This window comes from Miniopterus natalensis, chromosome 14 (assembly GCF_054644295.1).
Source record: "Miniopterus natalensis isolate mMinNat1 chromosome 14, mMinNat1.hap1, whole genome shotgun sequence".
NCBI classification, from domain to species: domain Eukaryota; kingdom Metazoa; phylum Chordata; class Mammalia; order Chiroptera; family Miniopteridae; genus Miniopterus; species Miniopterus natalensis.
In genome coordinates, this window is record NC_142094.1 from 58,804,971 (window position 1) to 58,935,806 (window position 130,836).

Consider the following 130,836-nt stretch of genomic DNA (forward strand, 5'->3'; position numbering starts at 1 on the left):
GGTGGCGCCACCGTGTGGCAGCCGTAAGTGTAGTTTCATCATTCGTCGGCCTCGAGATGATTCTTGACCAAAACGCGAATTCATTAATTAACAGAAGCAAGTTTTTTTTTTTTTACTTGGGGAGATTTGAAACATTTCAAAATTTGCTCGTGTGAGATTTTATTAGTATCTTTATTTCATATTTTCCCAGGTCACGTTCGCATAAATGCAGCCTTGCTGAAAATTACCAGCATGTGGCAGAGAACACACGAAAACCGATCATTTCCCAGGGCACACTTAGGCCTGATGGTTATTTACAAGTTCCAAGAGGGAAATAAATTCAAAGTGATGTTTCGTATGACAGTCGACAGGGAGATTTGTAAAAGTAAAAAGGTAACGTTCACGGCCTGTGATCTCCAGACACAGTGAGAAAGAGATTCCGTTAATGAAGCCAAAAGAACACGCAAATTCAACTCCTTTCCTTCCACAGACGTCATCGAGATGACAGCAAAGAAAAATCTTTTAGGTTTGTTGTGACAATAACAAAGCAAACTCGCAGGGCACATGAGTCGACAGAAGGTCACTCCAGGCTTGTGGGTGGAAGTGAAACAGCAGAGGACTCAAGGCCCAGGAGCCCCGGCCTCCAGCCGGGGTGGGAGGGGCGGAGGGGCTCCAGCACAGACCACACCCCGCCTGCCCTGCAGACCCGGGAGAGGCTCTGAAACACCAAGAGCCGAACTGGGGTGAAAAGTAAACACAGGTGTCGGCGGAGCCTGCCCCTTCGCCTTGTCTCACCTGCCCCTGGCGCCACCAACCAGACCAACGCAAAAATCGCAAACACCAAACCTCCTGTATAGTCTGAAATTAAAAATTCAATAGAAGGTTGAAGGCTAACAATAAAATGTCTCAAAAAAAATAGAATTAAAGGATTTAAAATGTGGAAAAACGTTAGAGGCTTAGAAACTCAATCCGTGAGGTCCCACCCCTGGTTAACAGGAGACACAGGCCTGTCACAGAACAGTGGAGGAAAGAAATGATTGGAGAAGCAACATGAGGATGTTTCCCGGAGTTGAAGGAGGTGAATCTCCAGGCCCAAAGGGCCCAGGCTGCACCCTGCACAGTCACTTAGTGTCACTCACGGCTCTGTGGGTGGCTGGGCTCAGCTGGGCGGTTCTCGTGTTGGGGGAAGGGCCGCGGTCAGACCAGCTAGAACCCGAGTCCTCTGAAGCCTCGGGGGGGCTGGGCTCACAATGGCTGGCAGGTGACACAGGCTTGGCGGGGAGCTCACCTGTGGCCAACACCTGGCCTCTCCGCGTGGCTCGGAGCTCCTGGCAGCACAGGGGATGGGTTCTAAGAGCGAATGTTCATCAGACTGGAAGCGGAATACGCCAATGTCTCCAGGCCTGGGTCCGGAAACTGACAGTATCCCGTCTGCTGTGTTCTAAGGGTCAGGCAGTCACCGGGCCGAGATTAAAGGGAGGGGACACAGAACCCCCCCCCCCCCCTTCCAGCAGGAGGAGTGTCACAGAATTCACGGTCATCTTCGGTCCGCCACCAATCCTCAATGACAAAACGGGTCACTTGCAAAGTATGGAGAATCGGAACCAAGCTCATTTTCCAGCCCTCGCTCCCGTGTGCACTGCGCCGCAGCTGCAGGTGCCTGCCTGAGGTTTCCTGGACGCGCCAGGCTCATTCTATCCTCAGGACTTTCCTGTGCCCTTGCCTCTGCCCAGAATACGGTTTCCCCGTCTCCTAGCGTGGCTCTTACTTCTCAGGATCCAAGTCTCGTCTCAAATGTCACCTCCTCAGAGGTGTCCCTGCCATCACATCTGAAACAGCAGCCCCCAGTCAGCGTGTCTACCCTTGGCCTTACTTACAGTCTTCACAGCACTTATGGTAACCAAGTCTCACCCTCGTGTTTGTTTTAGTTTATTACCTGCCTCCCCTGAGACAGCGGGGACTTTGCCTTGTTCTGTGTTGTGTTTCCAGGCACAGCAGTACCTGGAACGTTGGCTGAGTGTTGAACCTGAATCCATTTCAAGCAGACAATGGAACAACGCTTTTAAATTCCTGATGGAAAAATTATTTTCTGCTTAAAATTCTATATTTAGCCAAATCATCAACCAAATGGCAAGGTACAAAATGGACATTTTGAGGCTCATAAAACTTGCCTCCTTTGTGTCTCTCTTCTAAGAAAGTGCATCCACAAAGCCAGGGCATAAGCTAAGAGAGGCTTTAAACCTGGAACCCAGAGAGCAATGGATTTAACAGGGGGGAGCCCTGTGGAATTACAGCTCCTTCAAATTGACATCGGCAGACGGGGGCCTCAGAATGGAGATTTCCAGAACTCAAGGGGAATCTCAATAGGATAGTTGATGAAGGGGCTGGGAAGAGTCAACAAGATATTTCTTCAAATAGTGCGATCAAAGCCATCAGAAACTGGAGAGGGGAGCAAACGTATAAAGATAATGTAATCAGCAATCACATTAATCATTAGCTCTGCATTAAACTATATTCACGGAAATCCAATAATGAAAACATTGGTTTTCACATTTGAGAGCTGACCTACGGAGGAAGCACAGGGGGTTCCCTTGAGGTACTAGAGCAGCCGTGACGATTCTGTGGTGAACCCCATGCTGCACCATGCATGTCCTCCAGGAAGAAGAATGTGTTTACCCCCTGCTGCGAAGTGCTGCTGACAGACTGGCCTGGCCGTCTGTCTCTGTGGGCATGGCTGTCTGTCCCTGTGGGCATGGCTGCAGCTGAAGAGATGCATGATGGGCAATTCAATTCTCCCTCTGCCCAATCTGCGGCCTTCCCTTTTGCAATAGCATTCCCCCCACAGTGCTCCTGGGTGCTGGTCTGTCTCATCGCCTGCTTCCTGGAGAAGCCAGCCTGTGACAGTTGGTACCAGAAGTGGGGTGGTCCAAAAAACCAGGCAGGATCAGGATGGGATTTTGGAGCTGGGTCACCTGCCACCTGGCTGACAAGGAGGAGCACACCATCACTGGTGGCAGATAGCACACAGGTTGTCCCTGGCACAGAGTTAGGGTGGCAGTGCTATTGTTAAAATTTTTGCTGGTGGTGAGCTCAGGTGGTAGCTGAGTGAAGGAAATGTATTTGCTGGTGCAATGTATCAGGTATTAGGGACATGAAAGAAATAGGAACTGTGGGCTAAGCTTGATGGCCGCTCTGGATAAACATAATAAACAGGCAGGAGCTATTCACCAGCAATGACAGCTAAGTGTGAAAGCCAGAGGCGCAGGCCTGCAGCCAGCATGTCCAGGGCTTGGTTTCAAACAGGATAGGCAAGTAAGGAAATATATTCACAATAATGATAACCAGGTTTCTCACTGTTGAGGAGGGAATTATAAAGATGGAAAGAAGGAAAGCTAGAAAAAACCCCAGAGGTGCTGCATTGAGATGACAGGTATTGGTGTGAACTCAGGTCTTTGTCTCTCCATCTATCTATCATCTATCTCTATCATCTATCATCTATCTATCTATCATCTATCTATCTATCATCTATCTATCTATATCTATCATCTATCATCTATCTAGGTTTAGATAAAGATATAAGAAAAATATGGATGGATGTATTTATTATATGTAAGTACGTAAATACATACATATATTTCATAGCTCTGCTTCCCAAGAGCGTCTAGAAGCAATGATGCCCCAGCAGCAATGAGCATACCGGGCACCAGATCTTGGTTTCTAAATACCACTGTCCTCGAAAAATGACCTGCACTCCTTGGAACAATGACTGATTCAAGAAAAGTAGAAGGTGAGCCTGCAGGTCTTGCTGTGCCAGAAAAGTCAGGAAGTGTTCAAAGAATGAAAAGTGTGTGTCACAGGGCAGAGTACACAGGGCTCCCAGTTTCCAAGTCTGGGACAACTTAAGCATCAAAGCAAATAGTGATGGTAACAGATACAGCCCAGACCATACTTACGTGAAGACATAAATGAATAAGGAAAAGCTTTTTTTTTGACAGCACAATGTGAAACAGTAAGTGTATGGAGAATGGCTGAAAATGGAAATAGAAAACACCACTCAGCAAACCTCATAGTGGCTGTTAATCCAGGTGAGAATCAATCATAAATGCTAAGGCTGGTGAGTGACAACTCTAGAAAGCAGACGATATTGGCTTGGTCCCTGAGTGTCTTCTTCTGCTCCTTACCACCAACAAAGGACACGAGGATTCTTTATGGCAGAGAAACTGGCAGACGCCAGCATGACCAGGTGATCAGGATTCACATCACGAGTGGGGCGGGCGGACGTCACGGGCCCCTGTGTGAAGCACCGAGAACGTCGCCTCATTTCAACGATATTCCTCCCAGGGATGCTCGGCCTGGGTCCGCACCTGAGAAAACACGGGACAGGCCCAGGTTGAGGGAGAACCTACAAAATGTACCCTTTACAACTGTCAAGGTCACGAACGATGAGGAGAAACTGTTCCAGGTGAAGGAGATGAAAGAGAAAGACAGCTGAGTAGCTGCACCAGGTGAACCTGGATGGGTGCTAAGGATTTGTTTCAGTTCCAATGCCTTGAGCTGCAAGTGGCAACTACAGAGCAACTAAGTGGCTTCAGGCACAGGATGTTTATGGCTTACTTAGGGGGAGGAGTCTGAGGGAGGCAGCTCACTCAGTTCTTCCACTGCGGCCTTTGCTGTCCCTGGCACACTGGTCTTTCCTCCTGCGTGTCACTGCGTCAGTGTAGGCGCGGCCATGCCCAGCACCATGCCCTCAGGACAGCGTGTCAAAAGAGTAGGGGTGGGGACAGAGACTTTCTTTTCTGGAGGATTGTGTCTCATCCAGATGGGAAGTGCCCCCACACCTCACCGCCTGGGACCAGTCGCATGCCTGCCCCTGGCAGGGTCACTGGGGAAGGGGATGACATCACCACGACTCATTTGGGCCAATGGAAGCAGGCGCTGGAGTATAACCTTCCTGAGACCCAGGTGAGTGGGGTGGAGCAGGTATGCCGCTGGCAGCAGTGAAGAGAATACATAATGCAGGAGGTGAGGAAACGTGTCCTCAGCACCACAGAGCTTTGGGAAAACAGCATTTGCAATAAAAGCCAAAATACAGGAATTGAATTCATACCTTTACCTTTAAAACTATACTAAATGTAACCCCATTCTCCTGGACTCGTTTGAAGGTATTTTTGAATTTTTTAGTTTGAGAGCCCATCACGAACGTAAACTGCAGCGGTGCAGACAGGTAGGTAGAAGGGACGGCGATCGGAGTTCAGCTGCGCTGCGCACCGTGGCTGCGCTGGGGCGCCGGAGACCCGGGAAGACCAAGGTCTGGCGGGGCGGGTATGGGGCTGTCCGCGGGATTCTACCCCACAGCGTGAGCGAACGGGGTGGAGGGCTTCGCGGGACCCGGGGGTTCCTGCAGCGCCGCGGGGGGCCGCGGTGGCCCGGGCGCCGTGGGCCCTGCGCGCCCGGCCTCCGGCCACAGGTGGCGCTATGCTGAGGGGTTCCTGAGCCGCGCGCCGCTGTGGCCCCGGCGCTGTGGGCCCTGAGCGCGCGGCCTCCGGCCACAGGCGGCGCTGTGCTGAGCGGCTCCCGCGCCGCGCGCCGCGGGCCCTGCGTCTCCGGCCTCCGGCCACAGGCGGCGCTGTGCTGAGTGGCTCCCGAGCCGCGCGCCGCGGGGACGGGCGCTCGCGCCGCGCGGGGTTTCAGTTTCTGGCGCGAACTTCCGCCGCCCGAAGTTGCGGGCGGCCCGGCGCGATGTCGGGGGACAGCAGCGGCCGGCGGCCCGAGGGCCGGGGCCGGGCCCGCGAGCCGCACCGGGAACGCACCCGCTCCCGCTCCCGCTCGCGCTCCCCGCTGTCGTCCCGCCGCGGCGCCGCGCCCGAGCGCAGGGAGGCCCCGGAGCGCCCGAGCCTGGAGGAGGGGGAGCCGTCGGACTCGGGGGACGAGATGGTGGACCCCGCGAGCCTGGAGGCGGAGACGGACCACGGCCTGTGCCGCCAGATCCGCCACCAGTACCGGGCGCTCATCAACTCGGTGCAGCGTAAGGCGGGCGGCGGGCGCGGCTCCGGGGCTCCCGCCCCCCCGGTCCCGGGGCCGCGCGACCTGGGCGGGGCGGCGCCGGGAGGGACCCGCCGGGAGGGAGGCTGGACGCGGCCCCGCCCGGGCTCGGCGGCCCGTCCGCCGTGGGCCGGGACTCGCGTGGCCGGGGAGTTTGGGGGCGGCCTGTGGGCCCCTCGGAGGGGGACGCGGCGCCCCGTCGGGAAGGTGGGCCCCGGGGGTCGGGGGGCCTGGCCCCGGGAGCGCGGTCCCGAGGCCCGTGTGTTGCGCGCAGAGAACCGGGAGGACATCCTGAACGCCAGCGACCGGCTGACGGAGGTGCTGGAGGAGGCCAACTCGCTCTTCAACGGAGGTGCGGGCGTCGGGGCGTCGGCGGGAGAGCGGGCGGCTCGCGGGCCCCTACCTGAGGCCCCTTCATGGGGCCCCTGCGTGGGGCCCGCACCTGAGGCCCGCACCTGAGGCCCCTGCGTGGGGCCCGCACCTGAGGCCCGCACCTGAGGCCCCTGCGTGGGGCCCGCACCTGAGGCCCGCACCTGCGGCGGCGCTTTCCCGGTCGGGCGGCGACCCCGCGTTTGTGCGGCGCGGCCCGTGCGGGGCCCGCGGTCGCCTTCGCGCCGCCCGTGTCCCGCCGCTGCCGCGTGTCCGCCGTGTCCGCGGGGCCGCAGGAGCGGCGCCGGTTCTGCTCCCGGCCCGGCCCCAGTCCCCGGCTCCGGCTGTCGGTCCACCTGCGACCCTGCGCGGTGGCCGCGTCTCCACTCGGGGCGTGTGCGTGGCTGTGAGACAGGCAGACAGACAGACAGACTGACAGATGCCAGCGCCCAGCTCTGGGCCGCGGGGCGACGGCCTTTAAAATACGACCGTGGCGGAGGGAGAAGCGCCGCCGCCCGCAGCCCCGCCGTGGGCACGGTCACCGCCCGACGACAGGCCCCCGACACCCTGGGGAGCGGGAAGGGGGGGACCCCGGGGCGCTGCCCCTCGGGAACCAGGACCACGGCCGGGACCCGCCTCCGTGCCCGCTGGTCAGACCAGCCCCTCGCGCTGCCCCTTTGCCCCCCAGGCCTGCACCCGGCGGGCCGCGAGGCTGCTGGCACCTTGTCCTGGGTCCAGGGGTCACCGCCCCTCAGCCGCGTCCCCTCTGCTCACTGGGTCCCCTCTTTTCGGCAGAATAGCCCCCTCAGCCGGCCCACGGGGTGGGTCAGCCACAGGAACTGTGGTCCCCGCTGGTGGACGTGAGGGTCTCAGTCTCAGCCCCGTGGAGCCCCAGCGGCCCCCAGGGCGGAGCTTGGCGCCTCCCTCGCGGCTGAGCCGAGGGGCAGGCCCGGCCCGGGCCCCATCTCCCGCGCCTCGCTCAGGTCCCCTTTGCAGTGACTCCTGAAATGCGACGAGAAAGTGACTCACAAAACCAAAAGCTGGGGTCAGTGAGCTGCCAGCCTGAGGAGTGTCCACAAATTGGGTGATTCAAAGGTCACGGCCGCGAGGAGCGGGCCAGGCGGGCATCTGTGTTTGAACCTGGCCGTGTGCATCTCGCGGGGCTCCCAGGGCACCTTTCACGCTTCCTGTTCCCTGTAGGGTCCAAGGAACCCAGCTGCTCAGCCCTGCTGGCCCCTCAGGCAGACCCTCCCCTCATCGCCCAGCCTTCATCCGCCGTCCCCCCGCCCATTCCCTTCTTGTCTCCTCTTACGTCTTTTCTCGCTCTAGCTTATCTTAAACCCCATGTCCTCTGTCCCATCCTTTTGGGTCATCCATCCTCAGAGGTCGCCTCCTGGCCGCCTGTGGGGTGGTGCCTCGGATGCCAGGTGAGGCTGGGAGCCTCCCAGTGCCCACCCGGCTCTGACACTTTTCAGCTGAGGCTCCTTGACAACTGCCGATGGCCGGTCAACACACGGTGGGCGTGCAGTTACCCCAGCCCGCGTGATGAGGGTGACCAGGCTGGTCATTGGAGTCCAGGGTCGAGCCCTGTGATAGGGATGGTGGGGTTCAGTCAAACCCTGGTTGTGAAGAGATCGTGGTTCAGTCCCCAGGAGTAGGAACGGGGGCAGCTGGCTTTCAGGAAGACTGCTCAGCTTCAAGTCCGGGTCCAGATTTTGGTGGGCTGGGTGGGGGGCCAGTGTATAGAGTGAGATAGGTACGTTTGAGATTTATATTTGGTCCAGTGGGAAATGCATGGGAAACACCTGTGGACAATGTGTTTTTCTTCTCTCTCGAACAGTGTCCCGAGCCAGAGAAGCGGTCCTGGACGCCCACTTTCTTGTTTTGGCTTCGGATTTGGGCAAAGAGAAAGCCAAGCAGCTGCGTTCTGATCTGAACTCGTTCGATATGTTAAGATACGTTGAAACTCTAGTAAGTTCAAAGCTACAGACTTTAAAAAAATATTTGGTTTGTGTAATTACCGACTTTGCTTATATCCACATGCCAATAGCTTTCTCTTCAGTGTTCCTTTTGGGGGGTCTCAGATTTATTCACAGAGGCCTCACCAAACTGAATAGAGGACAGAAGAGCTGCGTGGTGGGCTCTGGGTCGGAGCTTAGAGCGGTTTTAAAATCACCAGGTTCCTGGGACTCTGGGTGCTGTGTTTAATGACAAGTGGTCGTGTTTTCTCCTCAGTCACCTATCAGCTCATTACATGCTCTAGTTTATTCTTAGTGACCTGGGACCTTTGCCCAGGGGTGGCCAGAGCCCACACTGCAGATGGCAGGCTCAGCTGGAACGAGTCCAGTCTGGTGGACGGGCTGCTTGTAGTCTGTCTGAGGATATTTCAGAACCATAGGAATGTGATTGGGGGTTTTTTTGGTGGTTTTTCCTGTTTTATTTTTCTTTGCCTCTTAATAAGTTTGAATGGTTGTTAACCTGGAATTTTGAAACTTTCCCTCCATCAATTAACCCCCAGACGCACAGTGAGACTGACCTTTCCTCTCAATCTGTTGTTTTTTCCTGGTTCTGCTCTGAGCCACCTCCCAACGTTTCTGCTGGGACGTTGACCTTCCCACTGGATGTCTGTCAAATATTATTAAGTGACTTAGTACCATGAGATCTGACCAGATAAATTCATTATCATTATTTTGTAAAGGTATGAGGAGTTTGTTGCTTTTAAAACCTTAATTTTTTTTAAATTTGAAGTTTAACTTAAATTTTAAACCTTACATTTCTGTCCGTTTAAAACCCTTTTTATTTGAAGTATATAGCATTTTTTAAAGTGCACATGTACAGCTCAGTAAAGTGACCTGATGTTGGGTCATCTTTTTTAAGTTACTTTTACTTATCAGGATAAGCTCTGTACTTCAAACAACCTATCAGTAAATTCCAGAAGTCGTAAAGCGTTCCATCCAGAGCCCTAAGTCACTAGCTGCCTGGTGTCCGCGAGGGGAAGACTTTCCAGATTTGACACAGATACAGAGACGACAAAGAAGAGATGGGTGGATTTGACCAGACAGGAGTGGAAACATCTGCCTACCACTGGGCGGCGGTGGGCGGGGGCAGGAGACGGAGGGGCTGACCGCAGCTCCCTGCCCGATTCCGAAGCTCTTTCCTTCAGAGTTGGAGGGCCTTTCACAGGGTTCAGCTCGCGGGGGCTTTGGCTATTGTTTCTGTGGGATGCTACCGTTTTAATTTGATAACGTCTAGACATTTTATAATCTTACATAATGTTATAACAGTGCACTTCCCTAAAGGCAAATTTAACGTAATGATTTTCTGTAAGATAGTCTGAGATAAGAGGATTGTTAGACTTTTGCCAACTCTTCCCAGGGGGGCAGTTTTCAGATGGACGGTCCTCTCCCTGGTCTAGGCCAGGTAGTTGGATGTGGTGAGTGACTGCTCGTGGCTGAACTGGGGTTTTTGTTTCCCTTCATTTTTGTAGCTGACACACATGGGTGTAAATCCGCTAGAAGCCGAAGAACTCGTCCGTGATGAAGACGGTCCTGATTTTGAATTCATAGTCTATGACTCCTGGAGGATATCGGGGAAAACAGCAGAAAACACCTTTAACAAAACCCACACATTCCATTTCCTGTAAGATTCTTTTAAAAATCCAACAGACCAGCCATTGTAAAACCTTAAATTGTTTTTGATTGTAGGGACAAGTTACCTGATACTATAGACGTGACGGTCATGATGCCATTGTCTAGAGACAATAAACTGGTTTAAAAGCCCATAAGATCTTGATGTGGGTGGAAACTCATCTTGTTTAATTGAAGCAGGAAGAGCTGAGGGCCAGAGCCTCCTGACGAGGGCGTGGGAGCCTTCGGGTGCCTGGTGTCATGTCTGGCTTTGTTTTACCACCTTTCAGCTCCTTGTGGTGCAGGCGGACCCTCTAAAGGGCCTCGCCGACTCTGACACTGTAAAGTGTGTTCATCACGCTTCCCAGCTGGGTGGCTACTAGCGTGTGTTTGAAGACTACTGAGCATTGTCATGTGAACTGCCCAGTTCATTTTTGGATGCAACTCTAGTTTTGAAAAGTTTCCTTTATACCCAAATGAAATTCGTTCCTGTCTTAATTTCCTAGCGTAGCCCTCTGGGGAAACTAAGCACAGCCTTTTAAAAAAATATATATGTTTTCATTGATTTCAGAGAGAGGAAGGGAGAGGGAGAGAGAGAGAAACATCAGTGATGAGAGTCATTGATCGGCTGCCTCCTGCACGGCCCCGACTGGGGATCCAGCCTGCAACCCGGGCCTGTGCCCTGACCGGGAATCGAACGGCTATTTCCTGGATCCTAGGTCGACGCTCAGCCGCTGAGCCTTGCGGCCGGGCAGGACAGCTCTTCATGGTTCTTTTCTGAGTCAGCCTTCAAATATGCAGACCTTGTCCCCCAGTAGACACTTTCTCTAGGGTCACCACCCACGTTTTCTTCCATAAGGAGTGTAGCTCCTGGGCCTTTGTCTGTTCTCATTCACTCTCAGGACCTCTTGAGACTGGTGGTGTCTCAGGTAGAAGGCTTTGGGGATGAGTATGTACTAGGCCTGTGTTGTGGGGACAGGCGTGTTTTTAACAAGCCTTTGGGGAACTCAGGTGCCCAGAGCACTTTCTATATTACAGCATAAAGGTCAGACCTCTTTATCATAGGATAAAATCCAGGTCTTTGTTTTGCTGCTGAGCTCGGGTCTGTCACAAACCCTAGGGTGCAGGGCTGGCCCTCTGTGGTGTCACTGACACTTTGTTCATCACCTGGGTCGCCCAGCTTCCAGCTACAGTGAGTTACCTACAACTCTGTGCCCTGCACTTGCTCTTCCCTGGGCCTTTCCAACTGCTGAGGTTTGCTTACCCCGCAGGCCCCAACTTGGGAACCTCCAGCAACTCCTCCAGCAGAGCTGTGAGCACAGGGTCAACTTCCCGACAGGTTTCAGGTTTCTCCTGCTCTGGGTGGACGGCTCTGCCCGACGCTGTTGGAGCACCTGAGCAGTGCTCCAGTGCAGCACTGGGGGCTCTGCCAGGTTATGCTGAAGTCTGTGCACGAGGACACGTTTGTCTACACTATACCTAGATCTCTTCGGGTGTAGGGGCCACATGGGTCTAAAGTCTTGAGGCCTTGGCCTCTACATGGTACATCTAATTGCTGTACCTTAAGCCTGCATTAGGCCCTTTTTGGGAGGTGGAGGAGTTCAGGTGGACTCCTGTTATCCTAAGATAGGTGTGTTCTGGAGTCGGGCTGTGAGCCTCCACCCTGGTCCTAAGGCTTTCAACAGCAGGAGCTGTTTGCCCCCTTCCCCACATGCTCACCCTTCCCGACCTCTGAAGTTGGCTGCAAAACAGACAGCAGCCATCTGCAAGAGGCTTGTTCCCTGATTGCTGCTCAGAGCAAAGCGTGGAGGTGTTTGAGGTGATTTCCAAGGTCAGGTAAACTCCTGGGAGCTCTTTTAGAAACAAGGAAGCAGAAGGGGGTCAGAGGCCTGACAAGTCCAGTGTCGTGTCAGCTCGTGTGTCCTTAATGCCTGGTCTGAACTTGACCACGTGGGAGCTGCTTCGGTGAGTGAAGTTAGTGTGTTTAGAAAACAACCAAAACACATGAGCTCGTATTTTTCACTAGGTTGGGTTCAATACAAGGAGAATGCCCCGTGCCGAAGCCACGACCCGAACGTCCAAGGAGAATTTGTACCACAGAAAAGGAGCGGGAGATGCCTGTCCAGGTTTGTTTTTCTACGTCTTGCATTTTAAAAACACCTAAAATGAAAATGGCCAGATTGCATGCACATTCTACTGATGGCTATCTTTTCTAAGCTGCAGGGTCTAGACTCACTTAAATAATCATTGTATTTAATTAAGCCTTTACATTTTTTATTGGGTTGACTTGTTTTAGTTTTAACTCATTTAAGTAATCATTTTATTTGAGCCTCTAAACTTTTTATTGAATTGACCACTTGTTTTAGTGTTAACTCATTTCTGTACTTCAGGTCAGTTCTCCTAAACCAGGGTTTCTCAACCTCAGCACTGCCAGCATTTGGGGCTGGATCATTCTTTGTTTTGAGGGTCTGTCTGATGCCCTGTAGGATGTTTAGCAGCATCCTTGGCCTCTTCCTGCTAGATGCCAGTAGCATCTTTCCTTCCCACTGCAGCTGTGACAGCCAAATACTGGCCGTGTCCCCGGGGCCCAGATCACTCGCAGTTGAGAACTGCTGTTATAAAGTACCCTTTGTATTTTGCTGTTATGTTCAACCTGAAAACTGTTGGTTTGGTAATGTTACTCCTCTACTGAAAAAGTTAATATAGAAATGCTACTGAAATGTTTTCTTTTCACAAAGTTTTAAGACGGGATAAACACTGCTGGCAACCCCCCGTGAAAGGCATTAGTGTGGATGGTAAGGGCAGAGGAGCTTGATAGGCAGGAGGCCCGGCGGCTTGCTGACGACTTTGTATTTTCAGTTAAAAAGAATGGAAGAATCTCAGCAGGAAGCCACAGAAAAGGAAGTAGAAAGAATCTTAGGATTGTTGCAAACATACTTTCGAGAAGATCGTAAGTATGACACCAAGTTCCAGATGGAGCGATCTGCATTCTTTAGACATGTCACTTTCAGGAGAAGCTGTTTTTATTCAGTGGCATTTTCAGTTACGTGTGATGCTCGAGTCATCTGATTCCTTTGGCCCACGTACTTAATGCGGCCTCTCCCCTTTAGAGGTCCCATGGGGGAAGGCTGGGGAAGTACCTTTTATTTTTAAACAATGGGGTGTTTTTTTGTTAAAAAAATAAACATCATGTAGAGGTGAGAAAAGTAAAAAGTACCTGTTCCACCTCTCCTCTCCCGAGGTAGCTGCCTGTAAAATGTGGTGGGAGGTTTTCAGATTATGTTTATGTCAGTCGTATAAATATGCACATGAGCAGTTAGGATTTTGTTTTTTGTTTTTCCCCCAAAGCTGATCGTAATACACACGTTCTGCACGTGACTTTTCCCTGTGGACGTTTTCCTTCCTGGTGCTTGTAGCTTCCCTCATTCTCTCAGCGGTTCCCATTGTGTGGCTGTGGCATAAATGCACTTACTAGTCCCTCTGCTAGCGGACGAGCGCGTTCCTAGTAGCACTTTACTCCCTTATAAACCTTGGAAGTGCAGGATCCGGCCTGACTGTGCACGTGAGCTGATATTTCTGTAGGAATCTGGCCTGATTGTTCACGTGAGCTGATATTTCTGATGGAATCTGGCCTGATTGTGCATGTGAACTGATATTTCTATAGGAATCTGGCCTGACTATGCACGTGAGCTGATATTTCTGTAGGAATCTGGCCTGATTGTGCATGTGAGCTATTTCTGAAGGACAGCCTTTTGGTGGGGAGGTCGATGTCAGGTCCAGGGGTCATACCAGGTTTTAACAGATGTGCCAAGTGACCCTCAGAAGGGTCGCCACAGCAGGGTGCCCATCCCTTCCCGGGGCTGACGCTAGAGTATTGGCTTACTGCTGCATAACAGCTGTTTTCCTGAAGAACTGCTTCCCTCTTGTCCATAGCTGACACTCCTATGTCCTTCTTTGACTTTGTGATCGACCCACGTTCTTTCCCTCGCACGGTGGAGAACATCTTTCACGTTTCCTTCATTGTGAGGGTAAGATTCATTCCTTCGGTTGTTTTTATGTGCTTTTAACGAGGTAACTAATAACAGCGGTAGATGGGAGCCAGCAGAGGTGTTGTACTAACCAGTATGGGTTAGACCAATTGTAGCAAAATACTAACTGACCTGGAAGCGGGAAAACTGGTTAAAACAAGAAACAAGTTCTAAGTTTGGGTGCTTGCTTTTCTGTTTAGAAATTATTTAGTGAAAGCTCTGGCTGGTTTGGCTTAGTTGTTAGAGCGTTGTCCATGGATTGAAGGGTCCCGGGTTCGATTCTGGCCAAGGGCACATACATGGGTTGTAGGCTTGATCCCCAGCCCTGGTCAGGGCACATTCGGGAGGCAACCAATCGATGTCTCTCTCTCCCCCCTCCACTCTCTGAAAAGCAATGGAAAAAAATATCCTCAGGTGAGAATAGAAAAAAAAAAAATTATTTAGTGGAAGAATTGGGAAGACTCGAACACGGAACTGTAGCTTAGCTAACACTCTGGTGTCAGTGTTAAGTTCCCCAAATGTGATGTAGTCACGTCGTGTCAGGGAATGTCCTTCTGAAGCAGCGCACACTGGAGCGTTAGGGGAGGGGTCAGGTTGTCCATCCCGCTCACAAAAGTTGGTAGTGACGGGTGGGCAGACGTAGGTTTACAGCTGTGAGTACTCGAAACAGCCTGTTCTCATACGTTGTTTGTTGTATTGTTTTCCATGCGAACGGCTGTAAGCCTCCTCTGCCTCCCTGCAGAGGGAGGGCCAGTGTGGGCAACGCCAACCGTGAGGCTGAGTAAAGGATACGGAGGATCTTGTACCTCTTTATGTTTGAAATTGCTTCAAAGTAGGTAAAAAAAAATGTGCTGTGGCAATGTGCTTTAGACTCTTCAGTCCCGTCAGGTTGCTTTCCTGCACACGTAAGATGAACTTGATCTTAACCTGAGACAAGAATCTCGTATTGACCCATGTTTCCCCAGAATAATGAAGGCGTATCTGACCGTGGTAAATGACGAAAGTATGCGTAAGAAAGTGTGAATACGCAAAAGTACGTGTGCATCAGCTGAGGAGCAGGACAGTTTTGTTTCAGGTCCTCAGGGTGGAGCCTGTGGAGTGTAAGGAAAGGTGCTCAAGTCTTGCCCGTGGAATCGCCTTGTTATGTTTTCACTGTCTGAGATACAGACTTTCTAATGGAGTAATTTTTTATCCAATGGTTGTAGGTTTTGGATTTAAATTTTAGTCTTCTAAAACAATTTTTTGTGTTTTAGGATGGTTTTGCAAGAATAAAACTTGACCAAGACCGATTGCCAATAATAGGTAAATGATCCTATGTTCAGAAAAATTAGTTTTAGAGAAAAATATTTAGTACTAGAGTTTATGAAATGTATTTTACTAAACGTAAAAGTTCTCATTTTAGGTAACAAACTTTTATGCTAGATCTTGCTCAACTAACTGAAAATACTGAAAACACAGCCATAGTTTAAAACTGATGGATTCCTCTGTCACTGATTCAACATCTGTTGTCAAGATTGACAAGAAATGATACAATTTCCCTCAAATTTTAATTTAGAGAGTTTGTAATTGCAGTTATTTTCGTAGTTTCCCTTTCTCTATTTCCCTGGTGTGCCAGTCCCTTCTCCCCGAGAGAACCTTTAATTCTTAGTCGGGTAATGCCACACCCTCCTTCACGCTAAGATCTCCAGTAGGAAAGGAGGTACTTCCGTTGCATTTGTACGTATCAGTTCACGGTGGACTCACTTGGGCTCAGCTCTGCGGCTGGTACGTGGGTATGAAGAGGTCTTCAAGCGGTGGGAGTGGGTCACTCGATTACTTTTTTTAATGGAAGCAGTGGACTCCCTGCTGCTGTAATAATATTACCGCTCAGCGATGCACGAAGCCTCATACGTATGGGATGCTCCAGTCCGCTCAGCACAGGTTTCATTCCCGTTGTTGGTCAGCTTCTGTTTAGATGACCTCTTCTGATTTGATAACCTTTGGAAACTTGTTTTTCACACAGAGCCTGTTAATATTAATGAGGAGAGTGAAGGCATTGACCACAACACCCAGATCAGGAATCAGGGGATTATAGCCCTGAGTTACCGTGACTGGGAGGTAAAGCTCCGCTCGGCACCCCAGGTGGTCCTGTCCCCGACCTCGGTGGCCCCTGGGTGCCTTGTCCTCGGTGCCCACGTGCTCTGTGTTTCCCGCAGGAGATCGTGAAGACCTTTGAGATCTCTGAGCCCGTGATCGTTTCTGGCCAGAGCCGGCAGAGCCTGAGTGCTGACGCCAGCTGAGGCGCCTTCTTGTGGGACGGCTGCAGGTGATCATTACACTGCCCCTGGCTCCCGGACCACCCTGTTCTGTCACAGTCTGGGGAAGCTTGGGTCCTGCCTCCCTCTAGTGCCCCGTGGTTAGAGCCGTGTGCTGGTGACGACGGCCAGCTGGCAGGACCTGGTGGGTGCCGGCAGCGGAGGCAGAGCAGGAGTTTGTTTTTGGTTTGGCTTTTTTAACCCCTAACGAGCTGGTCAGTGAGATGAGTGAATATTGAATCCTCCCATCAGTTTTGCTCAGTGTCCCGTTAGATTTGCTCACTTTGTGGGTACAAGGCAGCAAAGGAGGGTTCCCTGGAAAGGTGAGTAAGGGCCGTTTCTCAGACCTGAGCGGCCGTGAAGCGGCTCCCCACGTTCACGACGGGACCGTTGCGGAGGGAAAGCTCGGTGAGGACCTGGCATTGTGCGCTGCCCACTGCTGCGGGGGTCAGGAGCTGGGCTCTGCTGGCTCTGCCCTTTGGAGCGTTGGGCTGGTCACTCTCGCTCAGCGTCACTTTCCTCAGCTCACTCAGCTATAAAATGCGGAGGGTTTTTTGAATTTGATAATTGCTAAGGTGGTCTGTTTTTTCCCCCCCAGTTCAGATTTTTTATGATTTTGAGTTAAAATTAGCCTTTTAGTACTTACTGTAAACTCTTTGTACGTGCCTCAGTTAATTGAGCTCCTTTTGTTCTGGGATGACTGCGGGGAGGGGAGTGTTGGCGCAGATGTAGTGTAAGGGTTAGCCTGGGCCCCACTCACTGAGGGGCTGGCTCTTGGGTTTCACTGATGCACTTTAAGTCAGCTTCTGATTTATAAACTGTTAACCAGCTGTTTCCCCTCCCTTTTTTAGGACTCAGGTGGAAAGTGAAATCCAAAAGGAAAGCAGCATGTATTGTATATATTGTATGATTGAACATTTTTAAAGACAGATTGTTTTTAGTAAAATGTAGCTTTTGATAGTTTATGAATTTGTCATGGTTGTCTTTGATTAAAGGAAATTCACTGCCATATTCACAATAATTGTAGTTACTCTTCATTTCCTGTTATCGGGAGGCTGTCCTGTCCTGACAGTTTGAGATAGGTTGTTAATGGCCTACACATTGTTGGGTTCTCTTTGCATCCTTTAGCTGTAAAGCTGGCTATCACGTCAACACGTTAGGTTGTACCATATGAGATAGTTTTTATAGTTAAAACATGGTCAAGTATCAGCAGTGTCACGTGGCTCAGCCTGTGATTTACACGCAAGAAGCTCCTCCGTCCTCGGCCGCCAGAGGGAAGCCACACATCTGATCTCTGCTGGGCCTTGGGGTCTGCCCTTGGTGTTCTCGGTCCCTGGTGGGTTCCTTGTCCTCGGCTCTCTGCACCCCCCCTTTCCTCCCCCCGCTCATGTCAGAGGTAGAGGTGTCTCTGGGAGGCTCTGGATTCTAGCTCCTCCTGCGCCCGCAGGTCCCCACCCGGCGTCATCCCCACCCGGCCTCATCCCCACTCTGTGTCATCCCCACTCGGCCTCATCCCCACTCGGCCTCATCCCCACCCGGCATCATCCCCACTCCGCGTCATCCCCACCCAGCGTCATCCCCACCCGGCGTCATCCTCACTCCGTGTCATCCCCACCCGGCCTCATCCCCACTCTGTGTCATCCCCACCCGGCCTCATCCCCACTCTGTGTCATCCCCACTCGGCCTCATCCCCACTCCGCGTCATCCCCACTCCATGTCTGGTGCCTTCCCTTCAGCCATGCTCATCTCCACAAAGCTGTCGTGACCCCTAAGTTACTGTCCTATCTCCTCTTGAAGTGAGAACCGCTCCAGTCGGTAAACCGTGGCCATTGTCTCCTGCTTCCCGTCTGTCCTTCAGATTCCTCCCCCTTTAAAGCCACATGTCAGTTTCTCAGGGCTCCCCACTGCCTGCAGGGTTGAGACAGCTGAGCCCCAGCGGAGCTCCAAGCCTCGCCCCGTCAGGCCCTCTGCCTACTGCCAGGCTCCAGACTCGAGCCGGCTCTTTGATTTGTGTTAAACGGCCTCGTTGAGATGAATTCACGTGCCGCACCGTTAACATGTAACATCACCAGTCTGTTCACGGGGGAGTCACCCCAGCGTCACCACAGTCTGGTGCAGGACATACTTGCCCCCCACCCGCACCCATCAGCAGTCACCCGGCCTTCTCCCCACCCTGCTCACCCGACGGGAAGCCTACCAACTGCTGACCGGCTTCCCGTCTAGAAATGCCCCTTTTCTGTCTCCAAATAGTGGCCTGTGCTGGACGTTTCACGCTGTGATTTTTCAAGCACGTGTGTGTGGCCTGGGCTTCCTCGCTCCTTCGCTGGCTTTCTGCGTGTTTCAGACAGTCCTCGCTAAGAAACCTGCGTGGTTACTTTTTCCAAACCCAGGTGGAGAAGCCGGCACTTTGCATCCTGTACGTTCTGAAACTACCGTTTCCTAACCATGTACATTTTCATTGTTTTTAAAAATCTGTGGGAGTTACCCAGATGGGCTGAGTAGGGGCCACTTGTTTTCAGCTTCTGAATCAAAAAAACAGCTGATGGATATTATTCTTGTAAAATCAAGTTTGTGTAGTGCCCACAAAGCCCTTCCTCCCGCACCTGAGTTTGAGGAGCCCGTTCTTGCTCGGTCACCCTGCTTGTGCCCCTGGCCTTCTTTGCAAACCCTTCCCATGAGGTCCCCTGGGGCCAGGGTTGCGCCTGACTCGGCGGATGGTGCTGGCTGGGGGCAGGCCTGCTTTCCTCCCCACTGACTGCCTGCCTGCCTGCCTGCCTGCCTGCGGATCCCCCGGGGCATTCCCAGGCTGCGCTCTCACCACAGGGCTTGTTCTACAGAAGGACCTGCTCTGCTTTGTTTCTTCTGTGGTGTGATAGACGCTTCAGAGTTCAGGGGGAGATTGAAAAATGGCTGCAAACTTTTTTGAGAGGAAGAGTCTGTCTCCTCTCTGCGTGAAGTGGGGCAGCCTGGGGGACTCGTTCGAGCGCTAGAGTATGGCAGGAGTGACGTTCTGGGGTTCCTGAGGCCAGGCCGTAAGCAGCCTTGGGGGGCCTGACAGGCCTCGCAGAGCCCGAGTGAAACTACGTGGGGAGAGGGGAGGAAACGGCCAAGCTAAGCCCAGCCTCTAGCTGTTCCGGCCAAGGGCACGTAGGGGAAGCCGTCTTGGACCCTCCAGACCAGAGCAGCTGTCCCCTGAGTGTCCCCAAGTGGCTCCAGTGGTGCCCCATGGGGCAGAAACGTGCCCAGCTGAGCTCTGCCTGAATTCTTAATACAGAATTATGAGCTATAATAAAACGGTGGTTTTAAGTCTAAGTTTTGTGTTTATAGTTTGCCCCCGTTTGAGGCACTTAGAAACAAAATTAGGGCGTGGGATTTTCCTGCACTATGAAAGTACGCCAGCCTAAAAAAGAAATACAATCATCTAGGAAATTTTAACTTTATTTTCTAGTCGACTTTTCAGAAACGGTGGTACAGCCAGGAGCTCTCTTCCCAGTGGTGTTTTAACCTCGCGCTCTCCTGTAGGCTTTTCCATCAGAACAGTCACTTCCATGGGTGCGTCCTGGCGCGGCTGGGCAACGGGGTAGGCTGTGACCCGCTCCAGTTCTCTCACTCCCTCGGGCCTCCCCCGAGCCTTCAGGAGGGGAGGCGCCTGGGCGGGGGGCGTCTGGGCCCCCGGCTTAGGGTGTCTTTGCTCCGCGCGTTCCCGCCCCCGAGCCATGCGCTCTTGGTGTTTCTGCATCTGCTCCTGCGCCCATGCTGCCTGGTGCTTCTGGGGCTTGGCTTTGGGTGTTTTCTGGACATTGTGAGCCCTCTCGTCCTTCTGCGGGGTGAGCGTTTTGGGGGGAAGTTTCTCACTTGGGATTCTCTGAGGAAACAGCCGGTACTTGTGGTCCCTGAGGCCCCTGGCGCGCTCCGCTCGGAAGATGTGTTTCTTTATCTGGCCCAGCTCCCTCGCCGACACTAGGTAGTCCCACTGTTTAGCGCCGCCCGTCTGTTCGCCCCGCGGTCTCTCCTCCTCCGGTACGTGGGCTTCCCATTCTGGAACCATCGTGTATTTCCGTGCACCTTCCAGCACCTCGGTCTCTGACCGCAGCGCTCTGCTCTGGCAAACCAGAAGTCAGAAGACAGGGCCTTAGGCTTACCAAGCGTCCCGTTCTCCTGCCGGAGCTTGGAGACTCGACTTCCTCACCTCTGCAGAATGGACGCCACCCAGCCGCGTGTCAGAGGGCGGTGTCGGAACCTCCTGCGCTGGTCCATGGTGCGGACCTCAGGCGGCCGTCAGCCCCGCCTGGCACTGCCACTGCCGCACCATGTCCCAGCTGGCGTCCCTTCACTGCGCGTCACGCTCTCTTCGCTCCCCTCTGAGGGTCCCCTCCTAGCTGAGGACTTGGCCTCAGACTTCGAGGAAACAAGCAGTCCCTCGGGAGCTCCCCCCATCGGGACCACCCCACGCGTCCCTCCGGGACCTGCCTTCCCAGCGGAAACACCGCCCCTTCGTCAGAAGCCAGTCTCCCGCCTGTGCCCACTGAGCTCCCAGGCCTGCATGCGCAGCGTCCAGGTCCCCTTCCCACTCCTGGAGCCCCTTCAGCACAAAGCTGCTCCACCGTGTCCTCAGGCAGACGCGGGGCCCTCCCCAGCTTCTGCCGCCTCTTGCCCACGTCACGGCGTCACCCGAAGAGCCCCTCTACTCTCTCACCCCGCGCTCCCCCCTCCTTCCACTGGGTTCCTGTCCTCGCCCTTCTCCAAGATGCGCCCACCTCGGTCCTGAGGCATCGCCACGTTGCCCGCCGGTGCTCCCACCTCTGTCCCCGTCACACCTGACCTCTCGGCAGCCTTCTGTGGAGGGGAGGTGACCACTGCACTCCTTGAAATATTTATTTCCTTTGGGCTTCCAGGCCCTGTGGACAAGGGCCTGTGACAGGCTAGCTCGGACCCCTGGGCTGTCCAGCCGTGGGCTGAATGTCCTCCAGGGACTGACAAGCCCTCCTCGCCTCCTCCAGGCCACTCCTTTCACCTGCTTTGCTGCTCCTGTCATTTAAATGTAATGCAGGAAAGGACAGCAACATTGTCACTTGATAGAGCACAGTCACATTTAGGCCTCCTTGGACAGGGACAGTCTCAGTCACTCAGCCAGGTGACCCACTGCTCTAGGGGGAAGGGTGGACAGGGCTGCCCTGTGCCTGCCTCTCAGCGTCAGGCCCAGATGCTGTTTCCTCGACTCCCTGCAGCGTGTTCGTCAGTTTCCCCCTCAACCCCGTCACATCTAACTTCAAAACGCACCCTCCCTGGGGCTGTAGCCCGACTGGCTTCCCTGAACCCACTCCTCTCCCTCTGCCCCCAGCCCCGGCACACGGCGGCAGTGACCGCTGCGTCCCACAGATCAATCCCATCCCGTTCCTGCCGGACAGCCCAGTGTGGCCTCCTGATCTGGCTCCTGACCGCCTCTCCAAGCCTCTCGGCCAGACTGCTCGCTCACCTGCCGCAGCCTCGGCTTCCGGCGCCTCAGAGGCCGTGTTCTGTCCCCCAGCAGCTTCACGGGTCCTCCACAGCTCTGGCCAGGGCACTTGCAACTCGCAGGCTTCAGCTTAAATGTCACTTCCTCAGACCTTCCCCGTGCTCAAGTAAGACCCCACCCTTTCATCACAGTGGCACAACCTGTGGTAGCAATCAGCTCAAGGTCACCGTCCCTCACCGGACAGCCCAGTGAGGACACAGGCTGTGCACTGTGGTCAGTGCTGTCCAGCTGGCACTGGGATTCAGTGAACCAAACACGACAGGCAGAGCCCTCAGGCCCTCTCCATCCTGGTGATAAACGTATTGTATTGCTGGCTCCAAAATTCATGGTAAATATTTCCTCACCTTAATCTTCTTTTCTAGTGGGGCCTGGGAACCTACTGCAATTCCAGGGTCTTGAGTGTTTTTGGCCCAGGCCAATCTAGAAGATCAAAGAGAGAAATTATGCTGGGATCTGGAAAGGGTCTCAGGAAACACGCGCGAGTAGGAAGTGCTCGGGAGTCGATTTGGGACGGACTGTTCATTATGTAGTGAAAGGCACTTTTCTGTGCCAGTCGGCAGGACGGTGCGATACGTTCAATGTCTTTTTCCTGGGAGCAAGGACGGACTGCTGTCCAATAGTGTAAGCAAAGAGCCACCTCGTTTGCGCTCGAGACTGTCAGAAGGACCTTTGTTTTAACCCTGGAGAGGGGAGGCCAGGTTACTATTTCAAATTCCACAAACCACTGTTTGTAATTGTTCGCAGAACAAAGAACTTGCCTTGGATGGGAAAATAAGTGGTCAAAGTTGGTTAAGTCCACACTCTAAGTTGTCAGGCATTAAGTTATTAACAATAAATATAATTTATAAGCTATCAGTAATTCCCACCAACAACTACCCAACGATAAAGGCTTTAGGATTCTTGTCAAAGGTTTACATTTTAGTTAATAAAACAATTTCACAGCAAGAAAGTGATTTTTTAAAATCGAATGCAGAAAAATTCACGAGTGCGAGCATGGGCCTCTCACACGTCCTCCAGACCTGGTATTCCTAACCGGCTTTACCAATCTGAGCTATAAACTTTGCTTCTCTGACTTCTCAGCAGCAGAGAGGATTTTACAACGCAGAACTGGGAAAAAACCAAAACCGCATTTGCCTTTTAAATGCAGCTCATTTCGCTTTCACATTCTGCCTTCCTAAGAGGCTGTTTCCCAAGCAGCACCTGTGGAGCTGACTGCACACTAGGCACTGCGCCAAGAACTTCAACGGATTCTTTTACTGAATCTTTCAAACCACCAGGTGGGGCAGGTGCTCGTTACCCCCGTTGTGGCAAAGCGGACTGAGGCCGAGGGCCCCAGGGTTGGCTTCAGAAGCAGAACGTGTGCCTGCACGACACGCGCTCCCAGATGAGCCTCCTCCTGCCTGTGCTCGGAACGGAAGGCAAGTGCCTGCTGCCCTTCTGCACTCGGATCCCACCACCGGGCCTGCCGCCAGAGAGGGTGCGAGGGTGGGGTCTGCATGCTGCTGGGCCCCCACTGCACCGTCCTCCCAGACTGCTGGTCACTCTCTGTCCTTGCAGCCTCCTGCCGTTTCCTCGGGGGCCTTTTGTTTCAGCCATTGCCCTAGTGACCACCAGCTTTAGGAGCGTCTTTGCCTCTCACTGTGTCCCCCTCAGCATCTGTTCTCCTAAACTGCTGGCCCCACTCTAATCTCTCATTTTCTTTTCTGCAAAATAGTTTTTCAGCCATTAAAGTTTCTGCCCGTCAGACTTTCAGCCCTCTACGGGATGCTTTGGGCTGATTTCAGGGGCAGCCACAAGCTTTCTTACACGTCGCCGCTGCCCTAGGTTGAGACTACTGAGCTGGCAGGTGAAGACATCGCCTAGTCGTCAAGGACGCGTTTCAGTGTGAGCTGGGCTGTGTTTCAGACACGGGCATCCCCCCTCGTGCAGTTAGGGAAGCGCCTTTCAAGGCAACAAAAGCATCCTTTCCTTCCTTTTTGGATATACTATGTCCAACGGAGATGGGGTCAGTGGGAAACCCTGGAGCGGCTCCTGTGCACACAATCAGTAGTTGGAAGTCAGACGAGTGTGCGGATGGCCCGTCACATGGTCTCATCTTCACTTAGCTGCTGCTTTGGTTTTCAGCTTTCATATTATTTAATACACTTTTAGTTACATTATTTAATTATGTTCATAACTGGTCACTCATTGAAAACAAAGCAGAAAATACACCAGCACTGAAGTACAAATGAATGAAAATGATCCTGCAGTCGCACGATACTCCATCCTACGTGGAAGCTGCCACTGTCCAGTCTTCATGCAGCTCATTAAGTTCTCTCTAGTTCTTTAAAAAATGTGAAAAGGAGACGAGTAATTAATCACAACCTGGCTTCTCATTTATTAGGACTAAAGCTTACGCCTTCCAAGATGGACTATGTGTATGGCCATACTGCCCTAAACACGCCTGACACTGAAGCCCCAGCTCATATTCGCAAATAAAAGTTAGCTTGGTCGGTGTGGCTCAGTTCGGTGTCATCCCGTGCACCGGAAAGTCGCCGGTTCAATTCCTGGCCAGGGTACATGCCCGGGTTGCAGGTTTGGTCCCCAGTTAGGGCTTGTGCAGGAGGCAGCTGATCTATGTTTCGCTCTCAGGTTGATGTTTCTCTCTCCCCCTCTTCCTTCCTCTCTCTAGAAAAAAAAATCAATTAAAAATTTAAAGAAATAAAAAACAGTAATATGAGTATTTTATGCTTAAATGAATTTCAAACATCATCATGATAATGGTTTCTATTTCATAGAAAGCACTGAATTAAAATTTCAATTTACATTTTAATTGTCTCCTACACCAAACAAGGTATCACTTTGAGTCATGCCACTCAGATGTCAAACTCATGATATTCAGTCAAAATGCCTGAGATGTGGCGGCACCATAGCCGGTAACAAGTTCCCAACATAGGCATACCTCGTTTTATTGCACTTCAGATTTTTTTTAAACAAATTGAAAGCAAGACCTTCCACTAGCAAAAGATTACAACTTGCTTTATTGTGGTTGTCTGGAACCTAACCTGCCATGTGTCCAAGGTATGTCTGCCTGTGTTCATGGACTATGAGCCAGGCACTGTGGGAAGTGCTAAAAGGCAATACCTCATTTACCCTCCTGTGAAAACAGAATAGGTCTTGTTTGTAAAGAAAAATAGGTGTTGTTTTTTTTAAATATCTTTATTGATTTCAGAGAGTGAAGGAGAAAGACAGAAACATCAATGATGAGTCACTATTGGGGATCGAGCCCGCAACCCGGGCATGTTCCCTGACTGGAATTGAACCTTGATCTCCTGGGTCCTAGGTCGATGCTCAACTGCTGAGACATGCCCGGCTGGGCAAAAAAACAGGCAATTCTTAATGTGAGCCCCTCTTTACGGAATCAGCTTACTTAAAATAAAAGTTATGTAAAGAGAATCACATGGATCTAAAAGTACTTGTAATTTAAGTACTATGTTGTAAGTTGTTTCTCTTTCCCGATAAGAGACACTGGGAGGGTAAAGAATGTTTATAAGCCAGGGAGATAAACAAAGAACACTTTTGATAAGTGAGGCTGAAACAAACTATGAGCAAGACTAGACTCTGCCCTAATGTGAGGAAAAGACGGCCTGAGTTATGTTATTCTATGATGAATATGAAAGAAAAAGACTGCTAACAGCATCCTATTATATACCTAAATTTTAATCCTTTGTCGAAAATCATGAAGCATGTTTAGTTATGATAAGTCCTGCCTGGGGAAGGTGATGGTTCCTGAACTGAAATGATTGTTAACCACTTCTTATGTCACAGAACTTGAAATAAATTTCACAGTGTAACTGCAGATTAATTTCTGGCATTGGAAACAGCACCTTGCCTGCTGTCTCCTTTTTGCAAGAGTTTAAAAACAAAATTAAAACATGAAAGTGCCTCAGACAGAATCTGAACATGAAACACTGACGCTCCAGCCACCCGACATGGCAACATTCTCCCCCTTGTCCCTGTGAGGAAATGGCAGCTTAGAGAGGTACGCGATGTGTTCAAGGCCACACACCTGCCAAGTGAGACTGAAACCTGAACACGGATATCAAACCAGCAAAGCTGTGATGTTAAGCACATGCCATCCACCAAACTTGGCGTACTGGAGAAGTGGGAATAGTCCTTACCTTTGCAGACGGCAGGAAACAAATGCATGCAAGTGCACACCTGCGAGAGCGGTGCAAAGGGGATGCTTAAACACAGAGGGGGAGCAAAGGCAGGAGTCTGTGAGGCGGGACTGAACCGGGACTTCTGGGGGAGCACATTCTGAGCAGAGAGGCAGGAATGTGGGAGTAACTCCCGAGACCCACCAAGCAAGAGGTGCCTCAATCTGGGTGGCTGTTAACTAGAGGAAGGAGCACAAGCCAAGTACTGTCTGGGGGGAAGGGATGCTGGAGGCTGGAATGCAGTGTGGGGAGGGACACTGGAACCAGAGCATGATGTAGAGGAGTCCTGATGATGTCCCAAAACAAAGAGGGAACTATGAATGTTAATGGAAAGTGATTAAAAGAAGTGGCACTACAGGAAAGACGCTGAGACTGTAGGGCTAGAAGCACAAATAGAGAATGAGTAGGCCCAGTGGAGCTGCAAGAACTAGGCTCTAGACTAGCACTGTTCCACAAACAGAGAATGTGGGTCACAGACATAACTTAAGTTCTTCTAGAAGCTACATTTGCAAAAGGAAAAACACAGGGGATATTAATTTAAAAATATATCCAGGATATACAAAATATTACTTTAACATGTAATTAAAAAATTTTAAATCACTGTTTTTTTTCTGTATTAATAAACTTTTTACTTCTTAGAGCAGCTACAGGTTTACAGAAATATAGACCAAAAAGTACTTTCCCTCCAAGTTCCCCTATTATTTGTATCTTGCATTAGTGTGGTACATTTGTTGTAACTGAAGAACCAATATTAATACATTATTCACCAAAGTCTATAGTTTACATTAAGATTCACTCTGTGTTGTACATTCCATGAGATTTGACAAATTTATGACAAGTTGGTTATTATAATTACACAGATCTTTTGCCCATTTTTGTGTTATTGTTGAGAATTTTATTTTTTGCTTATGATCTATTTTAATTTTTGTGAAACGTATTAACTCTGGATTTATTTTGCATGTGGATGCCCAGTTGTTTCTGCATCATGTGTTGAAGACTACCCTTTCTCCAGTGAATTGCTTTTGCTCTTTTGTCCAAGATCGTTTGACTTATTTGTACAGACCTACTTCTGGGCTTTCTGCTGTCCCCTTGATCTGTGTGCTCTTTCCCCAGTTTGACTACTCTAGCTTTACAGTAAGTTAAGTCTGTAGTCAGTCCTTTGGTCTGTTCTCCTCTAACACGGTTCTGGTCATTGGGTCTTTTGCCTCTCCAGATAAACTTTAGGATCCATTTGTTGAGACCCACAAAGAACTTGCTGAGATTTTGATTAGAATTATATTGACTCTACAGATCCAGTTGGGAAGAAATGACATCTTAACAATATTCATCTTCCTGTCAATGAACATGGATCCTCTCTTGATCTATTTACACCTCTGATTTCTTTCATCTAAGGTTTGTAGTTGTCCTCATATAGATCTTCTACATATTTTCTTAGATTTTTTACATAAGTATTTCATTTTTTTCTGGTGTTAATATAAATGGTATTTTTAGTTTCAAATTCCAATTAACATTGTATCTTGCAACCTTGCTGTAACTAGTGATTAGTTACAAGAAATTTTTATTGTTGAGTCTTTGGGATTTTCCTTTTGTGGGACAGGATTTTCCATCATGTCATTTGTGAAGACAGTTTTATTTTTTCCTCCCAATATGTATACCTTTTTTCTTATTTATTGCATTAGCTAGGAGTTCCAGTATGATTTTGAACAGGAGTGGTGAGAGGGCACATCCTTTTACTACTGTTCTTGATCTTACCAAGAAAGCATCTAGTTTCTTACCACTAAGTATGTTAGCTGTAGGTTTTTTGTAGATGTCACTTATCAAGTTGAGGAAGTTCCTCTCCATTCCTAGTTTGCTGAGTTTTTAATATGAATAGGTGTTGGGATTTTATTAAATGCTTTTCCTGCATCTATTGATTTTTCTTCAGCTTATGATGTGATGCATTAACTGTTTTTGTAATGCTGAACCAGCTTTGCTTACCTGGAATAAGTCCTACTTGGTGGTGGTGTGTAATTGTTTTATACATTGTTGGATTCCACTTACTAATATTTCATTGAGAATTTTTGCATCAATGTTCACTAAGATATTGGTGTGTAGTTTTCCTTTCTTGTAATGTCTTTGTTTGGTTTTTATATTATGGTAATGGTGGCCTCATAGAATGAATTAGGAAATTTCCTTTGCTGCTATTTTCTGGAAGGGACTGTAGAGTTGGTATAATTTCTTACTTAAATGTTTGGTAGCATTCACCAGTGAATTCATCTGGGCCTGGTGCTGTTTTCATAGGCCATCAATTATTGATTCTATTTCTTTAGACACAGGCCTCTTCAAATTAACTATTTTTTCTGAGTTTTGGTAGATCGTGTCTTTCAACAAATTGATCCATTTCTTCTAAGTTATCACATATATAAGGGCATAGAGTTGTTTGTAATATTCCTTTATCATCCTTTTAATGTCCATGGGATCAGTAGTGATGATCCTTCATTCATTCATTTGGCAATTTGTCTTTTCCAGTTTCCTAATTAGCCTTACTAGAGTTTTGCCCATTTTATTGGTCTTTTCAAAGAATCAGTTTGGTTTTGTTCATTTTCTTTACAGATTTACTATATTCAACTTCATTTGTTGTTGCTTTATTTTTTGTTAGTTTTTCCTGCTTATTCTTTATTTAATTTGCTTGTTTTTCTAGTTTCCTGGGGTAGAGACTTAGATTGTTGACTTGAGATTGTTTTTAGTATATGCCTCCAGTGCTGTATATTTCCCTCTAGCACTGTTTTTGCTACATCCCACATTTTGGTAAGTTGTATCTTCGTGTTCATTTAGTTCAAAATACTTCTAAATTTCTCTTGAAACTTCGACTCAAGCGTTATTTATAAGTGTGTTGTTCAGTTTCCAAGCATTTTGGTATTCTCCAGCCGCCTTCTGTCACTGATTTCTAGTTGTATTCCACTGTGGTCTGAGAGCATACTTTGTATTTCTATTCTTTTAAAATCATTACGGTGTTTTTGTGACCCAGAGTGTGGTCTACTTGGGGCACTGTTCCATATGAGCTTAAAGAGAACATGCGTTCTACTGCTGCTGGGTGGAGTATTCCACAGAAGTCAGTTAGATACAGGTGACTGATGGCACTGTCGAGTTCAATTATGTGCTTTTGGTGTAATGTCTGCTGGATCTGGCCATTACTGACAGAGAAATGGTGGTTTCTGTAACAGTGAATTCATCCATTTACACTTGCAATTATATTAGTTTTTGCTTCACATATTTTCCAGACCTAGTATTTGTTGCTCTCTTTCCTCTTCAACTTATTTTAATCACCTTTGCCTCCTCCTGTCATTTACTGTGCTAGGTGCACACACATTAAGGAATGCTATATATTCTTGGGGAACTCACCTCTTTATTATGTACTGTACCTTTTTATCCCCAATTTTCCTTGCCGATGTTTACACTGTCTGAAATTAATGTAGCTACTCCAGCCTTCTTTTGATTAGTTTACCAGTATCTGCCTCTACTTTTACCTGTGTTTTTATATTTAAAGTGGGTGTTTTTGGTAGATAACATAGTTGAGCCTTATTTTTTTTTTTACCCAGTCTGACAGTTATTTCATCAATATGATGTTTAAAGTGATTACTGAAAAGTGATTATTGATATAATTGGAATTAAAAACAAAGCTGTCTATTGCTGGTAATTTCATAAATAAAAAAAATTCTAATACTGCTCCCATCCCCTAACCCCTCCCCAAAAAGGGGGAAACTAAATGAAGGTTTGTTTTCTCATTTGGACCTCAAAGATGAAAAATGTCTCCGATCTTCAGCAAAATAAAGACCTTTAGGAACTGCTGTCCTACGTAAGTCCAGACCTAGTATTTGTGGCTCTCTTTTCTTTTTCAACTTATTTTAATCACCTTTCCTTCCTCCTGTCCTTTACTAGTTGTAGGACCTTGGACAAGTTATCTAGCCTGTTTCCTACGTTGTGAAGCTGTAAGCATCGCAGGGGTTGACACACGCCCAGGACCCTGCACGTCCTGCGGGCGGTGCCCCGGGGTCCCCGTGGGCGGGTTTGGGGCTGGGAGAAGGCCGGGCCCTCTAACGGGGGAGCCGGGAGCCCCAGGACGGAGGCGGACCCCCCCCCCCGCCGCCCCAGGCCCCAGGCCCGCAACGACAGGCGCACCAGCCCGGGAGGCCCAGGCCAGCTACAGCGAACGGCCCGGCGGAGTCTGTCTTGGGAACGCGGGGTCCAGCAGGGGCTGGAGCGGCCCGGAGGCCCCCAAACCGGCTGCGGGCCGCTTAGCAACGCGACGGGCGCGGGAACCGCCCGCCCGGCCGGCACTGACCCGGCGGGGGGGCCTGGGGCGGGAACGCTGCGCCTCGTCCCGAAGGTTTCCCGCTTCCCCGAGTTTCGTGACCTCGTCAGGACACCGCGCCTCGGCCGGAGACCCGGGGCTCGCGAGGGCAGGGGCCGCAGCACAGCTAAAAAAACTCTCTTACAGGGACGCCCTGGAAATCGTATTTAAAAAAGTCAGCGCCCGGCTTTTCTTTGCGGCCCTAAGAGGCGGGCGCGGGGCTCGGAGCCGCGCGAGGCGCGCGCCGGTTCCCGCCCGAGGCCGGCGGGGCGCCCGCGGCGGGGCCTCTGCAGGGGGACCCGCGGGAGGCCCGCGGGCGGCCGCCACCCCGCGCCTGCGGCTCCCGGGACGCGGGGGCCGGGCCGGGCGGCGACGCGCGCAGGGCCCCGGGCGGGCTCCCTCCCCGCCCACGCCCAGGGCGTCGCGGCCCCTCGGGACCGACCGGAAGACACGCGGCCTCGCCCCGCTCGGCTCCCCGCCCCGCTGCCCAGGTCCCCGGCGCCGGGAGGCGTGGCCGGCGCGCACATCCTGCGGCCGCCATGGCCTCGGTGGTGGAGTACAAGGGGCTCCGGGCCGGCTACCGCTGCGGCTACTGCGACTCCGCGCTGGGCAAGGCGTCCCACGGTGAGCCCCCGGCGCGGGCGGGCTCGGCCTCCGCGCGCCCCCTCCCCGCCCGCCCGCCCGCGGCCCGGGCCAGCCCCTCGCGGGAGCGCACCGCCCGGCTCCCCGCCCCCGCTCCCTCGGCCCGCTCGCGGCTTCCCAGACCGTCTCCTCTCTCGCCCTGTCGCCGCCTCAGCCTCACCGAAGATGGCGGCCCCTCCCGGGAGGGCGCAGCGGGAGAGGAGGGCTGGTGCCAGGGGCCAAGATGGCGCGGGCGACGTCAGCGCCGGGACGGCGGGCGGCGCGGTGCACTGTGGGGCGGCTTCGGCGTCCGCCGCGCGCGCGCGTCTGGGCGGTGGGCGGCGCGGTGCAGTGTGGGGCGGCGCGGTGCACTGTGGGGCGAGCGGGCCGGTGCGCCGCGTTCCGGGCCGGGCCATGGCTTCGCGCGCCGCCCTCCCGTCCAGCATCGTGGAGTACTTCGAGGGCGAGGACTTCTACCGCTGCGGCTACTGCAAGAACGAGGCGGGCAGTCGCTCCAATGGTGAGCGGCCCGGCGGCGGCAGGGCGGGCCGGCGGCCTCGGGGCTCCGCGCGGTCTTGGGGTGTTGGGGTCACCGTGGCTGAGGGCGGCCTCGGGGCTCCGGGGACGCGGCTCTGCCGACCGGCCCGAGGGTTTGCAGGTGCTGGGAGTGCGGGTGCAGGGAGTGCGGGTGCAGGCGGAGGGAGTGCGGGTGCAGGCGGCGCGGATGCAGGGAGTGCGGGTGCAGGCGGCGCGGGTGCGGGGAGTGCGGGTGCAGGCGGTGCGAGTGCAGGCGGAGGGTGTGCGGGTGCAGGCGGTGCGGGCGCGGGCGGCGCGGACGCCCCCCCTGTGGCCGTCAGCACGCAGAGCCCCTCGCACGGTCCAGCAGCGAGGCTCCGGGCGCAGGTGCTTCACTCGGGGCTGGGACCGCGAGGCGGCGACGCGCTCGCAGCGGCAGGTGTGGAAGCCGATGGGGCGGATGCTGCCGCCGGGTGGGCGGGGCCCGCACCCGCTCCGGGCGCGCTGTGCTGTCAGTGACGCGGGCTGACCCGGGGCCCGCCGCGGGCGGGGCAGCACCCGCACGGCGAGTGCGGCCGGGCGGGGCAGCGAGTGCGGGGCGCCGTGAGCGTGGACGGCGCGCGGGCGCGCAGGTGCTCGGGCGTCGCGAACGGAACGTCTCGGGGAGCACACCGGAGCCCCCGGAGCGCGGGGATTCAGAATCTTCCCGGGCGCTCCCGGGGTCGCCTCCCGCCTCGCGGCCCGAGGGCCCGCCCGCAGCGTGTTTCCTGCCGCGCCGGCGGGTTCCCGAGGGAGGCCCGTGTGAACAGCGCGGGTCACCTCCCGGCCCGCGCGGGGCGTGGGAACCGGCTCCGCCGGGCGCCAGCGGGCGGTTCTCTGGGGAAGGGCGCTGCTGACGCCGGCGGGCGGGGCGGGGCTAAGGCTGCTGTGGGCGGGGCTAAGGCGGATGGGGCGGGGCCAAGGCCGCTGTGGGCGGGGCTAAGGCGGGCGGGAGGGAGCCGGGCACCGCGCCGCGCTGAGGGCCGGGCGCCCGCGAGCGCCCCGGCTGGACGCCCCGTGGGGGAGCCCGCCTTGCGCCTCGGTGGCCGGGGCCGGGCTGGGCCTCGGCGGGCGCCCGGTCCTCCCGCGCCTGCCGGACGCGGGGCCGTCGCGGCGCCGAGAGTGAGGAAGGAGCCGCGTTAAGTGTCCGCCGTGGATAGTTCGCGGGTCTGGGAGCCGCCCTGGAAAGCGTGCGGGGGGGGGGAGGGGGGAGTGGCCGCTTCGCGTGGGGTCCGTGTCTGCGCCTGTGCGGGACCCTCAGAGCGGCCGCAGAACCCGGGCCCCACTGGTCGTCACAGCCCAGGGGCCGGCGGGGCCTTGGTCCCTTCCCGGGGGGGGGGGGGGGGGGGGGGCGGGGGCCTGGGCGCTCCGGGCTCCCGGCTCCGGACCGTCCCCCTCCCCCCGCCCGGTGAGCCGCTGCCCCGCGGGAGGCGCGTTCCCCGCCCTCAGCTAAACGGGCTCCCGACTCCCCGCCCGTCTTCGTGACTCTTCCACCCTGTGGGCGCCGCGCGGGCCGTGGCTCCTGGTCCGAGCCCCTGGGCCTCTCCCGGCTCCCCGCTCGGGAGGAGCGGCGCCGCGCGTCCGTCCGTTCTCGGAGCTCAGAGCGGCACCGCGCGTCCGTCCGGTTCTCGGAGCTCAGAGCGGCACCGCGCGTCCGTCCGTTCTCGGAGCTCAGAGCGGCACCAAGCGTCCGTCCGTTCTCGGAGCTCAGAGCGGCGCCGCGCGTCCGTCCGGTTCTCGGAGCTCAGAGCGGCGCCGCGCGTCCCCGTCCGTTCTCGGAGCTCAGAGCGGCGCCGCGCGTCCGTCCGTTCTCGGAGCTCAGAGCGGCGCCGCGCGTCCGTCCGTTCTCGGTGCTCAGGGCCGCGCCGTGAGCGGCACGGAAACCGGGAGGACTTGCCTGCGCAGGAACCGCTCCCGCTGATGTCCCGAGCGCCCCGCCCAGTAGCCGTCGGGATGTCGTGTTTAGGGGTGCGGCGCGCCCCGGTTGCCTCGGGGAGCGGAGTTTGTGTCATGGAGACCGTTGGCCGGCCCCGAATTCAAGGGAATCACTCCCACGCGTGTTTATGTTTAAGCGAAGGCGACTGTGCCGCGTCTTGACCTTGTGTCACCTGTCGCGGGAAACCAGCCGGTGGCACAGACGGGAACCCCTTCCCCGCGGGAGCCGGGTTTCCTCCGCGCTGTCTGCGTTTGGAAAACGCCGCTTTGCGTTGTGAGCAGGGCGCGGCCGGCTGCTGACGCTCGTCCCGCCCCGCAGGCATGTGGGCGCACTCGATGACCGTGCAGGACTACCAGGACCTGGTGGACCGCGGCTGGCGGAGGTGAGCGCCGGGCGGGGGGGGGGGCCAGGACCCCAGACTCAGGCCCGGCCTCAGCCCGGGCGCCGGCGGGTCCGCCACACCGCTTTCCTGCCGCTGGAGAGAGGTGGAGGGGATTTTAAGTTATTTCGTGTAATGATTTTGTTCTCTCTCATTTTAAGGACGACTATTAGGGCAACTTCCAATACGCAGACACAGAGCTCGTTGTGATGAACCCCGTGTCTCATCGCCGAGCTTCAGCACTCAGTTAACAGTTTGTCCTGTTTCATCAAACGCTCTTGCTCCCTGCAGTGTGTCCCACCAGCGTTTACTGTTCAGCCTGACTCCCGTGGTGCTGGTGTGTGGACGAGGGGCTTTTGGGGAGGTGGTTCAGCATGGAGATGGAGCCCTCGTGGGTGGGATGAGCGCCTTCATGAAGGAGCCCCCTTGCCCCCCCTTGTGAGGGCGCAGTGAAGAGAGGAACCGGGAAGCTTGTCTTCAGAGACCCCAGACCCGCTGGCGCCTGGATCCTGGGCGTTCTAGCCGCAGAGCTGTGGGGAACCAGCACCTGTGTTTAGAAGCCACCCAGTCCCTGGCATCTTGTGATAGCAGCCTGAGCAGACCAAGGCACTTCCATCCCCCCCACAAGATAATTCAAAGCCAGGGTCAGGTGTCATGCCTGTAATACGTGTGGTCTCTAGGACGGAAGGGTTCTTTTTCTTTGTAACATATCCACAACTTTACAAAATTAGTAATTCTTTGATGTCACCTGTTACCTAGTTTTGATTAGATTTTCTCTGTGTCTCAAAACATCTTTTTTTTTTTTTAACAGTTGGCTTATTTGAGTCAGGGTTCCATTAAGGTCCACACGTTGCCTTTGATGGCTAAGGTTTTTTGGTAGTTATTTCTACATGCATGATTTTAAAGTAAAGCTCCCTACATAAGTAGTATGAGCAGTGTTACGTGCCCTGTGCTGGTTGGTCCCCAGGAAACATGGGATTAAGCGTAGCAGTGAAACCTCATGACTTAAACTTAATAACAGCCGAGTTCCAAAAGCAGAATCAGGCCAGGTGCTAAGGGACTTTGTGTGCCGTGATAGGAGCCTTTTTAAAGGTGGAAGGGGGCTGCAGAAGGCTTTTATGTCGCACAGAATGCGGTGGAATTTGTGCTAAGAAATTGTTTTACGTAATAGAAGAGTGTTCGGGGGGTGATCCTGGAGGGAGAAGACCAGTTCCAGAGATGATTGCAGCGCTGGGACAGGAGGCGGGTGAGGCCTGCCATTGTCATCAATAGCAGTGGCGAGAGAGAGGAGATTGAAGATTCATTTTAGCAGTGGAAAGCCTGCTAACTGGAGAGAGAGCTACATTAGAGGGAAGAGTCCAAGATGACTCCTAGGTTCCTGGCTGGGGAACTGAACTCCTGAGTGTGTGTTGGGGCTGCCATAACAAGATACTGCAGATGGGACAGTTTAAACAAGAAAAATCTGTTTTCTCATAGTCCTGGAGGCCCAGAATCAAGGTGTCCAGAGCTTTGGTGTCTCCTGAGGCCTCTCTCCGTGGCTTGTACATGGCTGCCTTCTTGTGTCCTCACGTGGTCTTTTCTCTGTGCTTGCATATCCCTGGTGCCTCAAGTCTTTTTGTGTTTCCAGTTTTCTTTTTCTTTTTTTATATATCTTTATTGATTTCAGAGAGAGGAGGGGGGGGAGAGAGAGAGAGAGAGGAGAGAAACATCAATGATGAGAGTCACTGATCAACTGCCTTCTGCATGCCCCCGACTGGGGATGGAGCCCACAACCCTGGCATGTGCCCTGACCAGGAATCGAACTGCCATCTCCTGGATTGTAGGTTGATACTCAACCACTGAGCCAGGCCCGCTGGGCCAGTTTTCTTGTAAGGACTCGTATCAGATTGGATTAGGGCTCATCTTAACAGCTTTTTTTTTAACCCAGTCACCTCTTTAAAGGTCTTATCTCCAAATACAGTCACATTCTGAGGTGCTGGGGGTTAGAGTTAACAAAATTCAGCCCACAATGTATGGTTCTGCCACTAACTGAGATCTAGAAAGCATGCGAGGAACAGGTTGGTGTGGGGGTACTTTGTGCTGTTGCACGTGGAACCCCCAAGCGTGGAGGTCTTAGGCAGCAGCGTCCACCAGTCCCACAGCATCCTGGGCAGTTTTCTCTACCCGGGTATTGAGGAGTTTGGCAGTTGTCAGGCATGGAAGGGATTGCAGGTGCTGGTGCGAAGGTGACGGGATTAGCTTTGGAGCATACAGGTGAAGGTCTAGCGGGGAAAGCCTGGCCTCTCGTCAGAATGCCCACCTTGCAAGGTGATTTAGCTCAGGGAGAGTAACGAAACCTAGAGTGTTTTTACTCTTGATTAGGCTTTTATCCAACTTAAGTTTGTGCTTTTATACTAATCTACTTTGGTGTATATGAGAAATTAACAAAACTGTTTTATAATTTTAGAAGTGGGAAATACGTGTACAAGCCCGTGATGAATCAAACATGTTGTCCTCAGTACACAATAAGGTAAGAGTTCGGGTTCGTAGGAAGCGGCTCTACAATACGAGGGTTGTGTGTAATTCTTTAGTAGAGTCCTGCTTGTTTTAAGTCAGTTCTCGTTCTTGGTAGATGTCTGCGTAAGGAAGAGCCGATGAGCTGCGCTTTTCTGTTATCTTCCCACATGCTGGTGCTGTGCTCATGTGCTGATCTGCAGCTTCAGTGATGTGTGATTGGCTCGTGTGTAAATACATGGAAAAATACCCTCTTTATTTGGCAGTGTAGTGAGTGATTTCATGAAATGTTGGGAAAATATTGGTAAATACTCATTACTTTTAGATATCAAATTTTTATAGGTTTTAGCTCAGGGCTTTCCTTGTTCTGCAGTGTAACTGGCACAGTGCTCACATTCAAGTTTTGCCTCGTGGTACTGGGTACTGCCCATAACTGGTTTCATTTCTTCAGAGTTTGAGTTCACTTTTTAAATATTTATTTTGCTTTCCTAGGTGCCGATCTTTACAGTTCCAGCCATCAAAATCTCACAAGAAGGTTTTGAAAAAAATGTTGAAATTTCTGGCTAACGGGGAAATTTCCAAAGGAAATTGTGATGGTGAGATGAGGGTCTAAAAGCTGTTTACTTTAAAATGATGTTTTTTTCCAAGGGGAGGGGTGGAAGTTCATGGTACAAATTTCCTTTAAAACAAGCAGGTAAAATTGGACCTCTCGACTTGGCTGTATTTTGCTGGTGGGAATGTGGTTACACTTGCAAAGGGACTGGCAGCCCTTCCCCTGCTCTGCTGCCCCGGCCCCGCCTGCAGCTCTGCTTCTCTGCGGGACATGAGGATGGACTGTGGACACAGTAGTTCCTGCCACATTGGGTGAAAGGGACATCTTTTTCCTTTGTGTGTCTTAACTGTATCTGGCTGATGGACTTTGATTTGTTTGATTTGTAGACGAGCCTATGGAGCCCAGCATGGAGGATGCCGTGGCTGGTGACATGGCGTTAATAAATAAATTGGATATCCAGTGTGACCTGAAAAAGCTCGGTGATAATCTCAGAGAGAGTTTAGAGAGGGAAGAGAAGACGAGAGGAAAAAGCACAGAGAAAGAAGAACCTAAGGCGTTAATTCAGTCACAGGAGAAAAAGGAGTTGGGCTCCGGGGAGCCGTCCCACTCAGTTGAAGTGCATCCGGCTCCTAAGCCAGGTAGTGGAGTCATCTTCAGGCCGTGTAAAGTCACAGTGCGTGCTTCTCTGTGCTTGAGATCCTGCCCCTGGGTCCTCATCAGCTGGAAATGTGAATTACTGTGAAACCTATAAACTAGATCTGTTTTACACAACCCACTACCTGGGTTTAGGTGGACAAGTCATATCTTACTAAACTATGTCCTTTAATAAGCCTGAAAGAACAGCCTTGTTATCCCCAACTACGTTTTATAAGAGGCCCAACTCCTCTTACTACAGGTTTGAGAACCAAATTTTTGTCAGTGAGAAGATATGCTAAACACTTTCATTTTTGGTATTAACTGAGACAAAGTAAATTTTAGGTCTTATGTCCAAAGTGCAGACATCCTAAAATTCTTCAGTTTATTATTAGATTTCTTTATGTCATAAAAAAACTTTATTTGATATTTAACTTCACCTTTAATAAGGTAAGATTTGTTTTCCATGTTTTCACTTATAAAAGAAATAGATTTGAAATTTTTATTCAGCATTAAGTGGGTTTATTATGTGTTTGTGCACGTGTGTACGTGTGTGTATACAATTCTTTTAAAATTCCATAAAATAATTTGGATGGTTATTATGCTTCATTTCTTGAATTTGTTCTTACATTTATTTATACAAAATGATCCAAGGGAGAGGTTTTTAGTACTACTTTAGTTTTTCTTTGTTACACATATAAAAGCACAGAAAACTTTGCGTTTCTATTGAATAGTTTTGTGTGTTTTTTTAATGTAAGGCTTCCATGGCTTTTAATTGACGGTCTGAGATTTCATCCTAATAATAAGAATAACCCAATAAAGTATTTTGAATGAGCTAGATCATTTCTTTCAAATTTTACTGTCTCGAGCGATAGGGTTAGTTCTTTTATTTTTAATTTTTATTACAAAAATTATCTGTGTATTGGTTATAAAAATCCATTTTGGAGAATTTCAAACAGAGACATGAAGACTGAATATTATAATGAACTTCCATGTACGCCCCCCTCATCTGAAACAGTCATTGACTCATGATTGATGATCCTCACGAAAAGTTTTGGCATATAATCTTTAAATTTTTATCTTTTAAAGAGGTTTGATTAATACAGAACTGTGATTAACTAGAGCCAAATAATATGAGTCCTCAGTTAGATGTGGAGAGACGTACTTTCAACCACGCTAGGGTGTTCTTTCATCGAAGCCTGCCGCAGTGTGTCTGGGGTCAGTGCTTGCACCCGGTGGCTGAGCATGTCTGTCACCAGTGCTTTCAGAAAGATGGGCTGGGGGCAGCGTGTCCTGGAGCAGGAGGTATTTGGTTATGTTCTTTCTACTACATTTTTTAAGAATGGAGATTTTCGAGCACAACCTGCCTGAAAAGTTCTGTGCCTCTTTACTTCCTGTGGCAGTTCCTGCTTCTGGGGTAGTTTTGTGATGGACTTACAGCTGCACTCGGGGCCCTCTTAAATGTCTGCCCCATAGCTAGCTAGTGTTTGGGATCCCGCACTTACCCTGTGGAATCTGGGAGACTTTTGAGAAAACGTTTCCAGAGTCGGATGTGATTGGCCTAATATTCTGGAATTCTCTTCAGGCAGGGGGCCAGATCTGAGTAAGCCTCCATGTCGAAAAGCGAAGGTGATCCGGAGAGAGAAGAAGAGGCTGAAGGCCGCGCAGCAGGGCCCAGCTGGGGGGCCCGAGGGCTTCCCAGCTCCCTGTGCACCGCCTGCTCCGCGCCCTCCAAAGGCTAAGCCCGGCCAGCCCAGATCCCTCGAAGACTTCATCTTCGAGTCTCTGCCAGAGAACGCGTCTCACAAGTTAGAGGTACTTCGGAGAACATGCAATGTTTTGGTTTGTCTTACTGTTTTTGTTGTTGAGTAACTTGTGTATCTTCACTTGAGGCTATATCGATCCACCGACACGTTGCTGTTTAAACGACAGGGAATTAAAGTGAACTGGGATGGAGCAGCACTTGTATTTACTAAGTCAGCTGCTACTTGAGAGAGACTTTTAAGATGAAAAAAGTAGGCAGTTTGACTAAAGTTGGGAAAACAGTTCCAGGTTTAGTATGTAATGATGCGCAGAGTACTCTGGCTTTTTGCACCTCTGAAATTTAGTAGTTAAAGTGAAAAAGAAATAAACACCATTTAAATCTCATTTTGGCACTTTTGGTTTAGAGAGTGAAGGATAACAGATCCCGCTAGGCACCGTGTCACTGGGCTGCTCTGACATTCTGACCTTGATCCAGGCAGCAGATAGCATTACATATGCAAGCCAGCAGTTAGGGATCAACCAGACGGTACTAAGTTGTTTTACTTTAATAAACTTCTCATTAATTCCCCAAACCAGTTTAGCACAGTGTGAATACTTTTAGAGCATTCCTGTTGTTTTTCCCAAATTGATTTACAGTCCAGATTAAGTTTAGATTATTCAGTATTCATTTGGTATTTATGAGTTTTCTTTCTAAAACATTAGCCATAATATCATATTCTCACATGATTTGCAATTAGTCGGCCTTTGAATTTATAGCTTAATATCACCTAAGATCGTCACTCATCACTAAAGATTTTACATTAAAAGTTAACTTTGACACAGTGTAAACCTTAGGACAGTACATGTTGTCGGACGTGTTTTTAACAGCTTTCACTCTTACAACTTCTTGGCTATTCTGATTTCGTTATTCATGTTTCTCCTTCCCAAATTGTAAAAAGGGAATTAACACGCCACTTAAAGTATTTTGTGACGAGTCATTTATCGTTTGATGGTGAATAGTAATGCACTCAGGGAACCGGGCACACCCACCAGTAGCCCAGTGGCAGCTTTTACTTCTTAACGTAGTGGCACCTGGACGGATCGAGACTTGTCCACTGGGTGTCGCTCTTCCTTCACAGGGAATGGCTTCCCGAGGCATACGTCAAGCTTCCAGTTATGCCTTTTTATTACGTTGCTTTTGATTTTCTGTTTCACTGTCTTGTTTTGCTAACCATTTTAACTGGTTAGTAAATAAATAGTGGTAAAATAAACGTTAGCCATGTTTGCAATTACAGTTTTAACTCCTCATTTTACATGAGCAAACTAAGGCACAGAGAGGTTAAGTCATCTACTGAGCAAGACAGTGACATTAAGATTTGAGGAGAGGAAATGTGACTCAGAGTCTTGGTCCTTTGCTTAATGTCTTTCTAAAGGAAAGGTGGTAAGTTAGGGTCAGCAGCCCGCAGGACAGTGTCCAGAAAATGTATTCACGTGGCAGCCTTTCCGACTGATTTACTGCAGGCGAGGTGCACGCAGCTGAGATTAAAGAGTGTTTTATTTGTCGTCTGTATCTGGAGTGCCAGGAGCATTCTGTCATTTTACAGGAGATGCAGCTTATGTTATTGGGTCATAGACTGTAGTTGCAGATTTGGGACAGGATTCTCTGCCTCCTTCATGGGTCTCTAAGTCGGAGAAATAACTTAAGTTTATTTACTAACTGGTAGATTTTTAATGTTAAAATATTCTATGTTTGTGCATTAATATTTGTATCGGAACATTTGGTCCTTTTTGGGGGGGAGTAACTGTTGATATGTACTCCATGGACTAAACTGATGAATTAACGAGCATTGTTTTTAACTCCTTCTGAAGGTGAGGGTTGTGAGATCATCTCCACCAAGTTCTCAGTTCAAAGCCACAATGCTGGAGTCGTACCAGGTCTATAAACGCTACCAGATGGCTATTCACAGCCACTCGCCCGATGAGCCAACTGTCAGCCAGGTCAGCAGGCCAAGCTCAGTCTTCTGTGCACACGGAACTTTCCCTTCCACCCGACGCCACTTTGAATTCTCGGTTTACTTGTGCTACATTTTACTTACATTCAGTTTGCAGCATATCTACAGAGAGATAGAGCTGGATTAATGGACATTCTGAAAGTGCAGATTCTACCTAGTGCCAGACATGTATAACTTCAAAGCGGAAAAGTCACATAAAATGAATTATCTTTATTTAAAATCATTCAGATGCATTCATCTAAAAGTAATAGAGGTCTAAGTAAAAGTGTTTATGAGAAAAATGCAAAATCCTTTACTCTTCACAGTGGACACACTTGGCACAGCACGGTCTATACACTTTCTCCCTATTTCAGGTCATGTGTAGAGGGGCTCATAGCTACCTCACTCTGTCCATGCTCAACTGAGGGGACTAGAAAAGTGAGATAGAACATTTGAACAGAAGTCCTCATTTGCTTATAATTTTATAAGTCAAATTACCCAGGAAAAATCTGGAAGGGAAAAGCTTAAAACACTATGTCGTGGTGACAGAAGTAGTGGCCGTGACCGTGACCGTTAGCCGCAATACTGACTCTAGGGTGTGCAGAAAACCACAATAGGTTGGTAGAGGAAAAGCCAAAACAAAAGAAAAATACATTGTCTTGGCCCTTAGGAGTTAAGATTTTCAAAGATACTAGTATAAAGCGAGTGCTTCGGGTTCTGTGCCAGTCAGCTCGTTCCGGGGCTTACTCGTTTCCTGGAAAATGCCAGTGCTGAGCTTTGGAAGTGGATTTGCGGAGATCCTACTCTGGCCTCACCTTCAGAAGCATGTCATCAGGTGGAGGCGTTTCAATAGCATTTGCTTGTATCTTCCTTGCTCTGAAGGTGAGGTTAGTACCTGTCTCCTTTGAGGACCCAGAGTTCAAGTCGTCCTTCAGCCAGTCCTTCTCTTTGTATGTCAAGTATCAAATGGCCATACACCAGGATCCACCCGATGAATGTGGGAAGACCGAGGTACCTTCATTTCCTCCTGTGTGGATGAGGTGGTCTGTGAAGCATAACTGTAACTTTCTTAGGCCATTTTCACCTGCTGAGTGGAGTGTATATTACTCTGCATTTTCAATGTAGGTTACTGAGTGTTTATGAAAGTGAGTTATACATGTGGACATTCTAAATCCTCAGGAAAAGGGCAGGTTCTTACTCAGTGTCCTGTCCAGGAACCTGACTGTAGTGTGTGTCTGTTGTCGTCGGGCTGAGTCAGCAGAGGCCCCTGCGTGCTCCTTACTCGCCTGCCTTGGTGCACGGAACCCTATACCTGCATACCTGTGAAAAGCTCAGTTTATTGATTAGGCACATAAGAGATTGACAACAATAATAATGATATAGTGCAGTTATATGCTATAATAAGTTATGTGAGTTTGGTCTCCTTCGTAACCAGTCTGATAACTGAGGGGCATATATGGCCTGGATGTGCTGGACACAGGGATGTTCACGTCTTGGGTGGGACGGAACATGGGATGGCGTGAGATCTCATCCCTCTCCTGGCAGAAGCTGTGGAGCAAGCACATCACCTTCCTTCCTTTGAGATTGTTTAAAACAGCACTGAGGTTGTGCATGAAGTTTATGGAGATTATCCACAAATACCCAACTAATGTCAGGACAGCTTTTCTCTATCTGTTTGTAGACAATCATGATGTTCACAATGTTACCATTTCTTTTTAACAGAAATCTTTAAAAGGCTTTAAAAATGAATAAATCTTTTTTAAGAGAAGTTTTTAGGTTAAAAGGTTTTTTTGAAAGAAGTTCACATATTTGAAAGACATAGTCCTAGGATTAATAAGTAAGTCTGAAAAGTAATCTGAATGATTTTTACTTTACAAGAAACTTTAAAATGGAAATGTCAAGCCTTCACATGAAGATGATAGAATGGTCAGCCCCTTACATGCCCAGCGTCAACACTGTCAACTCTTAGCCTTATTTCCCCTTGCGACTTTGTTGAATTATTTGAGAACAAGTCCCTGAAATTATGCCCTTTTATCAATAATACTTTGTCTGATTCCATCAGGTGATTTTGTATAAATTTAAGACTTGCAGCGATTGAGCCTATTTCAGGCTCCTGTGCCTTCATGGAAACTTTTCTAAGTTAGTACAGAGAACTTCCTATGAGCAATTTAAATGTAAGGAGACCTGCCCTTCTGATGGGTGCTTGTTTGGGGGAAGGTTTATCTTACATTCAGACATGATTAGGCAGTAAATGTGGTCATGAAAGGGAAAAATCACAGCGTGTCCATTCTGACCTTGTGGAGAAGCAGGAGGTAGTAGAACACGGGTCTGTTGTGTGACTATGGCCACCAGGTGGCGGCCTGGCGCCAGGGCAGGTCTGCTCTCGGATCCTGGGTCAGCCTGCCCCGGGTGGGGGAGGGGGGTGGGGGGTTGAGTCCTGTATCCACAGCGTGTGAAGTAGGATAGATGCTTTCCTTCTGCTGTTGGTTAGACCAACTAGGCATTGAGCGTGGTAGTTACAGACGAACTTACAGACACTTTCAGCTTCGTTTTCCCCTCTTGTTAGTCTCTGTATTTGAAAATAAGTTATGTTTAAAAAGTATTCACTGTATCAGACTGACATTCCCTTCAGTTATGCAAACGAACCAGACACTCATGTATCTAGGCATGTTCTGGTTTATAAATACCTAACTCTGCCACGTGATCAACAGAACTGGAAAGGTGGCAGTTCCAATTTTTCAGTAAGAGCACCTAAAGTGAACCTAAAAGTCTTCATAAAATATAAAACCACGCTCTCATGCGCTGTGTAACCCGTCCAGAGCACAGAAAAGTGCGCTCACGCCCTCAGTAGGCCCCAGCCTTTTGAATGCCATTAAACAGTCAATAACCTTCCCTTTCTTGTTCTCTCCTGCTGCCTGTTTATGGGATGGACCGGATTCTATTCAACTGTGACTGCAGTTCACGGGATTCCTTTGCACCTCGCCTCTGGAGGTAAGAGCTCACTCACTGGCCTTAGTATAAGTAAAAGCTGCTTTAATTTCCCAAGAGTATTGAGAAATTTACCTACAACGAGTTAAGCACAGTTTAGTGAGTGCAAAGCTCCTGTGATAGGAATAATCTTGTCGCGAGCGCCAGCGGTCTCTAGCAGTTGTTTTTTAGGTCTGCTTTTCCCATGAAGTCCAAGGAGCCCCACGTTTTATGGCCTCCTCGCAAGGACTTGACAAGTGAACAATGCTCCCTATTCACTCGTCCAAACAGGGAAAGTTTGCGGTTTTGCTGTGGGAATTCATTTACTAGGCCAAATAATTTTAGGTAGCTGCTTGCATGACTACAAAGCAGTTGATTTCCTTCTAGTTAGTAGTTACAAAAGTAAAATATACATATTAACACACATAATCACTTATCCAGAGCATAATTCTGCCTTTAAGAATGTAAGAATAGGAAATGTATTTGTATAGGTCTTTAATATGAGATACATATATATGTATGTGTACAAATATACACATATACATAAAAGCTTTTCTGTGACGTTTTAAAAATAGTTTGAAATGTCACTTTTAGAATGGCTCCCATATTTCTCCTCCTCTGCTGTGGAGAGTGTGATTCTGCTGGTCATCCGACTGTGTGAACCTTTAACCCCCAGCCTGTTGCAGTCACTGTGAGGTTGGGGGGCGCATAGATAAGTAAAGCATTGTCCTTTAAACATTTTAGCTGACAAATACATCTTAAAATACTTCTAAAAACTTCTTCTCATAGGTTTGCCTCAATGTTAAGAATGTTAAAATACTATATAATGCCTACAGTTATTGGGAATACATGGACCTGTCTTGATGTGGAGACATTTGGTCTTGCTCGGAATCAGTGGTCTAAGTGTGCAAGCAGCATCTATAACCAGTATTAGTATGACCAACTGTCAGTTTATAGTACTTGAATTACTGATGATATATTCTGTATATTATCAGTACTTTGACCAGAGGGCTTTTAAAATAAATTTTGTCTTGATTGTGGTTTTCTGCTAATATTTATTTCTAGGTTTCCTGCTTATCCCTAATTCATGCCAATCAGATTTTTGGGAGTCGCCCAGTATTTCAAAGTCAATTTGAGTTTTTTTACTCAACTCAGTGTCGTTGACATGGTAACCTTGTGTTGACCTCTGTCTCTTGAGCAGTTGCTCCTTAAGAACAATACTTCCTGGAAGTTTCCCTGCAGGAAATTGGAGGCCGGGGGACAAGTGTTCCTAAGCGCTAGCAGGGAAGGCCCAGGCCATTTCTCTGGTGACCCCTCCTTTGTAACAGCATCTCAGCCTTACCAGACAACCCCGCTCTACAGAGTAGCAGGGGCCACGAGGAGACTTGGGACAAAAGAAAAGAACATGAGCATTTATTTGTTTATGAGCTAATTAATTCAGTTCATGAATGAATGTGTGTAGGCATTCAAGCAGCAAATACTCATTATGAGTCCCTACCATGTGCCAGCAGTTATTTTAGACTCTGGGGATGCAGCATAGGTAACAAGACAGAAACGTTCTCACTCTCTGGGAGATTGTGCCCTTTTCTTACCTTAAGGTATTTGGGAAATAGCTGAGAGTTTTCTCTTGATATTTTTCCAGCCTGGAGTTTCACAGGGGCCACCTGCTGATGTCATTATTGGCTGCTACCCCCCAGTCTCCACGACACTGAACTCAGCACTCTGTTCCTTTGCCCCTGCAGAGCCTGAGAGCCAGAGCAAAGCTTAAGCAGGAGAATGTTTAAGTCTCTAAATGTTTAATTTTTGCCACTAAGCTTGTGTTTTAGCTGGAGAAGAAAAATTGCAAATATGGTAAATACTGGAACACCTTTGCTAATTTTGGATAAAAGAAAAATAATTCTGGTAGAGACTGACATACCTGAGACGTGCCGTTGAAAATGAAGGAGACTTTAAATTTCACTTTGTCCACAAAAGCTGCTGCGAATGAACCATGTCCCTTTGTTGTAAGTCCTAAACAGTTAGCCACCCTGTGAATCTAGCGAAATTGTCAGGTTATAGTAACTGTATCAGTAATGTGAGCCGCTGTCATTTGAATGGAGCCATGTGTGGAGAGTCTGTTACTTCCCTCGGTGGGGCTGACCCTTTTACATTCCTGTAAGCTGAAGACTAATAGAGCTCATTAAGCTTTATGGGAAAAGAGCTTTTATCACCTCGTCAAGTCAGGCAACATATTTCCATTCTACTCCTAATTTTGTGGGCTCTGTGCTGCTGATGTGTACTCCCTGCTAGGTTTACATTGGGCCTCTCCCTCACCGACGTTTTTATTGACATTTCTAAGTCTGAATTACATTTTGTGTGGCACCACCTACAGATGTCTTCAATTAAACGTAGGTAAATAAAAGGGATTATATATCAGAGGCTGAGAGATTCTTGAAATTCTCTTGAGTTGAGCTCTGCCAGCCAGCCCAGTAGGGGGCAGTCTCTGTCATTTTGGAGGTGGACAGCCACAGGACCGGCCTTTGTAAGGAAAAATGAACCTGTGTGACTGCAGGTTACTGAGATTTCTCTTCAGATGTTCCTAGTCCTTCATTTCAGGTCAGTTAAAATATCCTTCACTTACAATTATTATAACTTACTGAGAAGCTAGCACCCGTAGTGCTAAGCTCTCAGCTTGCTATGTTTCAGTTCTTACAGAATGTCTCTGAGGAAGATAGTCCCCACTTTCTTATGAAGAAAGTTGAGCCTGGAGAGGCAGATGAGTTAAGCTCAGTGTCACAGCTGCTTGAATGAGACGACAATACGAGAGAGAAGGAGTAGACGAATGACACTGCTCTAAGACTTGTGTTACATGAAGTGATGTAACATCATCGGAGGGAGGGCCGTGATGAGTTTGAGATGTGGTCTGTAAACACTAGAGCGAGGTTTCCTGGCCATGGCACTGTTGACACGGATCAGTTCAGTCGTTTCTGTGGGTGCTGTCCTGTGCATTGCATGATGCTTAGCAGTATTTCTGACTTACACCCAGTAGGTGCCAGTAGCACCCTCCCTCTGAGCTGGAACAAAATGATGTTGAACAGAACATGTTAATATATTGTGATTGTGTTTTAACACAGTGTACCACAGAGCAGTGTCCAATGAGAGAAGCCCTCAGCCGAAAGTTGGGAATTCCTTCTTAGCATTTCCCTAAATTGGCTTCCTGGCCTTCGCCAAGTCTGTTAATTACAATGAGTACACACATATGTACAAGCAATTTAATAAAAGGTTGAGATGAGATAGCTGGCTGTTAGATAAAAACAATTCTCTTACGGGCATTAAACTAATGTTTTGGGTTATTTGTTCCGCTGGGCACATAACCTCTGCCCCAACCAAATGTTAAAATAACCCAGACAATAGAAAATCAAGGCCAGAACTGCACTATTGAAGGACACCAGTGATTTTTCATATGATTGGGATCATAGCTCCCATTTCACAGTGTTAAATTTTTACTTAAGTTGGAGAAATGTTCATAATATTACTAAAAAGTCTTGGGAAAAATAGTCTTTAATTACTACACAGCAATTGCTCATATGAATGTACTGTAATCAGCTTACTTCATAATGTTGTTTAATTCGGTTCTTCAGAGTACTGACTGCCAGAAAATTAGGAACTGGTTGCATTTGATTTTTAAGTCACTTACACAAAACTGTGTGGTATGTTAGCCATGAGCGTTGGTAAAGGCAGTTTTCAACTTAACCTCTTACTTCCTTTTATGGACTATTTCAAATTTTCAAATTTAGTGCTTGTTTTTTTAAAGAGAGAGTGTAGATTTTGATGCCACAGTGGTTTAACACACCTTCGGGTTTCTATTTTTAAAATGAATCCAAAGTTTAGTTTATACAATGTTTCATAAAACTATTAACAAAAGGCGACACAAGGAATAAGTTGCTGTGAAACAATGCATGCCCTTAATCAGGGGCTTAAAAAGACTACCTTTGGGGGCCTCTGTGAACTGTTAAAAAAAATTCAGACACCAGTTGTCTAATTGTAGATTTGTGTGTGAACAGTTGTGTTTTGGGGAGGTACTTTTGGATGCCTTAGAAGGAAGGAGAACACAGGCCCTGCTCTCAGCGCCCCTGCAGACTTTTGCTGGTCCTGCCCTTGAACTCCCCCTTCCCCCGGCGTCACCTCTGGTGCCTGGTAGATGACTCACCCTCTGTCTGTTGCTTTGAGTCTCTGTAGTGCTTGTTTTAAGCATAACTGAGGTGTGGAGGCAGATGGGTCGGGGGACAGGTGTGCTTTATCAGAGTAGATAGATACACACTGACTTTGGGAGCAGTTTGATTGGAGGCCTGACCTGGCCTATTAATATTGGTGGCGGCTCTGCGTGGTGCCTCTGGTGCTGTACTGCACAGCTCATTAATCACCGAAGCCATGCGTCCTTCCCAGTGTGTGAGGCGGGTTTCTTTTGTGTAGCAAGTGGTGAGCTTTATTATGTTTTTCCTGTTGTCAGCTAAATCCTTGAAATTGAGGAACTTCTGAGAAATAACTTTGTATTCTTTCACATATCCAAATCTGTTTAAACTGCAGGCATGAGAAGGACAGACTGTTAAATTACTTATGAGGAAATTAAAGCTATCTGCTACTTGTTTAAATAACTTTGCTGTTAAATGAGTGAGCTACTACTGATGTAATTTCATGGACATAATCTTTTAGGATGTGCTGTTCAGACCCCTTACACCAAAAGCTAAAGCTTACCCAAATTTGCTCACAGTCTGCAGGATGCTTTTATTTGTACATTGTTTTTAAAAGAAGTTAAATTACTGTCTTGGGCCAGCTTATATAACTCCATGGTTTTATGATTGTATTCCTTAATCGACTCCTGGATGTTAGGTTTCCTTTGTGCCGTAATGGGGTCAGAGTCAGTTCTTCTGTGGCCTGTTTTTCCTGAGTAACTAGGGCAGCCCATAGTTGTATAAAGTGCTTTGCAGGTGGGAAAACCCTGGCTTCCACGTAAATTGAGAGCTGGGAATAATGCCTGTGGTAGGACAAATTGCCCATTCAGACCAGTGAAGCACATGGAAACAGGTTACTAAATGGGAAGCCCAGGGAGAGAGAAGTGATGGATATTGGAAACCGGGATGTAACTGCAGTTTTAAGAAAAATTTCAAGCTGGTACCACAAGTGGGACTGATCCACATGTGGGCGTAACAGAGCACGCTGGTCATTCACTTATGAGAATGTGCTTATCGAGTCTGTACGTGTGTCCTTGACACATAATTTTGAATTAATGAATGAACAAATACACAAATAGATTTAGTGACCGAGAGGGATGCACTAAACTGAAGTCATGGAAGAATTTAGACTCATTTCAAAGGCGTCTGGCGAGCCCTCGACTGGGAGGTTTCTGGTCGTCAGCAGCTTCCACCTTCACTTCCTGAGCTGACAGTTTCTCTGTCCCTGTGCCGCAGCCTCGTGGCTCCTGCAGGGCTGTGCCTAAAGGCGGAGTGCGTTCCTGTTACCTCAGGGCTTCCTCTGAAAGACAGTTTTTATAAAGTCCCTAAGAGAGGAGTTTGTTTCTTTCTCACTGGAGTATCCCGGTTTCTAAGACAGGCTGTTAGGCTTCACGTTGTGTAGCTGCAGGGGTCACTTCAGGTGTGTAGTTCTAGCAGGCTGGTGCACTTCCCTGTTTCCTTTTGGTTAATGCCTCTGCTTGTTTACCTCTTCTCTTGAAACTGTATTTGCTTCTAGGGAAATGGTGACTTTCAACAGCAAAGCTAAATGTGACAGCAAATGCTGAAACCTGGGTTTGACATAATTATTAGAATGAGTGGAAGCTCTTAAAAGTTTAAAGATGGCCCTGCTGGATGCAGCTCAGTGGTTGAGCATCAATCTATGACCTAGGAGATTGTGGTTCAATTCCAGGTCAGGGCACATACCCAGGTTGTGGGCTCGATCCCCAGTAGGGAGCGTGCAGGAGGCAGCCGATCAATGATTCTCTCTCATCATTGATGTTTCTCTCTCTCTCTCTCCCCCCCTTCCTCTCTGTAAAATAAATACATATTTAAAAAAAATAAAAGTTTAAAGATGTATTTATTGCCCAAGCAACATTGTAACTACAACAGTGGAAGTTACAGAAACTACTGATGCTGGGGGCACCTAGTAAGTCCTTTCTTACTTGCTGCTGATGGTGAGCAGCTGTGCAGGTTCTTTCCCCTTCCCGTCCTGGGCTCTGGAAGGTGATCGCCGTGTGCAGCCCACACTTACGCAGTAGGGAGTTTGGCTCCCTTGCCCTTAGGAAGAGGGGTGTCCACACACGTTCTGGATTCATGGGAAGTTGTCCTCCTTCCTCACTAATTTGTTCTGTGACGGATGTGAACGTGGATATTCAGTGTGCGCTTCGGGTTACAACCACGGCCACTGTATCTTGTTGCCCAGGTTATCTCGGCTCGGGCCATTGGGAGCTCCTTCCCTTGCCCCCGGGCCCTCTGATAGGGCCCCAGCGGTGTGGGCCGGCTTTTCTTTTCCGAGCACTTCCTGCTTTCGGGCACCACAGATACTCCAGGCTCACCTTGCGTACCTCGCCCCATCCTGGAGTCAGCCATTTCTCCAAGAGAAATGGTTCTTGTTTCTTTTCTGGTTCCTCTTGCAGCAGAGTGGAGAAACCAAGATCTGGGTCCTCGGTGTGCTTGTTGCTACTGGGGTGTCATTTCTTTTACCATCTGACAGAACAAATAAATATATGGGTGTGACTGACCCTTGTGTGATCATGTGTGTGAGATACACACCTGTAAGTATTTCTGTGTGTGACCATCTGTCTGTGTTACACTAAACAAGAATTTGTACTCCTATCTCCAGCTCTGGTCCATCACCCCGTGGGCCATGCTAGCCTCTCCCCCTTCCTGTCTGTAAATCCCCACACGCACAGCGGAAACCCGGCTTCTGCCACCCGCCGTCCGTTTACGTTGCTGTTTAGTTCCAGCACAGATGGGCTCAGTAGCAGAATGGTTCACCTGCAGTGCTCTTGGGAAGCAGTGTTCTCAGGTGCTGCGTGCAGATTTCCTGTTGCCTTCATTCTTTCAGACCCGAGGAGGTTACTTAGGTCAGCACCTTTCCCTCCCAGCCTCCGTCAGTAAGGTGGTTTCTCTCGTCATTCCCCGTGGGATCCCCAAACCTCCTAAATGCCTTTCTTTTAATTTGCATACACGAGCATCCATTTAGTACTAGCCAGCTTTTTTTATGCTGCTTTGTAGTTTTCATTTAACAAGTTATATTTTGAATCATGCTGAATTTTGAAATGAGAAGTATCACTCAAGTCACTATTTACAAAAATAGTTACACTTTAAGTTTTTTCTGTGGGATTACAGCTACATTAAAGTAACGATGAGGAAATAGGTCTGTTTTCCCTTGGCTAGAAAGACTGTTACAGCCCCTTGTACTACACAGGAACTGCCCTGGAAGAACGGTGCAGTCAGGCGCCTTGTCGGAGCCGGGTGTCGGGACAGGTCTCCTCACCCCGCCCTGTCCCTGTCCATTCTCCACCTTTTCTCATACACGGTTTCTTCCCCGCTTTTGTGTGGAACAGAAAGATACAGCTTGATATTTACTCATCCTGTAAGATTTATGTTGCCTACTGGCAGATTTTAAAACAAGCTGAACATTCTCAATTGATTTCTCGTTTTCCTTCTTGGTCAGTGTTTCTACTCGTAAAACACTTTGCAGGGCGGGACTGCAGAGGAAGGAGGCCACAGAGAGGAGCTGTAGGACAGTAGATTCATTACTAAGGTTTTTGATAGAAAGAGAAAAATGACAAACTGCTTGTGTTTGCGTGTCTGCTGTTTCACAGCCAGAGAACCCGCCTAACGGACCGGACTGTGGCTACGGCTCCTTCCACCAGCAGTACTGGCTCGATGGGAAGATCATTGCTGTGGGGGTGATCGACATCCTTCCGTATTGTGTGTCCTCTGTGTATTTGTACTACGATCCCGATTACTCATTTCTGTCCTTGGGCGTCTACTCTGCGCTACGGTGAGTGCCTGAGAGCCTTAGACAGTTGTGACGGGTCAGGTAGAACTTCCAGTAGTTCCTCGTCTGTGCACGTCCCTCACAGATCAGCAGGAGCCCTGTTGTGATAGCACACATAACCTGTTGCTGTGTAGCCTCTTACGCTGGTGTTTAGAAATCCCACTTCTAGACCTGAGGCCAGCGCTGGTGGTAGTCCCGGGCCCCGCCTGCTCTAGTGCGCAAGGAGTCGTCGTGTTTGCAGGATGCCTTTGTTGCGTAGTTTATGCATTTGCGCTCCTGTCAGAGCCACTCGTGGTTCCTTAGTATTACGTTCTTTATTTATTTTTCTTGTCACTTTTGTGTATGTTTTCATAAAGGTCAGATGGATCTGGTGTAAGTGGATTAAAGCAGCGTCTGTCTGTGGGAAGGAAGACGCAGTTAGTAAAGTATACAGAGTGGGATGGGCTCCCTGGCCCTGTGCCTGACTCGGCACCTGCTCAGACGACAGCCACTTCCCTTTAGGCTCCGGCTCATATGTGCTGCACACCACAGGTGCCTTTTGTGCATCTTCCTGACAGTCTTTTAGTAAAAATCGTCTCGCGGAGTTTTTAAAATGCTTTCAACACTTGGACGTTTTTGAGAGCTTAGTATCAAATTTTATCAATTGTGTGTCAGCAGGTTACACAGTACGTTGAATATTGGAACTAGATTAATTGTATCTTCATCTTTATTCTTCTTTTGGCAGAGAAATTGCTTTCACCAGGCAGCTTCATGAGAAGACACCTCAGCTCAGCTATTACTACATGGGTTTCTACATTCACTCGTGTCCCAAGATGAAGTATAAGGTAAGGGGAGCTCACGTATGTCTGCTGTGGATTCAAACTATGAAAATTAGTTCTTTCATAGTTTCACATCATAATGTTTAACTTGCTTGTATATTTCTAATGTAAATCATGAGTTATTTTTAAATGTCTTAAACTTTTCTAGAGTCTAGCTGGTTCGTTGGCTTGAATAGTGCCTTACTCCTGGGTACTCAGTAGTTGTTTAATGTGGGTTAATCTGCAGTATGTTAATAGCTGAACACATAGAAATCCTAGCTATTCTGGGTAAATTTGCATGTCTTTTCCAAGTGAAGCCTGAGAAAAATTGGTTTAGAAGTCAGGAAATTGGGGGAAAATATAATGATTCTGCCACAAAAATTAAAGCTGAGTCGGCACCACAGGGGTGTTAGAGTTTGAGGGACCCACCATCAGGCCTGAAGCAGGGCAGGTTGGCGTTTCAGGGGGAGGATCCGTGAAGTCTCCGTCGACCAGGGGTCTCCTTTGCGGCTGTAGCCGCACCGCTGGTGTTTCTTGGCCCTGTCTGCTGTTAACACTGTAAATAACACTGTAAATATATGATATTATCAGTTCATGTGCAGAGTATATGAGTGCTGTTCCAAACAATAAGTTTTGAAACAAAATAAGTTTATAAATTGCTAATTTCAACTTTGGATTTCCTGTAGTGCTACTGACATGCTAAGAGATGCAAGTGTTAGGTTATTAGAAATAGTACCTAGCGGTTTTGCTGGCATTTTCCAGTGTGTTAATATTTTCTATAGCCTAGTTCTTTTTAAAATGCCACTAAACTTGATTTTTTTTTAAACTTATTAACTAATTTTTAAGATATCCATATTGATGAGTAAAGAGTATGAGGAATATTGGAAGTACTTTAAGAACAACTTAGAATTTCAGGATTCCTAATTTCTCACTTTGAAATCCCCAAAGTTAATTTCTCTTGGGAATTTAGAAACACTATTGAAACCTTTAAAGTTAGGGTACAGCCCAGAGTGGAAAGGGAGGGGACTCAATTTAACCATTGAAACAAAACTTAAAGTTTCCCAATATATTGTATTTACATTGTACCTCCTTGGGAGAGACAGTTCTGAAAATTTGTAGTATAGTTAGTGATTTAGTAGCTATTTGGGAGATAATGATAAAATATTTGGATAGTAAATTAATTTTGTAAAGCCAGCATTTTCCTGGCATAGTTGAACACTTCTTAGGTCCTTAAGAACGTGTTGATTTTAATCTTTATATTGTTCGTTTAAGAAACTTATTTCCACTGCATTATGATTGAAGATAAGCCACTTTAGGTAACTGAGGAGTCAGTATATTTTTATTTAGTCAAGGATATTTTACTGTATTTGGAGCACATGAGAACCCTCGGCTATGAAGGAATAGCACAGCTGCTTATGAAAGTGGGATTTTCAGTCAGAAAATGTGCTGTTCACAGTTGTCAGGCAGATGTTGGTCCAGGCATGAGTATTTCTCATGACGAGTTGAGGGTCAGGAGCTAGAGACCAGTAAAAGGTAACTCACAGAAAATGAATTGCACACTCTTGTAAAAGCTCTCATTTTTAAGATTGAATGAGGGTAAATTTAACTATAACTAAAATAATAGTTAAAATGTTATCTTAGACCATAATTAACTGTTTAAAGAATTGATAATGACGTTTTTTCCACATTATAAAATATACATGGAAAAATCTACACAAGTTTTCTCTCTGAAAGGAAAACAGAGTATGTTTTTGAATAGCAGTGTTTCTTAATAACCAAGACGGACCTGTCTCTGAAAAACCTGGTGCGTGCTGGACACTGGCAGTCTGCTGTAGCCGTGCAGATGTGGGCTGTGCCCTAAGGGGGCTCCAGCTGAGGGGCGTGCGGGTAACTATAGTGCAGCACCTAAAGGGGCCCCGGTGACACTCAGCTGTAGCTGAGACTGGAGTCGTGTGTTATTGGGGTTTAGACACGTTAGATCCCAGACTTCACAGTAAAGACACGTGTTGTGTGATGCAGAGCAAACTCAGGTGTTTAACAGCAGGTTGATGCAGGTCTGGGTTTCCCCATGGACGGGAGTCACTCTGTGCCGAGCTGTGCAGACATGTGTCCTGAATGGAGCTGTGCTGATCTGAGAGGTTTCTGATGGCTCACGTGAGAGTTTTGGCAAAGTCCCTGAGTGTGCACATGCAGTCAGACCTCGAGGTGGCCGTTTGACTCAGACAGTTCATCCTTATGAGGCATTTTATTTATACCCTGGCTTGAGCCTGCAGGACATTTCTTAGCATGATGACACATTTTTATTTTGCTTGTCTTGCTAACAGTGAGCACTGCAGGTGGAGGTCACACGTGGAGCCTCCATAGCTCCATAGTGGCACGTTTCGCAGTCAGTTCTCGCACAGTGCTCACGGCTGCTGGTTTATAGCAGTTACGTCTTCGAGCAGCGTAGTCCCTGAAATGCAGTACTTCTACTGCATTCCTTTGGATTTACCGTTGCGTGTGTCTGTGTTAAATGACGGTGATTTACGTGCACGTTACATAGTCAGACATGCTTCGTCTGTGGCCACTGTCTCGGGTGTGAGGCACAAGATAGTCGCGGAGGACGGTTCCGAGAGCTGGAAAGTAGTGGTGATGAAAGGAATTGTCTTCACGTGCTGTGCTGTCATCACTCCCGTTGACTTACAGTAACTGTGGCCACTTTACTGGGACTTGGTTCTGTTTTAGCATAAACTGGTGTCAGTGTGGGGACTCAGGCATTGGCTGTGTTCACCCTGGAGGAGCTTCTCCGTGGAGGAGCTGTCCTGCCGCGGTGGGAGGGGTTGTGTGTCCCCTGGCCTGCCCCTCAGCTCCGGCGCCTGCTGGCCATGCAGCACTGCAGGCCACTGCCCGTGGCTCACTCAGGAAGGAATGTCCTGTCCTGGGGCTCTTTGTAATTGTGGTAAAACATACATAAAACTTACCATCGTAATCATTTTTAAGTGTACAGTTCAGAGGTATTAATCCACTTCCAGCACCCCTTTCATCTGGCAGAGCTGGAACTCTGTACCCATGAAGCATAGCTTCTCGTCTCCCCTCTGCCCCGCCACCGCCGTCCTGCTTCCTGTCCCTGTGAAGGCGACTCCTCGAGGTGCCTCATAGAAGAGGACCGTACGGTGTCGGCATTTTTGTGACTGGCTTGCTTATTTCACTCAGCACAATACCCTCAGGTCCGCCCATGTTGTAGCAGGTGTCAGGCTTCCCCCTCCTCAAGGCCGAGTGAGTCTGTGTGTGCCGCGTCTTGTTGATGCGCCTGTCCACGGGGGGACGCCGGGCTGCCTTCACCTCCTGGCTGCTGTGAGTGCTGCTGTGGACCTGGGTGTGCAAATGTCTGTTCAAGTCCCCGAGTTCAGCTCTTTTGTGTTTATGACCCCAAATGCAGTTGTTGCATCCTATGGGAATTTTAGTTTTAGCTTTTGAGGAACCGCCATAGTGTTTTCTGCAGTGGCTCCACTATTTCACAGCCCAACCAAAGTCACACGGGGGTTCTCATTCCCACAGCCTCTCCAGCACGTTGTGTTGTCTGGTTTCCTTTGTTTTGACAGAGGCTATTCTTGTGTGTGAAGTGGCCTGTGTGCCTCTTTAAGGTCCAGGAAAACCTTCCCAAGAAGCCGCCCAGCCCATGGCACCCGTTCCGTCTGTCGGAGCTGTGCCTCTTGTCCACCTGAGCCCGTCACTGACAAGGGGAACGGAGTGGCCTCGTGGCAGCTGCGACGTGCTGGGAGGAGTTGCCTCCTGGAGCACTTGGTGCTGCGGAGGGTGGTCCCCTGGCCAGGCGTGTGTGTGCTTAGTCTGCCTGCCAGCCAGGATTTATTTTTAACCCTCACCTGAGGATATTGTTTCCATCGCTTTTCAGAGAGTGGGAGGGAGAGAGAGAAACATCGATGTGAGAGAGACACCAATTGGCTGCCTCCTGCACACGCCCCAACCAGGGCCAGGGATGGCGCCTGCAGCAGAGACACCGCCCGCGGCTGGAATCAAACCTGGGGCCCCTCAGGCCGTGGCCGATGCTCTGACCACGTAGCCACACCAGCCAGGGCCAACCAGCAGTTTTTAAAACTGAGCTGTTGGTATATATTTATTATACATATATTTATATGTAGTTACTATATATACTTTTTAAAATTGAGCTTTTGTTTTAAATATTTTTAGTTTTCTAAACCTTTTTTTAAATCTTTTGCATTTTCAAAATGTTTGTTTGCATGTAAAGATTAATTTACATTCTCTCTTTTGACTCCTTCCTGCACATTTCAAAGATACTTGATTTCCTTTGAAAGTGAAAATTGGAGTATATAGAAATGGTGTTAGAATAATTTTAAAAGTTTCTTTGTGTTGTCTGGGGTTGCGGCTCTAAGGCCCGTCTGACCCGAAGGAGGTGCTGCGACAGAGCCCTCCATCCAGGCTCGCGTGCTGGCCAGAGCAGACGGGGACCGGGCTCTCAGCTCCGGTATCGTGACTGGCTGGACATCAGATAGCTGAAGCAGCAGAAAGGGTTCGAAACGTCAGGAAAGAAATGAAGCCTGTTCACCTGTGATTAATTATCCTTAAACTCTGCCTCAGCTGACTGTCTAGCAGCAACCCCGGAATTCTGCAGCATTTGCCTGACAGGAGGTCGTTGGCATTACCATTATAAAAGCACCTCCAGAAAATGGGGGTTTACAGAGCTGCATCTGCAAAACCACGTGCCCCTGAAATCCCCAAGCTCCCAGCTTTTCAGTTTTCTGACCAGACAAATTAGCAAATGTTGTTTCACTGCAGTCCTGGGTGGTGCATCTGGCACACGTGGTGGTGACGTGCTGCCTCCGGTCTGAAGAAATTCAAGTGGTCTCGCCAGTTACCCCAGCACAGGACAGGCTCTGCAGCATCCGATTCCCTGATGCTATGTCCAGTGACCACAGGATAATGTTAGTCAGGGGTTTTTTATGCCTCCTGCTGGCAGTGGGAGGTAAAAAAATTCACATGCTCATCACAAATGCTTGTTTTTAAAGCTGTCACATGCTGAACTTTGCTGCATCAGAGTCAAAAGCAGTTCCTTGTGTTGTGTTTTGAGCTGCTCATTACAGATGGAAAGTGGGAGCTCAGTGTGGTTGCCCTGCACAGAGTTTGCATTGACTTCCACTTACTTTCAGCACTCTAATGAGAGTTTGAAGGATTGAAATGCGTGCACCTGGCTCTGTCCATCAGGTTCTGGCGAGGGTCTAACTTCTGACTTTGGAGAACCTAAGAGACTTGGTGTTAATCAGAGGTAAATGTAGATGGGATCGAAAGCATGTTTACTCATGTTCCTTTCCTGTTCTTCCCGCCTCTTCCCACAATGAAACAGCTTGGTTAGTACACAGTTCCTGCCCTTCGAAAACTTCGGAGCTTTTGAAAGACTCTGATGTTGGCGCTCTGCCTGACCTCCTGAAGAGGGAATCTGCTTCTCCCTCTCTGCAGCCCATCCGCTGACCGCGGACACTGTTTTACATGCTCTTGAACTGTCCTCTGACCGCGGACACTGTTTTACATGCTCTTGAACTGTCCTCTGACCGCGGGCACTGTTCTGTGTACCCATGAGTCTCCCTCTCTGCATGCCATCTCTCTCATTTGGAAGGGGACTCACTTATCTCTGCACGTGCAGCTCACAGCTTCCTCTCCAGACCAGGCTCCTACACAGGTCCCCAGGGCAGCCCTGCCCACCCCGCTCCCTGAGTGCTGGAGCTGGGCGGGCCTCTCCCTTCCTTTGAACCCTGTCACTTCTCAGTGCTTGTCTGTAGCCCTCCCTGTGCTCTAGCCGGTAGGAGTGTGATCGGGCAGTGGTCATGGAGGGCCTCCTTTCTATGGGACATGCCAGACGCTGAGGCAAGAGGACCAGGAGCCGACATGGTTCCTGCTGGTCGGGTCCCTGAGCAAACCATGTCTTATCTGTCAATGCCCCCAGTGCCCAGAAAACTGACTGACAGAGAAGAATTCTCCGGCTCAAAGTGTCGGTGGTGCCGAGGGTTGAGAAGCTGGTGTGAACGGTTGCTGCTGCCTTCGAGGTGTGTGGGGCTTTGCAGTGCTGAGTTACGGAGGGTGATAGACTGCGGCTGTCAGAGGAGCTGTCAGGAAGATTAACTTGGGCTCACGTCACAGTGTTGGGATACAGTCTCCTGTGTGACGCACCAGAGACTTTTCTTGTCCTAATTCATGACCCTGGGCAGCCATAAACTCATTGATGGCCCAGGACTGTCTTAAATTTTCTCGAGGAGGCTCATGTGTGGCCCTCATGTCAGCTTACAGGTGATTCAGTGTTTTGTGCAGTGAGATCATTTAGCAAATCCTGAGGCCTGTTAGAGGGGCAGCCCCAGCACACAAGTCCCACAATCCCGATGTGGTGCTTGCTCTTCCTAGTTCTGATGTGTGCTGGGGTCCGTCTTCAGTGTTCACAAATCTTTCTGTCCCCTTGCTTTTTAGAAATAAGGACACTGCACAGCTTCGTAACAACCAGGTGACCCGAGCAGCAAAGTCGAGTCCGTCCTTCTTGCGGAGGGCACACAGGGCTGGCCTCTGCGTTCTGGGGTGGGAGGTCTTACTCGTCTCAGCTCGGCTGGGAAGGGATGTTGGCCCATCCTCTGCCCATGGTTGGAGCGAACCTGTTTCGAGAAGCCTGTATCATACGGTCTAACCATTCTCACCGATGATTCTGCCTCGGTGGTGAGTTTAGAATGGAGCCAGTTCCCACCCGTCCCTCACCCAGGTCTCTCCATCACAGCTCAGATCTTGCCTCCTGTCTGTACATGTTCTCTTGCCTCTTACGCCTTCATTCCGTAGAAGTCAGGCAGCTGTGAGGTTTTTATACTTGACACTTGGGCACTTCTAACGAGCTTGGTGTCCCTCGGTTTGAATTGGTCTGATCAGTCACCCTCGGACACAGGCAGAACTTGGTCGGAACACCACCCAGGTGGTGTGTTGGTCTTGGGACGTCATGCCTGGGCCCTCTGGGTGAGGTTCCCGCCCGGAGCGGTGTAAGCTTGTCACCTGGCTCGGGTGGAACCTCCCGGGTCTCTCCCCGGTGCAGCTGCCTTCCCCCCTCACTGTTAGTGAGTAACCTTGAGGCTGATGTTCTGCACCCCGGCCTGCCCAGGGGTAGGATCTTTTTCTCTCTCACAATTTCTTCTGACTATGAGGGTTTTTAAAACATATGCCATGATTGCAGTTGTTTGCAAACATTTAAAATTTATATACTTATTCATTCTCTTAATGAAATGTTGCTGAACATCGGACTATAAAACTATTTCCTTACGGAATTTAAACATTAGTTGCCATGTTATCAGGAGAAATCATTGTTACGATCGCGCTCCTGCAGAGGGAAGAGCTACGTTCAGACTGTGGTCTCGTGCCTACCATCTGTGAGACCCCGAGCCTCATGTCTTGTCTGTGAAATGGGGAGTCGTCGCCCCGTAGGGCGGTGGGGGGAGGGTAATGAGGCTGCACGCGGAGAGCAGTTAGCACGGCGCCCAGCTCACAGCGGCAACTCCGTGAACACCACTGACACTAAAGCGCTTCGTTATACGTGGACGTAATCTTTACTGAAAATCAGCGGCTTCAAGTTACAGAGAGAAAAAATAGACATTTGTTTATTTCTTTTATTCAAATTTGATTTGAAAATAGAATGAACTTCCTTTTCTTTGCTCCCAGGGCACTCGATTCTAGTTTTCAGATGCTTTTCACGCCCCTCGGTGGAGGCGGGGTATCTCGCTGACCTGCTTTGGGAAGTGACATTCACTTCTGCCTGGTGGGCCTCTTCTCAGTCGTCTTGCACATGCTTCGTGCTGTTGCTATAGGCACAAGTCTCAGGGCCTCACAGGCTAGACTGGTTTCCAAGACTGAAGTTAAATACCTGGGTGAAACTCCATTTATTTAGTGTAGATTTTCAAATCCATTACTCAGAAACACACAGTGAAGCTTGAGCTAATTAAACTCCTTTAGGAAACTGTGTGGCGATAAGCGAAGTTAGTGAGCGCGGGAGCTGCGGTAAATGACCAGGATCACATTGGGGGCTCACGGGAGCCAACCTACATGGACTCCCACTGGCCAAAATACGGACAGTCGGAGCGTCAGGTCGAATGACTGCAGTGGATTGAAGCACATGACTTACCTGGAGACCTGTGAGCTCCTGATGATGCAGAAGGTACTGCAGGGTCTGCGTTGTGCACCCACCGTGGTACCCAGGTGCCGCGTCCCTGGAACCTTCTGGACGGCCCCCAGATTGACAGCCTCCAGACACCTTTAGGCTCAGACCCATACAGACAGCATCACTGCAGACTCTGCGTAAGTCACCTGTCAGAATTACACTTTGCACATCTGGAAGCTGTAGATTTCAGCTTCAGTTTTACTTACACTATTTCCAGAGAGTTCTGACGTGGCGATTAGGCTATTTTGATTTCTCCAAAGTGTTACTAGATGTAAAGGTGATGATTAGCTCCTTAAATTTTAGGATGATGTATTTTTGTGTAAAGTCACAGATAGACGCCATGATAGAAAAATGGTCTAATTGTTAACGTTTAGCCGTGGACAGCTTTCCCTTCATACCTGCATTTCAAAATTAAGTCCTTTCCAGCCATGCACAAAATGTTAACTCTCACATCATAAAGGTCTTGTGTGTGTGCCTGTGTGGTTTTATGATGGGCTAAAAATGGGTAAGATCATAACACTTACTGAGGCATTAGTAATTACTATCATCCTGAAGATCTGTAAATTCTGTTCTAGCAACATGGTCAGTGGAGTTGGGACTAATATGATATTTTAGGCTAAACGTCTTAGATGGAATGAGTAAGCTTTCTCAGGTCGTCGTCCAAGGTTATTTGGTGTTTGTAACATCATAAATTCTTCCTGATACGTTACCTAAAACTCTGTGAATAGGCTTGATTTGCCCACTCGGTGAATTGCTGTGTTTGTCGTGATCACGTCACTAATCGCTGAGAAGGGGCAGACACGGTCTGTTGGTGATCTTTTGGGCTTGCTGGACTGCGTGGGTCCTCGAAGCTGTTACACTAGCCCCCGAGCCTTTCCTCGAGGAGACGTTCAGGGTCGTGGGGTTTCAATTCCCCGGGACTCCTGCTGCTGCACAGTAGAGGGGGGAAAGGTTATCCTTAAACTTGGAGCATTTAGATCATTTGTGATGAATTTTCCATCATACAGAAGAAAATAATTGATTGTCAAAGATCACACCCCTGGGATAAATAGGAGGTAGCAGCTAACTTCATATCCCCCCTGGGGTGTGATTAAACAGACTTTTACGACTGAGGTTTTCAGGCATTGAAGAATGTTTACTGGGAGAATGTAGTAGCTTTAGTTAGAGACACGATCCGTCAGAGACAGCTTGCTGACTATTACAGCTGAGTACGTCCCACGAACTGTTCGTAGCTTTTAGTGATTCTGCATCTCAACTTGGGAAAGAATGTTGGGTCCTGGCCGGTTTGGCTCAGTGGTTAGAGCGCCTTCCCGTGGACTAAAGGGTCTCAGGTTCGATTCCTGGTCAAGGGCACATAACTCGGTTGCGGTTCAATCCTGGCCCTGGTCAGGGAGCATGTGGGAGGCAACCCATCAATGTGTCTCTCCCATCGATGTTTCTCTCTCTCTCTCCTCTTTTCCACTCTCTCTAAAAATCAATGGAAAAACTACCCTCGGGTGAGGGTCTACAAGAAAGAACGTTGAAAAGTAAAGCCGATCCACTTCAGGCTCCATGTTGTCTGGTCTAGCTGGGAACTCGAACAGGAAAGGGAGGAAGCAGCTCCGGGTCCTGGCTTTTCCAGGAACTGGCCTGAAGACACTCTTCTCCCCCGAGTGTGAAGTGAGAGTGGAGGCTGCCGGGGCCAAGGCTGCTGCTTCCCCTGCCTGACCTGCTGCGGAATTCAGGGGACATGGTGCAGTTCAGTGCAGTGGACGTTCCGCTGAGACTGTCCTGGGAGAGCAGACACTGGGCTGGTTCCTTTCCTTAGCCTGGCAGAGGCCCGGTTCCCCGCCGCGGGAACGCAGGCGCTTGTTCAACTGCCTCACCTTCAGCGGATTCAGAGCTGCGAGTTTGGTCTTGGCTCCCTCTGCTCGCTCCCTTCCTCCTCTATCCCCTCTTGCTCCTACGTCCTGGCACCTTTCGACCTTCAGCTTGGAAGTAAATTTGGGCTGTAAGTTGACTCTGGGAATCTTTCCTTCACAAGCTTCCTTTGTATTTTCTAGAAGAAAAAGATTAACCCGGGGTTTCCAGAAGCAAAGCAAAGACTGTGGTTAAAACTGAATTATAGTCTTTATTGTGCTACTTGCTTCCGGTAAAATAAGTAGCCTGGTCTTAAGGAAGCTTTAAGGTGCGTACTAGGGCCTTTGCGAGCCCTCGGATTTTAATTAAAGAAGCGCAGAATACCCTCGCTTTTGTCTGCCGGTGGAAGAAATATGTATTTTAAGTTCTCACAGCCTGGTCCCAGCACATGGAGTGCATCTGCTGGCCTCGGGTCGGGGCACAAGTGGATTCAGATGTTGAGGCCCTTTCTTTGTCTGCCGGGTCTCGCCCACCGCACCACTGAGCGCGCACAGTCCAAACTCCGTTTCTGAAAACAGAGCGGCTCGAGTTACCCCTCAAGCCCTCTCCTGGGGACCGATAAGTCAGACTCTGTTTGTGTAATGAAATCAGGGAGCAGGGGTCTGCCTGGTGCTTCACTGACGGCTCCTTGGTGCTGTCTTTCAGGGAGACGACTGGGTTTAATACGCCTGCTCCCCGCTTTCTCTAACATGGGTTGCTGTGAGCTAGGTTTGTGTCTGTAGTGTTAGGGCTTCTCTTTAAACAGTGGTTTTAATAAAACTGATAAGTTTATTATAGAAATGGGACACTTATGTGAGCTTTCCCTGAAAGAAGATTTTAATCTTTCTTTGTGCTCAGTGCTGCTGGTTCTGTCCCCCCAGCCCCCGTACTTTAACAATAGTGTCTTTTTAATGTTCTTACATTTTAATTTAACTTGAACTTTCAACACGAACTGCAGGTTTATTCTTTTCTCAAATATTCACAAAATCCTTCATGTTTTCAAAATATTTATAAAGTATTCTTGAGAGTGAAATCTCATAAAGATCTTTGCTCAGGACCAGAGTTCAAAGGAGAGACCGTTTGGTTTTAATTTGAAAACTGTAAAAACAACGTTCTCTCACAATGGCAGGGTGAGAATTGGTAACTTCAGTTTTATTGCCGCCGGCCAAGCCCATCCCAGATGTTTCCCATTAGAAGCCAGGAGCGCTCACGGTGAATATCATGTGAAGGCATTTCTTTACTTTTCCCTGATTTTCTTTTTTTCTGAGAAAAATAACAGTCTCGAGTTCTTTAACTTGAATTAAAGAAATAACTTCTCATTTGCATGTTGCTTAAACCTATACAAAGAGAAACATACTATTCAGAGAGAATCCCTACACGTCCGATTTGCAAACATGTAGCCCCGAATACATATGTCTCATACAGGCCAAAAAAGAAAGAAAAAGATTTTTAAACGATGTTAAAGCCTTTTTGAAATTAAAATCATGTATTTCTGGATTCACTATAATCAGAGAGTAGACCTTTTAACACTGTGAACTTGTTTTAAAACGTCAGTGCTTTCTTCAGGATTGTTACAGGGCGTTTTCCGTTGTAATGTCAACACTGAGCTTTTCTTCGGTTTTGGTCAGTTGCACGGTCAGTCATAAGAAGTGTGCCCGTAGGAACCTGGGAGGGTGCAGTCAGACACAGGAAACAGCAACGTCGCGTAAGGCCCTGGGACTCACAGCCTTTGTCCAGATGACGGCAGGTACAGCGGGCCCTCTCGTGACCTGAGGGCTCTTTCCCACGGGCACCTGTGTTACGAAGAGAGTTACCTGCAGGTGATAAATGGGAATTTGTGGAAATTGGTACTTGTTTGAAGGAAAGATGGCGTTACTCTTTATAAGTAACCGAACGTTGACATTTTGAATGTAAAGCTAAAGATACGTTTACTTTTGAAGCTTCCACATGCTAATCTGTAGAGTTGAAACGGTTGTTTCTTGTTTCTTTTCCCATCTGGTGACATTTTGAGAGACCTGTTTGGGAGCTCACAAGGGGGACAGCTATGTGGGCCTTGGGTCTGTATTTGCTTTTGGTAATCGCCTAATTTTTGTCCAACTGTGGTGCCACCCAGACTTTGACTCACTGCGAAGGCACCTCTTCCGAGGGCCCTCAGAGCAAGGGCTGCTCCAGCTGTGTCCACCGGAGTTTCTTATGTCCTGGTGCTCCTCCCGGTGCTGAGCCTGCGGGTCTGCCCGCAGCCGCTCTGTGGCCTGTAGCCCGGGCGCCACTCGCTTTAGCACAGCCGCCTCGCAGGTTCCAGCCATCCTCCCGTCCCATTGGGGCGCAGGGTCCCGGTGTGTGCTGAACGGAGTCACGACTGTGAAGATTTTTGGAAGTTATTTTGAAAATACTTTAAAGAATTGTGAACATTTTAAAATTGAGTTGCAGAAAGAGAATGGGGGTGGCGGGTCCAGCCCTGAGTGCGTCCCCACCATCCCCACCGTCCTGTGCTGTGTGTTCTGTCCAGACAGTGGACGTGTGTTTCAATCACTTTCCTACGGTGGTGAGATTTCGCCCAGGTGTGCAGCGTTGTCATGAGCACTGCATCTGACACGCGGAGAACACGCTGCTGTTGCCACTGCTCAGCTCTGTCCACGTCGCACCCCCTCCGTGTTAACACATGACACGTAATGTGGAAATGCCGCTCTTCTTCAGGGGAACGTGTGGGCTGGTAGACTGAGGAAAGGCGGGCCTTCAGCTGGAACAGAAAACTAAAGTGATATAACCAGTGGATTCTGCCCTTGAGTACAAGACCCCCTTTCATTTCATTAGCTCTCCTAGGCCCCTCAGGGTCGTGTCTTTGTACTTTGAGTAGCTGATGGTTCACGGGGCTCCTGAAGGCTGGGAACTGCGCGCACAGTGAAGCGCGGATGGACACCAGCTCAGCAGAGGCTGACTGGTCCCGTGAGCCACGTCAGGGTGGAGACGGCATGTTCAGGGAACTCCTACTGACTCAGCCTGGAGCCACGCTCACTCGCCCGCAGTGTTCACCGAGGGGCTGGGGTGTCCGTGAGCAGGTCAGACTACGACCCTCTGACTCCCACGGTCCAGCAGGAGCCTCCTGTGGACGCAGCACGTGGGTAACTGCGGGAGTGGTTGCGGGTGCGTCCTGTGGGAGAGAGGCGGGGGGCGGGCTTTCTGGAGAAGGTGACCTCTGAACAGAGCTTCAGGTGCTGACAGGTAGCCGTGAGGATGTTGTAGGACCAGGGTGAGACCGTCGGTGAGCCTGTGCCAGGAATATTATGATCACATTTTAGCTTTTTTCTCTCTTTTTCGTCGGGGGAAGTGTAGTATGGTTTGGATTTTCCAGATAGCCCGCGCCGTTTTCGTGAAAGGAGGAACACCGTTGGGTGGTACCGCTCTCCCCTGAGCAAAGCGTTCACTCTCCTGGGGCAGCTCGGAGCACAGGGACTTGGTTCTGTGCTCATTCTGCAGGGTGTGAGCAGCCAGGAGGTTGGCACCCATGGCTGGTGGTGTGCGGACCACCGTCTGCTGAACTCATCCCGTCAGGGCTCTGAGCGGGGCTCTTCCTCCCGGGATCGGTGGGGAAAAGGGCACGTTCCCTCCTCCGCTGTGAGCCCTTTAGAAGGGAGATTTACCTTTCTAGGCACTTACGCTGAACCCTGTTGCCCTGTCCTGGGGCCCCCCTCTTCAGATGCCTGCCCTGCGGGGTGAGATTGGATCAGGGCACCATCCTGGGGCGGGGCTAGAGCTCATCTACAGTGCGGGTCAGATGGAAAACGCTCTGAAAAATTGTGAGCTAAGCCCTGTCAGACCACGTTTCAAAATGCACTTTAGAGAAATCTGTGGTGACTGACATTTCTTCTTTACCGGAAGTCAAGCGCCCCAGGAAAGAATTGATCTGCGTTTGCCTCGCTGTTCCTTGTGAACAAAGGCACTTAGAGGTCGATTAAGTTGTTTTTCTTCTGAACACGGGGAAGTATGTCCAAATCCGTAAGTCGTTACATCCTTCACGCAGACACTTCTCGCTTTCTCCCGTGAGCCGCGCAGGCTGGGTGGCTTCAGCCCTGCATTTCCATCCGTGTGATGCGACTTTAAACTGAGCTGAGGGCCTTGGTCACTTAGCTCCCCAGCAAGTTGAAAACTCGGCCTTTCAAAGCGCTTTGTCCCCTGACCCTCTGCCTCTTCAGTGGCTGGAGAGAATGTTTAGAGCACTGTGATAAGCCTGTACTTAGAAAAACAATGATTTAACCTAATAAAAAAATCTAACTTCAGTGATAAGTTGAAATGGGTATATTTATTGTTTTTCAAGGGCATAAACTAAGTATTTAAAGAATTAGAAATAAAATATCTGACCCATTGTTATGAGCAAGTGTTGCCTTAGCAGAACACTGCGGCCATTTAGGAACTTTGGACGGTTTGCGTGATCACACGTGGTATCGTCTCCCGTGTACTGTTACCTAGAGACGGCATTTGTTCATCTGTTTCCAGCACCTGGTGCCTGTCACAAGTGAGGACCCAGTCAGTGTTCATTGACTGAATATTTTTTATTTGTCACCATCACTGTTAAGTTCAGGCACTGGTTCAGGTGGCTGTTGATGAATCTGCACATCCCCATGAAATATGTTCATTTCAACCTTAAAGTCTCAGAGTGAAGCCTGATTGCCCCCCTAGCCCCTGAATATTTTATCTGAGCCAGTCAGTGCTCATTTCCACCTGGAATTAGACAATGGTGTCATTTATGTTGTGTGTGTGTTTTTTAAAACTCAGGATGATAAATGTTATTTTCTTTTTACTGGACATCCTTGGGTTTCTCCATCACAATAGAGAAGATACATCATTCCATTTTTATTACTATTTCCTTGTTCACGTAAGTAATATCTTTGTATACTAAATACAGAATCCAAAATAATCTAGCAGGAAGAGCCAGAAAATTCTGCAAACAGCAGTGGGTGGGGGTGAGATCTGCCAGGTGCTAAAATATACAGTAGAGCTGTAATAGTTAAAACCATGTGGCACCAGCTCGTGAGCAGACAGACAGGTCAGCGTACAGAACAAATAGAAAGTCCAGAGGCGATGTACATGTGTGTGGAAATTTAGAAAGTTGTCACAAAGACATTTTAAATTGGTGGGGGAAATGATGATTGTTCAGAAAGTGATGCTGAGGCCATTTGGTAAACATCTGAAAGAAATTAGGTTGGGTCCTTTTTTCTACCTTACACCAAAATAAATTCCAGATGGAGCGTAAATGTAAAATTACGAAGCCATAAAAGCACTAAAAACAAAACCTAAAAAAGTCCCATGAAAATGTTCTTATAATATTCGAATGATAGTGGCCTTTTTAATTATATTGGAAAACCCAGACATCATTTAAAAAATGATATATTTTACCACTTACTAGATTTCCACATGACAAAGAGCGTGGCATACAGAGTCAGAAGCTGATAGCCTGGGAAAACCCAACATACTTCTCAAACTAAGGGTTAATTCCCTTAATACATGTAGAGTTTTTAATTAATAAGAAAAGACCAGAAATCTAACAACACAATGGGTCCACTTCATAGAAAAGGAAAAGCAAACTAGACATGGAGAGATGCGTCATGCAGACTGACCCACCCCGACCGCGCTCAGGGCGGCAGAGACCGCGAGTTTGGGTGGTGCCCGTGTTGGTGCGCCCCCGGGGGCCTGAGCGCCGCCTGCCTCGCCGCTGACCGGGGCGTGGCCAGCTTCCCTGGAAAACAGTCTGTGCTGAGAAACGTAAAGCCTTGCACCCAGCAACTCCCGTTCGGGGGTTATCCCAGACGCGCTCACAGGTGGTGGAGATGTACTAGGTGGTCCCACCAGTTTAAACCAGCAGCTTCCGAGTTCTGGACAGTCCGGATCCTCACCAAAACCTGCCTTTCCGTCTTGCCATTTTGGCCGTCCCAGTGGGTGCTCAGTGGAATCTGATCGTGGATGTAATTTGCGTTTCCGGTAGCTGACACTGAGCATCCTTTCACGTGCTTGTTAGACGTTCACGTAACTTTGGCAGAGTGTTTGTCGTTTGCCTGTTTCTGAAGAATTGTTATTCACTCTTGTTACTGAGTTGTTCAGTTACGTGATTTGGGTACAGGTCTGTTGCCTGACACATGCTTTGCTGATGTGGTCCCCAGTCTTCAGCTTTCTTATTTTCTTAATAACTTTTTGAAGGCAGAGGTAATTTTGATGAGCTTCATCAGTGTTTTTCTTCTATGGCTCTTTTTTGTGTACTAGAAACCTTTCTGTGCCTCAAGAAAATTTACTGTTTTTCTTCCCTGAAAGTTTTGTATCTTTAGCTTTTATATTTAGTTTTAACCCCCCCATCAGATTTTTAGAATGGTCTGTAACCAGAAAGGAAGAATGATTTAGAGGCACTGATTTAGACGGCTGTGTAATTTTCCAGATTTGCTAATAATACGGACAGCTTCGCTCCCTTTCGCCCCAGTAAAAGTTTCTGAATTAATGGAGGGACTGACATTGCTTTTGATGAGGCATCAGTGGAACATCTGGCTCCATTACACTCCCTGGTACATTGCTAACTTGAGTAACCCTGTGTGATGAGCTTCAATAGTAGGTGAGTATGTGGACCCCTGGAGTGCCCTGTAGGCGGCCTTCCCTGCTCTAGGGCATAAGGCTCAGCAATTGGGGAACTGCCCTGAAAATCAGCCGGAGACCTGAGTTCCCCTCTGCTCCTTCCGCACTTGCTCTCTCAGCCGGCAAGCGTCCCTTGTCGTCCAGAGTCAAAACGTATCCGAGGTTCCACAGAATCCAGTCCCAGCCTACCTGCAATCCCTGTCGAGCCCTGCTGGTTCTGGTCCAGAGCCGCCCTGGGCCCAGCTCTGCTCTGTTCGCACCGTAGCCTTCATCTAGGCTGTTCTCCTTCCCCTCCCTCCTGCCCTGGACAAACCCAGTGGCCTCGAGTCTCCAGTCGAGCCCCGCGCCCTTGGACTCTCTCGCAGCCTCTCAGGCAGGAAGTAATTGTCTTGAGCACATTTTGCGTAGCTTCTCCATCAGCTCACCAGCTTCTGAACGCTTTGAATTCCTAGGAGACCTGGTGCTCATGTCATGCCTGAGGGACGCTTCCCGTGGTTCCCAGCCCACGGCAGGCTGGCGAGGAGGCCTTTCTGACGAAGAGCCGTTGTACACCACAGCCGAGCCCTCGCAGCAGTGCTCTTTGTAATGGTTTTCACACTTAGTGTTTTCAGACTCTAAGGTCGTGGTCCATTTGCTGTTGGGAAGCAGTTTTGATTGTTCAACAGCATTTAAAAAAAAATGAAACAGTAGAATAGAAAATAAAGGATCACATGGCAGGCATTCCACAGCAACGGTCTGCTTCTGGTTTGTATTTGCATATATTTCTACTAGGTGATGACGTAAAATGTATTTCTCTGTGTCGCAGCAGAAAATTTGAAAAACACTGTCTAGATTTTAACCTCAATGAATTTTGAATTTTAAAATTTCAAGAAAAGGCATTTTGAATTTTAGCTCATTTTAAAATTTCTGAAAAATTTGACTAAGTGCTGTCTATAGAGTACCCTTAGGTGAATGATTTCTTCTCCCTCTGTGACTGTTCTGTAGTCTTTTAGATGTGGGGTGCACAGTTGGCTTATAGATATCTAGGTCACTTTTCTAAAATGGAGAAAGGTTTGAAGAACTTAGAGGGTTGCCATCGCAACGTGCCTCAAGTTTCGTGGTGCATTTTAGCCCCCTCTTTACTTACGTTTATGAGTTTAGGTTGCTCATGGGAGTATGTTGACAAGACAGCACTTTTTAATATATTAGAATGAAATTAATAGAATTTTATTTTGGAAAATAAGTTCACTTCATATGCAAGTTATAACGCTCTCATATATGAAAAGACATTGCCTTGTGTTGTTAACTAGCATTTAAAAGACAACTTGGTTTGAAACTGGGTTTTCTTAGCAATCAGCTCAGCAAGAATCATATGTTAACTATTTCTCCCCAAAGAAGTAGAAACTCAAGTCTTCCAGATTGACACGGGCGTCCTGTGGTCTCGGAGTTAAAAGAGCATCCTTGGGGTGCGAGTGCAGTTGGGAATAGAGCCGCTGCGTGTTTACAGTAAAGCGGTTTCTGGCTGACTTCATGTAACTTTGTGAGTAGCACCTTCCCTGGGACCCGGAGCCCTTGGTAATGCCTGTGCCCCCTTTCCTCGTGTCTCTGCAGGGTCATTACAGACCTTCCGATTTGTTGTGTCCTGAGACGTATGTTTGGGTTCCCATCGAGCAGTGCCTGCCGTCCCTTGAGAACTCCAAGTACTGCCGTTTCAACCAGGACCCAGAAGCAGGTATGGGGGGAGCAGAGCTCAGCTGGAAATCATTGGCTTTGCTTTTAGAATTCATGTGTCTGTGTCTGTGTCTGTGTCTGTGGCTCCTAACAGGGTCCAGATAGCTTTGTGTATATTGTGTAGTGTGCATGCGTGTGTGTGTGTGTCTGAATAATTCCCGGCAGTGAATGGACATTCAACTAAAGATTCATTCATGTCAGTCATTTTTAATTCATTTTCTAAAGTAAGCACCAACGAGCATTTCATGGCAGAAAAGTTGAATCTTCGTATCGACTGGTTTTTGTCAACTGTGTACCACCCCCAGTGAGCTTGTTCCTTTCCTATAATCTGAGTTGCATTTCTGATGGCATTAACTTTAGCTCTTAATATTTATTGCTTAGAATTCATTTACAAAAATCAGAGGAGTAAATTTTTTTGAAAATAGTACTTCAAAGTGCTAAAAAAAATTAACAGTAAATGTTAAAGACCTTACTGACTTGATTCAATGATTCGTGAATCGGGCAGCATCCCATCCAGCCGGTAGAAAGGCGCTCGGAGGAGCTGTGCAGAGGGGGAACTATAGGAGGAAAGGGCGGGACAGGACATTTCGCTGGCAAAGAGCTGGGTGTCTGGAAGGGCTGCTTGCTTCAGGGGGTGCCGGGTGCATCAGGTGGTTGACCTCAGTAGCGCTGACCAGGTGATGCCAGGTCCATGGTTTAGGACTCTGTTCTGTTCCTGGGGAAGGCTGAAACTAAGTCAGTCGGGTCTTGGGTCTCGGCTGACGGGGGGGGGGCTTAGCACAAGTGACTGCTCTTGGGGCCGTTGTCTCCTCTTTAACAGGAGAAAAGGAAGATCCTTTTCATGCTCAGGAGGACACCATGCGTCACCTGTGTTGAAGGTCACAGTCCAGACGCTTGCTGTTTGAAATTGGCTCACTGTCCTGTGGCTTTAGGAAGTTAAAATGCAGCGCTGAGCTGGAATGTGCCACGCAGGCTGCGAAACACGCTTGGAGATTTAAATGGCACAAGTGAGACACCGTCGGCTTTACTTTCACTTGACCCAGACTCTGACTCAGGGAAAAGACGGAGCTTAGTGGGCAGTGGTGTTAGTCAGCATGGTGCTGTTTCCATGAACTCGTAGCTCCCCTTCCAGTCTCCCGTAGTTAGATTCTCTGTAGACAGCACAGCCGTCCGCCCTGGTCTCCGTGAGACTGAGTTGGCTACAAGGTGCTTCAGTGGCCACTTGTGAAAAAGATTACATTTCCCGCGTCCTGAGATGCTGTATTGCTGCGAGCCTCTGGGAACCTCTCTCCCTTTCCCTGCGTGCGTGGGCACACACATGCACGCACGCACTCACATACGCACATGCACACACACACGTGCACACACATACATGCACTCACTCTCAAGATTTGGGCTCTGGTTATTTTTCAACTTGGAAGGCGGGTAACAGTAAACACCTACTGTGCTGACTGCTTTTACAGTACTGGGGGGGGCGGGCGCTCGGACGTAACTTAGAAAATTCTAAAGAAACCCTCGTGTTCAAAAATAGGTCTTTTCTCTTTCTTTCCTTTTTTTAAATCCTCACCTGAGGATATTGTTTCCATTGCTTTTCAGAGAGTGGAAGGGGGAGAGAGAGACATGGGTGTGAGAGAGACACGGCGATTGGGTGCCTCCGGCACGAGCCCAGACCAGGGCCAGGGATGGAGCCTGCAACTGAGGCACTTGCCCTTGTCTGGAATTGAACCCAGGACCCTTCAGGCCACAGGCCGGTGCTCTAACCGCTGAGCAGCACCGGCCAGGGCAGGTCTTTTGTTTTCCAGTTCAGGACCTCTGCCTACTCTAAAGGAAGGATTTCAACAGTTTCTCAAATGGTTTTTATGTAAAAGTCTTTGAGATTGCTCTTAAATTGGTAGTTGGATATGGATGGATTTAAAATTTTTTAAATTTTTTTATTTGTTGATTTTAGAGAGAGAGGAAGGCGGGAGAGAGAGACAGCGACCTGTTGCTCAGCCATTTGTGCTTTCGTTGGATCAGACCCACAGCCTTGGCGAGCCAGGATGATGCGCTATGTCCAAGGCAGATAGATTTTTAAATTTCTGCATCAGAGTTACACCTTACGTCCTTTTAAAAATTATTTTTAAAAAGCATTTAGTGGGAACACTAGTGGTAAATTTGTCCACATTTATAAAACCACCCCTAAGAAGATTTAAGGTGCCATGGCCTCGTCGCGCAGCTGTGGTCGCCGTTGGTGTTTTCATGCTCTGCTCTGGTCATTCTTAGTCTGTGCAGGTACCTGTGTGTTGATTTTTAATGAAAACAGGAATCGTGCTTCTAGCTTTTGCTGTGTTGCTTCTTGCTTTTAGTGAGGTGACTGCTTGAGTATTAATTCAGTCATTCGGCAAACAAGTGCCCCAGCTTCCGCGTGGGAGTGGCTGGCGTCGGTGTTGTACGGGTGTCACTGAAAGCCTATACCAGGCGTTTGGAGTTGGTTTAGAGCCGTGACAACTGATTTTATTTGACTCTTAATGTTGGACGGATATTGTGCTTATTTGGTTTCAGGTTAACAAAAAATCAAAACATTACTGAGCACATGCCGCTTCCCAAGCAGCGTCGATTATCCTTAGAACATAACTGAATGTTTCCTCATTGGCCCCTCAGATAGTATTTATTGCAAAAACTAATACTTGTTTTTAATCAGAGACCTCAAGTAATTTTGACTCAGATATTGCTCTGTAATTTTATGAGTCTTTATTTTTAGTGTTTACTACAAAGGAGCTGAGCGGAACAGTCTTCAGTACACGTTTTACCACAGACTGGCCTAGGTTTTACTCTTTTCTGAACATACTCTGAAATGTTTGCAAGACATTTTCTAATTTGTCTCTAATGTAACTCAGCCATAAACTGTTAGTAAGGACTTGAATTTAAATTCACTCAGAAGTGACGGCGCCCTCGGGGCTCAGTGCTCTGAGTGTCACCCAGTTAGGGGTCCTGGCCCTCCCGGCTGCTGGGAGCCCAGGCCCATGGAGCCGGCTTTCTCCCAGCTCGAGCCTGTGAAGCTCCTGGGCTCCGTGTGTTTTGTCTTGTTTCATTTGTCTCTTCTCTCTGCTCCGTCCTGTCTCTGTCTCTCTGTCTCTGGCGCGTTCCCTGGCATTTCTCCGTACTTCTGTGGTCTCCGTCGCGTATGCCCACAGGAAAGGAACTGTGCCTGCCGGTGCCTGTGTGTGAAGCAGCTCGGTTCAGAGGAGCTCCGGCCCACGTCCATGCGCGTCCTGCGTGCTGTTTGTGGCCCCGAGTGTACCTCAGCGAGAATGTCCCCTTAACCACTGGGGAAGGAGACAGTAAATTTACCAGAGCTTCCTGGGGCTCCTGAAATTGTGCTGCAGTGAGGGTGACATTTTTTTCAAATTTAGATTTGAGGTTGACCTACCCACTTAATATTGCAAAATGAATACTTTGATTGCTGAATACTTAACACACATATTTTTTGCTGTCAGTAGCCAGCTAGAGAGAGAGCCCCATGTCCCCTGGCTTCCATTTGCACGGGCTGAGCAGGGTCCCATTGGGGTAAATGCCTCTGCACTAGAGTTTGCACAGATGCAGAGCAGGCTCCTCCCGGCACAGCCGCCGCTGCTTCTGACAGGACCCAAGAGGGGCCTGTCCCTCTCCCTTCACAGAACGTGCTCCGGGGTCGCGTCAAGTCGGAGGTGAAGCCAGGGGGTGAAGCGTCTGTTGTAGAAAAACAGGGTGAGGCGGCATGTGCCTGATGTCAGCTGACCTGTCCTTTGCCTTGGGGCAGGTGGACTGAGGACATCAGACACAAAAAAGTGGTCGACCCTCAAAGAACTCTTGCTAGTTGGTGTAGGCAGAGGAGGCAGCCAAGAATCATAAAGTCACTCACTCAAGTATTTATGATGTCAGGACCTCTGCTTTAAGGTGGGGGTGCCCGTTCCTCACCCCGGCCCTCAGGGAACTTGGCGGGGGCACAGCTACGTGGGGATCTCAGTAAAGCGTGCACATTGCGTGGTGGGGCATAGAGCGCACAGTGAGTCTGCCTGGAAGGGTCCTAAACCAGATTTGCATGGGGGGGGGGGGCAGGGAGCCCTCCTGCGGTGAGGAGCAGGTCCCCGAGGCGCTGTTTGTTCTCTTGTGACGGGACATGTTCCGTGTCCTTTGCTGTCACTTGGAAAGAAAAGGGCCGTCTTGACCCCCTAAATGGGTGTCCCAGCCCACTAAAGTTCACACCCCCAGCATGCAAAGACTGGTTTATCTCCACTTTAAAGGTTTATATTAGGGTTTCAAATCTGTGGGTGTGCAGGGATTAACTGTCGAATGCTAAGTTTTTGGTGCCCAGGAGCATGATTTTTGTTTGCAAAAATTGTTATTCAATTCATTAAAGTAACAGTCTATTGAAGTGACATCTGTTTCTTCTTTAAACATTTAAATTCAGATTACAAATCTTATTTTCAAAGCCTTGCAGTCATTTTAAGGGGCTTTTGAATAACATTTGTTTTTAATTACCAAGTGTGAATTAAAATTTCTTTGAACACTTTTTAAACTTTTAACATAAATGTAATGTACTCAGTTTTCCTCTTAATTCAACTGTCTAACAGAGGACACTTAAAAATCTAATCAATTTATAGATGTAATGAACCTTAATTGTTACTGATGGTGAAATTACAAATCTAAGTCAATTATTTAATTATGTATTTACTGTTGGCAATAGAAATTGTTTACATAGAAAATTTCCAGAAGTCAACTGCACAACTCCTGCAACTAATATGTGAATTTAGCAAGGCCACAGGGAGAAGGGTTGATACACAAAAGTCAGTTGTATGTTTACACACTAGCAGCAAACAGTTGGAGAGTGAATGAAAATACACCCACTTACACCAGCATCAGGGAACGTCGGTGTTTAGAAACACAAGACCAGCACCCTGGAGACCACAGAGCGTTGCTGGGACCTGCACAGTGGAGATTTGTGCCCTGCTCATGGACCGGGGACCTAGCAGTGCTGGGGTGGCAGGCGAAACCATGAGAGGGATCTGCTCCCTAATGGGCCCAGTTCTGCAGCGTGGCAGGTGTGCTCAGGTTCCCTGACACCGTGACCAGCACACTCCCCTTCGTGACACAGCCTGTCCAGGTGGAAAGACACGGGAGCCTGTTTGCAGTGCCGTCTGCATCTCCAAGAGGTGGGCTCACCCAGGACCTGGTGACTGGCTCTGCTCACGGAAGGCTGCATCCCTTAAGCCCAAAAGGTGGTGCCTTGACTGGCATTTGAATTACATTTAGGTTTTGAGATATGTCATTGATTCCCACTGAACTCTAAGACCTTTGGACGTGATGGAATTCTGTCCTGTCACATTCATACGATCACTCAGATTGGCCTGTGCAGAAACCGGCTTCATTACAGGTCGTTTCTCTTAGAGGCACTGTTTCCAAGAATCTATCTGTGATGTTAGGTGAGGACTTGCTCAGTTTAAACCCATCTCTATTTAACGGTCATTGCACCTTGTCTGTTGCTAACAGGCCTCTGCTCTGTTTCTCAATTCTAGTGATACTAACAACTAAGAGGTCATCTTACGTGTTATTCTTACATGTCCACACATATATGGGCGTCGGGTAGAAATGTCACTTGTAAGTTGGTGAGGTGGCAGGTTGTTCCTCTCTCCTGTCTCCTCTGCTACGTTAGATAAACTTGGACTGTCCCGCTCTCTATAAAGGGTCTGCTGTCAATCTTGGTCAGGATTTCAGTATTTTTATATTTTACAGGGGTCTGATGCTGTGATTTTATTGGTCAAGTATTCCAAAGATTATATCCCTAAGTAGATACTCAAATGAAACCTGTAAGTCACTCTTTGCTTTTGTTTGTTTGTAATGTAACTCTCATTGTCTACCAAGTGTCTGCGCTCTCCCGGTGCGTCTCTCGAGCAAGATGCGACCCTGTAGGCTTGTCTCCTCGGACAGACTCGGGACTGAAATACCGGGCCCGTTGATTTTACATTGTGCAGTCAGATGTGCTTTCTAAAAAGCATTTTACGCTAAACAAACATTATTTGAGTGTGCTAGGGAACATTTAAGTGCAATTTGTGTTTTTCTCTCAATTTCTTTTTAGCTCTCTCAGTGTCAAGTTGCGAAGATGCTTTATTTGACCAGACAGTAGCAGAGAAGTTTGGAGCAGGAGTCAGGGTCTAAAGTCAGACGTGTCAGGAACTGAGTTCTTATGTCACATTTAAGTCTAAGTAGGTTCCCTCGTAGTAAAAATCTCTCTCCCCCTCTTCCTCCCTCCCCTCCCTTCCTCTTTCTCTAAAATCAATTTAAAAAGCCAGAAAACCTAGGGCTTTTGAACATGTTTTCTTAAATGCTCGCGCTGCATTCAAGAATGCAAGGAAAAGCAGAAGGGACCGTTTCGTTTATTTGCACTTCTTGAATCTGCCGTGGTGCCAGTTTGCTTTGGCAGCATAGTCCTGGCTTTAAATTAAGAACTGCAGCCATTCCTTTCCTAGCTGTACACTTTTGAAAGTGTTTTTTAAACATTGCGATTTTCAAGGGGAGAGGAATGTGTAGATTAAAAGACGGTGCTTTGCAGCTCTGCTTTATTTGTTTTTAGTCACAATACTTAATTATTTTGTTTTTCAAAATACGGTAAAGGGGTAGTTGAGACTTTGAAATGCAATAGAAGCGTGTTTGGATTGAAAGGACTGAGCGGCCCCCTCTGAGGCCTCTGAGTCGGCTCCTGTGGTTCCCTGGAAAGTTCTTGAACAGGTTCAAGACTAGGAAGAAGCACTTGGGCTATAGGAAGACTCCTTAAAGATTTACTTTAAAAAACTGGATTTTAGAAACTTAACCTTTATGGACTTGTGAATTGATTGTTTGCTGAGCAGCATGAGACAGGATCCCTGTCTCTGTCAGACTGTGTTGGCTAATGGGGACACCAGAGGGTCCCAGGCCCGGCCGGGAACGGCACAGAGTCTCTCCCACTGCTGCTGTCTGAGGTCCAGTGGTCAGCGGTAAACTGTGCCCTGACTGACTGGTTGCTGGTCAGCTTGCTTATTTAATGATGAAAAGGGGTCGTAATACTCTCATTATAGTGCTCCCTGCACCTTCTCATTGTTAAAACATTTTGCTTCAGAGTGGACATTTTCAGTGCAGTGTAATGAAATGAAAACGAAAACCAAGAGCGTGTGTCATTGGGCGACCTGAGCCAGCAGGTGACCAGCGGATTCCAGCGTAAGCCAGTGAGAACAAAGGAAGGCTCAGCAGAGACCCAGGAGGTTCGTGGAGCATCGCCCTGGACTCGAGCACGGGAAGGGGGGAGGGTCTCATAAGATGAAAGCAAGCACCTCGAGCCTGAGGAGCAGCAAGAGGTTAAAGAAAACGTTCTTCCTCTGAGCCAGAGGAACCCCGGATGAGACGGCAGAGCCCATTCTGTCTAGCACCTCCACGCGTCACCTCGGACGGGGCGCTTGCTTGGTGGAAGTGGTTTCCAAAGATGATAGAATCAAGCACTCAGGTGATACGTCTGTTGAACGGGGGACTCGTACCACAGGACCTTTGAGCAGCAGCAAGACAGTTTGTAGCTCGTGGCTCTAAAAGTCCCTGTAAACCCAGCTCAGGCCGTTGACATTGGCTGTGATTCACTGTCGAAGTTGGGCCCAGATTCCTCCCTTCGTACGAGTCATCAGTTAAGCTCTGCCAGTTGCTGAGAGATCTGGAGCGTGGGCACCCTCCACAGTATCTGTCTCTGGGGCTCCTGACCTCCCTGGGGAGGCAGACAGACTAGTCCCCGACGTGAGGCACGGGCCGAGCCTTCGCGCCAGGTAAGCCGAAGGTATCTGATGGGCTCTTTACATCAGCGTCATTTCCTTACACGTCACTGTGGTTAATGAATGGAGTCTGTGAAGATTTCAGTACCATCCTTGTTCTAAAAACGCCTCAACAGCACAATTTAAAGTTCTTTTGACCTGATTAATTTCAACATACCACATTCAGAAACGAAGGAAAATAACCCAAGAATGATTTGAATCGAGAACTCAGACATTGAGCAATAAGCATATGAAACTAATTAACGAGAAAGTTGATAATAGCTGGGCATTTACTCTGGGATATGTCCTCTGACGCTCGTCTCCGAAGAGTCTGGGATTGAGGTCAGCACCGTGAACCACAGACCCACTGGATGCCGACCCGGCACCGCGCCCGCCTTGTGGGGAATGTGGTGTCGGGCTCTGAGTACCAAGAAGTGTAGACCTGGTTCCCACCCCCAGCGGTTTACTCACAGGTGGGGAGGGCGTCCACCTAGGCACGTGAAGAACCAGAGTCATCATCTTATAAAAGTTTTGCATTAAAAAGCATCATTTTTTATGGATGTGTTGATTAGCTTGATTGTAATCATTTCACAGTGTAGACATGTATCAAAATAATCATATTGTACACTTTAAATATATGCATTTTTAATTTTTGTCCACTGTTCCTTAATAAAGCCAGGATAGACAACCCACCGAATGGGAGAAAATATCTGATAAGGGATTAATATCCAAAATATATAAAGAACTCCTACAACGCAATAGCAGAAATAAACAACAATGCAATTTTAAAAGGGTAGCCGATCTGAGCAGATACTTCTTTGAAGAGGGCATGCGGGTGGCGCACAGGCACCTGAAAGGATGCTGGACGTCGTGAATCAGCAGGGTCTGTATTGAAGCCGCAGCCGGCCACCCGTCCCCTCGCGTAGAGCAAGAGGGGACACGCTGGCGAGGGAAACGCCCAGGAAAGCCCGGGGCGGTGGGCCGTGGCAGCGGCCGTGTGCCTCTGAGCGCGCTGTGCTCGGCATGGGGACGTAAATGTGTTCGATGTGTTGGAACAAGGAGACCCTTGACCTTGCTGAGCGGCATGGAGGTGACTGAGCCGAGGTGCACGTTGCATCAGATGTGGGGCGAGTGGCACGTGAGGAAGTGGCGTTAAATGGAGTCTGTGGAGGAGGAGAGGACCTGAGGCCGTGGGCGGGTGCTGGTCTGTGCAGGTGCCAGGCCTTCCGCTCCCATGGAAGCCGTGGAGAGGAAGTACAGGGGAGGGGACGGATCAGGGAGTCATTTTAACCCAGGGGTGATACGCAGGAATGGGGGAGTCAGTCCTACGTTGAGACCTCTGGCAAGGAACAGAGGTTCTGTTGCCCTGAGGCGGGAGCCTTGGTTCTGGATTCGAGTTCATCCCCTGGGAAGTTCTCCGGTTTTACGGCCGAAGGCACTTTTGGATCTCTCTCAATTGATTCCCTGGGAGGGCGTCAGGCACCCCCATGCCGAGCTCCCTTGGGAGGTGAGAACTGTGGCTCTTACTGGAAGTGCAGTTCCCACTGCGGTTGCCAGCGGGATGACCGGTTACTCATGGCAACAGCTTTGTGAGCTGTCACATCTGGGGGTTTAAAGCTACCAACCAAATAAACCTAGTTTGTCCAACCAGCTGACATCATAGATCCTAAGAGGAACTGATTCTGTGTGTTTGATAGTAAAAAACTGTCAGCTGTCACGTATTGACATGTGAAATACAGCGTTGCTTCCCTGAGGCCTGCCGTCAGTCCCGGCAGCCGCGCTTCTACTACGGGACCCTGGTGAGGCTCCGACGTGTCAGAAGAAAAGCGGCAGCCGGAGCGGGCTCGGTGGGAGCGGTGGGGGGGTGAGAGCAGCACTTAGCAGTGAGGGAGGTGTGGAGGGTGGGCTGCGGCCCAGACACGGACGCGGGGCGCGGTGGGAGTCAGGACGTAGCTCAGCACACGTCCCTGCTTTGTTTTGAAGTAATTTCAAGTTACAGAAAAATGGTAGGTAAGAGCCCTACAGACGCCTTCCCGTGCTTTCCCCGCGGTAACGTCACCACGGTTGCCGTTTTCTCGCTTTTACTCTATTTTTTTCTGAACCATTTGCCAGTACGTTGCAGATACACGGCGCCGCTTTCTTAAGTATTGTGTTGCCCGAAAACCAAGGCACTTTCCTCTCGACGAGTGTAGCCAGCAAATCGAGGAGAGTAGCTCGATGCGTTAGCACCACCAGGGCCCAGCAGGGGCCGCAGGCCTCCCAGCAATGTCCTTCGTCGCGCGTGCACAGGCGCACACGGGCGCACACGGGGGCGCACACGGGCGCGCACGCCTGCTCTCCTTTCCCTTCGTTCCTGTCCGAGCTCAGGTGGTTCTGTGCTGCATGTGCTGTCCTGTCTCTGGTCTCTGCCCGGGACGGTCCTAAGGCTTCCTTACTTATCGTCTTAAAGAACACAGTCCGCTACTCTGTGGAGTATCACTTACCTTCGTTAAATGTTCTTTGTAATCTTTAGAATCCTAGAATTTTACTTATTTATTAAATGTATTGGGGGGACGTTGGTCCCTCAGATCACAGGTTTCGAGTGTGGATTTCCGTGAGGCGTGACCTGCGTGTTGCACGTCTTGCCCACCACCCAAGGTCAGGTCCTCCGTCACCGTGTCCAGCCCCCTGTGCCCTTCGCTGCCCCTCACCCTCCCCTCTCTGTGCCTGTTCATTGTCTCTCTCTGTTCCGTGTCCCACGTGAGTGAGATCTCAGGGTTCTTGGCTTTTTCTGACTCCTGTCGCTTGGCGAGATGGCCCCGGGGTCCGTCCGTGTGGTTGCAAACGGCAGTGTTTCATCTTTCCTGCGGCTGAGAGTGCTCCCTGTGTCCTCCCACAGCTGCTCTGTCCAGGCCTCTAGCGAAGGACACTTTGGTTTCCTCCGTGTCTTGGCCACCATGAGTAACACTGCGGTGAACGTGGGGGTGCATTATCTTTCTGAATGTTCCTTTATAGTTTGATTTGGGCACAGCCGTCCTGGTGGTTCATGTCTGCGAGGGCTCGTGGAATCTGCTTGAGTCAGTGCATTGTGACCTGTCACTCGTCCCGAATGCTCCTCTTCTCAGGGTTGGCCAGCGGGACCTTTCCAAGGTGGCTTCTGTGTTCCTGTGACAGGTCTCGTTCTGCTTTGAGCATTTGCGTACCTCCTGGCACAAAGCACTCCAGGCTCACTCTGTCCTTTCCTGACCCCGCTGTGCAGGTAGACGCATCTCGGGTTTTTCTTTGTAGGGACGTTTGGGAAACAAGGCCGGGGCAGTTAGGCCGCTCGTTGCTCCTGAGGTTGCTGCTCTAAGCCCTTGTAGCAGGCAGATCGAGGAAATGCAAGTGTGTATACAAACACGCACGCACATGCACACACGCACGCGCACACATGCGCACAATCACCTATATCTACTTTTTTTAACCCTCACCCGAGGATATTTTTTCTGTTGCTTTTCAGGGAGTTGGGGGGGGGGCATCGATGTGAGAGACACTCCGACTGGCTGCCTCCCACACTCACCCTGACTGGGGCCAGGGATCGAGCCTGCAACCCAGGTACGTGCCCTTGGCCGGAATCGAACCCGGACCCCTCGATCTGCAGGCTGACACTCTAATCGCAGAGTCAGACTGGCCAGGGCAGCCCCCCAGCTTTCTCATCCCCTCATCTGCTGCTGGGCACGTGGGCTCCCCCAGATCTCAGCCGCTGTAAACTGCGCTGCTGTGCACACGGGTGCGTAAGTTCTTTCTGATGAGTGTTTCAGGCTCCTTAGGACACATTCCTAGAAGTGGGATCACTGGGTCCAGTGGCAGCTCCATTCTTAATTTTTTGAGGAACTTCCCTACTGTGTCCAGATCAGTTTTATAATCACGATCTCGGGGTGGGAGCCAGGCCTGCTTGTGTTTTAAGGACTCCGGTGTGTAGTCGAGGAGCCACCGCTGTGGCTCGGTGTTCTTATAAGCAGCCTGGCCGAGTCAGGGATGAGACACTGCGTTTTAGTGGATGTTGTAACGTGATTCTCTGTATTAGTTGGAATCAGGAGCGACTGCCAGGAATGGAAACCTAAAGTAAGTTGACTTATACAGATGGCTTATTTCAGTTTTATGTAAAGTTCTAGACACGGGCAGTCCAGGGCTGGCATGGCCATTGGGTTCCACAAAACCCTCACGTACCAGGTTCCCTCTTGATGTGTTTCTGTTGAACTGGCGGGGGGGGAAGCTCTTAGCCTCAAGCTCCAGGACAGAGGCTCGATCTCCTGCCACAGCGTCCGTGTTCCCAGCTGTGGAGGAGCCTGGGAACGGGCTCTTCTGGGCGCTCGGCGTGCTTGCTAAAACCAGAAATCCTTTACGTGGGAACAAAGGAGAACCGAGGTGGCAGCCACCCGCCATCCCCACCTTGCCCTCCGGGAATCTGCCCCCGTGCTGTTTCCCCGACCCGGCCGCTCAGGTCAGCAAGAGGCCGAGTCAGCAAAGGCTCGTGGAGACGAAACCTCTGCGGGGGACAAGACGCCTGTCAGTCTGACTCAGAAAGACTGCAGGTTAGAGACTGTACTGTTGCGAGAAAATAACAGAGGTGTCAGCTTTCTGATGGTGCACAGCTCCTGCCCTCCCCCGGTGTTTCGGGAATGGTTACCTCTCAGCCGGGCTGTGTACTTGCTGACCCGCTCGGGTTGGCCTCCGTGTCGATGCTGCTCAGGGGCTCGGTGCCTCGCGCTTACCCGTCAGTGTTTCCGGTGCTTGTCGGTGAGGGATGAAAAGCCGTCTGCTCCGTGGCTGCTCTAACCGGTGCTTTGTTGTTGCAGCCGACGAAGGCCGCTGCACGGACCCCGACCGGCTGCAGGTGCTGTACAAGAAGACGGTGCTGCCCTACGGGGTCTTTAAGAAGCAGCAGCGGAGCCCGGCCGAGGAGGCCGCTGTGCTGCAATATGCCCGCCTGGTGGGGCAGGCGTGCGCCCAGCGGATGCTGCTCTTCCGGAGCTGAGGCCGCGCTCGCCCCTCGCTCAGCCCGCGCCGCCCAGACCGGTCACTGCCCGAGATCCCGGCTCCACCTGCAGATCCTCCTCGTTTTGACTGTTACCTACTTTCCTAACTGTTCTGTGGCAATGCATTTGTGAGAATCTCATGGTTAGTGTGAAGATTTTAAAGGTACGTTGTGACCTTGCCTCCTAATTGGGGTTTATCATTCAGAAGCTTGTTTTGTGAACAAGACATGGTCAGCTTCTCTCATTGTCAGTGTTCTAGGAAGTAAAATCAGACGTGAGCCTTGAGTAATTTAAATTACAGTCATGTTTTTTGCTCTGTTAGAAATCAAAGCAGAGTGTGGCCTCAGGTCCATTTAAAACAAGCTGCTGCGTTTCAGGTGAAGTCACTGCTGGCATCAGGCTGGCGTCTAATAGAGGACTCCAGGGAAGGAAGGCATCACCTCGACCTGGTCTTTACTCAGACGGCCCTGCTCACGGCTGCTGTCGGCCGATGTTCTAGAAATTACCACCAGTGCTCCCCTGACTCTCAGAATGTCCCAGCTTGGACAGTGAAGTGTTTGTTTACCCTGGTTGTATGATATGTAATTTGCTCTATTTCTAAAAACCTGAGAAATGGAGTTTCTGAAGAAAACGTAGCTCCTGCCCTCACCTGAGCAGCCTCAGGAGTAACATGCCCTCGGTTTCCCACCTCAGAGCTGAGGTCGCTTGTCTTTGGTTATTGATTAAGGGCTGGTTCACATCCAGCTGCTCTTACAGCTGGAGGAAGGAGAGGCCGGCGCACCAGGTCGGAGCTGCAGGGGAGTTGGGGCAGGTGGTGGGGATGGGGTTGGTGTCTCCTGTGCTCTCTCCGCTGACCCCGGCTTCTGTCGCCGGCTGCTCGGCCCTGAACCCTTTCAGTCCCCACTCTGCCCATTCATCTGTTTTCTATTGATGGACCTTTGAAAACTATATTATAAGCTTAGTAGTTTGACTCTCACTGCTGATTTTATACTTTTCTTTTAAATGCACTGAATTTAGATAGAACATTTTACAATAATTTCAGCCGGTAAAAGGGGGGCTCATAAAACAATGATTTTAAACGTCAAATTCCAGAAATTCAACATCCAAACCATGTGTTCATTCAGAGTGTGTGTGTACCTCCTGCCCTGTGTAGCTGTTGGCTGACTAGGGACCGAGCAGCGAGCAAAGCCGGTCTCTCCGACGGCACGGATTTCATCTTCTGGGACCCCCCCCCCCTTCAAATAGTTCCCAGGAGCACTGGATGGACTCTTGCTTGGAACTGCCTTCAGAATCTAGGAAACGTCTTCTTTTCCCTCTGAAGTAACAACAGCTTAATTTTTTATGATTACAAAAGTGATAGTGTGAGCAATTAAAACATTAAGAAAAAGATAAGTAGGAAAGTAAAAATAATCTGAAATCCTGCCATACAGAGAAAGAGAGGATGTCACACACACACAGTTTTACAACAAATAGAATTGTGCTCTGCATGCTGCTGTTGGAGGGAATTTAAGACAGGTCCCTGACGTGCTGTGAGAAGTCCCTGGGACTGAAGTGAGGTCAGGTCGCACCCAGTGCCCGTGGCGTTCAGAGCCCGGGCTCCGTTGTCAGCTGCTTCTATCCAAGTGGGGAGCGTGTAGGATGGTGAAGCTCACAAGATCCCACCTTGAGTATCAGACGGGGGGAAGGCTTGAATCTGACCACGTGCTGTTCCTCCGCTGAATTCCAAGCAGGGCTCCTTCAGGGGGATGGCGGTCGGCCCTGTCTGGGGACCACCACGTGGGTCGGTCCCTGCTGGTGGCATTTTGGTGGCTCCAGTGAGCCCCTGGAAGAGTCAGGCATGGAGAGCCTTCCCTGTTGCTGTATTCGTGTGTGGGGTCTTTTTTGAGAATAGATAGTGTGGTGATCCTAATGAGCAGTTTCTTGAAAAGACAGTAATTGGTCCTTGAGTCCTAGCTGAGTGTTGGTAGTGGGCAAGAAAGGACAGGACAGTCAAGGGGAGTGACCGGCTTTGTCCTTCGGCACGCGGTCCGGCTGAGACATCTGCTTTCATGTTAGTGGCTGTGCTCTGAGACAGACACGGGACCTTTCTAAGGCCGTTGGCAAACCTCTTTAAAGCGGGCAGCTCTGCACCCATATTCTGTGGCCCTTTCTGATTTCACATAACACACCTGCCTTCCTGTCTGGAGGCAAAAGGGTGGTGGAGGTCCCCATACAGCCAGGGTGGTAGAGGTCCCCGTATGCCAGGGTGGTGGAGGCCCCCGTATGCCAGGGTGGTAGAGGTCCCCGTATGCCAGGGTGGTAGAGGTCCCCATATGCCAGGGTGGTGGAGGTCCCCGTATGCCAGGGTGGTAGAGGTCCCCATATGCCAGGGTGGTGGAGGTCCCCGTATGCCAGGGTGGTGGAGGCCCCCATACAGCCACCTTTGTTTAAGTTACTTCAGTTCCATGGAAATTACTCTCTTATTTTTAAAAAGTGTAATTTTTCTGTTCTGAAGTGTAGAGGCTGTTACCTTACTCGTGATTAAAACGGACAGGAGGTTGTCACTGTGTGTGTTTCCTTTCAAACCGCTGACCCTACTTTTTCTCCATTTTGCAAAACACCGGTTGTGTGGCTGCCATGGTGGACTCTGTCATGTAAATGAACCTTTTCAGATTCTGAACAGCGTATGGTTTGGTTTTATAGGCTTTCTATCATTTCCATATGAATAAAGGTGAAAATAAGATGATGACCAGTTACCGACAACGTGTCTGTCTTGCTGATTTCAAGGACAGGGAAGTACATGGGTGTCACCGGGAAGTGTCTAAATTAGAAGTTGTTCAGATGTGTCTTCTTTTGTTCCAAAAGAAAACCAGTAAATACATGTAAAGCAACAAGTTTGGTGCATGTTGTGTTTTTGCTCCTGTGTCTACTTTTTGAACGTGTGTTTGGTGGTGCTCAGTGGGGAAATAACGCTGCTTCTGTCACAGTGGCGCCCGCTGGTCAGTACGTGGAAGACCCGTGTTCTCATCTCCTGAAGTCTCCAGGGCACTTTGCCCGTCGTGAGTATGCAGAGGACGGAGGTGAACCGCTGGCTGTGAACCGCAGCATTTGCTTTTCAGTAACTGGCATTCCAGAGCACCTGGTTGCTTAAAGCACGATGGGTCCCTTTCTCAGGGATGAATAAAAGTCTCCTTCTTTAGCAAAGTCTGGATTTTCACAAGATGAATTCGGGAATAGACATTATTTTACCCAAAGGGATTTGAAATAAGAGATTTAAATTACAATCTTGAATATAATTTCTCTTAAAAAGTTGAGTTAATGGCCCAGCCAGTGTGGCTCAGCAGTTTTGTGTCGACCCATGAACCAGGAGGTCACAGTTCGATTCCCGGTCAGGGCACAGGCCTGGGTTGTGGGCTTGATCCCCAGTCGGGGGCCTGCAGGAGGCAGCCGATCAGCAACTCTCATCACTGATGTTTCTGTCTCTCTCCCTCTCCCTCCCTCTCTGAAATCAATAAACTTTTTTTTTTTTTAAGTTTACAGAGAAATTTTCATAAATATCTCATAAAGCAAAGCCTGCTTTGATTGTAACAGTCCACGGTGTGTTTGTGGGAGACATTTACAGGTGTTTGTCTTTCCTGGTAGGTTTATGATAAAACGAATCCAGTTCTCCAAGTTATGTAAATATTAGTGACCATTTCCACTGACATTTTTTCCAGAATAGAAATAGCTTTGTCGTTTTCCTTCCTTGAAATGGGCAGTGTTCACCCCAGCACATTTAGACAATATAGAAAAGTACTCGGAAGGAAATAAGAGTCACTCAAAATCCCGTCACTGACTGCTGCCATTCACAGTTAGTCCTTTCAGACTTTGTTCTACCGATGTGTATGTGTGTGTTTTGTTTCTAAAGAAAGACGGAATCATGCCATGTATATTGTTTTGTAATTTTTTACCTATTTGATATATAGTGACTATGTAGACTAATGAGGAAAGTCATTTTAATGGCTGCGTAATACTCCACTGTGCCTATCTTTTGAGAAAGGGGCCCTAGGACTTCAGCCCCTCCTTGTAGGTAATAGGATTGTAATTGACCAGCATTAACAGTTTTTATCAGTTCTTTGTGGAACTTGGTGATGTGCTTCTGCCTCATTTCCAGTCTCTTTGCCTTTCACTGGGCAGGAGGAATTTCCCTTTTTCTTTTTTTTCTTTTTAAAATATATCTATTGGTTTCAGAGAGAGGAAAGAAGAGGGAGAGAGAGAGAAACATCGATGATGAGTCATTGATTGGCTGCCTCCTGCACGCCCCCAACTGGGGATCGAGCCCGCAACCCGGGCTTGTGCCCTGACCAGGAATCGAACCCTGATCGCCTGGATCATAGGTCGACGCTCAACCACTGAGCCACGCCCGGCTGGGCTCCCTTTTTCTTGAACATTCAGAAAAGGTGTAGCTTTTACAGCTTTGAGCCCCCTCTTGTCCCTCAACTAGGTGTTTTCTGGGAGATCTATGCTAAGGTTACAGTTTGTGCGTCTCTAAAATGTCCCGTTAGAAAATGCCTGTCTTAAAAGCTAAGGTTATTTAACACAGCTCCTGGTTCTGATTCATTTATTATTTACAGAACAGAGACCTTTAAATTGGGCACAGTGGGAAGGGTGGGTTACCGGACCAGTATGACAGATTTAGCTAAGTTTTTTTACTTTTAAAAGTATGTTTATATTTTTAAAAATATTTTGAGATTTAGCTCTAAGTAAAATTGCATTTTTTTTGTGTCCAGTTGGTTGTCACAGGTGATATCTTCAGTCCTATCTAGAAAATGTTTCCCATTCACTGTTTCAAGTAGACCAAGAATTAAACTTGCTGAGTATGTTTCACACGTGTGAGTTTGTCGTGCTCATTACCAAGGGTCTGTGTCGTTTCCTAAGGTGACTGCTGTGGCTTTGAGATCGACAGTTGAAGGAAAACGTTTCCTTCAAGAACAATTTGAACGACTGATAAATTAACTCAGAAATATTTACCCCGGGTTTCTGCTGTTTTACTCCATTCTTATATTGCATCTTGAATCTTTCAGGTTTCTGATACTGGTTACATGTTTATTTTCATCAAATAGAAAAAAATTATAAATTTATCAATAAATCATTAGCAATAAAATAAATTAACTGCATCTCCCGAAAGAAGCCTACCCCGAACACGCAGTGACCCGGCTTTGTAGAAGAAAAGTGGGAAAGATGGATCCTCGTTGCAGCGTCTCTCCAGCTGTCGGAACCAGCCGGGGGTTGCCTCGGAGTTGTCCGTCCAGAAGACACATGGCACGGGTTGACTCACAGCTCTGCTTTTAAAAGATTTTTCAGTCCTTGATTGTATTTTTAAGGGTAATTATGATAACTTTTTACCTAGTACAGCCAACTTCTGATGCAAACTCGTGTCAGTGTCCTCAGCATGAAGCTCCATGGACTCTGACTAGAGGCTGTTAGATGGGGAGACCGTACTTTGGACTGGCTTCCCCAGTGTTGGTTGCAGACACCTGCGGCCACCGGCCAGCCTCCAGCCGAGAGGGAGCCTTGGCGGGAGCATCTGACCCGTCTTCATCATCATTGAGAGCGGTGCTTGCTCAGGTGACCCTGAGTGCAAAGTGCAGAAATTGCTCTCCTGTCCTTGTTCTGCCCTTTCAGTTAAATTTTCCCCAGAGCCACCAGGGGGCAGAAAGAAACTTCCTTACCTTGTATTTTAAACTTCTGACTAACTCCACGTGGAAATGTAAACTTTCCTTTTTGGTCCATTAGGCCAGTGTTTTTTATATAAATTTTATGAGTGAAATAAGCCAGTCACAAAAAGACTGGTGCTGTTTGATTCCACGCACGTATCTAGAGTAGTCGAGTTCAGGAACGCAGAATAGAATAGTGGTTGCCAGGAGCTGGGGGGAGGAGGAACGGGGGGATGTTTTGTGGGGACAGAGTTTCAGTTTTGTAAGATGAAACAGTTCTGGAAATCGGCTGTACAACAATGTGAATATACCTAACACTACTGATCTATACCCTTAAAATTGGTTAAGATGGTAGATTTTATGTTATGTGTATTTCATCAAAATTTAAAAAAATTTTAATGCATATTATTTTTATTTATTTATTTATTGATTTTAGAGAGAGGAAGGGGAGAGGGAGAGAAATGTCTGTTTTTCTACTTATTTTTGTATTCACTGGCTGATTCTTGAATGCGCCCTGACCGGGGATCAAACCTGCAACCTTGGAGTATCAGGACGACACTCTAACCAACTGAGCTACCCGACCAGGGCTGAAAATTCTTATTTTTTATTTTGTTTAAGTATAATTTTATTGATTTGAGAGAGGAAGGGAGAGGGAGAGAAACAACGTGAGAGAGAAATAACAGCTCAGCTGCCTCCTGCATGCCTCCTGCAGGGGATAGAGCCCAAAACCCAGACTTGTGCCCTGACTGGGAATCGAAGCGGCAACCTTGGTGCATCGGGACAACGCTCGAACGAACCGACCTGCCTGTCCAGGGCTGAAACTTTAAATTAAGCCGCATTGTGACACAGTAGCCTGGTTGTCTGTTGTGCTGTTTCAGTCTTCGGAAGAAGTGAGCTCTCGGAGCTACGTGGAACTTGCAGAGTAACAAAGTGTCAGCTCTAAGGGCAGAGGCACCACCTCTTCCAGGAGGATGAGTTAGATTCGTGTAGGGAATTTACAGTATTACAGGATTCCTTCAGACAGAGCTTTCCAGTGGACACTTTGTTACCAGCGTGACTGAGGTCCCTGTGTTCTACCGGGCCCAGCATTTTCAGGCCCGGGAGGTGTCCTCTGGGAACCTAGCATCTCAGGACGGTGGATCGCAGGAGCAGCTTTGGTTTTGGAGCACGGGGGGCCATTCGAGTCGGTAGTGACATGAATCTGGACCCTGCCCCTGCCCATTTATCAGACTTTCCAGTCCGATTTTCAAAGGGAGAGAAAGAATAATAACCAGTGTCCAGAGCATTTTAATAAATACAAAGTTCCCCAAAAGGCCCACCGACCCAGACCTCATGGCTCCTGCCAAATCCTGTAAAAATAAAGATTAAACCGTACGGAGTATTTGTTTTGCTCTGATTGCTGTTATATTGTTTGGCTAATAAAAGTCCTCAGGCATCTGGCCTGAGAGAGTGCTGATGGCCCTCACTTTTGATGCCACTGCTCACCCACCCCTTCCAGGGAGTCACTTCTTTCTTAGCTGCATGGTGCTCTCCTCACCTGGAATCCCACTGTCTCTGGGCATTGCCAGGGAGGGGCATTCACGTGCCAGCGAGGCCAGGGTTTCAGATTCCTCCCCATTTCTTAAAATCTTGTATTTTTAAATAATTTCAAGCTTGTGGAAAAATTGCAAAAATGACAACCATTGCATACCGTTTACCCAGGTTCAGCAATTGTTCATATTTTGCGTACCTCTCTCAAATATAATCACAGTACAATGATCAGAATCAGAAAATTAAACGCTGGTACAATAGTATTATCTAAAATATATCTCATTTCACCAGTATTCCCAACAGTTCTCCTGCAGTTGTGTTTTCCAGTCTGCGATGCTCACCGAGTGCCTTGACTATAGCCAACATGAGCTCATTCATGTCTGACCACCAATTAAACAAGTCCAGCCTCCCCCTCTCTCCCACTTCCCAGCAGAAAAATAAGTTGGTGATCACAAAGGATTGGAGAGGAACACAGTTAACTTGTTTCCTGCCTCTGTGAGCCAGTGATTATTTACATGTTAAAATAAGATTAATGTGTATACAACTTTATATGAACAATATTGTCATATTACTCTATAATAACTGAAAATAGCCCAACATGAAGGAGAACATCTCTTTGATTCTATGTAGGTAACAATTTAAATAGAACTGCTTCACAGGTAGCAAGCAGCCCCCGAGAGAGCGCCCCCTGCTGAGAGAGGGGAGTTCTGGCGCCAACGGGGAACAAAGTGTGATTCGTAGGCTGGAGTGAAATGCATTGCTGCTCTCCGTGGGGTTAACCAAACAACTCACGAGAAAACAAACAGTAATAAGAAGGAACAGAAAAAAACAAGAAGACTTCATGGGCCGAGGGTGAATCTCAAGGCTTAATTAATCCAGGTCCAATTGTTTCATGGTGGTGGTGTTTTCCAGCGAGAGTCAAAAAATGTCTGGTGGTTTCTCTTGTTCGGTATTAGCAGCCAGTACTGATCATTGCCTTCTATTGACCAGTTTTCATGATCATAATTTTGTCCCTTGTTCTTTGGAGGTGACCAATTAGGGGGTGTGTGTAGTGGATTTAAACATTTTAACACATTTGAACATATTTGATGGGCTTTAATCCATTGCAGTTACTGTCTTTATTGAAGCTCCTAAAATACCATCTTTGGCCAGTGGGAGGCTAGCGTACACTTCTCGATAGTAAATCATCCATCATCCACTCATTTGTTTGCTCTTCCATTCCACCGAGAGCTTTGTGTGCCTATTGTAGGCCAGACCCAGAACCAGACAATGCAAAGAGTGTAAAACCAAGATTTGGCCCCTGCCTTGTCTACAAAAAGCTCACAGCCTGTAATGAGAAATAACATCTATGCAGATTGCAATCAGAAGGTGGTGTCATGAAAGACAGAGAAGCAGAGATGTGTTGTGGTGACCGGACGTGAAGCTCATATGACACGTTGCCTCCTTACCAGGTATTTCGGCCTCTCCTCTGCTTTGCCCTCCCCAGCGTGGGGATTCCGTCTTGTGATTTGAGATGGTGGCTCCATCTCCTGCCACAATGCTCATGTCCTCCAGCAAGACAAGGGGAGAGGGAAGAGAAAGACTCCTGTCCTAAGGCCAACACCTGGAAGTAGTATCACTTCTGATCACCTACCAGTGGTCAGAACTGAGACACACGGCCACACCTAGCTGCAAGGGAGTCTGGGAAAAGTAGTCTTTTTAAAAAATGTGTCTGTTGATTTCAGAGAGAGGAAGGGAGAGGGATAGAGAGACAGAAACACCAATGATGAGAGTCATTGATCAGCTGCCTCCTGCACGCCCCCCCAGTGGGGATCAATCCCACAACCTGGACCTGTGCCCTGACCGGGAATCGAACCATCCTTGGATCATAGGTCGATGCTCAATCACTGAGTCAGGCTGGCCGGGCTGGGAAAGGCAGCCTTTAAGTGGATGACCCTGTGCCTTTTCACTTCGCTATGTGCCAGCCCTGTGTAGACCACCAATTCTCCAAGTTTAATGTCTACAAGGATCACCTAGGGATGTTGGTAAAATGATGCTGATTCGGGAGGCCTGGGGGCGGGGGGGCAGGTGTTGAAATTTTGCATTCCCCACCAGCTCCCAGGGGAAGCAGGTTCTGTTGGTTCTTGTGCCACACTTAAGCGCCACACTTGGAGTATGCAGACGACCCCATAGGAGGGACTCTCTGCTTCCAGGGCAGCCTGGTCTGGCAGCAGATGTCACCTTTATCTTTGGGTCACTGCTGCTGCAGCTATGTGGGTAAATACCTTTGGAGAGTGTTGCATATTTGATTTAAAAGCCCAGAAATGTGCCAGCGTACAGAGTGTAATTAGAAGTCTCTGCCTAAAGTTATTTGTATATTAGCTTTTGTTTAGAATTCAGAGTTTTCCCTTCAGATTTGAAAGTCTGAGTAACAGTATTTCCAGTATAATAATATAAAAATGAGATATTTTCTAAGTAGAAACCAAATTGCAGTAGCACACAGATTTCTGGGCATTATAAATATTTAGATCTGTGGACTTCATCCAATTATCTTCAAACACTTTGAAAGTGTGAATAATTATACTTTATGCCAGTATAAATAGAGTTTTTATTTCCCAGAGAAATCTAAGCACTTCAAGGCCCTTTAAGAACATTATCTTTTAAGTGTCGTTAATCAAAATAGAAGCGAGCGTCCCGGGGATGCCTCCCTTGCCTCCTGGGGCCTGGGCGAGCCACCCTGCTCTGCCTCCCTCGCCGCCTCCACCTCTCCAGAGGCCCTGAGCTGTCTGCTCCAAGACGGACGGACGGCAGGACTGTCTGGTCCTCCCTCGCCCCTGTCCCCCACAGCCCAGAACTTTTCCAGTCCCCAGGGCGAGAGTGTGAAGCTTGGATTTCTCTGTTTGCTTTGTCCCCAGCAACTGGCCTTTTCTGCCTGACCTGCAGCGCCTGGTACAGGGGCTTTGATCTCCCTCCAAAGGCACCACCAGGGTTTATCAGAAGAGCCCCGGGTGGGTTGTTAGGAAGATTACAGAGCGAGGTAGGTGGAAGCCCGGTTGTGAACCGTGGAGGGCTCTACACACCTAAGGGGGCCTTGCCCTGTGCAAGAACAACGGGGAGAGTAAGAGTTGTTACCGTTTCCGAGCATTGGCCGTGGGCCAGGAAGTAATGCTTTACGCGGGGCTCATCTCCATTTCGCAAGTGGGGAAACTGAGGACGGAGAGATTCAGCGACTCACCTGGGGTGACACAGCTGAGCCTGGGAGTCAGGACACGAACCAGCCCAGGCCGAGGGCCTCCGGCGCCCACGCTCTTAAATAGGATACATTTCCATCGGATTCTGTTATAAAGTAACAGCATACTTGGGGATATGTTCAGACTTGAGTGTGGAGTCTTAAATCACAGTTATATTTAGTTTCTTCTCACATTCCAAAATGTGTCTTTACCTGGGTGGGTTGGGGGGGGCTCCTGGCAACTTCTCATCTCACGTCCCTGAAGTGTGGTCACTGCTGTCCTTCCTCACAGCCTCAGAGCTGGGGGCTGTGCAAAGCTGCGCGTCTGTCTCCCCACCGCGTGTGTGTGTGTGGGGGGGGGGGGGGGGATCGAAGCCTTCGTGCTTTGGGTTTACCCACCGAGACGGGGAGATAGGGGACATGGGCCCGAGAGAAGGAAGCCGGAGAAGCCAGACTAGGGGATGCCTCCCCCACCCCCATCCGTTTGCAGTCCTGCCATCTGTTAGGGCTATTTTCTCACCCCACTCTGCAATGTTTTCGTTCAGATAATGTTTATTTCCCCCTTCCTCCAACTTTGAAAATCATTTACCCTGCAGGGAATAACACAGAAATGCTGTGTGCTTTAGAAGGATGCACAGAAGTGCAAGGGGACTGACCTTACCCTCCCCCCGCCCCCCCCCCCCCCCCCCCCCCCGGGCCTCTCAGTGAGCATCTTTAAGATGCCTAGTGGAGCCTGGGCTTCCGTAGAGCCAACTTACTCTCAAACTGCAAATCCCCCCAACGGAGCTGGAGCAGATCTCGGCGCTCTCTCCCCCACTCCCAGCTCCAGACAGTTCTCATCCCCCCCAAACCCCCCAGATCGGCTTGAGAACAGCGCTCAGAGGGAGAGAAAGCGGCTTTGGGGAGTGTGACCCGAGCAGTCAGCTTAGGCGAAATGTGCACAATAAACGTCTCTGGGCCCTGAATTGTTCCGTGAAGGGGCCGCGCTTCCCAGACAGACAGGCCCTGAGGACCCGCCGCTCTGCACCCTCTAATCACCGTTGCCATGGAGAAAGCTACTATTTCATTAGAGAAAGCGCCTTAACGCAATTAACACATAGTTCAGTTGCTCCCCATCGCTCTGGGGCCCTCGCCAGAGGGGGCCGCTGGGTGTGCTTTCCCTGGGGGCCCGAGGGTGACCGCAGGCCACGCGGGGCAGGGAGGGCTCCGGGGAAGGGAATGCAGGGCCGCAAGGACTGGGGTGTAGATTCAGGGACCTCGAGAGGAGGAACAGGCTTCCCATTAACAGAAGAACGCAGGGCGAGGCAAACACTTAAAACACAAAAAGCCTCTGCCGGCTACTACTTGAGTTTGGAGATAAACTGGAAACTTCTACACGTCTTCTGACGAAGCCGATTTTACTACCGTTTCTTATTTCCGTTTTTTGGACAAACAGTAGCCCAGCCGGGTGAGCGCAGGACCCCAGGCTGCCCCTGGCGCTGGGCGCGGGGCGGACCCTCCCGCTCGCTGGCTCCGGTTCTAAACTCCCTTCCACAAGCTCATTTGCAAAACAGTGAAGATAAAATTTTCAGCTTAACTGGGCCGGCCTGAGAAACTCTCCCCAGGGTGCCTGCCTGGCTGGAAAAAGGAAATGCTAATAAAAATGATGAGTTTTTGATGGTTATGAAATGAGGGTTTGGGGAAAAGCTTTCTAAAGTTACTGAATTCTGGACGTTTCCCAAAAAACGGGGCTGTAGTTTGCGCCCGTCCTTGCCTTTCTCCGGCTGTGCAGAGTAAAAGACTCGAGCGACGGCGTAACTCTCAATTAACAATATATTTTTTAAAACAAGCACTTAGGCTCGTGCATCCTCTGCTGAGAAACGGCTGGAAAGGGGGGGGGGGGGCGTGGAAACGGTGGCGGGCGAAGCGGAGGGGTGTACAGGTCCCTATAGAGATGTCGCGGATCATCACTAATTAGCTAATGTATTTCTTTCCGCCGGTCTCTTGGAGAATTCTCAAGCGTGTCCCCCGCCGCTCCTGGAGACCAAAGAAAAGCAAATGACACCGAATTTTCCCTCCTTAATTAAAATGTTAACCGGGGTTAAGATGCCAAGTTTCCCCAGAGATGTTTGCTCCCCTGGTGAACTCCTTCAGTCCTGCTGGGGCCCCGTTCAGTGGGAGTTATTTGAGTCAAGACATGTTATTAAGTTTCCAAATGTAATCAGCCCAGATATTTTAATGGAAACTCTCTCCTTTCTTTTAATAAGCATGTGGTTTGGTTTAAAAGCCCCTGGGTTAGGTGCCCCGCGTTGCCCTTCTGGAACCAATCGCCATAGCAACAGGCAGCTGGTCGCTACGCAGCCACCGGGCGCTGCGAGGGGCGCGGGCAGGAGCCCAGCCCCCGGGGCAGTGCTTGGCCCCAGAGAAACGGCGTCAATGGGATTAGGACGTTTCGGGGCTGGAGGCTGTGGGAAAGCCTTTGTCCGCCCCGCTCACCTCCTCTGCTGTTGTGTCTTAACATTTCCACCGGGGGGTCAGTGGGGTGAAAAGTAAGAGCAAATGTTTTGATGGGCTTATTTTGAATTATGGATTCATGGGTCTGCAGGATCGCCCGCCAGCCCCAACCTTTTTTCCGCGGTGCCCGCTGCGGGCCAGAGATGGGCGGAGGGCGGGCGGTGGGGACGGACGCCCGGCAGGGCCTCGGCGTGGAGAATTAATTACGTGGGGTGAGGGGAGCCTCCTTTCTCCCGGGTGGATGGACGCCCCGTATCTTAGAGACGGGTTCGGGCTCACAGCCGCGCTCCTGGGGAAGGACCAAGAGGAGGGCAGGTCTGTTTCTCGGACCAGTTGGCTGTTACCGGGGAGGAAAACCAGCCGAGAGGCAGGTGTTCCTGAGCCTGCTCCTCAGTTTCTGTGTGACTCGGGTGGGACAGACCTGATGTGTCAAACTCGGACTTGAAAACAGATATATTTAAGGTTGGCAGTTTACATTTCTCTAAAGTGTATGTGAAGTTTATGCCAAATAGCAGATTTCTTTGTATACTTAGAATTGAGTTTGCTGCAGAAACATCTGGTTTGCAGGGAATTTCTTTCAGGAATTGTGCATAAAGCAAGGCCACCTGCTCAGGTAGGTGACACACTGGAGGGTGACCAAGGTCACTTTCTCAGGATGTTTACTGTCGAGAATGGGGGCAGCACAGCCAGACCGGAGGACAGGACAACTTAATACGTGACTACACGCACACACGACTACACACACACACGACTACACACACACACGACTACACACACACACTACACACACACACGACTACACACACATGACTACACACACGCATGACTTCACACACGCACGACTACACACACACACTACACACACACGACTACACACACATGACTACACACACACACGACTACACACACACACGACTACACACACACACTACACACACGCACGACTACACACACACACGACTACACACACACACGACTACACACACACACGACTACACACACACGACTACACACACGACTACACACACATGACTACACACACGCATGACTTCACACACGCATGAGTACACACGACTACACACACACGACCACACACACGACTACACATGCATACACTACTACACACGCACACACGACTACACACACATACACTACTACACACACTACACACACACAGCTACACACACGACTACACACACTACACACATGACCACACACGAGTACACACACAACTACACACATGACTACACACACATGACCACACACGAGTATACAGGCATACTGGGTACACACATGAATATATACACATGACTACACATGAATGCGCACATGACTATACACATACGTGAATATACACACAAGGGTACACACACGTGACCACACATATATGAGTGTACACATCTACATGAACATGCATATGAATACACATGAGCATACACATATCTACATGTGTTCGCATATGGATGAATCTGTACATACACATGTACATGTGTGTGCATATGTATAATCACACACAGTTTCCTGCAGTTGGCACCTTCAGGAACCGGGTATCGAGCGCTTGCTATTTGCAGTCGTGCGAGGTGCTTAAATACGGAGAGCACACGGCTTCTGCTCTGAGGAATTCACGGTCCGAGAGAAGTGGGATGGACCTAAATGATGATGCCCCAGGCCGTTGACCGTGAGAGAAATCCCCACCGGCAGCCACGTGTTCCCAGGGCCGCAGCTCACGTGCTCGCACACCCACCGCCTGTCAGCACAGCCTCCAGGTCGGGGTCATGTGAGGGAGAGAAGTCCGTGGCCGGCCTGGTCCTACAGGTACGTCCCCCGCACGTTACAGGGACTGAAACGTTTAAAGGTAGTGGATTCCGTTGCCAATGTGTCTCGGGATGGTTAATGCAAGTTTTTCTCACCTGAAGTTGGTCTCAAGAGGATCTGAAAATCTAACAGGAAACAGTTCCTTGCATTTTCAGCCCTTACGCCCCGGCTCCCGCTGGCCGCCTGCTTTGGCTTCTGGGCTCACACTGTCCGCATAGCTCCGGGGAGAATGTGTCTCGCTCGGCCCTGTTCTTCCTCTACCTCCCTGCCCGACGCCCGCCTCCCTCAGGCTCCCAGACCCTCCCTCGGGGAGGTGCCCTCGGTCCCGCCTGCCTGGCGCTGCTGCCTGAGTGACGGTCCCACAGCACAGTGACAGTGACGTCGCCGCTCCCGCCTCCGTCAGCAGCTCCCGCAGCGTCCCTGCGGGCGAGTTTATCGTTCATTAGCTGCCATCCGTTTGCTGGAGACCGTGCATACCTGTGGCTTACAGAACAAGGTCCCCTGAAACCAGGCACCCAGGGGCCCGCCTGGCGCTCGGAGGCGTCAGTCAGGCCCCGCGGGCTGCTGGGTGCCCGGCGCTGCGTCTGTGCCACTCCTGCTCCACACCTTTCCTCTCGCCTTCCTCTCGCCTGCTGCGCTCTCCCCGCCTGGAAGAGTTTACAGTAAAGGAGAGAGAGGGTCACGAACACATTTCTGTAAAAAACAATAAAGCCGAAGCTCTCAGAAAGATATTTTGCAGGAAAAAACTGAAAAATTCAGAGGTAGTTTCGGGGTAACGGGGCCATGCGTCATTTTTCCCTGCTTTCTACTTTCTGTTTTCTGACTTCTTAATATCAAGTGTACTTTGCTTTATAGGGGTAAAAAAAACACAACAAAAAAAGATTTAAAAAACAGAACCTACCTAGTCTTCAGGAACGCACTTGGGATGCTAGAAAATTCTGCTTGGGATGGTAGAAAAGAGTGTGAGCTTTTAGAAACGTAAGTTCGGGCCCCGGTTCTGCGACCCGGAAGCCAGGATTAGCTGTGTGAGCCTCAGTCTGCACAGCTGTAAAATGGGATGGTGTCTTCCCGTTCCGGCGGGGGATCCATGCCGCATCCATAAACCGTAGTGAGCGCATTTCAATTCTCTTCCCGGCTCTCCCTCCATCCCGTACTCGCTCCAGCCCCTCGTGTGGCCCCCGTGGCCCCCGTGTGCCGAGACTGTTTGCCCAGGGGAGCGGGAGAGGCGCCGAGTCCCCGCGTACCTGCCGCGGCCTCTCCCGTCCCAGGCGCCTGGAGGCTGCGTTTGGAGCAGAAGCGTGGAATCGGTCTCCGCGCTGAAGTGGAGAATCCTGGGAATCGCTCTGGGACCCGAGATGCCGTGAAAAACACTCGACCGGGACGAGGGAGAAAGAACACAAAGGAAAAATAGTAGCCACTCTAAACTCCCCTTCAAGCCGTAACTACCAGAGAACGCAGAGTTACGGCTCCCTCTCCTGCCGTAACCTTCTCACATCACACGTATGTAACGGGCCGTAAACGTTAACAGGGCGCCCGGCGGCCGCGCCGCAAAGAGGCCGCGGGCGCGGCTGGGTTACGGCGGCGAGGGGAGCCGTAACCCGGGCTCCTCGCTGTGGCCGTTACCGCGCCGGCCGGTGCCCCGCCTGCGCCCGGAGCCCGCGCCGTGTCTGCACCTGGGACGCGGGCCTGCAAACCGCCCGGCCCCTCGGGGCTCCCGGTCTCTACGGACATTTTCCAAGCAGCCGTTTTCCAGAAAGACATCGGAATAAATGGACCGTTTTCCCCTTAACGTAGCATTTTGCTTGAGTTTCCCAAACAGTGTTTGTGTTCCGTTGACATCGGCGCTTTCCGGCCTGGTCGGCCTCGCCGGTCGTGGACGGCGCTGCTGAGCTGGGGCGGGAGCCGGGCGGGGCGACCCTGGGACGTCACAGGTCCTAAAGGTGCTCCCCGCTTGCTCGGCACCTGCCCCCAGGCTTTCAGAGTCGCCAAGGGCGCGCGAGAAGGAGGTGCCACCCCAAGGCGGTGCAGGACGTGAGACCCTGGGCTGGGGCGAACCGGTTTTCTGTTGCCCCACCCGGAGCAGAGGCTTCTCATAGGACCCTCGGCTTGGATCTCGCGAGCCCCTCGGCTTCGGGCCGGGTGAGTGGCCCGCGTGGCCGTGTTAGGAGCGATGCCACCTCAGCCCTTCGGTTCCTGCTCCGAGTCTTTTCTTGCCCGTGTTCTCCCGGGCGGGCGACCACAGGCCCTGCCCGCAGGAGCCCTCCTGGGCTGCGGGCTGGCGCTAAGCCGGCCCGCTCTGCCTTCTGCCCCTCGCTCAGTCTGCCACCCTTCAGCCTTTCCTCCTTGGCCACTTTTCTTGCCCTTTATCAGCCAGGTCATTGTCCCTGAGGCTCAAAGGCCCCCTCCCGGCAGCACGACACGGTCGCCAGACGGCCGAGGGTGGGCTCCAGGACGGGGCTGAGAGATTCCAAGTCCCAGGTGGGACTTGCGACAGCTCCCAGGAAAGCCTGCTCTTCAAAGCACTCACCCGGCCCGGCCCGGCGTGGCTCAGTGGCTGAGCGCCGGCCGACCTATGAACCCGGAGGTCACAGTTCAGTTCTTGGTCAGGGCAGGTGCCCGGGTTGCGGGCTCCGTCCCCAGTCGGGGGCGCGCAGGAGGCGGCTCTCACATCGATGTTTCTCTCTCTCTCTCTCCCTTCCGCTCTCTCTAAAAACCAATAAACATATTTAAAAAATATATATATTAAAAATACATAGTGCTCATCCAAACTGGGATCAACAAAGCAGCCAGCCCCGGGCGCCCGCGGGCGTTGGAAGGTGGTGGAGAGGCTGACGCACCCGGAGCCCTTGTGCCGGTTTTGTCCACGGAGAGTCCGCCCATGATACGCGGACATGGCGTCTGGAGTATCTTAAACTCTGCATTTTATTTTTTATGCAGTTAACTTCGGTGAGTGTCGTTGGGTGGTTCCTGCCAGGGTTGCGTTTTGGAGAATGGCAGGCCCCCTGCAGGGCAGGCGCCTGCTCACCACCAGCTTTGCCACCCACCAGCCCGGTGGCCTCGAGCAGTGACCACTCCGCCCCTCCCCTCGCGCCCCGTTTGTAGAAGCCACGGCGCCAGGGCTGCGAAGAGAGTTAACTGTGTGGATACGTGCGAAGGGCCGAGGCTGTGGTGGGCGCCCCGGTGAACATCCGCTGCCCGGAGGGGTGTTTGGCCTTGAGCGTGACACGTGCTGGAGTAGACCAGGCAGACTTCGGGCTTGAATTCCGGCCACGGATCCGAGGGGGTGGCTTGTGAGAAGGTAGCATGGAGGTGCCTTGGGGTAACCGAGCAGCATGGGGGCGGGCGCGGGACTCTGGGCGTTGAGGCCTGACCGTCAAGACATCAAAATCTGTGACTTCTCTCACTCATTCATTCATTCAGTGACAAACATTTACCAAGGGCGTGTGGGGGGCCCGGCACTGTGCTGAGTCCCAGGGATCCTGTAACAAACAGGGCGGGTGAGGCCGTGGAGCCTGAGTCGTCCTGGGGGGGCCGGGGGACGGGCGGGCAGATTGTGGAGCCTGAGTCGTCCTGGGCGGGCCGGGGGTCGGGCGGGCAGATTGTGGAGCCTGAGTCGTCCTGGGCGGGCCGGGGGACGGGCGGGCAGATTGTGGAGCCTGAGTCGTCCTGGGCGGGCCGGGGGACGGGCGGGCAGATTGTGGAGCCTGAGTCGTCCTGGGGGGGCCGGGGGACGGGCGGGCAGATTGTGGAGCCTGAGTCGTCCTGGGCGGGCCGGGGGACGGGCGGGCAGGCCGTGGAAAGCAGACAAATGTGAACAAGGTCATTTCAGACAGGGGTTGGGTATCCACTGCTGGGCAGCAAACCCGCCTGGAACAGAGAGGCTTGAAACCACCGTTTGTGTCTCAGGATCCTGCGGTTTGGGTGGCGTCCGGTGGGGACGGGTCGTCTTCGTTCCGAGGCACCAGCTGGCCCACCGGCTTGCCTGGCCAGCTGCTGGCCGTTGGCTCAGCTGGGGCTGCTGGCCAGGGCCTTGGCCCCCCACGTGGCCTCCCCTCGAAGCTCCGCTGGGCTTCTCAGAGTGGTGGCTGCAGTGGTCGAGGGGGCCTTCCGAGGTGAGTGGCGGCGGGGCCGGGCCCCCCGAGTCCAGGTGGGGGCTGAGGCCGCTGACCAGGCAGCCTCACCACCTCCCCGTCCCTGCATGTCCGCGGTCGGAACGAGAGGCCTGCCCCGCTTGCCTCCAGGGTCTCTCCCGGCGCGTTTTCCTGGGCGATTTGGGGAACGGCTGGCGGCTGCCGTCTCCGGTTTTGGCCCCTCCGCTGAGCTCTCGCCTGAGCCGCCGTGGGAAAGCAGGGCTTCTGGGTGCTGCCTCAGAAGCGACACGACCGCATTCAAGAATGAGTCCTCGGCACGCCCTCCACGCTGGCTCGTGCGCCTCGTGGCCGGGCCCACCCTGCGTGCGACGGGCGCGGAAGGCGGAGGCCACGCAAGGGCCCGTCCAAGCCACGGGGAGCGCCGTCGTCCGAGCGTTTCAGAAGGTCCAGTCCTCCATCGAGACAACCGAGACCAACGTGCGAACCAAGTTCCAGGGAGCTGGTGCTTCCTGACGCGCGGGGGCCCGGGGCGCCCTCGGGGTGGAAGTTTCCTTGGGGATTTAGGTCAAGGTGGTCGACACGCTCCTTCCAGAAAGAGCTGAGCATTTAAGACTCTGCCAAAGGTACTTCCCCTGGTTCTCTGCGAGGGGAGCTGCGAGCCCGTCAAACACGCCGGAGGGAAGCTGCCTGCGTCACTCGTTTCAAACCGGTTCCAACCGGCCGGCTGCACCCCGCTCCCCCAGAAGCTGTCGTCCAGCCCCCACGGAGACGAGCAGGCGGGTGAGACCGCGTCTCGCCGGGACCTGCGGAAGGGCGGGCGGGGCTCCACCTCCGGGGCATCCGCGCATCTTCCAGGCCGCTGGGCCCAGCCCGAAGCAGCGCCTCCGATGGGCTTTTTCATCCCAGCGACAGTTTCTTGGAAAGGTTAGGGTTTCATCTCCCCCCAGGATAGACTTATTTCAGCTGCCGCTGATCCTTCCGATACACGAGACCGGGTTTCGTTTCTCCTGGCTACCGAGGTGTCTGATTTTATAAAAGCCTGACGGGGGATCCATCTCTCGCAGCAGCAGGGTGGCTACGTGTAAGGACTCGCCTACTTTCTATTAATTTTCTAAACGAGCCTCCGCCCCTCGCCCCCGGGGAGCTGCGCCTGCCTCCCTCTGTGGGTGTCGTTAGGCCTGTTTGAAGTCGCGATGGAAAGATCGTTGGGATGCTTCGGAAAGATAGTGGGTTTCAGAGAGTTGCGCTGGGGAGACTTAAAAAGCTGCTTCGGCGTAACCCCCGCCCTCTGCTTTTTTCAGAGCTGTGATCCGGATGCGCCGTGATTGGTATCATTTTCTTTCATCTCACCCCCCAGCTTTTATCGTCCTCGCGGCTCCTACTCTTCTGAAACGACACGTGTAGTAAGAAAGCAGAGAAGAAACCGGAGCATCGCCTGAGGAACTCAGAACCAACGGAGAAACGGCTGCATCCCGTGCACAGAAAAGGGGTTGTTCCAAGGGGGGAAACTGAGGCAGGGGCCTTTGTGATAAGCCGTCCGGCTGAGATAAACATTTCCTACGGCCGTGACACGGCCAGGGCAAGGGTAGGGCCAGTGCGGTCATAAACCATTCGGAGGTGTCCCCGGGTCCGAGGGATGGGACGGGGAGGAGGGAGGAGGGAGGGACCCTCCCTGAGCCCCGAGGCGGCGCTGGGCGCTCGGCTGAGACCGAGGATGGCGGAGGCAGGTTAAATAATTCTCACCGGTTCCTAACCCCGACCTCGATGTACAGAGAAGTGTGTTATCGTTTTATTCTGCGGCTGAAACTTCTAAAGCTTCCATTTTACAGAGAAGTGAAGTCGGGACTGGAAGGTGTCAGCGAACTTGTCCAAGCGCAGAAAGAAAGACCCCGAACTAGAACGCAAGTCGTGAAGTTGCTCGGCCTCGGCAGGACTGCCCGAGCCTCCCTGCCTGTCCCGGGGTCGGGGAGGGTGGCGGGTGTGCACCGTGTGCCACGGGCCTCGTCTGCCCGGCTGGGCACCGTGTTTAGCGCAGCCGACTCTTCTACAGCAAATACCTGTTGGTTGAGCCACGTTTCAAACCCTCTCTGGGTACATTATTTTAATTGTTGTTGTTGTTAATTCTCACCGGAGGATATTTTTTCCACTGATTTTTTTAGAGAAGGTAGAAGGGGGGGAGAGAGAGACAGAGAAACGTGGATGGCGCTTGCCTCCTGCACTTGCCCCAACCAGGGCCAGGGATGGAACCGACAACCCAGCACGTGCCCTTGACTGGGAATCGAACCCGTGACCCTTTGGTGTTCGGGCCGACGCTCTAACCACTGAGCCACGCTGGCCAGGGCTGGGCACATTATTTTACAGGTTCGAACTAGACCTAAGACTTTTGATAGTGGAGTAGGTTTGCCACCCCCACCCCCCCGGCCATTTTTAAAAGGGGGAGGAGAGGTGGCAACGTGGGGGACACAGTGCAAGAGACCAGCCTTTCCTAGGAAAACAGTATTTTTGACAAAGTGTAAATGAATCTACCCTGAGCCCTGGGTAGAGCCTCCTCGGTGCCACCTCGCCTGCATCACGCCCTCCGGGAGGCACCGGGTGCCGCCGGCCTCCCCTCCCCACGTGGCGGCTCCCAGACACCCCGCAAGTGGCTCGGGGTGTTTGCACCTGGGGTGCAGGCGGCTCCTGATGGGACGCGGGGAGGGGGCAGAATCAGCCCCACCTGTGGGGCCACTTTTCCTTCAGGGTCGAAGGTTGGGGTCGATGCGCTGGAAAAAATATTTCTAATAATTAAAAAAAATAAAAATAATTAATAAGCAAAAGAGGAGGAGGCCATTCCCAGTAATGCCGACAGATCACCCTTTTGGTTGCCCAGGAAGCCCTTTTGGTTCTGCGATAAATGGCGTAACCGGCGTGGGAAGCACGACAGGTCCACCACGGCCCCGGGCGGCCCCAGCCCACCCCCCACGCGGCTGCGGGCACCTTTCGGGCTTGATTCTCGCTTGATTGCTACGCTTGGGCTGATTTTCACCCAGAAGAAACCTGCCCAGACAGCGAGAGGGCGTGCTCCTCCGCTCGCCTCCCTCTGCGCTCGGTGGGGAGGTTTCACAGGTGAAGCACCGGGCGTCGAGCAGCAGCGGAAAGGTTAGCGATGACGCGCAGAGACCCCCTGTCGGAGAGAAACGCCCTCCCGTGTTTCCAGAGCAATGTATTGAGTTGTGACCCCGCGTGCCGGCCGCCTGTCCGCTGCGTCGCTCAGTTGCTTAGAGCGTGGAGGCCCGTGTCAGCGCCCGTGGCGTCTCCCCAGACTCCAGCCACGTGCCACGCTCTCGGCCTGCAGCCGGGGAATGGTGTGAGCAAAGGGAGAGGGCTTGCAGGGCTTGCAGGGCTGCGGCCTCCCCAGAGCCCGGGCGGCTTGCAGGACTGAGGCTCCCCAGAGCCCGGGCGCCTTGCAGGGCTGAGGCTCCCCAGAGCCCGGGCGGCTTGCAGGACTGAGGCTCCCCAGAGCCCGGGCGCCTTGCAGGACTGAGGCTCCCCAGAGCCCGGGCGCCTTGCAGGACTGAGGCTCCCCAGAGCCCGGGTGGCTTGCAGGACTGAGGCTCCCCAGAGCCCGGGCGGCTTGCAGGACTGCGGCCTCCCCAGAGCCCAGGCGTGCGTCCCTCTTTTAGCCCCGACTCCGGAGCAGGAGGGAAAGGAGCCCGGGGGGGCGACCGACTCTCCCAGGCCTTTGTCCCTCGCTTGGGATCCGTGAGTAATGGGCTCATTGCGTGTGAGGGCGACCTCCACTCCTTTGGGCAAACGGAACCAGGCCGGAGCTGTAACAGCAGGGCCATAAATCACCTGGGTTACAATGCAAAGCTCTCGAAAGCCCCTAAAAGCCCCGTATACATTCCTCCTGGTTAGTGAGCAGCAAGGTGGGGCCGATGGCACAGGCTCGGGGGAAGCCAAGTTAGAGCCCGAAGATGGATGTGCGAAAACCGGTCACCCAGAAACATCCGAGCCACCAGAGAAACACGCTCCACTTCAAAGGCCTGCCCTGCCCTCTCCCACCCAGGGCTGTGCTGGCCGAGGAGCTTCTGTGAAAGAGCAGCCGGGTCACCCCAAAGCCGCTTCATCAGAGGGGACTTTTCGCTGAGGAACTGCCGTAAGTCTTCCCCTCAAAGTGTTGTCCCTACTCCTTGCTGCTCGATGGGAAGCTGGTGAGGGACCCTCTTCTCCGTTTGCAGGCCCCAAAGTCCTGTTGCTCCCTCATTCGCCCCGACTCTCAGGCGTGTTCCTGACAACCTGCCTCCAGGTGGGGCGAGAACCACTGGCTTTCACTGTAGATGAAACCAAAGTAGATTCCTGCTGATGGGTGGAAACTCTCTAGGATTTTTCCTTTCCCTGTGAGATGTTGTGCACTGAGCCTCTGAAACAGGAAAAAAAATAAATAAATCAAAAGGTTCATTCATTCATTTGTTCAGCAGACAGTCAGTGTCTTCTATTCTATGGGCACTGAGCCTGGTGCTGGGTTTGGGTCCCCACTACACCTGGGCCAGTTCTGTACACAGAAAACATGCTCGGTGAATAGTGAATGAGTGGATGAGTGGGTGTATGGATGGAAGGAGGGAGGGAAGGGAGGGAAGGGAGGGAGGGAGGGAGGGAGGGAGGGAGGAAGGAAGGAAGGAAGGAAGGAAGGAAGGAAGGAAGGAAGGAAGGAAGGAAGGAAGGAAGGAAGGAAGGAAGGAAGGAAGGAAGGGTAGGTAGATGGATGGAAGGATGGATGGATGGATGGATGGATGGATGGATGGATGGATGGATGGATGGATGGGAGGGTAGGTGGATGGATGGATGGATGGATGGATGGATGGATGGATGGATGGATGGATGGATGGATGGATGGGAGGGTAGGTGGATGGATGGATGGATGGGTGGATGGATGGATTTGGGTTAAACTAGGCCATTTCAGGAGAGCTTCTGGAAAGAGTGCACAGCCAGGTTTCTCCGGGTTCCTGGAGCCAGAGCAGAGCACTGAGGATGGTGGTTCTGGAAATGCAATGTGGGAAGGCTCAGTAAGCCCTGAGCATTGAGTCCTTTCCACACCCAGGGAGACCTCTTTCTGCTGACTCTGCACCATGCCCAGCAGGTCCCTGGCTTTGCTGGCGCTCTTCCTCCGCTTTCCCTTTCCTGGGGTGGCTGAGTGGGAACAGGATCAAAGTCCAACTTTTCCTCAGAGCTGGAAACCTACAGTGGGAAAGAGAAAGAAAACACAGACCCTTTCTACCCATCCCAGCATTCTCGCTCATGAGGGCCAGCAGCTGAACTAAACTGACAGTGCTCCTCCCAAGAAGCCCACCTCTGGGGGTCGGAGGGCAGGCGGGGAATGGCACCCATGCAGGTGGAGGGTCCCATTCCCACACCTTCAGGAGGGCACAGGTCCGGGTGCTGGGCGCCCGTGGCTTCTAGAGGCGGCTGTGAAAGCCCCCGAGTGTTTGTCTTGGCTCCACGGGGGCCGTGGAGCAGCTGCCATGAGTGGGCCAGGCGTTCGCTTGGCTTCCTCGGCCTTGCGTCTTGGTTTGGGACAGATTCTGCTGCTCTGGCCTCTTCAAAGGAGAGTCAACATAGCCCCTGAGACTTAGGGGCGCGCAGGGCTCAGCTCTGAAAGCCACATCCCGGAGGCTTGGGGGCTGGCCTCCACCGGCCAGGGGGCTGTTTTCTGTGCTGCAAACCAGAAAGCTGGCCCCGCTCAGAAGGCCCATCATCTGCTGTTATTCCTCCCACCTCCTGCTCGCTCCTGCCAGTACAAACAGCGGAGCAAGCCACGCAGGCGGGACCTCCCTCCAGACGCCTCTGTGAGGGCCAGGAGGGGCCGTGCGCATTTCAGCGTATCTTTTACACCTTGACTTCTGCTGACGTTTTTTGAAGAAGTCCCCTGCAGGGAAATGTATGTCCATGCTGAGCTTGGCTTTCAGTACCTGGCAGAGAAGCCCCCCTGCCCCACCCGAGTCCCCGTAGGCCCGAGGCCGCCTACGTGGACGCTGTACATTTCCCTTCCTGCCTCACTTGGCTCACTTTCCTCAGTAACCCTACGTCACCTGTGCCCCTTACTATCACAGCGGCACAGGTTCATTCGTGTGACTGAGCTCCAGCGGCACGGCCCACGTGGCTCCTGTCCGTTTCACTGTGTGTGTTTTTTTACTTTTTTTTATAAGAAAGTAAAACTTGGGAGCAAAATTGCATCTTACCACATGACCCAGCAATTCCACTCCCAGGTATGTGCCCCAAAGAATTGAAAACAGGAACTCAGACAGACACCTGTCACCTGTGCTCACAGCAGCAGCAGCGTTCGCAGCAGCCCAGAGGGGGAAACAGCACAGTGTCCACGTGGCCTGTCTACACACAGCAGTATTAAGTCTCAAAGGAGGTATCGGCACTTGCTACAAAGTGGATGAACCTCAGCAACATTGTGCTAAGTGAAGTAAACCAGACACAGTGATTTCACTTATATGAAATACCTGTGGCAGAGGCAGAAAGTGGACTGGAGTTTACAGGGGCGGGCGGGATGGGAGCTGCTGCCTGATGGGTACAGAGTTGCCGTTGGAGGTGACGAAAAAAAATTGAAATAAATAGTGGTGATGTTAACGGCGAATGGCACCAGATGTTACCATCAAAGTTAGATCGCAGTCCTTGAGTTTGGCAAAGAAAGAACTCAGAGAAAGTAACTAATTATAAAAGAGAGTTTATTTAGAAAAGTCACAGAGGTCGAAGAGAGAGCCAGCCGGGCTGCACGACTCAGGAAAAAGTTACAGAGGCAAAAGGGGCTCTGGGAGCTCGGAGAAAGGAAGCAGAAGTACTCGTCTTGAGGGAAGAAAGGGGAGGAGAGGCCAAGGCGTGCTCCAGAGAGAGAGAGAGACAGAGACAGAGAGACAGAGACAGAGAGACAGGCACAGAGAGACAGGCACAGAGAGAGACAGAGACAGAGACAGACAGGCACAGAGAGAGACAGAGACAGAGAGACAGAGACAGAGAGACAGGCACAGAGAGACAGGCACAGAGAGAGACAGACAGAGACAGAGACAGACAGGCACAGAGAGAGACAGAGACAGAGAGACAGAGACAGAGAGACAGGCACAGAGAGACAGGCACAGAGAGAGACAGAGACAGAGACAGACAGGCACAGAGAGAGACAGAGAGAGACAGAGACAGAGACAGAGAGACAGAGACAGAGAGACAGGCACAGAGAGAGACAGAGACAGAGAGACAGAGACAGAGAGACAGGCACAGAGAGACAGGCACAGAGACAGACAGAGACAGAGACAGACAGGCACAGAGAGAGACAGAGAGAGACAGAGACAGAGACAGAGAGACAGAGACAGAGAGACAGGCACAGAGAGAGACAGAGACAGAGAGACAGAGACAGAGAGACAGGAACAGAGAGAGACAGAGAGAGAGAGCTGGGTCCTTCGTCTTAAGGGCTTTTTTCCCCTTTCCAAAGGCGGGGATCCTAGGGGAGGTCTCAGGACAGGATCGCAATAGAATATTCATCAGCCCTCCAGGTGTGTCCTTTCAGGGCCCAGGTCTCCACTGATCGGTCAGCACCGGGGCAGGGGGTCATTAGTCATCACAGCTGGTCCTGGTTTTGCTGCTTCTCTGGACCTGGAGCTGAAACACAACTGAGGCCTAGATGTCATCTCCAGTTTGACCGAAACTGTCTCTGTGGTCAGCAGACCCAAGGCTTTGTTCCTAAGATTATTTGATGTGGGTCAGAACCTCGTTGTCCTGAGGGCTTAGTGCTTAAGGGAGTGGTCACCCAAGGGCTCGTAGGGGAGCCCCACGAGACTGTTCTCTGGTCCCCCTTGTTCCTCCTCTAAGGGGGGGTCTCTGACAGGACTAGTGACATGCCAGGGGAGGAAAGGTCAGGGGAGGGTCCAAACTGCCAGACCAGCGATATGTAGGGAGGAGAGGCCGCCTTGGGGTGAGGTCCTGCAACACTTGTTTTCCCATTTCTGCCCTTTGCTAGGCACCTGGGGCTTTCTACCCTGGTGACTTTCTGTACCTGGCCCATCGTAGCTACTCTGCTCATGTCTGTGTAACTGCCTCCTCTATATGTGATATTCACACCACACTGTGGATGTGATTCATGCTTCCGAGTTGAACATTAAAAATGGTTAAAGTGGTAAACTTTGTTACGGTATTTTACCACAATAAAAAAGAAACCTCAGCTCTCCTTTTCAACCACTGGAATCAAGTGAAAAGCTGTGGATTTGCAGATTCTGTGGCAAAATCCATGGGCCTGAGGTCCCCCTGAATGGGGTCTATTAGGAGCTCCCGCTGCTGAGCACGTAAGCTGTTTAACCTTCCGTTTCCCTGCCCTAGCTGCTGTGGCCTGGGGAGAAAGGATTTACGGCCTCCCTGGCTTTCTCTGGACGGCCCCCGGAGAGGGTGCAGCCCAGGGCACCTCAGGTCCTGGGGTCAGAGTTCTGGCTGATGGTCCTGGGACAGCCACGAAGAGGGATCTTCATTTCATTGTTGGAAATTCCCCAAAACATTCTGCTCATATTCTTCTCCGACCCCGTGGGATTTCTAATAACGGAACAAGGAATTGTTGAATAAACATGCAGATTCTCCCCCAGCCTGTGGACATGCCTATGGGGACCCTGCAGACCTGGCTGGGCTGGGCCTTGCCGATCCCGCCCCCCCCCCCCCCCCCGAGAGTGGGGTGGGGGCAGGACTGGGAGGAAAACCCTGCTGGCCAATGAGACCCACGGTGGGGTTGATGATTGATCTCAGATACAACTGATAGTAAGAGCAAAACCACTGAGTTAAGGCTGGGGAGAAGCCGGGTTGCTTGAGGCTCCGATTCCTCCGCTCCCTCAGACCTGATTCTGCAGGAGCAGGCTGGGCGCTTGGCTGTCCCATAAAAGTCAAGAAGTCCCCAGAAAGGAGGGGATGTTTTCTCCTTCAGCCCCTCGGGCGTCCTGGTGTCCTTCCAAAGCAGCACAGGGATCCCTAGCTCCTCCCGCCCTCCCCCATTGGAAGGGAAGCTAGCAGGTCTCCAGGAGGAGGGAGGGGCCCCCTCCCCACACCTGCCTCTGCCTTTGGCTGAGTCCTGGGAGCGTTTCCGACTCCAGACTCCACCCGGTTCCACAATGATTCAAAGCTTCACTCAGCGAGGCTGTGGCCTGTCCCTGGACTGAGGGGCTGTTTGCACCGTGGACTCCGGGCCTAGGAGCCGGGGGACGAGAGACCTAAGCGAGTGCCTCCAGCTCAGATCCGTCTGCTCCTGGCTTCGTGTCCCTCCCTTCAGATGTGCGCCTGACCTCCCCTGCTCACCTGCGGCTGCTGTCAGGCACGGCGAGGAGATTACCCGGAACCGGCTCTGGCCCACCCTGAACTGGGATGGGGCCCTGGTCAGGAGTCTCCCCGCTGCAGCTGGCCGCTGGCCCTGCCCTGCTGGCTGTGTTCTGCGTCCATCTTAACTTAGCACAATTCCTGTGATAAACGACTGCAGGAGGCTCAGCTCTCAGAGGGGCCGGCAGTCCCTCTGCAGGCAACACTTCCAGGCCGGTGAAGGCACCCGAGGTGGAGGGACAGCGGCCTTCCGCTGCCCACGGGCGCCTCCCCTGGGAAAGAGCATTTCTGAGTGTGTGGCCACTGGGAGCTAGGAGGTCCCTAAGCTGCCGCTTGCCTGGGCTGCACATGTGTGTGCCGGAGACGAACGGGCTGTTTTACAGCAGGTCCTGTTGTGTGTCAGCAAGCAAGGACACCCAGAGGTGGGGGCGGTGGGTGGCCCCGGCTTGCCTCCCGTGGGGAGAGCAGCGAAGCCTCGAGACACGGACACTGAGGCTCCCTGCAGGGCAGAGGGCAGGGGGCAGGGACCGCAGCTTGGGGGTGGGGGGCTGTTAGGCCTGCTCTTCAGAACCACGGTGGATGCTTAGCCGACCACAGGTCAGGAAACACCTGCAGGTCAGGTGCAGCTTCATGGAGGGAAAAGGCCGGGAACTTGGGCAAATCGAGCAGACGTCCTGGCCTCCCTTTCTCCTCTGGCCACCAGTGGGCGCAGACCTCTAGCACTTTCTCCGAACCTCTGACCATTGGGTTCATTTGACACATGCTTATGTGGACCTGGAACTGGGCTGGGGCAGAGCCACCCTCAGGGGTGTCGGTCGGGTGGGAGATCCAGGCAGGTGGCACCACAGCGCATCTGACTCCACCTGTCTCTCCCACGGTTGTCCCTGCGGGAGCCTCACCTCCCCCTGGAGCTCCAGGTGACCCAGAAACCCTCTGCCCTCCCAGCTGTCCTCTGCCCTGGGGTCCTCTCCTGCCCCGGGCTTTGTCTGGGCATCCTTTCTACCTGGGTGGTCCTCAGTCTGAGTGCACTTTGGAACCCCTGGGGGTCTTTAAAAGGACACTGATTCCTCAGGTCCCACACCCGGAGATTCTGACGTCACCTGGGGGTGGCCAACGGGCGAGTTTTCAGAGCTCAGCAGGTGAGTCTAATACACAGCACTGTTTTAAGAACATCCTATGTCCTCACTGGTGGCCTGTGCCTCAGGTATTTATCGGACAGAACTATTGGAAATTGGGGGTGGGGTGGTGGATAGAGCCACAGACCAGCACTGACCAGTGGAAATGTAACGGCAGCCACAAATATGACTGGTGCGTATTTTACACGGATGGGCCATCTTGATTTGGACGAGCCACGTTTGACGTGCTCCATGGCCACATGTGGCTGGTGGCTGCCGTGCTGGAGAGGCCGTGACAGCCACAAATGGATTGAGTTGTGCTGTTCCCGGCTGAGCTGGCCTGGGCAGCATGTGCTCACGGCGCCGGCCGAGGGAGAGGGGGCTTCTGCAGCTGCGAGGGGAGATCTAACACTCCCAGCCCCGACACTCCCATCCCTCCCTTTCCGGCTAAATCACAGCATCTTCTTATCTCCCTTGGCTCTCCTCACTCCGCCCATCCCCACTCCATCTGGGCATCACATCCAAGACAAATTTCCTCCCGTCCTCTGCCTCCTGGGGGCCAGCTTTCCAGCCCCCAGCTGTGGACCTGCTGCTGCTTCCTGTCCTGGTTGCTCGGTGCAGAGCCGGCTGCCAGTCCCCTCGGGAGGGAGGCCTGGAGGCCGGCGCCTGGCCCAGAGATGGGGAGCGAGCGGAGAGATTTCGGAGTGTGCGCTCTCTCACGTGCTCTTTTTTTCTTTCTCTCTCTTTCTCTCTCTCCGGGTCAGATGCTAATCCCCTAACCACCGCCTTCCCACAGACTCACACCCCCCCAACACCGGAGAAGCCCCGAAAGCTGAGCAGATCTCCAGGTGAGAGTCTCCTGGCTCTTTGCCAACCTTCCGGAGGGCAAACCCTGGTTGGGACATTTGGCCTGGTTGGCACATTTGGATGCCCGATTGTGCAGCGCCGGCGAGAATGGGGCTATTATTAGGCCTCCTGCAGCCAGGGTTTCCTAGCCGTGCGGCTGGGCCCTGGATGTCACACTAAGACGGTATTTCTGCAAACGCTTTCCCCTGGCACAGACCATCATCGCACTCTCGGCAATTCTCTTTTATTTCCAAAGGCAATTAATCTCTTTTGTCATTTTTTTTTTTTTTTTGGTATGTGGTCAGTTCCCAGTCTTTGTTGCTGTTTTGAATCTGGGAACCGTCTGGGAACATGTATAAACTGGCTTTTTTGCTCTGTTTTTGCTGAAAGCTGAGGCAGCCGGGACGACAAATGAGAAATATATTTAAAGGGCTGTGGTCCTAGGGCGTGTAGATGGTCCCCGTGGAAACTTGCAGAGATTAGTTGTAGGTGACCAGTTGCATGGTTCCGCGGTTCAAGCAGTAAGATTTATCGAGGGGCAACAGGCACGTGATAGGTTCCTGGGGCAGTGCCATGGGGATGGGTGACACAGCCCCTTTGGTGAAGAAATAAGAACGTGTGCAGGGAGGTAGAGAGGGTAAGTGGAAGTTCAGGAGAGTAACGCTGCTGCGGTGGCCAGGTGAGGGGGGATCGGTTAAGGCTCCCAGGGGAGGTGGGTGCTGGCTAAACAGGGAAGGATGGCAGTTCGTGGGCACCTGGGCCAGGAGGGCGTCCGGTAACCCAGCAGCAGCTTCTGTGCACATCCAGAGGACAGCGTCAGGCTTTAGGTTGGAGGCTGCTCCTTTCATGGCACTTGGAGAGATTATGGTTCCACGGCTCGAGCACTAAGATTTATTGAGGGGCAACAGGCGTCAAGAATATTAGGTTCTGTTCCCAGCTCTGCTGCTGACATCCTCTGATGATTTTGGTCAAACAACTACCTCAGGAGCCTCCTAGGATGGACTGTACTCGTCGCTGCCCTTCCCTTGATCTGCTGTTCAGAAAAGATCAGAGACTGACCATCCATCGTCCATTCATCCCTCTCTCCCTCCCTCTCTCCCTCCCTCCATCATCCATCCATCATCCATCCATCCATCCATCCATCCATCCATCCATCCATCCATCCATCATCCTTCCATCCCTCCATCCCTCCATCCATCCATCCATCCATCCATCCATCCATCCATCATCCATCCGTCCATCATCCTTCCATCCATCCATCCATCCATCCATCCATCCATCCCTCCCTCCCTCCATCCATCCATCCATCATCCATTCATCCATCCATCCATCCATCCATCCATCCATCATCCATTCATCCATCCATCCATCCATCCATCCATCTATCCATCCATCCATCATCCATCCATCCATCCATCATCCATCCATCCATCTATCCATCCTTTCATCCCTCTGTCCCTCCCTCCATCCATCTATCCATAATATGTATACCTATCCATAAGTCATACACCTACCCATCTATCATCTGTCCATCCATCTGGCCATCCACCCACCTGTTCATAAACCAGTACATTCATCCATTTCCTACCTATTCACCCATCTGCCCACCCATTTATCCATCTTTCCATGAACCAGTTCATTCCTCCACTCACCCGTTTATCCACCTGTCCATTTATCCCTCCCTCCCATGAGTCAGCTGTGCATTTGTTCATTCATTCGGTCCTTGTTTTCTGAGGCCTTTTCTGCCACATGCACTGTACTGAGACAGGCACAGCCAGAAAGCATGGTTTCTGCCATCAGCAAGTCAAGGAGGCAACTGTACATACACAGACATGCCCAACACAGCTCCAAGGTTCAAGGCTGGGAGGATGTGGAACCACTGAACTTGGCTAATCTCCGCCCCTTTCCATGCACGGCTCCAACCTCCAGTCTCATTCTCTGTGAGGCCAGCCTGCTGTGTTCATCAGGTCTCCCAAGAAGCAGAAGCCAAGGTGGGACTCGCCGGGTGGGGCATTTATCAGAGCAGCTCCAAGGAGAGAAAAGCAAGGCGAGAGCAGGGAGAGGCTGGGAGAGGCAGTGGAGCTGGGGGAGGGGAGCGGGAAGGCCGGCGGCTGGGCTGGGGCGTCTTAAACCCAGAGCAGCCCTGAGAAAGCTCAGCAGGCCGCGGGGGTGTCCTCAGCCAGCGTTGCCCGTCAGAGGAGCCCACGTCCCCCCAAAGGGCCTGCCTTTATCCCGCCACCCTCTGAGTGTTGGGAGTCGTTCTGAAGGCAGGTGGATCTCAGAGCCCCTTCTGAGGCCCACGCATTCACTGTGCAGTGCCTGCCCACCCTGCTGAACGCTGCAGGCTGCCCTCTCCTGCCCCGGCCCCCAGACCCCTCACGGCCCTCGCCCTGGCTCCCCTTTGCCCCTCAGCGTGGCACCTGCCGCCCTGTAACGTGCTCTGTAAATCACTTATTACACGTATTTTCTGTCCCCTGCCCCACCTTCTCCAGCTAGACTCGGTCAGAACAGGGAGGGTCCTGCTTTGTTCACTGACGTACCCCCGGAGTCCCGACAGTAGGTGCTCAGGAAATGCTGGTTAACTTGACCGAATTGACAGAGTCTGGGAATCAGGAAGACGACCGTTTGGGAGGAGGTTTCATGGGGCCAAAGAGAAGAGCCCTGTCCCCACCCCTTTCCTCTGCGGAGCTGGCTCTGAGGGGCGTCCCACCCATGGGCGGCTCCGGCTCCCCTGCCTCCAGGCCGCCTCCACCTGACACAGACCTGAAGTAGCTCATCCTTCAGAGCGAGGGCCTCCGAGGAAGAGAGTTTTAATGTCACTACAATGGGGAGCAGTCGCTTCTCAACCGACCTGGACCAACAGGTGTAGCGTTTCGTGCCATAGAATAACTTTCCCTTTGAAAATAAGTTCCTCCCGCCCCCGACAGCAGGCGGAGATCAGCGCCTGGGCCTCCGGGGGGCAGCGGCTCCAGAGGGGCACAAAGATGCTGTGTTCTCAGGAAGGAGCAGGCGCCGGGCTGCACAGGCCACACAGTGCGTGGGCCCAGAGGATGTGGGTTTTCCCTCTCCCACCCAAGCCCCACGGCCCCTTCCTGCTCTCGCTTCCGCAGGGGCTGTTGCTGACCTGCGGCCAGGCCCCCGGGCCGCGTGTTGATTCGGAGGCTCCCAGGCCACCCTGCCCGTGTTGCACCTGGCACCAGGCTCCCTGGCTGCCCAGACCGTTGGAAGAGACCCTCTGCGTATTGCTTCCATGCTTGGCTCACCCTGCGGAAATTCTGGGCCACTTCGTCCCATCAAGCTGCTGGCTGCCCACCGGCTCTGAGCACAGCACCTTCCTGCCCAGGGAGCCCTCCTGCCCCTGCCAACCCTGAGCCTTTGCTTCCTGTGGGGCTACAGGGGGAGCCGGCACCCACGGGCCCCTCCTCTAGGCTGTACGTCTCGTCTAAAAATAGGAACCATCCCGAGAGTCAATGGGACCAGCGCCTGTAGGTCCACCCAGCTCACTGGCCACCCCGGCTTGTGAAAGGCCAGCCAGGACAACCAAACAGACCTTGTGGAGCTTTGGACAGGATTCTGGACAGGAAACTGGGGACTTTTTCCAGCCTACGCAAGACCTTCCAGAGACTGGCCTGGGTCCCTGCGCCCATACCTCCCACCACTCTGCCTCAGAGCCTCCCTCCAGGGCCCGGGTGCCAGGGCCCAGCTCACAGGGGGCATCGGGTACACAGCCGCTGAGTGCATGCAGCTTCCAGCTGGAGTGGAAGCCTCCCTCCCGATCTAGTGCCCCCTCAACACCCAGGGCCGGCCTCTCCTGGGTAGAGGTTCCTGAGCTGCTCCCTCTCTTTAGCCTGGAAGCAGATGCTGGAGCCCTGGTCTCACGCAGCACACGCTGCTTTTATTTATTATTCTTAACTAACAGGTGTTCAGCCATAATTACCAAAGCAACACTTCCAGTCTGGTGGCCGTGAGCAGTGTCCACGCTGGGAGCACAAAGGACACCGCAGGACCAGCCCAGACAACCACCTCCGCCCCCCTCTCCATCTCCCCGCTTCTCCATCTCCCCCCTCCATCTCCCCCCTCCACCTCCCCCCTCCACCTCCCCCCTCCACCTCCCCCCTCCACCTCCCCCCTCCATCTCCCCCTCTCCATCTCCCCCTCTATCTCCCCCCTCCATCTCCCCCCTCCATCTCCCCCCTTCTCCATCTCCCCCCTTCTCCATCTCCCCCCTCCACCTCCCCCCTCCACCTCCCCCCTCCACCTCCCCCTCTCCATCTCCCCCCTCCATCTCCCCCCTCCATCTCCCCCCTTCTCCATCTGCCCCCTTCTCCATCTCCCCCCTTCTCCATCTCCCCCTCTCCATCTCCCCCCTCCCCCTCCCCCTCCATCTCCCCCCTCCATCTCCCCCCCTCCATCTCCTCCCTTCTCCACCTCCCCCCTCTACCTCCCCCCTCCACCTCCCCCCTCCATCTCCCCCCTCCACCTCCCCCCTCCACCTCCCCCCTCCATCTCCCCCCTCCACCTCCCCCCCTCCACCTCCCCCCCTCCACCTCCCCCTCCCCATCTCCGTCCTGCCTATGGTCCCACAGCGACACACCCCTGAGACCCACCTCAGGGCCTTGGCATTTGCTGTGACCTCTGCCCATATCTCTCACCCCAAAGTTCTTTCTATTGCTCATGTTTTATCATCTAGGTCTCTGTTCAAACACCCTGCTCTCCGAGAGCCTTTCCTGACAGCGCCATCCGAACAGCCCCCCCAGTCGTTCTGTGCCCTTCACCCTGTTGTAGTTCCTCCCTCCCTCCTCCCTCCCTCCCTCCCTCCCTCCCTCCCTCCCTCCCTCCCTCCCTCCCTCCCTCCCTCCTTCCTTCCTTCCCCACCCAAGGATATTTTTCCACTGATTTTTAGAGAGTGGAAGGGAGTGGGGAGGGGAGAGAGAGGGAGGGGAGAGAGACACATTGATTGGTTGCCTCCCACACGCACCCTGACAGGTCTGGGGATAGAACCCGAAACCCAGGTGCAGGCCCTTGGCTGGGAATTGAACCCGAGACCTTCGGTGTGGGGGCCGACGCTCTAACCACGGAGCACACCGGCCAGGTCTTCTCTGCCGTATTTCCTTCGCAGTAGTTGTCCTGGGGTGTAACACGTCACCGATTCACCTGTGCTGTGCTCTCGGCTCACTGTGGAGCACACTCCCCGAGCCGGGGTTCACTGGGTCTCGTTCATTGTCGGAGACCCAGATCCTACGGGAGGCTGACCGGGCGACTGGGGGCCTCCTCTCCATCTGGTGACCTTCTCAAAGTAATGTTTCTAAATGCATAAAATAAAGTATATATGATTATAAAGGAAACCACGTATATTGAAATATAATTGAATGGTTATCGATATATTAAAAACATGTGGTGTAATAGTGTATGTGCTTCTATATTAATACATTAAGCAATGAAACTCAATACGGTGCAATAACTTCCGTAATAACTGCATCTCCAGGTAACGGGGAGGGTAAGTGCTATCTTACAGCATCTGCAGCGACTGAAACTGATACAAAACCACCTGAGGTTCCTGCTGGTGACAGAGGTCACAGGTACTAGTAATACCGCCGTGGTCTGGGACCCGTGGTCTCATTGGTGGGAATGCTGAATACTACTTCGAGGTTAGTAAGGTTCAAGGTGCCGCCGTTTTCCACCTAAGTTCACAGACTCCCTGAATTCACGGACTCCGGGTGAAGGAGCCCTGGTCGTTGGTGCTCGGTTATTACTGGACAGAGGAGTAAACGAGGGAGAAGACACAGGTTTGGGGCAGATGAGGCAGGACAGCCAATAGCCATGGGGATGCAGAGTCCGGCACAGGGAGTGTAGTCGGTAATATTCTAATAACTGCGCGCGGTGTTGGATGGGTGCGGGATCTATTGGGGCAATCGCTTACTAAGTCATGAAACGTCTGGTCACTGGGGTGTACACCTGAAACTAATATAATGATGTATGTGAACTGTACTTGAAAATAAAAAATGATTTAAAAGAAAAGACTTGTGCTGAGTTGGGGGCCCAGCTTCATGTTGGCTGCCAGGGTTAACGCGATGGGAGAGGCCCGGCCCTGCCCGCGAGGAGGCGCCAGTCCCGTCCGACAGAACAGAAGTGGAAAGCAGGTATGTCTGGTGCAGCGTGGCAAACCCGAGGCCTGCACCCAGGCGCTGGGCAACCCTGGGGCCGCAGAGCCTGCGCCTGGAGGAGAATCTCTTAAGCTGAAAGCTGGGGAATAAATTCCACTTGTCCGACAAAGGAAGGGTTGGAAGTGTGTTTCACACCCAGGGAACAGCATGAGCGGAGCTCAGAGTTTTCGAGGGGGGAAGGGAGAGCGACATGCAGTGTGGGAAGTAGCAGGATATTCCTTCCTTTTTCCCATGACTGTTTATTGAGCACCTACTAAGTGCCAAGCCTTGTTCCCAGGACTGGGAGTTCCCTGCTGAACCAAAGTCTCTGCTTCCTATGAGCTTGCCTTTCAGTAGTCAGACAGCAAGTAATTATATACTATCGTATCCAGCAGTGATACGTTCTGATAAAACAGAGTGGGAGGTAAGGCTGAGGTGTGTGTAGGGCTGTGCTGGGGGCTCTAGGCCACGCTCAGGAGCCTTAGGGAGGGGACAGGAGCTGCTGGTGATGTGGAGAGATGTGCGGACTGAATTCTTTCTTCCCAGAAGGCATACATTGAAGTTCTAACCCCTCCATGTGGCTGTATTTGAAACAGGGCCTTTAAAAAGGGAATTAAGGCTAATTGAGGTTGCGAGGGTGGGGCACTAATCCAATGGAAGGAAGGAAGGAAGGAAGGAAGGAAGGAAGGAAGGAAGGAAGGAAGGAAGGAAGGAAGGAAGGAAGGAAGGAAGGAAGGAAGGAAGGGAGGGAGGGAGGGAGGAAGGACACCAGGGACGCACTGACACGGAAGACACAGCGTGAGGACAGCCTCGTGCGAGCCGAGGAGAGAGGCCTTGGGGACACCAAACCTGCCGACACCTTGATCTTGGACATCCAGCCTCCAGAACTGAGGAAATAAACGTCTGTTGTTTAAGCCCCACCTCCCCCAGCCTGGCCCGTGGGACTTGTTACAGCCGCCGAGCTGACGGATGCTCCTGTGCGTGGTTAGAAAGACCCCGCTGGTGGGGAACAGCCCGGATGGAGCAGGCGGGAGGCGGAGAGCGTGAGGGTCCACCCTGCGTGGCTGGGAGGCCGTGGAGGGGACCAAGCAGGTGTCACCAGCACCGCGGCGGGCGTGGAGACCAGGGCACGGCTGAGCGGGTATGGTTGGCGGGGTGGGGAAACCGCACAGACGTGGGGGAAGGTGGCCTGGCAGGTGCGGTGTCAGAGGCGGTGACACATGCGGGTAAGAACGGGGACCTGCCTGGGTCACTGAGCCCCGGGGACTTCACAACACTCAGCTCCCTTCCGTCCCCACATTTCCGGGCAGGCGAGGAAACGGGGCCGGATGGTCGCTGTCCTGAGACGTCCCGTCTCTTGTTCCCACACAAAGGGGCAGTGACAACTCGGCTGTTTGCAGCTTCTGGTGCCAGGGAGGGAGCTGCCTCCTCGCCCTGCGCCCGCCGCGTGGGGTACCAGGTGATGCGAGCCGAGGGCCCGGCTCTCCGGCAGCAGCAGAGGGGGAGGCTGGGCTTTGCACCCGGCACAGAGGAGGCATTGAAGGGCTGTGGGCGGCTGGGAGGCCGGGGGCAGCCGACAGCTCTGGGCTGGCACCAGCTGCTCCTGGGCCCGGGGGGGGGGTGTCTGCCTCTCTGCGCCCCAGTCCCACCCGCCCTCCCTCCCCTCTCCCGTCCTTTCATCTTCTCCCACTTCCCTTTCACTCGTTATTTGCAACTTTCCAGTCTGTACAGCAGGCGTCGGCCGCTCCCTGCCCCCCAGCCCTGAGCCCTCACACCAGCTCCTCTGGGCTGGCACCCCCACCCCAGGACCCTGCACCCCGTCAGATCAGCCTTGCCTAGTCTGCTTCCTGCTCCCCTCTTCTCAACCTGCCTGTCCTGAGCCCCAGCCCCTCACGACCCTGCCGGGCGGGGGCTGGCTTGGCTTAGGGGCTTGTTCACTGGACTCAGTTCTCTGGTTGACCTGAGCTCCTTGGGGCCAGTGTATCCACTGGAGCCACTGACTTAATGTCCCTCTCATGCCACGAGGGCACTGCCAGGGCTCTTCCTCGCCCCACCCTGTGGCTTCCTCCTCAGGCTGAGCTCTCCCAGGGACCCAGCAGATGTCCTGCCCCCTCGAGCCCATGGCCAGGATGGGCGTGAACCAGCCCCAGCTGCCTGATCTCTGGTCACGACCCCCCATGTGCACCTGCTTCTCACCTACCCCCCCACCTTCCCACTTTCTCGGGTTGACCAGTTGTCCGATAAACTAGTTCAAACCGAGGCTATGGCTCAGGTTTCGTGCAGCCCAGGGGACAAGCCTGGTCTCAGAAGAGGGCACTTTGGCAAGAAGGGCTGGCGATTGGGTGGCCTTCTCCCTCGGGTGAGACTTTGTGGGTCTCCACGTAGTCCCCCCGTGTTGCCCACAGTGGGGCCTGTCTTCCTTGATCAGCACCGAGCGGTTACTCCCGAGTGTTGGCCAGATGAAGGTGTGAGTGACCGCAGGGAGCGATGAAGGCCGGCGTCGGCACCTGCCCATCACTGCTTCCCCCAGGGACGAGCAGGTCTGTTCCTCGAGGCAGAGCTTTTCCTCCGGCCGGTTCTGTTTCTGCAGCACCTCCAAGTGTGCTTGGCCCAGAACTGGCACCCAAGATACTTTCTGAATAAGTGAACACACCGGAGTCCACGGCCCCAGACGCAAAGAGGAGCCGAGCCGGGCTGTGCATCCCAGTGTGTGTCGTCTGTAGTTAGGGCTCAAACCAGAGCCAGCGCTTCCTCCACAGGCCCCCCCCACATCCTGTCCCAGCGGCTTCCAGAAAGAGCCAGTCCTCAGGTGGCATCTCACCAGGGGCCGATGGCTGGTTGCTGCCTGGTAGAGTTTCTTGAACTTTTTTAAAAATTGATTTTGAGAGGGAGAGAGAGGAACATGGATCTGCTGTTCCACTTATTCACACATTCATTGGTTGCTTCTTGTATGTGCCCCGATTGGGGATCGAACCCACAACCTTGGCGTATCAGGACAACGGTTAATCATTGAGCCCCCGGCCAGGGCACCAGAACTTCTAACGTGCTTGCAGGTTACCTGCCGACCTTGTCGAGATGTAGAGGTCATTCCTCCGATCTGGGCGGAGCCTGAGACTCAGAGCTTCCAGCAGGCTCCCCGGTGAGGTGGGGCTGTGAGTCCTCAGACCCTGTGGGCTTTAGGCCCTGGCCTGGGCTGTGTGTGTGCCGGCGAGGCCTTCGTGGGGGCTTCTAGAAAATCCCTGCCAGCCCTGCTCCTTTGGTGTAAAAGCCGTGGTCCTGGAGGACATTAAGAGAGGGGTCCAGCTGCTGCGACCCGCCTGGCTGACAAGGAGGAGCTGAGGCCTTGCTGTGCTCGTGGCCAGTGACCCGGCGCAGACTGGCATGGGGTCCAAGGCCGAGCTGGGGGGGCCTATGGAAAGGGCGGGACTTCCGGCCCCTCCCACGCTGCTTTGGGCTCTGCTCTCAGTCATATGTCAACTCTCAGTGGGACTCCGGGTGTCACGTTACCACCACACGGGCTGCATGGAGCTGCAGGGGGCGGGAAGGGGGCCGGTTCCCCTCCTGGGGCCACCTGGACCAGCCCTGGCACCATCTGGTCCCCCAGCTGGTGCTCCAGTGTCTACCGGAGGGTGGTTACACCGCTGAGAGTGTGGGGTGCCCCAAGGCATCTGGAGTTTTCTAGAAACAAGAGGATGCTCACCCGGCTCCCAAGAGAATGTGGACAGTGAGTGCCCGCTTCCCACGGTGAGCCCTGCTGGACTCTGCTCCCTGAGACACGCACACGCACATGCACACATGCACACGCACACACACGCACGCACACACGCCCCTCGCACCCTCAGCAGCCACAGGGCCTTGGGCCTTGGTGTTTTCCTTGTAACTTACGGGGCCACAGGAGACGGGTGGGGAGCGGGTCCTGGGCTTTGCTCCTCCTGGGGAAGAGGCATGTTCTTGGAAAGGACTCCCAGGTGGGGTTTCAGACACGCCTGTGCGTGGGGTGGGTGAGGATTCGGGGAGACGGCCAAGCAGGGGTGCCAGGCACCATGCTGGCCTCCCCGGCTGGCGGGAAACAGAAAAGGAGGCGGCCGAGCGAAGGCTGATGGGAAGGAAATGAGGGTTTCTTCTCAGAGCAGGAGGTCGGGGCCGGAGACCGCCTCTGAGAAGGAACCAGCCTCGCGGGGAGTTTTCCCTGGAGGGAGAGCCATGGGCGCGTGAACTCAGCTAGTCCTTGAGGATTGCGCAGGGAGACGTTTTCATGCCCGTTTTACAGATGCAGAGACTGAGGCTCCTGTCAGGATGCGGTCACTTGAGTCCCGGTGAGATCTCCGGAAGACAGAGCCACAGGGATGCATCCGTCCAGGGCCTGCATGTTCCCGAGTGCCCCCCCCCCCGATTCTGAGGCACAGTGTGTTAGAGCCTCGTATCCACGGCTGTGCGGTGCAGGTCGCCTTTCAGAAAGGACCATCTTAACTCTAAAAGCGGAGACGTGGCATCTATGAAAGCTCCGCAGAGAAAAATCGTCAGCACAAGGTGGCCTTCTAGAAGTTCTGTGGGTTCTTCAGGCAACTAGTTTCCGGGCGTGGGCCGAGGGCCGGGGCACTTCCAGCTGCACGGAATTAGCCTGTTTGCATGGTGCTTGCTGTCTCCTGGTGGAGAGGAGGCGGTGACCTCAGCAGGACCAGGACCAGGACCAGGCGGCAGTTTTTGTATTTGCTACTGTTCCCGTCAGGTAAGGCCTGTGTCTCTAAGAGATTTTACTGACTCGGGGCTTTCGGAGATGCCTCGTCTTGACCTGTGGCTGTGCAGGGTCTGAACTCGCCCCTAAGTATTGACTCAGAGGGAGCGTTTGCTGAGTGTCTGCTGTACACCACACATTTTTTGAATGCACTTCACAGGTATCGCCTCCTGAATCCTCCCAACAAGCCTGCAAGGCGGGTCCTGTTATTTCTCTCATTTATAGATGGGACGTTAAGGCTCAGAGAGGTTCAGTAACCTTCCCATGACCACACAGCCAGGTGTAGCCAAGATTAATAAGCCCAGACAGGTTTGTTTTCTTTTTTCAATTTTTTCCTTTGGAAAATGTCAAACAGAGAGCTGCAGACTGAACCTCCACGTGTCCATCACCCACTTTCAAAGTTGATCAGTATTCTGCCATCTCGTTTTTATTTTCTTCCCCACACGGTCTTGTATTCTGGGATAATTTAATCCTGGGTATCATATCATCTCACCTGTAAATACTTTAGTAGGTTTTTGTAACTGGTAAGGACTCTTCCTTTTTTTAATGACCATAATACTGTTATCACACCTTAAAAATGATTCTTTTATGTCATCTAGTACTCGGCCCATGTTCAGTGTCTCCTGATTGCCCCCAAAATGTCCTTCTGCAGCTGGTGTGTTTGGATCAGGTGCAATCACCCAACGCTGCATTTGGTGGATGGTTTTTTCCGTTTCTTCTGATCTATAACAATTTCCCACTTATTTTTCCCGTGTCATTTACTTATAAAATATTCTGGATTTTGCTGGTTATATCTGGTTGTGTCATTTAACATGTTCCTCTGTCCCTGATATTTCTTTTAAGCTGGGAGTTAGAGCTAGAGGGGGATTCTAGTCACCTCCGACTTCATGGAGCAAATCTCCCAGAGGTACCACTCCCCCTCCTCCGTCTTACGGGCTGTCTAGTGAGTTAATCTTTACTGATGTGAAGACTGTTCTATGAGTTCCGGTGGTGTCAGCCTGGCTCGATGATGACGCAGCTCCCCGCCCGTCTCCCCTCTGTCTCAACAGCCACAGGCACCAGCGAGCCCTGTCAAGGTCATCCACAGGCGCCAGCGAGCCCTGTCAAGGTCATCTCAGATGGGGCAGGGAAATGGTGACTTTCTGACCCGACTGTTCCAATCTGTTCATTAGCTGAGCTCCTCCCTGGAGAGTTCCCCACCTCAGCTACTTGCTAACGGTGAGTCTGACTCGAGCGTATGCTCTGCGCCTGCGCGTCTCAGGGTTTCACAGGTACCCAGCTCACCTGAGGGTCTTGTTAAGACGCAGATTCCTACTTTGTGGGTCTGGGGTGTCACCTGAGAGTCTGCATTTTTAATAAGTTCCCAGGTGACAGCAATGCCACTAGTCTAAGGACCACACTTCGAGGAGCAAGGCCGACCCATCACCTGGCTCCTGTCTTGACATTTTTCTTACTGGTTCTTTCCTCCACGGAGTTCGTGGCCTCTCTGTATGTGGACAAGCTACTCTAACGCTGGCTTGTGGTTTCTCACCCTCATAAAGGCTCAGCAGCGAATGGTATTTAAATTCCCCTCTCCCTTCAGTCACCTCCCTGCATTAGCCGAGGCTCCGGAGTGCGTTACTCTGACTATAAAATGCCGTTATAGCTTAGAATTTTCTGAGAACAGTGGACCCATCACATACCGAAGGAACAAAGTTTAGTGTGTGCGTGTGTGTGCATACATGCATGCGTGTGTGAGACATTTCACTAAAAATCACTTTCTCCAGGAACGATGGCCATGGCCTGGTGCTGAGCAGGCGGAGAAACATCATCTTCAGGTGCTGAGCTTATGAAACAGCTGAGGCCTGGGCCGGCCCTGTGCCAGGCCTCTCCCTCTATTTGCACAAACCAGGTGTTGCTTTGGAGAACTAGCTCCCCGAGGTGCCTGCTCTCACTTAGTCGGGGGGGAGGGGGGGGTGGCACACAGACCCTCTACCTGTGAACTTAAGTCTTAATAGAGCAACATGGACATGGAGATGGCTGGAGCCAATTCATTTCCACAGCAGCACTGAGAAGGGGGGGAGGGATTTTTGGCCAAAGAAGGTTGAAGGCTCCCCATGCTCCCCAATTTCTAATGAAATAAAATGAGGAATTACCTTCATGTCTAGAAAAGCCATGACCTTGAGAAAAACCAGAAAATTCTGACAGCGCAGCTCCCGAGTCCAAACCTGACTCTCCAAGAAGAGAGAGCTGGCGACATCCAGCATTTCTACGGAGACACTTCAATTTATAGGGAAACGGGGTCTCCGGAAGACGAGGCAGGGGTGGGAAGCCTGTGGAAAGATCCCTTGAGCTTAGAAGGCCCTGAATGTCACCTTGAAAGCTCAGGGGGAAGGAGGCATTGTCAGGCCTGCCTTGTGCAAGAGCCAAAACCCACAGAAGCGCGAGCAGCCCTGGCTGGTGGCACGGACCTTGATGAGTGACATGCAGTGTCCTCCCAAGAGGCAGCAGAGCCCAGGCTTCCAGGAAAAGGCCACTGGCCACGCTGCCCAGCGCCCGTCCTGCCCCCTCCCCATCGCTGTGCCCCGCAAAAGAGCAGAGTCGCCCCACAGTGTAGCTGCAAGACAGTGAGCCCCAGATAATGTGAAGAGGGGGTGAAGGAAGTTCTCCCACTGCTCAGAGTAAAGGGGTGCGAGCAGAGCTGGCAGCCGTGCGCACACGTGGCAACAACAGCAAGTGAGAGAAATGAGACATAGCTGGCGGGGAAATAGATAAAGGGCTGAAACGGACGGAAACGTATTCCAGAAACTGCCCGTGAACATTTTGGATGACAGAGGAACCTGATAAGACTATGAATTCAGTAAAATAAGACCTCGAAAATGAGACGATAGAGCCCCAGTCGGGGGCTCAGTTGGTTAGAGTATCACCCCCATGTGACAAGGTTGCGAGTTCCATCCCCCGTCAGGGCACGTGCAGTAATAGCCAGTGATGCATAAGGAAGTGCAACAATGTATCCATGTTTCTCCCTTCCTCCCCCTCTCTAAAAAAAATAAAATTTAAAAAGTCTCTCTGCAAATATGGAAAAAATGAGACAATGTAAAATAATGAAATTTAAAAAGGTTTCAGAGCAGAGGAAACACTAAGTTTAAAAAATAACATCGATGGGAATCCATGAGAAGTAAGAAGTAATAAAGACGCCCCTGGAAAATCAAATCATTGACAAGGAAGAATTGCTGGAATCATGTGTGGTCCATGCACAGGAAAAAGGAAAAGATTAAGGTGGGTTAGAGGAGATGATGGCCCTGGGACAGAGGTGGTCGATTAATAACGGATGTCTCTGAAGAAGGGACCCCACCCACGGAGCAGGGAAAACACACCCAGAGGGAGCCTCAGAAATCAAGGCCAAGCCTTTGGGTGGAAAGGGCGGCAGGGAAGAGATGGGGTGTGAGCCTGACACGAGCCGTGTCCTGGATAAGCGGTTGAACTTGGGGGGTCCTCAGACTCGCCCACAGGGGGAAGCATCGAATACACCTAAGACACGCTAAGAGAGGACAGTGGAGCAATGTCTAGAAGGTCCTGATGGAAAGAAAGCAAAATCCAAGAATATTGAACCGACGTGAGTTGCCATTTAAGCAGAAGCGCAGCAGGTGGGCGTTGGAGCAGGTGGGCGCTCGGGCCCAGTGCCCGTGGGCTCGTCTGGGAGAGGGCGCAGCCGGCCAGGAGGAGGAACCTGGTGAAACCGCGGATAAAATACACCCGACAAACTGGGAGGTGGTGGAAATGAGAGCAGATGGCCAACTTCTGTTAAGAATTGAAAATAAAAATTAAAACAAAAATTTGAAAGCTTCATGACTCCAATTATTTCATGACTTTTAATCACCATTTTTTAAAACTTTGGAGGAATCTATAAGAATTGATATTTCTTTTGGAAATTCAATGACATACAGATATTTATTTGAGGTTTATAAATTCCTTCAGCTTTTTTACCTTCCATAAAATTAATTTAAATTATTTTTATTTTAAAATGACATTATGATTCTACTTAGTTCATTTACTCAACAGGTATTTGTTTGGAGCCTCTGTGTGCTAAACACCATTCCAGGCACTGAGGGAACTGAAGAGAATGATATATGTCATATACATAGGGTGTCCCCCCAAAATGTATACACACCTTTGAATAATGAAAAGGCAGTGTTTATTAAAATACATTTCTTTTTCAAAATTGAGCTATCAGCTGTTACATTATGTACATTTTTTGGGATACCCTGTATATACACACACACACATATTTATAACATTAACATACAATAATGTAATTACATAACATGTAACCTCTGTATTTTATAATTATGTAACAAAAATGCTATAAAATTACTGCTACTATCCTTCTGTCTCCTCAGGGAAACTCAGAATGACTCTCGCCAAAAATTCTGATTCCTGGGTGGTGGGGTCTGAAGTGTGTCCTTGAATGTTTCATGTTGATTAAATTCTTTATAAAGCTCACGTATGACACTTCTCAGTGGAAAATGGGTGTTCTTTAAAAACGTGACTGCTTTAATTAACTGAAAGTTGGGGGTCCTTCCCTTCCGTGGATTGAGTTTGCAGTTTTTGTCACTGAGGTGCCAGCGCTTTCCGCATCGGTTACCAGCACTCCGCTGATCTCCGTGAAGTGCCTGCTGCATAATCCTCCGTCTCACGCGCGTTCGTATGTGCTCTTCCCGCCCTCGCTACCTTCAGTGTTTCTTCTTGGCTGCAAATATTATTTCTAGTCTTGTTTGCGTGTGCATTTTTATTATTAAAGTAATCATTCTTATAAAAAATACGTGCACACTGCAGGAAAATCTGATAATATAAATAAATAGAAAAAAGGGGAAAATCCCACAATCCCACCGACTCAGGAACAGCTTCGCAGCCATTAACACCGCGGTGCACATACTTCATCGTATTTCCAGATACTTTTCTATGCGAACAGCAGCTGAGATTCTTATTTTACAAAATGCCTCGGTGCCACACTGGTTGGCAATACGCGTCTCTCCTCTGAACTGTGAACATCTTCCACGTTCTTAAACTTTCCCTGAAGTTTCATGGTTATGGACTGTTTTCTTACTCGGCTCTTTATTTTCAGTTCATCCCCTCTGGGCCGTTTCGACGGTTTCCTGCCTTACGCTGTTCTAATCCGCGCTGTGCTTGGTCAGTCAGTCTGTGCTCACACCCTCGCCGCCGCCCACATTCAGAGGCTGGGGCAAAACCTAAGCACGTTTTAAAGAGGCGTCGAGCACGGATCGAAAACTGCCATCTGGGAAGACTGGCCCAGTGCAGTCCCTCCGGAAACACGTGGCTTCCTTGTCCCTGCAACTTGATAAAAAGGCGTCCTAGGGTGTCGTCAGCTTTCTTCTAGGTGAAAAATCGTGTCTGAAAGTGGCTTTAATGTGACAATCTTTGCTTACGAGGGAGGCTGACTTTTTAATAGTTCTTGGTCTCTGCATTTCTTCAAGGACGGCCTCCTGGCCCCGCTGGTGCGGCTCCGTGGGTAGAGCGTCGGCCTGTGCACCGCGGGGCCCGGGTCTGATTCCCGGTCAAGGGCACGTACCTCAGTGGCAGGTTCGCTTCCACCCGGTCAGGGCGCGTGCGGGAGGCAACCATTTGAAGCCTCTCT

The 130,836-nt window shown here is 51.0% G+C and overlaps 2 protein-coding genes across 7 annotated transcripts; both read left to right on the forward strand.

Moving 5' to 3' along the window:
* The first annotated feature begins 5,718 nt into the window (after positions 1 to 5,718).
* Positions 5,719 to 17,359, forward strand: NSMCE4A (NSE4A component of SMC5/6 complex). Its single transcript, XM_087824061.1, has 11 exons — positions 5,719 to 6,004; positions 6,296 to 6,373; positions 8,231 to 8,361; positions 9,878 to 10,029; positions 12,043 to 12,142; positions 12,876 to 12,966; positions 13,950 to 14,044; positions 15,298 to 15,346; positions 16,047 to 16,141; positions 16,240 to 16,349; positions 17,190 to 17,359. Exons 1-10 carry the CDS (start codon positions 5,719 to 5,721, stop codon positions 16,321 to 16,323), a joined length of 1,161 nt encoding a protein of 386 aa, XP_087680187.1. The 3' UTR covers positions 16,324 to 16,349; positions 17,190 to 17,359.
* Positions 17,360 to 30,895: 13,536 nt separating this feature from the next.
* Positions 30,896 to 85,202, forward strand: ATE1 (arginyltransferase 1). Of its 6 annotated transcripts, none has more exons than XM_087824067.1 (13): positions 30,896 to 31,006; positions 33,813 to 33,876; positions 36,320 to 36,382; positions 36,859 to 36,962; positions 37,306 to 37,557; positions 39,138 to 39,367; positions 41,165 to 41,293; positions 42,169 to 42,297; positions 44,245 to 44,277; positions 52,076 to 52,257; positions 52,979 to 53,078; positions 71,326 to 71,446; positions 84,047 to 85,202. In XM_087824067.1, exons 1-13 carry the CDS (start codon positions 30,922 to 30,924, stop codon positions 84,223 to 84,225), a joined length of 1,671 nt encoding a protein of 556 aa, XP_087680193.1. In that variant the 5' UTR covers positions 30,896 to 30,921; the 3' UTR covers positions 84,226 to 85,202. The 6 variants fall into 6 exon arrangements, with proteins under 6 accessions (XP_087680193.1, XP_087680191.1, XP_087680190.1 ...); XM_087824066.1 differs by lacking the exon at positions 30,896 to 31,006 and adding an exon at positions 31,393 to 31,523; XM_087824065.1 differs by lacking the exon at positions 42,169 to 42,297.
* Positions 85,203 to 130,836: the final 45,634 nt, after the last annotated feature.

What these genes read in the sequence shown, in the direction of transcription:
- NSMCE4A (XM_087824061.1), top strand. Translation starts at nt 5,719, where the DNA reads ATGTCGGGGGACAGCAGCGGCCGGCGGCCCGAGGGCCGGGGCCGGGCC. An exon ending in CAACTCGCTCTTCAACGGAG is followed by an intron (nt 6,374 to 8,230) that starts GTGCGGGCGTCG and finishes TCTCTCGAACAG; the next exon opens with TGTCCCGAGCCAGAGAAGCG. An exon ending in TAAGATACGTTGAAACTCTA is followed by an intron (nt 8,362 to 9,877) that starts GTAAGTTCAAAG and finishes TCATTTTTGTAG; the next exon opens with CTGACACACATGGGTGTAAA.
- ATE1 (XM_087824066.1), top strand. Translation starts at nt 31,418, where the DNA reads ATGGCTTCGCGCGCCGCCCTCCCGTCCAGCATCGTGGAGTACTTCGAG. An exon ending in GGCGGGCAGTCGCTCCAATG is followed by an intron (nt 31,524 to 33,812) that starts GTGAGCGGCCCG and finishes CCCGCCCCGCAG; the next exon opens with GCATGTGGGCGCACTCGATG. An exon ending in GTCCCAAGATGAAGTATAAG is followed by an intron (nt 53,079 to 71,325) that starts GTAAGGGGAGCT and finishes GTGTCTCTGCAG; the next exon opens with GGTCATTACAGACCTTCCGA.